Raw genomic sequence first — 121,896 nt, 5'->3', positions numbered from 1 at the left:
GCTTCCTCAGCCCACAATGTGTAGCTATGAAAATAAATGATCCGATATCACAGTATCATTCATTTCCCCCCCCCTCCACCTGCCCAAGCAACAGCCAGAGTATGGAACGGGTTTTCTTAACTGCACACTGAGAGCAGAGGAAGTTTGAGGTGAAGTCACTGTTTTTGGTAGCGAACCCACTTTCTTGTTCCGTCTAGTCTAACTGTTAGCTTGACTTTCGTTAATGAGGGTGTTTTTAAAAATTGGCAGAATCGGGCTGAAAACATCGATTTCAGGCTTTGTTTTTCAGAGAAATATATACACATATAAAAATTCAACTTATATACAGTATAAATATAATCATGTATTTAAAAATATAATTTTTGCTTTGAAGACGAATACTTCATTTCTATAGACTGAGCGTATATGGACAATGTCGGTCACGTGACCAAGTTTCCAGTTTACTCGGGTCCCTTATTAGCTGTCTTAGATCCAGGCCGGGGGAGGGGGGATGTGCAGTAGATAAGATACCTTGGAGGAAAGGAGCTTAGATAACAATCTGTCACCTCAGCTGCATCTGTGAGTGTAGAGGATTCAAGTCGGCGGTGGACCCTTGTATCTTAGCATGAGGTTGAAGGAACGTGCAAAATTGTTGGCGAGCTTGCAGCTGTGGGTCTCCTCCACGAGAGGAAGCAGAAAGGCCAAGAGAAGCAGCAGCAAGAGGAGCAGCTGGAGGGGTAGCGCTGCCCAGCACACCCGACGTAGGAAGGAACAGACGCTGCCTCCTCGCCCCTGAAAGACACAAGCCAAAGGAAGGAAATGGTTTACAGGACACATCTGCCAAGATTGGTTCTGATGGCAATTTGGAGCAAGGGATGTGCATATTTGCCCCCAACAGATTTTGAGTGACTTTCTTATGGCTGAGAGGAAAATCTCAGAGAGAGGAGAGGCAGAGAGGAAAATCTCAGGATTACTTAGTGTTTGGGTTTGCATCTACTGGGTCACCCTTGTCCATATGCTTGTTCACTCCTTCAAAGAACTCTAAAAAGTTTGTGAGACAAGATCTTTCCTTACAGAATCCATGCTGATTCTTGTGCAGTATATTTTGTTAATGCATCTACTTATTCTATCTATAATAACAGATTCTATCTACTTGCCAGTATTGATGCTACACTAACCAGTCTGTAATTTCCCAGATCTCCTCTGGAACCCTTTTTAAAGATGGGGATTACATTAGCTACCTTCCAGTCCTTGGGAATGGAGGCAGATTTTAGAGCTAGATCGCATATTTTTGTTAAGAGATCCACAAGTTTACATCTGAGTTCTGTGAGAACTCTTAGACATATGCCATCTGGGCCTGAAGATTTGTCCATCAGTCATAGGACCTCCTCTCTCATCACCTCAGTCCAACTGAGGTCTGTCAACACCCCTCCTAAAACTGCAGAGTTCTGGAGTGGGCACATACCTCCCATCTTCCACAATTCATCTCCTCACACTCCCAGATTCTTACAATGAACCAAGAATAAGCTTAAGCATTACCACTAAGGGCATAGGTAGTCAACCTCCAGGTGGGAGCTGGAGATCTCCCAGAATTACAACTGATCTCCAAACTACACGAATCTATTCATTATTTATGTAATACATTTATTCCACTCTTTCTGAAGAAAATGGCTGTTTCAGAAGGTGGACTGCATAATATTATAACCTACTGAGGCCCCTCTTCACCCTAAAGCCCATTCTTTCAAGTTCCACCCTCAAATCTCCAGGTATTTCTGAACCCAGAGTTGGCAACTCTAGAGCATACAGAGTACAATGGTGACCAAAAAAGCCCATCTTCTCGTTATCCCCTTGTTTAAAGAATTAAAGTGAGGCTAAGTGGAAACTTGTTATCTGTTTCAGACATGACACTTGCCTAACATGTCTTACAAAAATGGTCAGAATAAAACCAGAGAAAATTATTTTTCCATGGCAGAATGGTAGCCACTGCCCACCATTCAAGTGAGACTAATAGCTGTGTCTGCTTCCACAGGGTCTATCCAAATCTTGTGGAAGGTCACTGAAAACCAAGTCTTCTTGGTATTATAAAAGGCATTCTATGAATCAAGAGATTGGACGCAGTAGATGAATGACAATTCACCAGATGTTTCTCTGTGAAAACTGCTTAGCAGAATTTTTCCATACAATTTCTCAACTTGGGCTTTTGTGAGGAAGAGCAACAGATATCTTTATTATTAACTGTGTGATTTCCAAGTATCTGTTGCAATTTTTTCCAAACTACTCACATGCCGGACAGGCAACTGGTGGCTGCTGGGGAAAAAAACCAAGTTCTGGTGGCAATTCTGTACCAGTAAAGTAAAAGTTTCACACTGTTTCCTCAGGGCATTTACTCTGCTTCCTGTTTGTATGTGTTTGTGGTGCTCAAAGTGTCCACCATTTTGGCTTATTCAGTATCTGAAGCAAGCCATGGGCCTCCGTTGAGGGACCAGGAGGGCAGCAGAAAGTTCCCTCACGGCAGTCAGGCTCACTTCTCTTCATTATTTCCTGAACAAGTCTCATATTTTACAAGATGCCAGAGAATAAAATGGGAAGTAGAACAGATGGTGAAATTTGAGTTCAACATGTAGTACTCTTTACAACTCTGTCTGCTGTGCGACATTCAGTCATTTTAATAAGGCAAAGGGAAAGACAGAACTCAAGCCTTACAAAAATGTATAAATTCTCTCTGAAAACACCAGAGCAAAGAATCAGGTATGCACAGTGTCTGTTGTTTAATATGGTGCATCTCACAAAATGAGTGGAGATCACTCCTATGCCTTTGAGAACTCCAAGGCACCAAGAGAGTATTCAGCCATCCTGTTTCCCATCCCACTGTTCAACCATCACTTCACCCTCTCTATTGTCCTACTCATTGGAGCAATGCTAGAATCATTGCTGGCTTATACCAGGCAAGATGGGAAGACTCATTTACCTATCTAGGTCCTCTGCTTTCCTCAATGATGGGGACCCAAAGCAGCTTATCCTCACAAGAATGGGAAGGTGTTAAGGCTGAGAGGGAGTGACTTGTCCAAGGTTACCCAACAAGCTTCCATGTCAGTAACCTTGCCAGTCCCCATGTTCCAGTGGGGGATCTCCCTGTTTTGCAGGCTCCTTCAAAAGCCTCACCCCAACAGCCACAATATGCCTTTCCACCTCAGAAGGTTTAGAAGAAGCTTAAAGGAAGCTTGGAAGGTGCATGTGCCTTTAAATCTCAGGAGGAGCAAGGCTGAATGTTGATTCAAGCCTCTAGTGAAGTCACTAAAGATTTTAGCTGTCCAAGGGGGAGGAGCCATAGATCGGTGGTAGAGCATCTGCCTATCATGCAGAAGGTTCCAAGTTCAATTCCTGGCCTCTCCAGATAAATGGACCAGGCAGCAGGTGATCGGAGTGAAAGACCTCCCCCTGAGACCCTGGACAGCCACTGCCAGTCTGAGTAAATAACACTGACCTTGATGGACCAATGGCTTAATCCAATATAAGGCATCTCAAAGGGGAAAATAAGCATGCAAGGTGGTTGTGAAGGGGGATGCAAGGCAGACTGTAACTTAGCTGGCAAATTTCAAGTGCAGTCCTGATAACGAGCAGCACAATTTTGTTATTTCCCACTGAAACCCACTGGAAAAGCACTATCAACTATCCTCCTGAGGCCAACAGCTCTAAGAGACATAATGTAAATTTAGTGCTCCGGCTACACTTTGCCTGCCGTCCCTTGTTTGTGCCTGATCATGCAGCCGAGGTTGGAAACTAGCTTTAATGACTCAGCTGGTCGCCATGGCGATGCCAGGATTGTCACAGAAATCAGCATTGTGATGTGTATGCAGAATCAAGGAGTGGGAAGCTCACATTGGCTTATGACTTAAGGACTGATCAGAACGTTTTGCCCTGGCTTCTGCAGGGCATAAAATTGCTTGTTGCCTCAAATGCTGGTGAGGATAGCTGGATAAAGCATTGGTAGTAGTGCGGAGGTGAGGAATAAAGCTGGATTGAGTATGAAAAGATAACCTGCAGCCTGTCCCTCAGACATGGGATGAGCACCCAGGTTTGCAAAGGAACTGAGAACGTGCAAGACCCCCAACAAGGAAACCAGAAGCACAAAACTGTATTGTGGATTGGGAGGAGATGCCTTTGTGACTTCATGGGTTCTAGCCAGTCGGTGCAGTGCAGACCCAGCTGATTTTACAGACTTGCTGAACTGTTTGTACAGACCAAATCCCTCAAGAGGATATATACTTGCAGTGCAATCTTTAAACAAGATTACATGCGTTTCACCCCACTGATTTTGATAGGTTTAGAAAATGTAAATCTGTTTAGGATTGCACTGTTGAAATTCAATCCAGTCCTCTACTTCTATACATCTGTCCTTCCCCAGTCAGTTCTCACACAAGTTTCTTGCAGTTTCTTGCAAGTTTCTTGCAGAGTTCAATTGCCTAAAGTACTAATGTGGTTCCTGTCAGTGGATCCCACATGCCGAATATGGTTGGGAGTTCCATACATAGCTGTCATAACATCTCACTTTGTTTGGCTCTTAACTGACCTCCATCCTCCAAACATCTGACCAAGAGCAATTTTATTTATGAATGCCACAAACAGCCACAGAAGAGAATACGAAATAATTACATTGGAAGGATAAAGAAAACTTAAAGGCAGAGCAGCTCTGAGAAACCTCTGCAGCACTTTGGCTATCTCCACTTGAAAACGGGTGCTGCAGTTGCATTAAAGAAAACCCACCACAAGTCAGGCTTGAAAAAAAGACAGGAGGTAAGCAGGGCAAACAACAGAATAAAATTGTCACCAATAAGATGGTTGAGATTCTTTATTCAAATTGTGTGAATGAATCACAGCCATTTCATATTAAACTTAATGGTACGTGGGTAGAAGGAGCTTCTTCTCCCTCTTCCATAATACTAGGACTTGGAGGCAACCAATAGCATTGTTGAGAAATATATTCAGGACATGCAAAAAGGAAATACTTCTTTATTCAATTAGTAGTTAAACTGTGGAATTCACTGCCAGTGGAAGTAGTTATAGACACAGACATGGATAGGTTCAGATTGATGGCCCATCAATAGCTGCTAGCCATGATGACTGAAGGGGGGCTCCTTCTACAGTAGAAGCAAACCACTAGACACTAGTTAGGAGAGGAAGGCCTTGAAGCTGGGACCTCTTTAGCACTTTCTGGGGATTATTAACTCCCTCCAATATATCAAGAAAAATAGTTCTGATAGTAGAAAGGGGGAGGATCCACTCAAGAGCTGGATATAGAAGTCAGCTGAATGCTGGCAATATATATACTGTATCTATAGTTAACTACTCTCCTAACAATGGTTTGCCCCTTTCCCTGGGAATGTTGAATGCAATTTTCAATGAGGATGCTTGGCCCTAGAGGCAAGACCACTACTTGGATAGGGAGACAATTGGGGGAGGGGTCTATTGATATCTACATTTCACCCCTCAGTCACATTGCAAGAATGTGCTGCTTGCAATGTGCTGTTCTACTACTTAACAGAAGGCTCAATGGATACGTGTAAAAGACAAAGAAATAACAAGAAAGTCTGAAACAGTACTCTCAAACAACGCTGAAATCCCTCACCTGACGATTGTTTCAACACTAATAAGTGCTGTTCTTTGCCAGATGTTTGAACATGTAGGTCTCGTTGTGACCACATAATATGCTTTTGAAGGCTTTACCATTCCATGCAAATTAACATTGAGGAAGAAGTCCAGCCCTTGAAAAAGGCAATTTTTTCGTGTTGAAATGATTGTAGGGCGAGGGACTTCAGCGTTCTTTGAGAGTACTATTTCAGCCTTCCAGAGTCTCTTATTTTGGAGAGAGCTTTCCCATCTTTCACCTGCCAGTTTTCTTTGGAATTCTATTTAAAAGACTTTTTGTCACTGAGTGGTTTGCACTTGAGTAATATGGATTTAGTGTTTATTAGCGTTTTTCTGCAATTTTGCTATATACATTTAACAGTTTATTAGTCTTCCTGTATTTTCATATGCTGTGCAGCATTTTGGATTGTGTATATTACTAGTCTTATCAATTTTCCTCGTGTTTCTTGTTATTTCTTTGTTCTGCCACTGCACAACCATAAGAAGTTACTATATGCTGAGTCAGCAGATCAGGTGCTTGAAGAATGCTGAGCGATGACCTCTTTCCAGATCAGCATCTCCATTTCGAACTGTCCTAAACACATGGCAGTAAGAGCAGTTCTACGCCCCACACAAATCAAATGTATTAGCTCTGAGGCCTAAGTGGAATGCTGTATGTTCTTCCTGATTAGGAGTGAATGCAGCTGCTTTGGCAGCGACTTTCTAGATGGCTAAACTGATCTGAAGATCAATTATGACTCCTAGATGAGATTAAACAGCATGTCCTTTTTTTTTTTTTAATCCATCTGCTCCATGGGATTACGGCATCTCAAAGGGAAGCAATTAGGCCGGCCATGAATTTAATAAATCCTAATTATTTTGTTTGTACAAACAATGAAGGCCAAACCGCTGGCATAGCAAGGAGCTCTGATTAGGGAGAGCACAGCAGAAAATAAATCAAACAGGACTACTAAGCCCCATCCAATAACCTGCTTTGATTTTCTTCCCCTTGCCCCCACAACTGATACTAATGCTTTCAAGGAATTAGAAGTCAACCTTTGAAGTGCCATTTATCATCATTATTTTTTAATATTTGTTTTTACAATGCTTGAAGTTTGCTGTTAGCCAGGGAGGTTATTCCATCACTGTCGAGGTGCTGAAAAGACACAGGGCCTTGCGAACACAGCATTGGCTTTCTCTAGCTGTGTCCTCCTAGCCTCCTCTTTATAGGGGAATTTATATTGGTGGAATATTTTCATTCATTTTGTGATCCTTTTCATGGCTTCAGTGGTCAAAGTGGGGGAGGGGGGGTTAGTGGTTGATTTATTTTTGTTTTGAACCAAAACACATCCTAATTCTGCAAATTGTATCCCGCCCGGCGGGGAGGGCGGGATACAAATAAAATTTGTTGTTGTTGTTGTTGTTGCAAACTGTGCAAAGCAAAACTGTTGGGGAGATGTGTTTTTATAAAGAGAATAAAGCTGCCACGAGGGCTTTTTTTGAGCAGGAATGCAGTTCTGGCTGGCTTGGTGCCAGAGGGTGTGGCCCAATATGCAAATGATTTCCTGATGGGCTTTTTCTACAAAAGAAGCCTTGTGTGAAATAATAGTGATGCCAGGGGTGTGGCCTAATATGCAAATGAGTTCCTGCCGGTTTTTTTCTACAAAAAAAGCCCTGGAGGCCACTTGTATAAAGCAAACATGATTGTGGTGTATTCCACTGTGTACGGCATGGACTATCTTGCTGCATTGCCTTCTACTTTTGTAATTCCATTTTATACCTTGTCTATGATATTTCTTTCCCACTACATTTTCTGCATTGCTTCTAATTCTTGTGATACCAGTCCTACTGCGTTGCTTGTTTGAGATCTCATGCTATTTGACTGCTTTCTCTTCCATTGTGTAATCTTCCTTGAATCTCCATGAGAAAGAAGTAAATAAAGTAAATAATACTCAGGGGTGGAATTCTAGCAGGAGCTCATTTGCATATTAGGCCACATACCCCTGATGTAGCCAATCCCCCAAGAGCTTACAAAAAAGAGCCTTTCAAGCTCCAGGAGGATTGGCTATACCAGGGTTGTGTGGCCTAATAATCCTGCTAGAATTCCACCCCGGTAATATTACTAATAATAGAGTATATAAATAAATATGCTCTACTCTGAGCAAGCAGTGAAAGTTTCACCACAGAAACAAATGAAATAAAATGGGGGGGAAGGGTTCTTTCAATTGTCCCTTTCAGAGAAAAAAAATGGTATTTCTGTCTTCAGGTTGTTCAGCTTGTTGTTCTCCTAGGGGCGCATGAGTTTCTGAAGGAGATATTTCTGACACTTGAGCTAGCATATTGGGAAAAAAATATCCCAGTGATCTTGATAAGGGACCTGACAACATACGATTCCCCAGCCCAGTAAACAAGTCTGGATCCAAAGGGTCAGGCAGTTAGCACTCAGTGAAGGCGATACAGACACCTGAGGCTGCAAAACTGCCCAGGGGTGGATCTAATCCACCTCATGTGTGAAAGAGAAGCCACCTTGGTGGCCCTGGTTGGGCTGAAAGGTGGGAGATAACTGTTGTAAATAAATAAACAGATGACACATATTCTTCCTAAAAATTCAACATTAACAATAGCTCAGGGGATGGTGGTGGACTGTTTTTGAAAAAGATGAAAAGTTTCCATAACAATTCCATTCCACGACATTGGAATCTGCTTTCCAAATAAGAGAAAATGGGGGGAAATCCCACTGGGCAGGCACAAGCCTTTGGTGTGCATGAAATGCCTGAGTGGACTTCTGCAAGTCACTGTGGTGGTTCAGGGCCACTTCACACATTATGGATGGAAATAATATCCCACTGGGAATCTTTACATGCAAGCCTCACTGAAATGAATGGGATCTACATAAGAGCACTATTGACTCAGTATATGGCAGTCATTTAAGCATCATCATGTATTGACGTCAGTACTGCTATCATTTCTGCATATATTTCAACTGTGAGTACCAGGACTGATCAGGGGCCTGGGGATCAAGCTCTATGAGGAAAGGCTGAGGGACTTGGGAATATTCAGTCTGGTGAAGAGCAGATTGAGGGGGAGACATGATTACTCCCTTTAAGTATTTGAAAGACTGTCACTTACAGGAGGGCAGGGAGCTGTTCCTGTTGGCAGCAGAGGAGAGGACTCACAATAATGGGGTTTACATTACATGTGGAAAGGTACCAGCTGGATATTAGGGAAACCTTTTTTTTTTTACACAGTAAGAGTCGTTCAGAATCAGCTGCCTAGGGAGGTTGTGAACACCCCCCACTGGTAGTCTTTAAGCAGCGCTGGGCAAACACTTGTCAGTAGGGCTTTTTTTTGAGCAGAAACACACATGGAAGCAGTTCCGGCTGGCTTGGTGTCAGGGGGTGTAGCCTAATATGCAAATGAATTCCTGCTGGGCTTTTTCTACCAAAAAAGCCCTGCTTGTCAGGAATGCTCTAGGGTGACTATGCATGGAGCAGGGGGCTGGACTAGATGGCCTGTATGGACATTTCCAAGTCTATGATTTTACATGCAGCAGCAAGAAGCTAAATTGGCTAAGGCTTTGTGAGGCACCTAAAATCTAGGTGCAGCACGTACAACCGAAGAGTGTACCTACTTTAACTGGGATGGTGTACACTGCATGTGCACCCAATGCAAGGAGCAGTCATGGAGTGCAGTAGTGAAAGTACAGCAGTTCTCCATGCAAAGCAAGAGGAAGAAGACCATCCTGTTCTGTCCCATAGCATTTGGGGTCTCTGCCCTGTTTGCTTACTATTACAGCAAGTTTCAGGCTCTGTCTAGGGCAGGTTCCCTAACCTTTTAATGTCTGTGGGCACATTTGGAATTCTGACACAGCATAGTGGATGCAGCAATAAAAAGGCTGTCAAAAATGGCTGCCACAGGAGGTGGAGCCAGTCATAAATGATCGACAAAGCTGAACTTCAGTAACCCAGTGGAGATCTTTGTGCTGTGATGGCAGATGATGCCAAAGCAACATTTTAGAAAAAATCCATGCAGTAATCACATCTTCAATAGTCAAGCAGAAGCCTTGCTGGGCAAAAGCTCCTCCTACTTCCTAAAAACACATGGCAGGAGCCAGGGGTGGAATTCTAGCAAGAGCTCCTTTGCATATTAGGCCAAACCCCCCTGATGTAGCCAATCCTCCAAGAGTTTACAAGGCTCTTTTTTTAAGCTCTTGGAGGATTAGCTACATCAGGGGGTGAGGCCTAATATGCAAAGGCGCTCCTGCAAGAATTCCACCCCTGGCAGGAGCCAGAAAAAGGGTTGGTGGCCTTCATGATGCCCACAGGCACCACATTGGGAACCTCTGACCTAGGATGTTTGAGGTGCTTTGGAAATTTTTCAGGGGTTCCCCCAGGAATAAAATTAATAATCCAACATGGCTTCTCTTATGTTTCAAGTTTCAAGTTTATTTAAATTTATATCCCACCCTTCCCACCGAAGTGGCTCAGGGCGGCTCACAACACATAAAAATCTAACATAATTTCTGAATTTAAAACATCTTACGCAGTTAAAACAATAAAATAATAATATATATAACGGCGGTCTATCAAAACTACACTCAGCTTCCAATGCCAGTTATAAGCCAGCCGGAAGAGGTTCTTAATAATGGCAATCAAGGCTCCCTGAAAATCTACTTGTCTACCTCCTCCAATCTTATTTATTTAAACATGTTTGTAGCCTGCCTTTCCCAATGACATGGACTTGCAATGCTCAATGTAGACACCTATGATGCATTGTCAGTTAATATGAGGTTGTGGTGAGACCTGACCCATGTGCATTAAAAGATAGGCCTCAAAGTAGTAGTTCTCAAACAGTGGCATGGAAACCATCAGTGAGACACAGAAGTAGTCTAGATGTGATTCAGGGCTTTCATAACAGCTACTAAGAATTCATAGCCTTATTAGCCCAGACTAGCCTGATTTCAAGCTCAGAAGCTAAGCAGCTGCAGGGTCAATACTTGGATGGCAGACCTCCAAGGAAAACTAAGGTTGCTATGCAGAGGAAGGCAATGGCAAACCACCTGCAGTCATCTTAAGAGGTGGAATGTCCTGGGGTCTCCATGAATCAGTTGCAACTTGATGGCACACACTTGACGTTTACTAAAATTCACTCTCCTTCAGTCCTCATGTCTACCTGCAAGTGTGACATGCTGCCTACCCTACCTGCCCCAGATTGCCCATCTGTTCTCCCTACACATTAGCAAGTGCTGCTTCCTGCTGTTCCTACCTGCCAGAGGTTCTTCATTGTGCTTCTGCAAGTTTTTAGGTCCTTAGAACTTACATAAATGATAACAAAATGACTCTAAACATAGATCTCCTTGGCCAAAGCTGGCTACTTGTTTTTACCTTTTGTTTTTATTTTTGACAGAATGATTGGTGGGATGTAAGACATAAAAGGCTGCGAACTACTGCCACAGAACATGCCCCTGAATCCTCTGTAATGGACAAGGGCTTTATGGCAGGTGTTCAAGGGTTCTTCAGCAGGAAAGTCAATGCAGAAAGCTGAAAACTCATGGGCTTTACTGTGAATAGATGTGATGATTCTTTGAACAGGTGAGGAAGGTGTCCTTATGTATATAAATGCCACCTTGAAAGTTTTGGGACATGCAAATGGAAGCTGAAATAACCTGCATAAAGAATCTGGGAAATATTTCAGGAGTCTGATTAAACCCCTATTATAGCAGCAGGAAAAACAAGACCCTATTCTCCTGCACTCCACGAAGGTTTCCTGCAATACTGTGAGAAGCAGTTGTCAGAACAGAAAAGAATGTTTCACTTTCTCAAAAGGAGACTGCAAACCAGTCTGAGAATGTTAACTGATGACTTAAAATCAACTTATGAAAAACCATTTCCCAAGCCAGAAACCCACTTGAAATTCTGTGAAAGTAATAAAACAATTTTATGAAACGGTTTTGAAAAATCATTTCCCCCCACCCCCTCCTCTATAAAATGTTTTAGAAACACCAACAGGTTGGGTAAGGAGGGGAGGAATTCTCTTGGGATTAAGCAGGACTGGCCTCTGTGACAGGAAATGAACTTGAACATCAAAAACCGTCTTGGGAATTCAAGGGTCTAGGGAAAGGGAAAAGAAAGAGACCACGCTTGCAAAATACTTGGAGGAACCTCAAGGAAGATTCAGATGGTCAAAAGCCACTTGGCCTTATAGCATGGGAAAGTATCTCCATGGCCACAGAAATGGTGCAGAGGAGGGGATTTGGCTACAGGCAGGTGGCCAAAATTTGTATTGTCATTCCTTCATGAGCACTTAGAAATACAGGGATGATGGTTTTTTTTTTAAAAGATATTTCTTAGCTGCCTCTGCAGAAAACTGTTCAAGGAGGCTTAGAACAATGCAATAAAACAAAAATCAGGTGAAACACAAATTAAACATTAATGCTGCATTAAACTATAGAAAAGCCAGATATTCGAGGCCTGATAAAGCAGAACAGAGTAGAAAATTAAAACCAAAACAACAAAGCAACTGTGTGGCCAAACAAATAACTTAATATCTTGAACAAATTTACTTCAATAACCTTCTATACAAAAGTATCTTATGCAATACAAAGTGCCACAAGGCAACACATAAATAATCTCAAAGTCCAAAGAGTCTTGTAAAAAACCACTAAGGTGTGGTCAAACCATGATAGTTCCAAACATGAACGGAGCGGTGAAAATATGTTCAGAGGATGACTGTGGCACAGTCCTTCTCTATCCTCTCCGCCTTCCGAACATGACAATGGATAGAAGCTCTCAACGCGTTTGTCGACTTGGCTTGCTGCGCGTTTCGAACAACCGCCCGAGGGCAGTTCCAACTTTTTCAAGAGCAAATCAATGAAAACATCCTCCTTTGTACTGCAATAAGGAAAACATTTCTACAGTGGCTCACGCTCAAGGGAAATGCTCAAACAACCCAAACAAATGCCAGCAATGTACAGTTGTTCGAGAGCTTCTATCTTCATTGTCGTGCTCGGAAGGTGGAGAGGAGAGAGAAGGACTGTGCTACAGTCATCTTCTGAACATATTTTCACCGTTCCGTTCATGTTTGGAACTATTATGGTTTGACCACACCTTAGTGGTTTTTTATAAGAACATAAGAGAAGCCATGTTGAATCAGGCCAATGGCCCATCCAGTCCAACACTCTGTGTCACACAGTGGCCAAAATGTATATATATATATATACACATACACACACACAGTGGCTAATAGCCACTGATGGACCTCTGCTCCATAACTACCTAGAGCAAATTAAAAGAATCCATGTTTTAGCAAACGCAAGCAGGTTTACTCTGAAGTGAGTGTCATTTTATTTAACGGGGCTTGCTCCTGAAAAAGCGTTTTTAGGACTGCACCATTAGTCACTTAAAAATACCAACCCAGGGCATTTTTGAAGTGACTAAAAAATGCAGCTTAAAAAAGCTAAACAGCTAAAACAGGGGTGTCAAACATGCGGCCTGGGGGCTGAATCAGGTTCCCTGAGGGCTCCTATCAGGCCCCTGAGCAACTGTCTGTCATTTGATTCCTTCTCCCTCTCTCTTGCTTCCTTCTGCATAACAGCTTGCTTTGCCAGGCTTGCACAATCACACAGGAACTAGAGCAAAACCTGTTTTCTCCATTGGCTGAGGCTCCTCCCTTGGGGAGGAAGGGGAGGAGGGATAGCTTGCTTTGCTAGGCTTTCTCAATCGCAGATCTCTAATGTCATGTCTAGTTATGGGTACAGGGTATAGTATTAGGGTTGTCAGCCTCCAGGTAGGGCCTTGAGATCTCCTGCTTTTACAACTTTTCTCCAGCTGGCAGAGATCAGCTCCCTTGGAGAAAATGGCTGCTTTGAAGAGTGGAATCTATGGCATTGTACCATGCTGAGGCCCCTCCCCCCCAAATCCTGTCCTCTCCTGGATCCACCCCCAAAGTCTCCAGGTATTTTCCAACACAGACCATGCTGAGGCTTTTTCCCTCTCTAAACCTTGCAGTCTTCTAAATCTACCCCCGAAGTCTCCAGGTATTTTTCAACACAGACCTGGCAACTCTGTCACCCACCTTCTGCTGGACCTTCTGATGGCACCTGGTTTTTCTGGCCACAGTGCGACACAGAGTGTTAGACTGGATGGGCCATTGGCCTGATCCAACATGGTTTCTTGTGTTCTTATGAATTTCTAGAGATGGCCACATTCTAAATATTACACTCTTAATTATTTGCACTTCATTGGGCATTTCTTTCTGTTCTGTTGACTTTAATAAAGCAAAATTCTCTCACCGTGGTTATCAAAATATTGATCAACATACATCGTTTCCTGACAGGAAAACTAACCAGAAACAACTAACTGGAATAAACTAACCAGAAAACTTGAATGGTGACATCCATCTAGCTTTTTGGTTTCCTGATGAACGCTGCTATACCTATCCCAAAAGAATAAATCTTTTTTTCTTTACTGGACAACCGCATCTCCTTTTTAAACCTCTGGAAGAGTTATTATGTATTTTTTTTAAAGCAACAAGCAGTAACATTTGACTGAATCCCCTCCTTTAAAAACAAAACAAAACAAAAACAACAACATACTTTACCTTTCTGAATGAGTTTGGCTCTTCTCCAAAACTTGTAATCTGTTTATAAAGACAAAAGGTGTTTTTTTTTAAAAAAAGGCAGGAATTGTGAGATCCCAGTGGAGCCTGTAAGCCGATGTTTATTTCACAGGGGGGGAAGGTTGCTTTACAATTTCTCCTCATCTGGACAAGCTAAAGCAGCAGGTGATTTCTGTTTAATGAGCTTTATAGCACACATCCAGTTTAAATTCCAAAAGGATTTGGATTTCCTAACAGTCAGAATCAGGTAACAGAATTAAAACAAGAAATCACTATGATTTTACTGACACCTACTGACAAACTGTAGCTTTGCAGAAGGAGACTGGACAAAAGTGTTCCACAAAACAAGTTTTTTTTTTTAAAAGGCTACAGTCCTAAAGAACCTGGGGGAAAGTTCAATGGGAAGAAATTGGACTTACTTCAGAGTAGAACAAATTAACACTCCCTCCCCGGTAATTTAACCAACAATGGTCTTGCTGAATACCTTCAATTCGTTTTTAAAAAACCCTTGGTTTTATTTAAAAACTTTTGAGTAGCAAAAAAGAGCAAAACCAGATACTTAAAGGTACTGAATATCTTCGATAAGAAAATAAGTAGAGTCCTGCTAGGTCAGACTAGATGCCCATTTAAACTAGTATTAGGGTTCTCAATGTCCAGGCAGGGCTTGGAGATCTCTCGGAATTAAACCTGAATCGCCAGCCTCCAGGTGGGGCCTGGAAATCTCCCGCTTTCAGAACTGATCTTCAGCTGGCAGAGATCAGCTCCCCTGGAGAAAATGGCTGTGTTGGAGTGTGGACTCTATGGCACTGTACCTTGCTGAGGCCCCTCCCCTTCCCAAACTCCATCCTTTTCTGGATCCACCCCCAAAGTCTCCAGGTATTTTCCAACACAGACCTGGCAATCCTACTGAGGACTGAGATCAGTACCCCTGAAGAAAATGGCCAATTTACTCCCTGCTTTTTTATATGGCTCACAATGCAGTAGACTGGGCTCACAATGCAGTAGACTTCTTCCACAATGCAGTAGATAGGAGGCAATATCATACCAAAAGCACAGAGTGCTATTTACGTACTGCACTCTGTTATGGTCTACTTCGTATAACCATGGCATATGTGCTAAGAAAGTTGGTCAACTGCCTTAAACTGCTAAAGTGGGCATCAATAGCATGGATCAAGACGTTCTTTGGAATCCATGTGTTCTTCACATTCCGCAACATTTGAATTGGCTGTTCTTTCCAACTGGATTCTGAACTTGATGGATGAGTTTTCTGAGCTAACTGGGCACATATTTTCTTATCTCTGTCCATGCTTGATGGCTGCCACCAGACAGCGGGCAAAATACTCAAGCCTTAGATTTCCAGTAATGAATCCAATTATCAAAAAAGCCCACAGTCCCTCTGTGACTAGCCATTCTTGAATCGCAAGGCCTACCAATGAAGTGCTGGAGTTGTTCAGTTTAGATTTGTAAAGCATCCATTGGTAACGCAGTTCCTCCAGTTCCTCGGAATTCTGGACCGCTGGTGGAAGGCTCAAGAGGCCTTCGAAGCGATGCTGCCCTTCAGGAACACGGCACTGGAGTTCCTGTAGAGAAGGTGAGAACAATTATTGTCATTTAACGAAAGTATTGGACAGGGCTTTTTTTGTAACAGGAACTCCTTTTCATATTAGGCCACACCCCCTGATATAGCCAATCCTCCTGGAGCTTACATTAGGCCCTGTACTAAGAGCCCTGTTAAGTAAGCCCTGTACTAAGCCCTGTCAAGTAAGCCCTGTGCACAGCAGCCAAGAAGGTCAGAGCGCCTGCTCCGGCTGCAACGCCACTGAGGATGTTCTCCGCAGCTGAGAACGAAACGTCTGGAAAGAAAACTTTCTCCAGTAGAACACGGCACTTGAGCCCGAAAGATTCTACAAACCCTAATTTTTAAGAATGCTTCACCATGTTGTAAGTAATGTGAAATGAAGGTGGAGCAGGACAGACCTTTAGCTTGCTGTGCCTTGTTTTAAATTCTTCATTACTGGATGGTTTTGTGGCCAGAATTTTGGACAGCGTGGCATTTTCTCCTTGCAACCATTGCTCAAAGTCCTTCATGAGCTGGAAATCATCGGCATCTTCCCCTTTGGCTAGATTTTTCTGGATCACAGGACAAAGGAAAAGGAAGAAATGTAGCAAAAGACACTGAAAATGTGCTTCTCTCCTATGCCAATATTATTCTGTGCCTAACTCTTATGCACTGTTACGCATGTTAGCCCAGAAATAAATCCCATTCTGTTCAATGGAGCCTATTCCCAAGTAACTGAGCACTGGACTGCAACCAAAACCATAAAAGGTTCTACCAGAATCAATCCTCTATTGTTGTTGTTATTTTCTATCAAGAAGGATTCCTCTTGTGTAAATATTCATTATTAATAGTTTTAATGTATTTTAAGAGCAACTGCTTTGGTTAGTTTTAAGCAAAAGTTATCAGCACAAGATGGTTTCATGGGTTGGGTAGTTTTAAAAGGTGGAATTAGATATTCAGGGAGAATTATCATCAGTTATTTGCCATGATAAGGAACAGAACTTCCAGCCTGAGAGGCAATATATCTTGGAATACCAGAAGCTGGGGGTGGGGGAGAGAGCAATACATAATACATGATTTCCAGGATTCTTGGAAACAGAATACTGGGTTAGAGATCTCTTTGGGATTATCTGGCTCTTTTTATGTTCTCAGAGAGAATTTGAATTCACAGGACAAACACCCTATTTAAAGCAAAATGGTCTGTTTTTCTCGGCGTTCATGGCGAACTCAATGCTGTCATCACATGGCTAGATATATAGGTGGTCCTGAGGACCAACCAATCTCTTGTGGTCTGGGGCATCTCCATTTCTACAGGATGCCCCTATAGTTGAAGGCCACTTTGATATACAGGTGTCCCACTACAGACCAAAGAAACTTTCACAGTAAACACTGGATCCAGACTCAGGGCAATTGCCTCTGGTACTCCTTTCTGCTGCAGACCCCCGTGCATGTCATTCCTCACGACCGGGGTGGAATTCTAGTAGGAGCTCCTTTGCATATTAGGCCGCACCCCCTGATGTAGCCAATCTTCCAAGAGTTTAAAAAAAGAGCCTTGTAAGCTCTTGGAGGATTGGCTACTTCAGAAGTGTGTGGCCTAATATGCAAAAGAGCTCCTACTAGAATTCCACCCCTGCTCTTGACCTCTATCTATCCTTCAGGAGCAGAATTTTGTGCAGTTGGACAGGAGAGTTTGGAAAGTTCCATTCTGCCACTGAAAAATTCAATCTGGATCCAACCTTGTGTGTGTGTGTGTGTGTGTCTGTGTGTGTGTTTGTAGGTTTCCAGGAGGTACAGAAGAGAAAATAAGACAGATTTTTAAGGAGCTGGAAGAAAGGAACTTTCACCATTAGAAACGTACTGGAGTCAAAACCAGACTTCATTCCCAAGGTGTCTGTAACACTGACATTCTACTGGGTAGCAACCAACACCTGCTGTGAATAAGGTCCTTTGCCTCCTATTAAATACTTTGATAGCTGAACATAGAGTTGTAAACCACAGAAAACACACTTGGAATGAAAACAAGGTCCCAGTACAAGCAGCAGGTATTTTCTTTCTAAACCCAAGATCTACTATATAATCAGGATTTGAGCCAGGGCTCACCAGAGTTCTCAGACCCAGCATCTCTAGGCTCTGCCCTGGTGACTTCTTTAGTTCCAGGGGTCAGTTCAGGTGCATGTAAAGTCATTGTAATAAAATGGAGACTGCCTCTTACCATCAGCAAAAGTATGCTGCCATTCCTATTGAATGATTGCTGCTTATCCCAGTACAACTAAAGGGCAAGGTTTCCAGGTCAGACAATGCAATTTTGAGAGAGTCCCAAATTGCTCATGAACAGCTGAACTACTCAGTGAAAAACTGGGTCTCAGCTTGCAAGTGGCAAGCAGAACATAAGACAAACCAGCAGGTGACCGAGCATCCCAAGTCTATCCAGATTTTTAGCAGGCTGGTTAAAAATGACATCTGTTTTGCTGAGTGGATTGATCCAGTTGGTAGGCAACTGCAGATATTTTCATGCCTCTTTTCTGATCTCTTCATTGGTTATGGTACTGGCTTCCAATATCTATTTTGGTTTTAAGACACTACTGATGTTTTGAATACATGTTGCATGTTTTTGCTACCATATCCTGTCTTAAGAGCTGGAGAATGTGGATAGATGTTTTAAGCAAATAAACACATGTTTAATATTATTCATTATCCATTCTTTTTTTGGGGAGGGGGATACTCATTGGGCTTCTTTAACATTATGATCTCAGTTCTGCAGTTTTTTTCAGAGGCTCAAGCCATTTCCCATCAACTCACCTTCGCTGCCTGAAACAGAAAGTTACAGCAAAATATCAAAACTTGTGTGTTTTTCTCACCTGATAATGCTTGGTCTCCTCCACCGTGTGAAAAGCAAACCCTCCTGCTGATGTCTGGCCTGAAAGGGTCATCTTCTTCCCTGTATCTATCATCACCCAGTTTGGGGGCATTTTTTTTAGGAGACTTGAAGATAACCAGAATCAGGAGAAAAGCAGATCACACATTAAATTATTGTTAAAAGACTGGTTCTCTATTTCACTGTATGTCAATAACCAGAAACAGAATCAAGATCTCCATGCATCTGTGTTGGACTATGTGTAAGAAGGTGTCTAATATTTAAGTGGTGGAATGAAGCCAACATTGCCTCCCCTCGATAAAGTGACAATAGGGAACAAGTTAAAAAGTGCCAGAAAATGACACGCTCCCATCAAAAGTGCAAACACCACAGAGAGCATGCGGTATAATAGAACTGCCAAACCTATCCAGAACTTGTTCCACAGTATGGGCTGTCTGCTTGATTCTGTACTTGAACACGAAATAACACTTATGAACATAGCTAGCTGCCTTAGACCATTAATCTATCATGGGCAGCATGGTCTTCTCCAACTGGCAACAGATCCCCATGGTCTCAGGCAGAGCTCTTTCAAATTACTTCTGTCTAATACTTTTACTTGGAGATGCTGCAGACTGAACTTTAGACCTTCTACATGCCAAGCAGATGCTATACCACACTGGACAATGGCCCCTCCCTAAGAAGCTGCCACCCTTTGAGGAAAATGGCCAATCCCTTCGAAAGGTCGTATGAAGCTGTGACGTATCACACTAGGAAAGCAGGGTTTTAACCTGCTTGTCTCACAGAGTCAGGGAGTTCAAGAGTTAATTTTATCTGGAATGGAGAGTTTATTTGATAGGTCGCTCTACACACTCTGGCTGGCTGGCATCAGCTGTTGGAAAAATAAAAACAGCTGTTCTGGAGAGAAAATGGTCTTTTGCATTTGGTCTTGCATCTGGCTTAGTAGCCAAAGAATTAGTTTCTGAGGGAGGAGAAATTTGGAGTCAGTGTTTTCAGACGGGGGTAGTCAGAGAAATCCTTCTGAAGAGAGAAGAGAGACTCCCTTGTCTTTACTATATTAGAACTACTCTGAAGGAGAATTCAGATTCTCAGTCAAGAAAGCTGTCTTAGACAATAGAATACTGGTAGAGGAATTTGGCAAGAAGTGTCTGGGTAGTTAGAAAGAACTCCCGTTCAAGCCAAATAGTAAAAGGAGTTATTGCCTCTTACAGACAAGGAGAAAATTTTCCTGACAGTAAAAAGGGTTGGAAAGAGTACTCTGATGTGTGGTAAAGGGGAGAAGCTTTAGACATCTCAGGAGTTAGTGAAAAAACTATAATTTCTAAAGGGAGATTCTAGATTATTAAAGAGAAAAGAATTAAAAATGTTGAGAAAGAACCTGAATCGCTGAAACTAGCCTAACAACAGTCTCTTGAATATTCTAAGAATTCATATCTGTATATATTAGAACATTTTATTCAACAATCTTTAAACTTTGACTCCTCCTATTGTGTATATATATATGGTACCTAATAAAACCTCTAGTCTGTTTTTAAAGTTAAATTGCCTCAAGTGCCATTTCAAGTTGATTTATAAAACAAGACATTTCCTATATTTCCCTCAAGTTCTTGTGCTTGGTCAAAATCCTGAACAAGTATCTGTGTCAGGGTGGGACAGTTTAATCTTATAAAAATAGGTACTGGACAGTAACTCAGATGCTGAGGGGAACTAAAATATTTTTGGCAGGAATTTGGGAATGATAGGGGTTTGCTGTATTTGGTGGTAGTGGTGGGTTCCACTAGTTGGTCCCACCACAAATTACAATAGTATAACAGCATATTTTATTGATTTGTAAGGAATTAAAATTCCAGTCAGGAATGGCACCCCCTCGGAAAACTAAGAAGGCACAAGGAGATGGGCAGGCAGAAGGAGCACTTGCTGAGGAGAATTCTAGTTCAGAACTTGACAAAGATGGTTGAAGACAGTGAAGAAAGATGTAGCCTTCTCCAAGAACAGATTGAAAAGTTGAAAATTCTTCAAAACAAAGATAAAGAGCACTTCCAGAAAAGAAAAGTCACGTATACTCAAAATATCTGCATGTTTCAAAACATTATCCAAGAAAAAAAAAGAGTTTACTCTCAATCACATGTTCATGTGGCAAATAACTGTTAAAAACTTCTTCATAGTTCCACACAGCTCCAAAAACTGTGAGGGGGAAAGGGGGCTTCAGGCTCCCTTCCTCCCATGGCTGTTTCAGCACGAATGTATGACTGCAAGTCAGGTTGGGCACCCTTGATCCAACTTGTGCCACCATGACATGTATTTGGGCCTTTCTACCTTCATACACAGATGGTGCCATCTTACAAAAACCTTACTAACCACTCTAGGATCTAGGAAACAAATTCTGGAGGAAAGGAGGCAGTGATATTGGGTTGAATTTGCTAGTTCTCCCAAACCTACAACCTGAAATGGGGGGTTTCTAGTTGAATACAGACTAAATTGGCAATTTCCACAGATTCACCCTCCCTGCTGCAGATCCTCCCATGTCATTTCTCAGGGTCCCCCTTTTCCTCAGGAGCAATATTTTGATGAGATCAGTGGACTTCAGTGAGACAGGGGAGCCACAAAAGTTTCCACTGCTGGAAAATTTTATCTGGCTCCAACTCTTCATAGTCAGCTCTGAAAGTGTCTTTGCAATTCTTCCAAAGAACTGAAGCACCATATCCAAGTCATACTCTATAACATTAGCTTAGCAGCATTTAGGGGTGGGTGGGGGTGAGGAAAGAGGTGAAAAAAGATACCGTGACAAGAGGAAACAGGTTCCTGCCAGTGGATTTTGCTCACTTTTCCTGGATGTGGTGTTGCCGTTTAAGGCCTTTTTTAATGGATTGTTACTTTCAGAGGGATTGTTCTAACAGAGAGTTTGTAGCTGTGATTAGGAAATGGCTACAACCTGTGGCTGGTTTTCCCAAATGATGAGGAAACCTGACAGACTCAGGAGGTGAGGATGGATTTCCTTGCCAGCTGCACCTAGTGAAAGAGCTACTTCAGCCTGGAAGGGGAAAGTTTGGTCAAGACAGGAAAACTTACAGGTGCCAGGAAAGTTATGAATAAAAGAAACGAGGCAAAAGGTCACATTCCCAGAATCCCTCAATGATTCACTGGGAGTTAGCGGTATTATTTGACTGCCTCCCCCACAAGAAGGACCTAGAAAGAACCCATCCCATCATTAAGAGAGGCTGCAGAGCTGAGGCAAAAGAAAGGGTTCAGTCTGGGAAGATCATTCAAATGTATTAGAGCAGAAGTACATTTTCACTCAGGAAAAGAAGGGGACTTACAGGGAAGGATTTGGTTTGGAATAATAGATTTTTGAGATCCAGATCCATCGATTACTGGATCCATTTTTCCTGGGGATGCCTACAAACAGTTTTTCTACGCTAGAAGTGTTGCTATAACCATCCCATAGCTACTGTGGAATCCATTCTGGCTTCTCCCAACAGGGCCAGCATCCTGAGGTGGGACAGTTACCAGGGCTCCAGGTTTTTGGCAGTGCTCACTGCCACCAGCCCTCCCATCCATGTGCCTCTTCTGCTGTCCACTCTACCTCCACCTGCTCTCAAGCAGCTGTACATGCTGCCCAAGGACTTCTGGCAATTGGCATGGAGGCCATGTGAGCAGCCGTGATTGTGTATTATGGGAAGGCTCATGAGGAAGAGAAGAACACACAGGCAGCTGAGAGGCACAGGGGGTGGGGTAGAAAGGGGTGTGACAGGAGGGGTCCTGGTGGTAGGCAGAGGGAGTCCCTGTCATTCTCTGCTCAGGGCCTCTCAAAAGCTTGAGACTTCCTATCTATCTGTCTGTCCATCTGTCTGCCTATTAGATTTCTATCCCACCCTCTCCACAAGCAGGGTCAGGGCAGGTAACAACACAATAAAAAAACATTAAAAACCAGTAAATAATCCTAAAAGTTGTAAGATTTTAAAATCAAGCTAAAAAAAATGGCAAAATGTAAATAACAGTCAAAATATAAGCCCCTAAGCTGAACAGATGGAATGGAGTCAAATGGAATTATACAACATGAGTGCTCCAAATGGGCAGATGGATGGGCGATGTCGGCAGGGAAGCCAGATGGTTGTGTGTCCACTGCCTCAACTGAATGCCTGGTGGAACAGCTCCATTTTGCAGGCCCTGCGGAACTGCAACAAGCTCCACAGGGCCCTGATCTCTGGTGGGAGCATGTTCCACCACGTAGGGGGCCAGGACAAAGAAAGCTCCTGGCCCTGAGACTAAATGGACATACTTTGGGTCAGAGAAAACCAGAAGATGTTGCTCAGCGAACTGCAAGGCTGTTGAGATGTTGCTCTAGTGTTGAGCAGCACCCAAAGATGTTGCTCAGCAGTATGCATGGCTCTCCGGGGTGTGTGTGTGTGTGTGTGTATATGGGGACAGATGGTCCCTTTGATATGCTGGTCCCAGGCTGCTCAGGGCTTCATAGGGCTATTATAAAGTACCTTGAAGTAAATGAGAGCAGAAATACCAGGGTCCCATCTGGAAGATCTGTGCTTACCTTTCAAAATGCTGAGGGAATGGGGGAAGACAACACAACCAAGGCTTCTCCTACCACAATCCCCACCTCTTATCTGCCCCTTCCCCAGCCAGCTGTGGGACATGACTGAGAGAGGCCTAGTCTGAGGCTGCTAACGAATTACCTTGACATCAAGTCTTCAAGAGTCTTCCAAGATCCCTTCAGCTTTTTCAGTTCGGTCTGGATGTGTGCTGCCCCCTCCGGCGAGGAATTTTCCTCCACCAACTGCCCATGGGCCTCAACGAGGTGCAACTGGATCTCTTTATCTGGAAACTCTGTTTGCAGTTTCTGAAAATTTCCAGAGGGGGGCACTGTGTTACTTTATTGAGGCAAAAAAAAATGGGAGCCTTTTGACACCCTAATATGGCTACGCATTTGTTTACTCTTGAAGAAGCTTTTGGGTAATTTCACATGCATTGGATAATGCACTTTAACCAGTAGATTTTCTTGTTTTGCACAGAGAAACCCAGCTGCAAAGGCTTGCTAAAACATGCTAAAAGTGCATTATTCAATGTGTGTGAAATCAGCATTTGTGTCTTTAGGCATACTCACTATCAGATGTGTCTCTCTCTCTACTCTTCTTGACACAACAAAATGCCATTTGCTAACAGGTTGTAACATGAATTTGTCTTCATTATCCCAATGGATTAAATTAATGGAGCTTTTCCTGTGTTTTTTGTTCTTTGGGAAACAGTACAGTAACAGCTTGGATCGTTTAGGGTGATTTGGAATGTTTAGACTGACTCCCCCCTGTGAATACCCATTGTGGTTTGCCCCCATGGTGGAGGGGTGGGCAGGAATAAGACTAAAGGCCTGGTTGATAACATCCACCGTATCATTCTATTCAACTGTACTATCAACAGAATTTAATAACCTTCAAGCTTCCAGTCTAAGAATATATTTATTCACTGCATTTGTATAACTCTTTTTAATGGTCTGATATGCAAAGCAGTTTACATCATAAAAGAAATGCAATCCATTGAAATGAATATAAACAAAAATAATTTAGCAGTGTCTGGTGTCCACAGAAAGTTATGGGGGGAGGGCAATTTAAAAAATTGCATATAAAAGTTTATTCAGGTTACTTAGTCTGGATTCAGATTTAGTCAGCCACAATACAGTCCTACTGAAACCCACAGGACTTGTTAGTTGCAATTAACGTCCCATTAAATTCAATGGGACCTATGTGTGGGATAACACAAATACTTCAACAGTATCTATATAGCCTTATTTTTTTTTTACTAGTAGACGACAAAGACCCCTAAATCAGACAAATTCTCTTAACCAAGGTCTTGTCTCCTACCAGTAAGAAACAGAAAATAGGGATTGTGTGGCACTCTTAAAGTATTTAAGTTAGCTTGTGGATAGGTGGGTTTTTGTAATCGGAATCTTAAAGGTGTACACTAAAATATTAGGTGTTTTTACTGTCCCAAGAGAGAGAGAGAGAAAGTAACTGGAAACACGCTGGGGGAAATAAACCCTTCACTATATTGTCTAACTTAGTGAGAATTTTGCTAGGTCCCAGGGATCAATTAATTTATTTTACTGCATCTACATCCTGCCTCTGTTCCATCCTGGAGCTCCAGGAGGTATGCATGGGGGTTTCCCAGGTGGTCTTCCCTCTGGGCAATGTCCAGACTTGCATTGGTAGTCTCAGCCAAGTGGCTGGATCCTGTGCTTCCCCAACTGCATCCTGAAAATACTACACAGGGCTGGCCTGCACAAGGCCCCCCCCCACCTCTGCAACTCTATTGTTCATTTGAATTTTACTTCATTTAAGTCATTTACACCATGCCCTTTCCCCCTGCAGGGACCCCAAGTGGCTTGCAATGTTCTCCTTTCCTCCATTTTATCTCTACAACAACCCTGTGAAGTCAAGCAGACTGAAAGAGAGTGCCTGGCCCAAGGTCACCCAGCGTGCTTCCATGGCATAGCAGGCATTCCGCCCTTACTTACCTACCTACTTACTTCATTAGAGCCTGCAATGAAGACCTACAGTACATCATTCTCCTCTCTTCCACTTTATGCTCAAGAGGTAGGTAGTAGGATTGCCAGTCTGGGATTACAACTGCTCTCCAGGTGACAGAGATCAGTTCCCTCAGGAGAAAATGGCTGCTTTGGAGGGTGGACCAGCTGAGATCTAGGACTGCCAGGTCTGATTCAGGAAATATCTGGGGACTTTGGGGGTGGAGTCAGGCACAAGATTGTGGCAAACATGACTGAGCTCAGAAGGGGGTTCTGGCCATCACATTCAAGGCTATTGTGCTCCTTTTTAAATGCCTTCTCTTCTACTGATATTCTGTATTCTTGGTGCTTTGCGGGGGGGGGGGGGGGAGACAATGGGAGGGCTTCTGGAGTTCTGACCTTACTGGTGGACTTCCTTATGGCACCTGGGTTTTGGCCACTGTGTGACACAGAGTGTTGGACTGGATGATCCAACATGGCTTCTCTTATGTTCTTAACAGACTCTGAAATGTTTGTTACCTCCAGATCAGAAGGAGGATCGTGGAGGATGGGGGCATCTTCTTTTGAGGATCATAGAATTGGACTCCATGGTCCAATCTTTTTGAAACTTTGGGTGTGTGTGTGTGGATTTGAGAAGTACCAGATGCTATTCTGAAAATTTGGTGTCTCTATCTAAAAAAAACCCAGCCCCCCCCCACCCCAAATACCCATGGATTGATTCTCTATTATACTCTCTTCCTTCCCTAAGCCCCACATGCTCCACAACACCCCCCCCCAAAAAAAAAAAATTCTACAGAAATTTCCCAGCCTAAAGCTGGCAATCCTAGAGGCAGGTTAGGTTGAGAGGGTGTAATTGATCCAAGGCCACCTAGTAAGCTTCCATGGCAGAGCAGGACACTAAATCTGAGTTCCTCAGATCCTTGTCTGCTGCTCCAACCACAACACCACACTGACTCTCCTCCTCTTGTTGCACAGCTCACCAATGGTGCAACAGGACAAGGTGGAGAAAGAAGTTCTTTTCTCCCTTTCTCACAGTGCAAGAACAATCAGCAGTAGGCCTAGAAGAGATAAACAGAAGTACTTCTTCAACCAAAGAGTAATTCTCATGTGGAATCCACTGCTGCAGGAAGTGATGGTGGCTACAAGAACAGACAGCTTCAAGAAGGGATTAGATAAACGTGTGAAGCAGAGGTCCATCCATGGATATCAGCCGCAAGTTATAGATGGAACACTATGTCTGAGGTCCTGATATTCTGTATTCTTGGTGCTTGCAGGGGGGGGGGGGGCAGTGCGAGGGCTTCTGGAGTTCTGACCTTACTGGTGGACCTCCTTATGGCACCTGGGTTTTGGCTACTGTGTGACACAGAGTGTTGGACTGGATGATCCAACATGGCTTCTCTTATGTTCTTAACAGACTCTGAAATACTTGTTACCTCCAGATCAGAAGCTCTGTTGTTTGTCTTCCATCCCCCGCTGACGTCCCAATAGGATTCCAGTTTCTGCCTAGTCACTGTAAGCCACTGTTGGAGCTCCAGCAATCTGTCATTGAATGTCCAGTGTTCCTGCACATGCAGCTTACTCTGGGCGATCATGACCTGAAAGTGAACCCAGGAAAGACTTAGTGACATTAGCAACTGAATGCCAGCAAATAACAGTTTGAAAACTTTGAGTTCAACAATGAATGCCACGGAAGCATAAGAAGAATGAGAAACAAATCCATGTCATAGGGCCAATGTTTTAGGGCCAATGAAAACAACACAAAAGATTGTGCAAGCTTTCCAGATCATCAGAACTCCCCTTCAGGCTAGATGTTAGGGAACAAATTAAAAATGAAAGGGAAAAAAGGCACGTTTTCCACATCAAGGTGCTTTTTTCTCCCTACCTTGTCCATCTTTTGTGTTACATGCTTATAAGATCACAGTTTAATTTCTGTAGGTTTTAGACTACAGCACTTGCATTCTGGGGAGAAAGAGAAGGAGGAGGCAGCATTGGGAAGAAGAAGGCACTAAGAAGCAGCAGCAGCAAACAATGGAAGTTCAATGACTCCAAAGGTAGATGGCTGCTCCCAGATCTAGCAGAGTTGAGGGAGGCACACAGCTGAGTAGTGTTGGCCGACTCTTTCTTGCACCCTCCACTTTGGGGGCAGGGCCTGGGTGATCTGGGAAGCGGAGTCTTTCTCCAGGGCCATTTTTCCCCTCCCAGTCCAAAAATCCACCTTTCATCAAATCCTGGACTGAAAAACGGGAAGAGAATCGACAAGCCCTGAACAAATCATTAGCATGTGACTTTCTTCTTCAGCCTGTAAGCCATCAGCAGGATGGTTAAATTTTTTTTTGCTTCTGAGGATGGAGTTCACACAGGAAACATAATCTAAGCTTAACCCAAAACAGCAAGAAGCGCGGTGCTGTGTTGCAGAGCTGCGAAAGGCAAGTGGAGGGCAGTAGTGGCGGGTGGGGTGGTGGGCAGGGAGCTGGTGGCTGGTTGCTAACAGGCAAGGTGGGGGCAGTGGCAGGGAGGTGGTGGGCAGGGACACTGGCGGCCTGGTTGCTAACAAGTCGCTGACTGGTACCGGTCCGTAGTCCGGGGATTGGGGACCCTTGAGCTAGCTCACAGATTTTTAGCCTCTAGCTCACACATTTTTGTCTTAGCTCAAGGAAAATTATTAGCCAGAGCACAATAATTTATTCAGCAGCTCACAACTTTAATGCCAGTAGCTCACAAATATAATACTAGTAGCTCACAAAGTAGAATTTTTGCTCACAAGACTCTGCAGCTTAGAGGGAACATTGGTTGCCATATTTCAGTTCATGTGTATAATTATGTTTTTAAATTGCACATGTTTGTACTTTGTTGGCTGGCTGGGGCACTGTGGGAAAGTGTGATACAAACATTTTAAGCAAATAAATAAGCAGAAGCTATTGTACTGGAGTAGCGGCCCTGAGTACAACACTCAAACCTTGATGATATAAACATCTATCGCTGAGCCATGGTCCTTCCACAAACATAAAACTAGTTAAAAAGCAGCCAAACTAACATCTGAATCAACCTTTAACAGTAAAATGGGAAATTTCTTTGACGAGCTTCAAAATCCTGCATATCTGCATCTGGCCACGTGGTGGTGCTTTATGAATGAAAATGGATAAACCAAACATGTTCTACTTCATGCAGTTTAGGAAGTAGATTTCAGAGTAGAAAAGAGACTCTTGGTTAAAAAAGAAAACCCCAATAAATATAAAATTTCTTATGCACAGCTCAGCTTGCTTTTCATTTCTTAGACCAAAGATTAACGCCACTCTACATCTCTGTTTTATGACTGTCCCCAACAAAACATTACCTCACAGCTGTCTGAACGAGGTCATGAGCAAAGCTAGCTTGCCCCCGTTCAGTGCAATGACTGCTCATCAACCTTGTGGCAACTATATTAAGCATGTAGCAGAGAACAGGAACTGTGGCTTCGGTGCACGGTGTACAGTGCTCAGGAGAGAGCATTAGGGATGGGCACAGACTCGTCCACGGACCTAATTTCATCACAGACGAGGGACTGGTTTGTGGTTCATCAGCCTGGTCCATGCATTCGTGGTTTGAATGGACTGCCCATGGACCGTAGTTGTTGGGGTTTTTTAGTCCATTTGGTCGAAGAGGGCGGTCTGTGGGCCAGACATGCTGGTGCCCGGGGAATCCTTTAAAGCTGTGCCACCAGTGCTTAAAATGCCTCCTGAGCTCACTCACACCATGCCACATCAGCAGCGCAATCCCAAAGAGAGCTCAGAAGGCAGTTAAATGCCTCCTGAGCTCATTTATTTTACACCACCTTGGCGGCACCACCTGGAAGTGTATTCAGAAGGCATCTAAATGCCTTCTGAACACATTCGTGTTGTCCCGCCCCAGCGGCACAACTTGGAACTTGCACCATGTCATGGACCTCATGAACCACAAACTGATTCATAAACTGGATAAGTCTGTGGAAGTTTGTAGTTTATAAAACTCACAAACTTCTATTTTTCCAGTTTGTGTCTATCCCTGATGAAGGTTGTCCTGTGGACCTTACACGGTCACTCTCAACATGTGGGAGAATGCACAGCAATTCTCCAGCTGCCCTTGTCACCCTGTTCTAGCCAAGCTGTGGGCTGAAAGGGAACATCAGCCAGACAGCAGCTCATGGGATACACAGCATGCATAGAGTACAGCTCCTGAGAATCAAGTTTAGGGTTAGGCTCTGCAGGACCTTGGAGAGTTCCCAGAGATGGTCAACATTGATCTATAACAGTCCAAAACTTATCTGAGACCTCTTACCATTGCCCTGACCTTATGGCCTTATGGTCCAGGTTAGCTTGATCTAGGGAAGGTAAGCTGGGTCGGCCCTGGTTAGCAATTGGATGGGAGACCACCAAGGAAGTCCAGGGTTGTGATGTATAGGCAGGCAATGGTAAACCACCTCTGAACATTCTTGAAAACCTTACGGGGGTTCCCATAAATCAGCAGTGACTTGACAGCACTTTCTATCACCACTGCTTATCCTCAAGATGGAATCCTGTGACTTCCAGAAAAAACTGTGGGCAGCCACGTTCTGGGAAGACATCGAATGGTGGTCCCAAGGAGAATGAACAATTCTAGGATTGATCTTTTCAGATACTAAGTTGCCCCTATCAGATCTGAAGCTGGTGAGAAATTCTTCTCTGTACAGAGGCCTCCAAGGAGTTCCACCTCTGGTTGGAAGTACGGTGCCTTTGGAAGTGGGGAGATCTCCTGAGTATTTTGGCTTGGTGTAAGAGATTGAGAAATCATTAAGAGGGGGAGAAGAGGGAGGGAGGAGGGGAGAAGACAAAGAAGAATTGGATACCCCACCCTTCACTCGGAATCCCAGAGTGCCTTACAATCTCCTTCCCTTCCTCTCTGCACAACAGACGCACTGTGAAGTAGGTGGGGCTCAGAGCCCTGGGAGAAGTGCTCTTGAGAGAACAGCTCTGAGAGAACTGGGACTGACCTAAGGTCACCCAATTGGCTGTCTTCAGAGGAGGAAGGGGCAATCAAACCCAGCTCTCCAAATTAGAGTCCACCACTCTTAACCACTACACCAAAGTGAATCTTGGTTTCAGAGCTTCAGAAAGGTTTCAGAGCTCTGTAACAGCCACTTTCTCCTTACAGTGATGAAGGAAGGAATGAGAACCCCAGTCACCTGTGTGATTATACACCAGACAGATTAACTGTGAGTTGATGGAACTTTAGTCGGTTGTAAGTTGACGGAACTTTATACAAATACGCTTCATCCCCAGGATGGCTAAACCAGCACACAAGGCACATTCTCTAAAAGAGTTCTAACCCCTTCCCCAAGGGAGAGGAACTGTGGATCAATGGTGAAAGCATCCACCTGTTTTGCAGAAGGCCCAAGTTCAATCCCAGGCATCTCCAGGTAAAATGGTAGACTACTGGCCTGACTTAGCATAAGGTAGGTTTATGTGTGCATGTGTTCACACTGGTGCTCCCAAAAAATGTCCTCCCCCGCAAAGATGCTTGACATTTACAGCAATTGAAACCCGTTGAAAAAAAATCAGGCTTCTCGGTTAAGCATTAAGATTTCTCATCTTGGGCTGGCCTATCACACTAAAATATTATTGCAAGCCTATTGTGCTCTCTGTGTTTTTTTTAAAAGTGAGTTGATAGCTTTATTCCCCACTAACAAATCGCTTGAGGCCAAATTGATTCCTGGGCACTGGGGCCATTCATTTTCTGCTATTATAACCCCCTTTTTTTCTGCAGTAAGCTGTCCCGATGATCTAGCACTACGACATTCTGCACAATAAGACACAGAAACACCATCAATCCCCAAAGCAATGAAGATCACTCCTCCCCTCCCCCCCCTTCCAAAAAAGCCATAGAAACACAAAGATGAATTTCAAGCTCTCAGGCATCACCAGCCTTTTAGCACTCAGTGGAAATTTTCAGACCGAACAGAAAAATTGTCCTGGTTAGGCTGTGCGCTTGCTTGGGAGTAAGCTCCACTGAACTCACTTGGACTTATTTCTAAGCAACAGGCATCATATTGCTGGGAACAGAAGGATGCAAGATTAAGAACAGCAAAAAGTATAGTAGATCTATAGAAAAAGCAGAGCTGACGCCCACCTTCTTCTCTCTGTATACATCTTTTGCCCTTTTGTCATAGCAAACTTATGGCGACCCCTTGTAGGGTTTTCAGGGGAAGAAACTAAGAGAGGCAGTTTGCCATTGCCTTCCTTTGCATAGCAACCCTGGAGTTTCTCAATGGTCTCCCATCCAAATACTAACCAGGGCTGACCGTGGTTAGCTTCTGTGATCTGATGTGATCAGGATAGCCTGGGCTATCCATCAATTTCATTAAATATTATTATTATAAATATTATTATTAAATTAAATATTATCATTATTAATTTTGCTTCTCTCTTTTTTTTTGGAATCCTGTAAGGGAGCAGATTCTCTTTCACAAGGAAAGGAAGGTTTGCAGGGACTGGCAAATGGGCTCAGCTGCCTTGCCTTCTAACCCGGAAGAAGAAAGAAGTGAACTATGTGGCTTGCAAATCTTCACCAAACCTCTGAGTTACCTCCAGAGACTTCTTCAGGGCTTGGTAGTCTGAGGAAAGCTGCTTTATTTTATGCATCTGAGTTGGGTCTGACTGGGCACGCTTTTCCAGTTCTTCCATTTGAATGGCACACTCTGCCAATTCTTCTTGGATGGCCTGTGGAAGAAGATGGCGTATTTCATCACGATCCAAGTTAGACGATGCCCAAGGAGTCCATAACAGGTACCCCAACCTTCAAAGATCTCAGGCAGAATGTTCCCTTAATCCCGTGTGATCTGAAGGCTGAACCTGATGTGAAGCTGAGCATTCCATATCAGAGCTCCCAACTTTTTTAAAAACAACAACAACATAACTATAGTTTGAATTAGGATCACAGGTAGAGGGGCTGGGGCAGGCTTAAGCCTTCTCCACTGTGCCATCATCCTGATCTGGAGTTGCTGTAGGCCTACAGTTGCCAGGCTGCAGAGCCAACCCTCCAGGTGGGGTGCGGCCTAGTGCGCTGGCAGCATGCCGGTGTGCTTATGTCACTTCTGGTAAAAACAGGAAGTGACATGGGGGAAAATTCTATAGAGTCCTGTATGTCACATCTGGTTTTTACCAGAAATGAAGTAAGCTTGCCAGCATGGCACCAGCACACACTCTCCCCCTCCCCTTGCCAGTTTCCTCCCATCTGTGCCTGAGGTGCTGGAGGGAATTCCCATCTGTGCCTTAGGTGCTGGAGGGAATTCCACTGGCCTCCTGCTATAGCCTCCCTATGTGTACCCCACTGGGGGAAATGGAAAAACTAGCTCATTTCCAAAAAGTAGCTCTCCAGGATGTTGCAGGGCATGAGATTGCCTTCTGCTCCTTCTTCCACCAGCACAGCTCTGCTGACAGAAGAGAGAGGGAGAAAAAAGTAGCCTCTTCCTGCCTCCCCAGACCAGCCTCATGACCTGTAGGGCTACTACTCCACAAAGGTCCAGCAGTTCTGGAGACTGATTTTTCTGGGGTCAGAAAAGGCTGCTGCAAGTCATCAACAAGGGCAAGATGCTCATGGATACCTGGGTTGAACCCTAACTTCATAGCAGCCCTATGAGAAAGGAGGCAAGAACCGGTGAGAGCTACAGCCTTCTTTATCTGCCTATAGAACAGCATCCCAAGGGCACGTAGCTAGCCCACTGGATAAATCAGGATTATTTGCACTTGCGAATTTTTAATGTCCTTTTGAAATGATAGATTTTGAGTCCAATAGCACCTTAGAGAGTGACAAAATACTTTTGGAGTACAAGCTTGTGAGAGTCAAAACTCTCTTTGTCAGATACAAGGACTTGTATATAACAAAAGAAGCTTTGACTCTTACAAGCTTATGCCTCCAAAATCTTGTTGGACTCAAATCTGGCTCTTCTACTGCAGACCGACAAGAGAATGCAGCACCCCTGAAGTGCAACTCAGACTGCAAGACTCTCACAGCAGGAACCTGGTCTTTGCTCTGTAAAGAACCCCAAACAAGGATGCAGTGATGTTAGTTACATGGACAGGTCTAGCGGGCAAAGTTCCATCTCCTGCATAGAGCCCCAGAAACGTGGTCACAACAAGGCCTGGCCTGAGTTCTGTTCTCCTTTCACCCTGTTCTCAGCATCTGTTCTGATGGGTTCCCTTACCAAGTCCTGTTCCAAACACTGCGAAGGAACAGATTTATCCCGGCCAGAGCTCCAGAGACACCAGTCCCACCACACACTGTGTTCCGATCCCCAAATTCGTCTATGCATCTAACAGAGATGCCTGGCCCCCATCTGAAGGTCTCTAAATCCACAGATCAGGTCCCGCACTGACACTAAACAGACTGGCCTGCAAACTTGTGGGACCTCCCCCCCCCCAAGTTTAAATATATATATATATATACACACACACACACACACACACCGGGGGGGGAGGGGTGTGTTAAATATCATTCAAACAAGTGCGGAGAATGCACTGACCTCCAGCATGGTGGTTAGTGGCTGAAGTGGATCCCAGGAGCTGCACCGGGCCCAGCAGTGGCTGTGGTGGAGCCCGGGAGCTGCAACAGCTGCCTTGGATCCAGGCAGCTGTGTCAGGCTTGGTGGCAGCTGTGGCAAAGGCCAGGAGCTGCAGGAAAGCCAGAGAGTCATGCAAGGAAGGGGAAGGTGCAGGCCCACACTTGTATTATATTATTTTAAATTATTTAGATTGATGGTGAACCATTTGCAGATAGAAATGCATTTGGGAGGAAACTGCTGGAAGCCGCTCTGAGCCCATGGGATACAACGGGTTGTCAATCAAATGATGAATTAGCAATGGCATACCCTGAAATTTTCCTAAATATTAATCGGTGTCTCTTACCTGTAGTCTCTGCAGCCGGGCTTCTTTACCCAACAAATCAGGCAACGGTTCCTTCTCAGCATCTAGGCTGTCTTTGATACTGGACAGTTTCTTTTGCAAGGCTTGGAAGATGACATCGAAGTCCAGATGTTGAGATACCAATGCCTAGGGAAAGGAAGAAAAATATAATGGCTTTCATGCTAATCTTGACTATATGATTGGCTTCCCTTGTCCCCCCATAAAGATGTCTGAGCAAATTAGCCTCTACATCGAGGCTGAAAATCCAGAATTAATTTGTTGGTTCAGTGGTTGACTCGGGGAGATCCTCACCTGTAACCGACTTTTCCTTTGAAGCAGCCCTTTGTGGATGTGCTCCCTTTCTTTGGTGGCATCAGCTGCCTCAGCCAACAGAGATTTTGCCCTCTCCTCCTCGAAGATGCTATTCAGGAAATCCTTTTTCAGCTGCAACATCAAGAGCTGTTCCTTAAAGCGGGAGCTTTCAGTTAAAAACTCCTGTAGAGGAGAATGAATCAGTGATTACAGTGTGTTTAAAACTGTTTTCTTCATAATCTTGAGGAGCTGGGGCGGGGGAGTTCCTAGGAAGCTGATGATGGGTTCCCCCACTGAGAAGATCGGTAATGACAGAGAAGCTTCCTTAAACAGCAATTTGCCCACCACTACTTATCGCTCTTCAAAATACACAGCAGCCAGGAGATGTTGGCTGCATTCTGAAATTCATACTTTGCTCACAAGCATCGACATCAAAGGCCGAAAGGTTTGGCTACCATTTTGCAAGCATTTAGTAGTGCACATCCTTGAACCTCTCCCCAAACCCTCTGCAGTTTGCAGTGGCTTCATGGAAGCATAAGGGCTGAAACATGCAAGGCCTTTCAAGACTGATGAATGGATTTCAGTTAGGGTTGCCAGCTCTGGGTTGGAAAACACCTGAAGATTTTGGAGGTGAATCTGGGAGATGGAGGGGTTTGGGGAGGGGAGGGACCCCAGCATGGTACAATGCCATAGAGTCAACCCTGATCTCTGTCAGTTGGAGATCAGTTGTAAAAGTGGGAGATCTCCAGGCCCCATCTGGAGGCTGGCAACCCTAACCCTAACAGGGCACTTAAAAAAAAAAAGAATTGAAAAGCCACCATAGGATCATGACTATCATGTGGATGAGGGGGGGGGGCGGTCTCTTTTCCCTCTGCAGTGCATTCTTGGCTTCACCCCCCAAAGCTGCTATTTGCCCCAGGAGGCAACCTTTATGTTTGCTCTAAAGGGACAAATAAAAGCTCTTAGGGGAGGGTGCTAGGAAACATTTGAGGTCATGAAAATGGCATAAGGGAAGAGTATAAAACGCCCCCTCTTTCTCCCTGCGACACAATCCCATCTGACCCCTTCTTCCCCCACAGCTCCAATTTATTAGTTTATGGATCTCACAGCATCTTATTTGGTTTGACCACCAACAGGTCATTAGTTGATGAAGTAATGTGGAGTGAGGCAGAACACTGGGAAAACTGCTTATTTATTGTGACAAAGATTTGACATGAGGAATAAAAACCACAGGGAAAAAAAATATGTATTGAACTATCACATGTTCCACTTTATTCCCAAGAATGCTGCCTGAAGCAGAGTTACACCCTTTGATACCCACCAAAGTCAACTGGCTTAGAAGGGGGTAACCCTTCCTTGATCGTACTGCACATTTTTGTGGCTCTAAACAGAAGTGGCGCCATGACATTAACTACAGCCAGGGCAAGTGTGCACTGTACATCAATAAACAGGCTCCTAGCTTTAGAGAGCACTTCTCTTGATGTAGGGTCACCTTTTAATACAACTGGCAGGGAGCCTTGCTTGTGGACTTCCCAATTTTTGAGGTGAAGCAGACCTTCTCTATGGTAGCCTCTGCACAGGACTATTTTGCTATTTCCAGTAGATGGAGGACTGCATCACATATTCATCCTTTTCCATACTGCTACTTGGAAAATAATAACTGAGCAGTATGTTGAGTTGCTAGGCAATCACGGCCAGGTGTGACCACAGCCCCTCTCCTCTAGCACCCACAAAACTGTCACCCAAGAATGCAGAGAGGTTCCAGTAGCAACTGCCTAACTTTGTGCCGTCACGCTGCCCTACCCAAGGTTCTTTTCAATACGCAAGTCTCCCCTTCATAAAGATGGACATTTTGTGAGTTAAAAATAAAGTTTATCTCCTCTAGTAACAGAAAACTCTCGAACTTGTTTAGACAGCTGTCAAAATGCATGTAGGCCCCCCCCAAAAGTTTTGTACAGAAAACTTTTGGCCTTCCTAGCATTGTGGAGATTCTTCGTCACCTCGATCTGAAGCAAGAACGCATCTGTCAGGGTCGGGTCGGAAACATTTGCTGTGGTGTCCAGGAGCCTCTGAGCCGACGGCTTCCACAGCTGGAACTCCCTGAGAGGGTTCTGAAAGCGCTGCCTCAGCTCTGTCTCCGTCTCTGTGCTCATTTTAAATGTCTTTCCCTTCAGGCTGTAAGAACAGACAGACAAAACGATGAAGTTTAAACTTGAGGAGGGAAGAAACTCCCACCCCATTGCTAGAGGCTGTCTATTATGTAGCTTGCTCTCAGAAAACAAAGGGCCTCAGTCTTTGCTTCCTACAGGCCCCATCTTCTTGCCCCAGGGCAGCTGCTTCTGCCTGTCAGATGATCCACAAAAACCTTTTTTTAGATACCAAGACAGACATTCATTTCTAGTGCACCTGCCAAGGAGAGTTACCAAAGATAAAGCTGGCCTTGCAACTGCAACTCTCAGCCTTTAAAAAACTTCTTATAACGAATGTATCTTCCAGCTAGAAGAAAAGCAGCCAAATGTAGTGAACACAAGGACATGATCCAGCAAATTTTAGCTGTAATCAGGCCTCATTTTGGCAGGAGCTCCCAGGAGTGGAGCTCTGGAACCTCTAAATTTTATTGTGCTCTTTCTTACCCCTCCCCCCAAATACTTGCTTTTGGGCTCCATTGTTCAAACCCCCTGAGAAAATTTTGCTGAACTCTAAGATTTGACAAACTTTCTATTATTTCCCCCCACAAAAAATGAGAAAATAACCAAAACATATAAAGCAGACAGATGGAAATCTTCATCATGCCACCGTGGCCACATGGGAGAAAGTAATTCAAAAAATATGATGGGAGTAAGCTTTTATGATGACAATTATAATTCAAGAAGCATTCTAAGGTAGATGCTAAGCAGATATAATTTAGTACACCTTCCAGTGATGTCAGGGGTGTGTGGCATATGCAAATGAGTTATGCAAATGAGTTGAGCTAATGAGCTCCGCCACTTCTTTTTCTACTAAATGACCCCTGGTTGTAATGCTGTGGAAGTCCCTACTTACCTGGTTTGTAATCTGTGTTTACAGAGCACAAAGATGTTTGCACGTATTACAAAAAGCACAACTGAAAACAGCTACTCTTGTTTACATGCCCGGTTGGATGCAGCAACGCATGGAAAGAAAGGGAAACATACTTAATGCTGTTTCAGGTGCACAAGGCTGCAACAACACAGAACACTTGTATATAATTTTCTGATGAAAGAATGTGCATCTGGAGTACTAAGATCAGCCTGCGTTTCATAGATTACAGCAAAGCAGTTGACCGTACAGATCATGAAAAGCTATGGTTGGCTGTAAAAAAAAAAAAAAAAGGTGTGCCACAACTTCTGTTTGTTTTGATGCCCAACCTGTACTCTCGACAAGAGATTACTCTCAAGACAAGAATATGGAGAAAGAGAATGGCTCTCGGTTGGCAAAGATGTCAGACAAGGATGAATTTTATCTTCCTAGCTAGCAATTTTTTTTCCTGTCAAGCCACAGCTGACTTGTATAACCCTGTAGGGTTATACAAGGCAAAAGACATACAGAGGTGGTTTGCCATTGCCTGCTTCCACATCAGCACCCTAGTATTCCTTGGAGGTCTTTCATCCAAATACTAGCCAGAGCTGGTCCTACTTAGCTTCCAAAATCTGACAAGATCATATTAGCCTGCACTACCCAGGTCAGGGCCTGCCAGCAAAATATCAGGGTTAAAAGGCCTTTTAGGAAACATCGTCCAGACACTAACAGTTAGGGCTTTTTTTTTTGTAGCAGGAACTCCTTTGCATATTAGGCCACACACCCCTGATGTAGCCAATCCTCCAAGAGCTTACAGGACTCTTAGTACAGGACCTACTGTAAGCTCCAGGAGGATTGGTTGCACCAGGTGTGTGTGGCCTAATATGCAAAGGAGTTCCTGTTACAAAAAAAGCCCTGCTAATAGTTATTGGGAAAACTTCACTATTCATTAGCAAAACAAGGAGAGGAATGACATGAGGTTTTCTGCCATTCTCTTCCCCATCCCTGCTTTGTAAGGTTACCACTCCTTTCAAACAAAGCCGAGCAGGATCAAGCTGCCAAGAGTCGCCTCCGCCATGGCAAATTTTCAAGCTGCCCGTTCTTGCTGTTTGTTGCTGGAAAGAGTCCCAGTCTTGTTTCTAAAATCTGAAAGGCTGGTCCTCCCATAATGAACAATTTAATTAACACAAACCTCTTTCTGCTTGCCAGCACAGCCCGAATTTGACAAAAGAAAGATGTTTCCCCGATGCAAACAGAACGTGACCTTGTTATTGCTCAGCTGATGATCTTTTCTCCAAGTCGGCAGAAGGTTTGGCTATAGGCACTTCGCTTCCTGATTCCAGATGGCCTGGAAGCGGAAGTCCTTTGCCAAAGCTCAGAGAAAGAGTCAGTGAGAGGCAGAGAGAGAGGGGGAGGAACGGGCAGGATCTGCCATTTATCCGGTTTGAATGTAAGCAGAATGAGTCGAGACAGGCCCACTAAGAGGGGAAGGAAGCCATCAAAACAAACTTGGAGAAGAGGGCGGAGAAACGGCACTTCATTCCTGCCTGTGCTGCTCCCTGCATAGCATTTGGCTCTATGCTTGAAAAGCAAGTCCCAAAATCAGTGACAATTTCACTCTTAAGCACAGTTAGGCCGCTGAATCCCAAAAACTGGCTTTAAAAGCATTGTTTCAAACAGTGATCTGCAAAACCCCAGCTGAAGACTGGCACGATCCTGTCCCCCATGAGAGGCTTGATCTACTTCCAAGTCAGGCTGAAATCCCTAACCCTTCTAAGTTCATTGAAGTCAATGGGTTTCTTTTTTTTTTTTAATTGAATTTATATCCCACCCTATACTCTGAATCTCAGAGTGGTCACAATCTCCTTTACCTCCCCCTCCACAACAGACACCCTGTGAGGTAGGTGAGGCTGAGAGAGCTTTTACAGCAACTGCCCTTTCAAGGACAACTCTCTGAGGACTTGTGCTGTGGGTCTCTGAAGTGTTGTTCTGCACCCCACGTCCAACATCAACCCGCTCTATCTGGTCATTGTGAGTCCGTTGGGTCCTATGAGAAGACTGAACACTTAAAAAACAAAAGGGTGCCTGGTGGAAGCAGCTTGGGGGGAGCGAGGAGAGGGGAGAAAAGACTTCCATCAAGCTGCAGCAGTAAAATCCACTGGAAACGAAGAGTCAAAGGCAGGCTACAGACACTTGTCGGCTTGCCTTTTTTCCTCTCTCTTGTGATGTAGACTAATTCCCAGACTGTGACAGATGCAGACCAATAAAGCAAGTCACTACTAACGGTTGTTCAGGGGTAGTTTTTCAACATACTGTAGCCAATCTTTTTTTTTTGCCCTGCCATTTGCCAGTGACAGCTGCCATTTCTGACTTCTCTGGCAAGACCATTGAAACAGTCTTCTGCAAAGTGGCCGTAACCAAACTTAACATCAGTGCCCACCTGGTTTACTTGTTATTTTTATAGCTGGCAGATAAATCTAAATCAGTCTCTTACTTGCATTGTTTCCATATTGCCGGAGCCACCTAATCCCTCCGACGTCGTTTATTTTAGACCACTGCCCCCCTCCCTCCCGACTGGAAAATACCTCTGATATTCCTGGATCGCGCAGATCACACTCTCCGACAGCGGCTGCATGTCCTGTGAAAACCTGAACAGCTCCTTCAGCTGAGCCTTCAGCCTCTCAGCCTTGGATTCCTCCTCTGCAAGAACTGCTCTTGTTGCCTTCAGGGCAAAAACACAGCCTATGAATACACAGTAAATCAATTCTCCTGCTATACATTTTCAAGCTGCCTCTAGAGAAAGCTAATGTGATCAGTTTGTGAGCTCTTTTACTGTTCTTGACTGGTAAAATTCTGTCATCTGCATAATCAAAAGTGTAGTACATTAATCATTCAAGATCTGTATTTTCAACAAGGAAATATTTTATCAAAACTGAAAGAAGACCGAGTATTGGTCTAGGACAGGGGTGGCCAAACTTGTTTAATATAAGGGTCACACAGAATAAATGTCAGATGTTTGAGAGCCACAAGACATGACTATGAAATGTTGGAGAGCAGGAAGGAAGGAAGGAAGGAAGGAAGGAAGGAAGGAAGGAAGGAAAACAGGTGGGGGGAGGGAGAGGGGGAAGGAAGTAACTTTAACTAAATGCATTCTCCAAGCCACCACCTGGCTTGGCTTAATTTAAAGAGGCAAGTGCCTTCTCCAAGCTAGCTGACGGGGCAGTGGGGACTTCAAGAGCCACACAATACATGTCAAAGAGCCACATGTGCTCCCGAGCCATAGTATGGCCACCCCTGGTCTAGGACTTGGAGAGGCTAAGGTGTAAACCCCCCATCCAAAAGTTTTGAAGTTCACTGGGTGACCTTGACGTAGTCACTATCACTGAGCCTAATACAGGGGTGGCTAAACTTGCTGAATGTAAGAGCTAAATAGAATAAATGTCCGATGTTTGAGAGCCACAGCAAGGTATGAACATCAGCTTTTTGAGAACCACAAGAAAAGAAGGGAGGGAGGGAGGGAGGAGGGAGAGGGTTCAAAGAAAGCAACTTTTAACTTTAAATGCATTCTCCAAGTCACCGGCTGGCTTGTCTTGGGATATAAAGAGAGAAATGTCTTCTCCAAGCCAGTCAACAGGGTGGTGGGGACTTTGAGAACTACACAATATGTGTGAAAGACTGGCTGGCTTGGAGAAGTGATATAAAGAGAGAAATGTCTTCTCCAGGCAGCCATTGGGGTGGGGTGGGCTGCTCCCAAGCCACAGTTTGGCTGCCCCTGGCCTAATACATAAACACACATAGAGCTGCCTTAGAGTGAATCAGACCATCGGTCCATCAAGGTCAGTATTGTCTACTCAGACAGTAGCAGCTCTCCAGGGTTTCATGCATAGGTCTTTCACATCAACTACTACCTGTTCTTTTTAGCTAGAGAAGCTGGAGATTGAACCTTGAACCTTCCACATACCAAGCAGATGATCTGAGCCCCTCCCCATCATCACAAGTTTGTTGTATGGATCAAATGGAAGGTGTCATGATCCTGGGCCTAGTGAGGCCTGCAGGCCCCAGGGAAGCCTGCTTAGGAGTTACTGGGAAAGGCCTACATCTCCCAGGATCCCCTCTGTCCCTCTGATTGGGTAGCAAGGGTTCTGGAGGGAAGCAGGCCCAGAGAGGGGTGGAGCCTGGGAAGAGAATATATAAAGGCCAAGCCTAGGAAGTGGGTGGTCTTTCCCTGGAAGGTTGAGCTGGAGGTAGGTTATGATTGGAGAGCTTGAGCAGGGGAAAGCTTCCTCATCCAAGGCAAGGGGTGAGTGTTGGTATTAGGTAGATAGATGTATAGGTAGATAGAGTAGGTGTATAGATAGATGTGTTAGGGCATTTGTTTATTTTCCCTTCACCCTTTTACTGATTTAATGCACCTTGTTAATTTATATTGCACTGAAATAAACCTTTCTGTTCTTGTTTACTCTGCCTGGTCCTCATGCCTATTATTTGGCCTAAGCTACAGGAGGCCTGAAGGGTTTGGGAGGGAACTCTGGGCCTTCTCAAGGGGAACCCTTAACCCAGAGTGGTGGCAGCAATTGGTAATACCCCCCCTGAGTCATGACAGAAGGGGAGAATCATCTATACCATGCTAAGCTCTTTTGCACAGAGGGAAAGCAAAAGTGTAGGAGAAGCAACAATAAATAATAATAATGGCACACGCTTGTTCTTCTAATCCCTTCATCAGCACATCTAATAATACATTTGAATGTAATATATATACATAAAAATGCTACTTTAATTTCACTGGAAAGTTACTTTTGATGAAGGAAGGGCTACTACAGGTCATAGCTATAAGAAAGATGGCTCTTTACAGAGTATGAATCTTTGTCCAGCTTCTTATTCCCCTTCCTGATCACTTACACACTTACCATGTATCTCCGCCACAAGGCGATCAAGTCCTCTTCGCTTCTGACTCGGTCGTTGGGTTCAAAGTTGTTTCTCAGTCTTTGTAGGCTTCTGCGAAACTCTTGGACCTCTGCTTCTAACAGCCTGGCTTGTGAGTGATAGGCGTTTTCTGACCTAAGAGTCTTCATCAGTCTCTCCTCTTCCTCCAGGCATGCTACTTTCAGCTTCTCTAGGGCCTTTTTCAGCTCCTCCAGTTCATCTTTCATTTTTTCTGCTCCAAGAGGGGAGGTGTTTTGTATCACGCCAACAGACTGAGCTTCGAGATGTCTCAGTTTCTTCTCACCATTCTTCACGTCTTTGGCAATGTCCTACAGTAAGAGAGGTTCAGAGTGAATTGTTCTGCCATCTTGTAGCCAAACAGTGTTGGGTGTATGTCATTCTGGCATAGAGGTGATGCGGCACTGTTGAACTAATAGCAGTGTGCTATTGTATCTATACATATATAGGAAGTCCAATATGTATTAAATTGTGACCTGGCCCACAAATACCTTTGATGCTGACTCCTCCAATAATGACATTGAGCCAAGATGGTTAACTCAAGAGGTCTCCTGGCCCCTTGAGGACTTAGTTTGAAGGGGAGATCCTTAAAGATTTTTCTGAGGTAGAGAAGTTGCTAGGCTCTAAATCTGGGAACAGCAGCTGAAAACTTTTTGGTGATGAGTGATCAGTCTACAAAGAGTATGACTCAAGGCTGTTCCATGTTGCCTCAATGCCCAGCTCCAAACCATAGTAATTTTATTTTGATTCTTTTTAGCAGGGTTTGTGATTTTAAAATACCTGGACACCAGGTTGGGCCATGACATGATTTGCAAGTAAGGAGAGGGAAAGGTATAGTATGTGAGTCAGACCAGGGAGCCCGTTGTGGGCATATTTTGGAACACTGGGGTATGAAACTTTGTACATCAAGGCGTGTGGTAAATAGGAAAAAAAATAACCTGAAACAAGAGCCAAAAACAAACAAACAAAAAAAGACACTGGCTGTTGGCAACTCTATGGGCGTTTTCGCACAGAGCTTACCCCGGAGTGACGTCCCTCTTCACCGCGCAGTGTCTGTGCGAATTTCACACCAACTGCTCCGCAGAACCAGGAAGAGCCGCGGCTTTTGCATCACTAACGTAAACTGGTTTTTAGCGGTTTACATTTGCGACGCAAAAGGCTTGGCACTTCGCGGCTCTTCCTGGTTCTCCGGAGCAGTTGGTGCGAAATCTGCGTAGACGCTGCGCGGTGAAGAGGGACGTTGCTCCGGGGGTAAGCTCTGTGTGAAAATGCCCTGTGTCTTATTGTTGTCTCAAGTGCTCAGACACAGTTACAAATTCATTTTTTTTGTTCATTTTATTAACTATCATGGCAACCTCGCAAGTTAAGCCAGAGGGAGATGGCAACATTTTCATCAACTCCATTGAGCTGGACAGAATCATGAACTATGTTTACTTTTCTATCCTCCATGCCAGCTCTCCAAAACCACATACTCTAATGGATGGACCAGAAAATATAAGCAAGAGCCCTTACTTCATATGAAATCCCCTTGCTCAGAACTAGTTGAGTACCTGAAGGGACTTAATTCTGTTTTCTGCTGGGACTTTTGCTCCTTGGCTGAGGCAGTTGTTTAATCTTTCCGTCACACGGGTCAGCCATAGCTGAAACTGGTCAACACTGCCCTTGTATCGCTCATGCTCTTGTGTTATCTTCTCAAGCAGCTGTACTCTCCTCTGAAACAAAGAGAAACATGAACTGTGGGGAAAGGGAAAGTTATCTTTTCTCTTCATACTTCACATTTTTTAAACCAAGGACAGAAAGGGGCCTATCCTTCTCCCTCTCTACCCTCCCCTATCACTTAGCTACTTTAGAAATGTGGATCTTCGTGTGCATCTTGACCCTAGCATAAGGACAAAACATCCCGTTCCAGTCCTCACTGTGCTGTGATTCAGTGCTCAGTTTAATGGACACAAAGTTCTGAGGGCCTATAAGGTCATGTTCAATGTGTTTCAGGGAGGGAGGGAGGAAGGAAGGACGGACCATAAGTCAGCATGCTAAAATGTCTTCAAGATATCTATACCCCAACAATTGAGGTACGCAGGAACTGCATTGAAACAATGCTTAGCTTTGCATAATTGGATCTGCTTCCACAGGCCCATAGCCACTAGAGGGCCTGCGTAGGCCTTGTAAGTTTCCAGCCCTTTTGCTTATGAGGATATAAGGTGGGAGGTGCAGATAGTTTCTTGTTCAATCACTCCTTAAGGTATAGGAACTGCAAGCTGGCACTGGAGCATCTATAGAGACGGTTACATCTTCAACTGACTGCAGGCCAAACTAGATGTGATGACATCCCTTGGACCACCAAGAGGACATGCTGCCATTTTAAATTCGTCTAAAATGCCATGAGCACACAGTAAAGTGGGCTGAGGTACGGTACTTTTGCTCCTCTTGATGTCTTAGTAGGAGTGCCAAAATGTCCACACACCCCTTCCACAGCTGTTTTGGCATATGAAAAGGCACATGGGGGGTGGGGACAAGGGTGCTATGCCGTGGGCTCAAGATCAGGTCTTTATGGCATTTTAAAATGGTGATGGTGTCCTCATGGCAGCCACAAGAACAGGGTCATGTCTAGTTTGGGCCCTGAGCGAATAGCGAGTACAGGGCCGGCCCATCCATTTGGCCGTCCTAGGCAGCTGCCAAGGGCGCAGCCTGGGGGGCGCACTGATTTAGGCCCTCCTGCCCACCCTCAGCAAGGGAAATGGGCGGGCACGGTGGAGCATCAAAGAGCGTGTGCCACCTGCAGCCATCGCTCAGCCCAGCCATCGTTGCTTCCTGAAGTGATGGCGGCTGGGCTGAGCAACAGCAGCTAGGCAGCGCACGTGCTCTGAGGCGCAGGTGGCATGCTGTGCCACCGCCAAGCTGTGGGTAGTGGGGCAGGGCCTTGCCTCAGCACCAGACACCCTGAAGCCAGCATTGAGAGAGTATCCCTGATAAATAGGGACAATAGAGTGTGGTCCTATCAAGAGTGCCCCTCTTCTAAATCTACAGCAGTCAACTGCATTAGAAGTATGTGACTTTGTTTCAGACTGCTCTGTAAGAGTGAATGCTTGCACCCATATCAGGATAATCCAGGGTGTGGTGTTCTAGCAGGACCAAGCCACAATATTTTTGATGTGTGTAAATGAAGAAATATAAAATATCTTGTTGATCCTTTGAGAATCAGTACAGAACAACATGAAAAGGATACCCAAATTATAGTAGCAAGAATAAAATTATCTGCAAAAACAGGACTAAAAAACCTTTGCCTATCAGTTGGCTGAAAAACTGTTGCTTTATGTTTTTTTTTAAATAGTGTGTTTTTAAATTGTAAGCCACCTTGAGGCATCATAGAAATATTCTAAATAAATAAATAATTATGCTTATGGATAATCTTGCAACATATATTGGCATTTATGTGAAAGAATATTTTCCCCTGCAAAATTCATTTATTCAAAAATGGCAGCCATTTACTTTGTATTGGAATGAAGTTAGACTTGAATAAGGGGTAAGATTTGAGGTGCTGATTATTATAGAAATATATATAACTAACAATAATTTGGAAACATTTATTAATATATTTAACAAATTTTCATTTATACACCACTTTTCTCTCCAGTGAGGCTCAAGTACCTTACAGAATCCTTCTTCTCTCCTTTTTATCCTCACAACAATTCTATGGGTTAGGTTAGGCTGACAGAGAATAACTAGACTAGGGGTGGCCAAATTTCTTTAATGTAGAATAAATGTCAGACGTTTGAGAGCAGGAAGGAAGGAAGGAAGAGGGAGGAAAGAAGGGGGAGGTAGAAATAATAATATAATAATATTCAATGCACAGCAGCCAAGAAGGTCAGAGCGCCTGCTCCGGCTGCAACGCCACTGAGAATGTTCTCCGCAGCTGAGAACGAAATGTCTGGAAGGAAAACTTTCTCCAGTAGAACACGGCACTTGAGCCCGAAAGATTCTACAAACCTTAATGATGTTACCAGCCGTGAAAACCTGAAAACTTTGATAATATAATAATACTTTTTATTTGTATCCTGCCCTCCCCACCAGGGCAGGCTCAGGGCGGCTCACAGCATACGAAAATAAAATACAATAAAACCATACATAGTAATTACAGTTACAATTATAAAATCATCATTAAATCATTAACAACTTACATTAAAATTAACATTGTGGTGCTATAACTTAGGTCTTTAATAAAATTCAGTGGCTAAAACATGTCCAGCGAGACTTTCTTGACTTGGTATTAGGTGAAGGCTATTTTGAAGAGGTAGGTCTTACAGGCCCTGCGGAATTGGTCTAAACATCGCAGGGCCCGTACCTCCTCCGGGAGTTGATTCCACAGAAAGAAAGCAACTCTAACTTTAAATACATTCTTCAAGCCACTGGCTGGCTTGGCTTGGCTTGGCTAAGTGATTTAAAGTGAGAAATGCCTTTTCCAAGTTGGCTGTTAGGCTGGTGGGGGCTTCGAGAGCAACACAATGTGTGAAAGAGCCGCATTTGGCTTCTGAGCCGCAGTTTGGCCACTCCTAGACTAGACCAAGGTCACTCCATGGCAGTGCAAGAATTTGAATCAGTCTCCTGGATCCTAGCCCAACACTCAGTTCACTACACCACATTGACTTATTTTTTATTATTGTTATTATTAAAAACAATAATAATGTAAATAACCACTGGGTACACATTTTGTCCTTTCACGCTTTACACAGTTATGTAACTTTATTATTTCTACATAAATATTTCAGGGGAAAAAATAATAATGCCTATTATAAACCCTCGTATAAATCAGAGTAATCCAGCACTGGTTGTTCCGGCAAGACCAACCCACAGTCAAGGTGACCCACCCTGAATACCAAAAGGCAACATTCAGAACGAGTCTCATAAATCTGAGTTAAAATTTGGCAATAATATGATTTGTGTGCCTCTTGCCACAAGGAAACAATTGTTCCTTGGACCGTGGTGCACAAAAAAAGACAAACAGCTCAGATTTCAAAGGCTGCTCCAGAAGCTGCCATTGCAATTAACAAAATGGAATCGGCAAATGGAATTTACCCCTCTGGCCTTGGCTGCTCCCTCCTACCTGAACTCATTTAAATCCTGGACTAAATGCTTGGATTGTATATTTGCTCAAAGGTGAATGAAACAGAAGAATCTGAACAAATGTAGTAAAACATGCTTTTGCTCATCTGCCCTCCTTGCTGACTTCCCCCCCTGCTTACTGTGTGCCTGGCACAGAGGGTAAAGTAAAGAAAGAATGGGGAGGTGACATAAATAGGAGAAAAAAAAGGAGGAAAATCTTAAAAGGTGTCCCCCTCCCAATGTTTACTATATCTCAGTGCATCTGAAGACTAATGTTTTCTCCCATGGAATGTACTATTGATTGCCCTGAGGTTACAAACATGAACTTGCTGGAATCCTAGCGGCACAGAACTTTTTTTTTTTTTTTTGAGTTCACAAATTTAAGTGATCTTAAAAAGCACTGAGATGTGGCTCAGTGGTAGAGCATCCACTTAGCATGGAAAAGGCCCAGGTTTGATCCCCAACATCTCCAGTTAAGAGTCCAGGTAGTAGGTGATGTGAAAGACCTCCACCTGAGAATGGGGGAAATGGTAGCCTTGATGGGCTAAGGGCAGTATAGGGCAACTTCATATGTTCATGTATAAACACATTTTGAGGTTTTCCTCCCTTGTTTCTTGCAAGAGTAAAGGGTCTTGGCCCCACCATCAGACTTTCAGGTTTGAGACCACAGTGCCTTTGGAGAGAAAGATCCACTGCCACTGGAAGACAAGCTACAATGGTTGTGGTTGGGACCCTCCTCCTCAGAGAGGATCTCTGTCTGGGAATCAGAGCAGGAAATCTGTAAGCAGCAGTGGAAAGAACGAATTGCTTCATTCATATTCATTGGTCAGTGCTGACAGCAAAGGTGTAACTCCATCCTGGGAAATTCCTGGAGATTTGAGGGCAATGCTTTGCAGGGCAGAATTTGGAGAGAGAGTTCAGAATATAATCCATGATATACCATAGAATCTGACCTCTGATGCTGCCATTTTCTCCAGGGGAACCAGTTTCTCCAATCAATTGTAATTCCAGGAGAACTTCAGGCCTCACCTGGAGAGGCTGGCAACCCTAGCTGTGAGTCACACAATAAGCCCTGTAGCTAGGCAAGAGAGTGAAGGTAACGGCCTTGAAGGAAGAGTGACAACACAAAAGAATCTTTCATGTCTGCTGACTTTTGCATGCAACAGTGACACTCTCCATATACTGCCTCCCAGACAGGGTTCGTACAGGTTGAGGTGAGATTTGAGAATCACCCTTAAATCTGATCAGTAGCAGAGCACCTGCTTGAGATGCGAAAGCTCCTAAGATCCTAAAGAGTTGCTGTCACCTGGAGGAGACAGGATTGGGCTGGGTGGACCAGTGGGTCTCAGTTCGCGGCAGCTTCATATGTTCAGAAAGTGCAACAAATTCATAAAATTTTATCAGCTTTTGAGACTTTTCTACCACGGATCCAAATTTGCCTCCATAGCATGGCCACACATGACTCCGACTCATTCAAAATGCTACCCTCATTGATCTCTCTGGAGGTAGTCAAGGATGCAGGAAATAATGAATAGCCTCCGTGCCAGATTCCAGAACAAAGGCAAGTCACGCTTCCTACCAATCTAAACGGAATTAGTATCAAAATCCTCCTCTTCTTCCTGCTACAGTTGGAAAGACAGAACGTCTCCAGCGATTATTTACATTATTTTAACAGCAGGCTGCCAATAAACCTTTTAGCCTGCATATGGCTGAAGACAAGGAATGGAAAAGAAGGAAGCGGCCAAGCCCTGGAAGTTTTTCAGTGGCTGAAATTGGAAGACTTCAGTGGGTGGGGAATGAAGCCAGAAGGGGTGAGAATTCCTCTTTGGCATTTCTCAGGACCATATTAACTCACTCCAACAGTGGCAGCTTTCTAGCTAAAGCAATTTGGAGCTGCGATCAAGTGTTCAACTTATAAGAGAGCTGATGACAATCGCAAGAGTTGGGGAAAACTTACAAGCACTAGTGAAAGTGGCAGGTCTCAGTTTGTGACCAATTCAGAGATGTATCCATTATCTGTCCAAAGTAGGTCTAAAATACCGTGGTTGCACTGTGGAAAATTCCATGTCTTGGATCCACTGGAGCCATTCCATGGGCAGAATGACTTACGGAGCATGACATTCTTGCCTCCTCCGTACCGCTGCATCCAAAAAGCCCCCCATCTTCGTTTTTTTCTTACCTGTGCTTCAATCTTGACTTCTTCATATTCCGCTTTCATCTTTTTTTGTACATCCTCATCTACACTAGGGTCTCCGATCCTGTTATACAAAGAAGCGGCTTCCTCCAATAGCCTTTCCAGAAGGGTTGACTGATTGATGATGTCATTGAGCAGGACTTGGGCATGGTTCAGCTGCCACTGCTTCTCCTTTAAGCCAAGCTGTAGCTCTATGTCAGGCTCCAAGGTCACCTTCATGTTATGGATCCAGACATTAAATTCATCTTGAGCCTTCAAGTATTCACTCCAGTGCAGCCACACCCACTCAATACGGCTGATAGGGGAGAAGAAGGAAAGCTTAAAAAGCTGTGTGAATTACGCATGTAGGTGCCGTCAAGTTGCAATTGATTTATGGCAACCCCAGCAGGGGGCTTTCCTCTGCAAAGAGACAAACAGAGATGGTTTGCCATTCCTTTCCCTGCAGAGTATTCCTTGGTGGTCCCTCATCCAATTACCCAGCCTGCTTAGCTTCTAAGATCTAATGAGACTGGCTACATCATACCATTCCATATCACTGCGCGAAATGGTGATGCTGAATGCCAAATTGAACCTATTTCTGGGGAAAACAGGACTAGATTATAGGAGAGGCCATCTAACACAGATCTTCATGATCATCTTGCCTAACAGGGATGGGGTTGCCACTATGGCTGGTCCTCTAGAGCCAGCTGATATCTTTTGTCTAATATTACTGCTGGCATAGTTTTTCAAAAATTAAAAAGCCAGTGCATACCAAAAAACAAGCGCCTCTGTTTTGCATGCCGGAGGTGTCAGGCTTGATCCCTGGCATCTCTAATTTTTAAAAGGACCAGGCAGTAGGTGATGTGAAAGACATCTATATAAGATTCTGAAGAGCTGCTGCCAGTCTGAGTAGAAAATGCTGACCTTGTTGGACCAATAGTCTGATTCAGCTTAAAGCAGTTTCATGTGTATTCATGGGTGCCCTGTGGCACAGAGTGGTAAATTGCAGTGCTGCGATCCAAGCTCTGCTCACGACCTGAGTTCGATCCTGGCAGAAGCTGGGTTCAGGTAGCCGGCTCAAGGTTGACTCAGCCTTCCATCCTTCCAAGATTGGTAAAATGAGTACCCAGCTTGCTGGGGGGGGGGGAGTGTAGATGACTGGGGAAGGCAATGGCAAACCACCCCGTAAAAAGTATGCCAAGAAAACATCATGATGTGACATCACCCCATGGGTAGGTAATGACTTGGCGCTTGCACAGGGAACTACCTTTACCTTGTTATGGTTTAGGCTGCTGTGGTAAGCAGGACAGTGCATAACTAGAACCTTAAAGATGTCTCTTGTTAATGGAGCATCTGACAAGCGTTTGTCCAGCTGCTGCTTAAAGACTGTCAGTGAGGGGGAGCTCACCACCTTCCTAGGAAGATGTTTCCGCTGCTGAACAGCTCTTACTGAAAAAAGTTTTCCTAATATCCAGCTGGTACCTTCCTGCTGTTAATTTAAACCCATTATTGCAAGTCCTATCCTCTGCTGCCAACAGGAACTGCTCCCCTCTAAATGACAGCCCTTCAGATACTTTAAGAGACAATCATGTCCCCCCTCAGCCTTCTCTTCTCCAGACTGAACATTCCCAAGTCCCTCTGCCTTTCCTCACATGGCTTGGTCTCCGGGCCCCTGATCCTCCTCCTCGCTCTCCTCTGCACCCACTCCATTCTGTTCTTACAGGCCTGAAGGGAAATGCTTAGCAATATTACCTGTGGCAGTGAGTAATATATATGGCGGTTTCTTCCCACATGGCTTTAACATCTTTCAGTTTGCATAAAATCTCGTGTTTTTTCTCCTCACTGAGGCACCGAAGGAGAGCATCAGCCTTCATTAGGACTAAGTCAACTTTCAACCGGCCTTCAGGCTCCAACTGACAAATTTTCTGTTAGGAGGAAAGCACACATCAGAATTAAACTATCAATAGGTTTTTGCATTCTAAAGGAAATGTGAAATCTATTTCCATTGCCAGAGTTGTTTTTAAAACTGAAAACCTGAGGGATTAATGGTTGAAGACCTGTGATTGGTCTTCAGCTTTAACTTAAAAACAGTCATGGAAGTGGGAGGAGTTTGGATTGCAGCCCTAGCACAGGCACAGGCAAGACTAAGGGCCAAACTAGAGGCAACAACATTCTCATGTCCACACTACTGCCATTTTAAAGCTCCCAGTACAACAAATTGGGAACTTTACTAAGATTGCCCTAGCAGACTTTTAAAGATAGCAAATTCCATTCTTAAATCTATATTTCTGAGTGTCAACACTAACTGATGTATACTACGCTACCAAAAAAACACATTTTTTTTCTGGTGAAATAGGGGAGAGAGTCCCTTTTGATCTCCAAAAAGACTATGCTGAAGAAGGTAATGAGACCTGCTTGGACAAAAGCCACGTGGGATAAGGGATAATAATAACAACAACAACAACAACAACAACAATAATAATAATAATAATAATAATAAAAAATTTTATTTGTATCCCGCCCTCCCCGCCTAGGCGGCTCAGGGCGGCTAACAACCTCTTATACATGTACAATAATAAATAAAACTTTAAATTTAACAATAAAAGCATTTAAACATTATAAAAACCAGTTAATAATTAAGAATACATAATTTAAGTTAATCTGGCAGCAGTGGTGGCATTCTGACGCTGGTCTGCCAGTTTAATAATTCCATGATAATGTAGGTCCTTGAAACATGGATTAGGGAGGGGAATTGGGTGAGATCAGACCAGAAAGTTGGTTGGATCTAACTCTTAATAAGTAAGTTTAAAGGATCAAAACTAAATGCCAGTTTTAAAAAAACAACAGCCCCAAACTGCATCCAACTATGCCTGGAGCTGCTACACAACTATGTAAAGCTTTTCAAGTGTATTGAGAGATGACTGTATTTCCTCAGTCCACTGAAAGCTAATTGGCAGGTTAGCAAATCCAGGTGCGCCAAAGCATGTGGTGGAACTTAAAAGTACCACAAACATCAATGACCTGGGATCACCTGGTTGTGCAGTCAGTGAAGATAAACAGGTGTGGACCTGATCAGCCGCTTGGCTGGGAGAACTTGAGCTAGCAGGGTAATACATCAATTCTTTTTGGTAAGAAAAAATAGGTGTAACATTTATAAAGAAGTCAGAGTGGTGCTTTTCAACCACAGCATAAGCTAGACTTCCTCTCTGCTCTACAATCTGCAAAACAGACAGGCATTCAATCATATCGGATAGTGGTTTTCCTTTCAGCCGTGTACTCCTCCCCCACCCCACATACTTCAAAGCAAATTATTTTGAAGAAGAGTTCATTCTATACCCCACTCTTAACTACCTGAAGGAGTCTCAGAGCAGCTTATAATCACCTTCCCTTCCTCTCCCCACAACAGACATCCTGCAAATGGGGCTGAGAGAGCTCTGAGAAAACTGTGACTAACCCAAGATCACTCACATGTAGAGAAGTGGGGAAGTCAAGCCTCATTCTCCAGATTAGAGTCCACTGCTCTTATATGCTACACCAAACTGGCTTTATTTGAACAAAGATGAGCATTTTTATCCTTCTGTTTTTAAAAGATTATTTTTAAAAGTGTTGCAGAACTTCTGAGAAACTGGGGGGCAGTGTCTATGATCTTGTGGGTATTAGCCAACCAGTGCTATTCATAGCTGGCTTTTGCTACACATTTGCATAATTTAGGGGAGGGACAGTGGCTCAGTGGTAAAGCATCCGCTTGGTAAGCAAAAGGTCCCAGGTTCAATCCCTGCCATCTCCAACTAAAAAGGGTCCAGGGAAATAGGCATGAAAAACCTCAGCTTGAGACCCTGGAGATCTGCTGCCAGTCTGAGTAGACAATACTGACTTTGATGGACCAAGGGTCTGATTCAGTATAAGGCAGCTTCGTATGTTCATATACGTTCAATTAATTTATCATAAAGACACTGAGGATGCTTCTAAAGTAGCTACACTGCTCTATAAATGTTATGTTGCTTTCTTTTTAGGCTTCGTCCCTGCTGCTTCAGAAGACATGTCTGTAAAATAACTAAAATCCAGCCACTGGCACATAATATAAGGTGACAAAAGGGAGATCTATAAATACATCTGTAGCCCTGGTTTCAGAGCTCATTAGCATTTCTAGTGATGGTGAACAATCAGCCTTGTGAAAATCAACAGCAGTGTTGACATATGCATCTCTTGAAACTTTTTTTTTAATTGCTGCTTTTCTTGGCTGGTGTTTGCACTAACAAATTAGCAGAAAATAAATCACAGAAAGGGGGTGGGGGAAAGAAAGAACAAGTATGAACTGCCCAGCTTGGAAAGAAAAATTACGGAACACATTTAATTTTTTAAAATAGCTATGAAGAAGAGGATATTAGCTAGAGTAATTTCTGTCTGTTATGATTACAATAGATGAATATTAACATTCACCAAATTACTGTGCAATCCTAAACAGAGTTCTATCCTTCTAAACACTTTGACTTCTATAGACTGAGAAGGGTATCATGCTGCTTAGGACTGCACTGTTTATCCTGACTGTAAGGTTAATAAGAGACCATCATGGCGCGGAGAGGAAAAAATACAAACCGTCTTGAGGATAAAGGTCCAATTAATCATTCACTGGAAGCACACAGCTCTTTAGGAATCACTGCCATGAGGTTAGTCAGTGGCAACTTAAATAGCCTTTAAAAAGTATTGGACAAACTCACTGTCTACCAAAGAGATGAACCATGACTGTGAAACAGAACTTCCATATACAGGGGCAATACATCTTAGGAATGCCAGATTTGAAGGTCATATAAAAATGGATAGGAAAGAATCCAGTAGCCTCTTTAAGACTAACAATTTTTATTGTAGCATAACCTTTTGAGAAACACAGCTGTCTTCATCAGATGCGAAAATGGATGGATCTCACCACCTTAATAGTGATCTATTCTAGAGGCATTCGGTCGGCAGCTGGAAACAGACAGCTAGATCAGATGACCTTCGCTCCAATACAGCAACACAATGCTTAAATTCTTATCTGGGGCTAACTTCATGCCTTGTGTTGACAGTGAACACAACAAAACAGAAACGGGACGACAGACATGGATAGGTAATCACATATGTTTCCTGCTCCAATCCATCACTATTTTGACATGTGTAGGCTACACTGTTTGCAAATACTCAAGGCGGAATATCAGCTCTGGGTTGGCCCATACTGAGCAAACAAAGGCCAGTTTATAAGGGGAAAAAATGACATTTAGATCTGTGAGACGTTGTGTATTCAGACATTCAGGATCAAATTAGACACAGTGGGAGGACCCGAGTGTATTTCATGTCTTCCTGTTTGCGCGTCAAGCAGTGTGTGTCTGTGTCCAATTCTAAATGAAAATGGTGCCCATGGATGAAGGGAACTAAAGCCCTGCACTCTCCTCACCTTAACATGCTAAGCTCTGCTGCATGAAGCATTTTTCTTCTGTCCCAGATCATTTCCAGTATCCAAGCACAGCCTGGAGAAAAATTCTTGTTGCCTCAGAAACACAGTGAGGTAAGAAAGGCTGTGGGTCAGGATGTAGCTCCTCTCCACCATCCACACTCTTTTCTGCTTGGAAAAAGGATCACCATGTATACTTTACATGTCGGGTTGCCAATCGCCAGGGGAGGGGGCTGGAGCTCTGCTGGAATTACAGCTGATCTCCAGACTATAGAGATCCGTTCCGCTGGGGAGAAAATGGCAGATTCAGAGGGTGGACTTTATGGCATTATATCCATGCCGAGCTCCCTCCACAAATTCCGCCCTCCCCAGGCTCTCACTGCTCTCTAATTTATTTATTTATAGTCTGCCTTTCTCACTTGGACTCAAGGCATCTTCGGGAATTTCTCAAAGCAGGGCAACCCTATTTACATGTGTATATGAGAGGGCCAAAGACTCCAATGAAGTGCTTTCATTAAGTGGTCCCAGGGACAAGTGTGGACTCCCTCGATACCTCTGTGCTTCTGCAAGAGTGCCAGGCCACAGAATAGTCACAGGATGCCACTGATAAGATCGGTTCTGTTTAATGGCTCAGTCAGTGGAAGCTGGGTTTTCAGGTAGCCGGCTCGAGGTTGACTCAGCCTTTCATCCTTCCGAGGTCTGTAAAATGAGTACCCATGCTTGCTGGGGGGAAAGTGTAGATGACTGGGGAAGGCAATGGCAAACCACCCCGTAAAAAGTCTGCTGTGAAAATGTCATGATGCGACATCACCCCAGAGTCGGAAAGGACTGGTGCTTTTACAGGGGACTACCTTTACCTTTATATATATTAAATAAGCAGCCCCAGTAGTCCAGACTAGCCTAATCTCATCCAAATTTGAATCTAGTGGCACTTTAAAGATTAACAAACTTGGTGGCAGGGTAGGAGCTTTTGTGAGTCACTGCAAACAATGACTCATGAAATGACTCATGAACAATGGTTCCTCAAAAGAGTTTCTGGCTTAACATTAGGAAGAACTTCCTGACCGTTAGAGCGATTCCTCAGTGGAACAGGCTTCCTTGGGAGGTGGTGGGCTGGCCTTCCTTGGAGATTTTTAAAAATAGGCTAGGTGGCCATTTGAATGAAGATCCTGTGAATTTAGGGGGAGGAATTTGTTGGTTTCCTGCATTGTGCGGGGGGTTGGACTAGATGACCCTGGAGGTCCCTTCCAACTCTATGATTCTGTTCTATGATTCTGAGCTCCTAAAGGTAAAGGTAGTCCCCTGTGCAAGCACCAGTCATTTCCAACTCTGAGGTGACGTCGCATCACAACGTTTTCACGGCAGACTTTTTATGGGGTGGTTTGCCATGGCCTTCCCCAGTAATCTATACTTTCCCCCCAGCAAGCTGGGTACTCATTTTACCCACCTCAGAAGGATGGAAGGCTGAGTCAACCATGAGCCGGCTACCTGAACCCAGCTTCTGCTGGGATCGAACTCCGGTCGTGAGCAGAGTTTAGGACTGCAGTACTGCATATTTACCACTCTGCGCCACGGGGCTCCTACCCTGCCATAAATTTTGTTAGTCTTTAAGGTGCTACTGGACTCCTGCTCTTTTCTACTGCTACAGACAAACTAACATGGCTACCTATCTTGATCTAACTCATCAGAGTTTGGAAGCTAAGCAGGCTTTGTGATGGTCAGTACTCGGATGGGAGACCTCCAAGGAAGACTGGGGTTGCTCTGCAGAGGAAGGCAGTGGCAAACCACCTCTGTTCATCTCCTGCCTTGAAAACCACATGAGGTGGAACTTCATGGTGCCTCAACAGCTGCTTACAGAAGGACAGTTTGGGGTGACCCAGAGACACCTTAGAAACCAACTAGAAAAACCTGTCCAAATGCTCACATCTGTTGCCCGCCCCCATCCCGAACTCACCCCGTCCTCCAGCGTCCTTAAAGTGGCTCAAAAAGCTACATTCAAAGTGGTAGCAAATTTCTGAGCCGCGTGCCAGTCGCCTCTTTAGCATCTGGACGCAGAGGCATGCAAGTGAGGTGGATTAGTGGTGTGAACTAGCCAATCTGCTCTAGGTGCTCACCAGTATTCTTTTTTTTAAAAACTGCCCAGAGCTCATGAGTGCATATGCACATGACCCCTAAAATGCATGGAAAAGAAGCAGAGAGAAGGGTGCTCCAAAGAGTGACGAGAAGAGCACAAAAGATTTGCGGATGTTCTCTCCCCTCATTGGTGGATCTGTATAATATGGGATGTAAAAGGAAGATACAAATGATCCTAAGGGACCCTTCACATCTGGGCCATTTGCTATTTGAGATCTTACCGTGAGGTAGACAATATAGCGTGTTGAAGGCTAGGACAAACAGATTTAAGGACAGTTTCTATCCAAGTGCTGTGGTTAGGTTAAATGCAGGGTTATGAAGGATTATCTGTTTTAGATGTATTTAAATGGTTTAAATGGTTTTAATGGTTTAAATGGTTTTAGATGTATTTAAATGGTATGAATATGAATATGTGTGTTTGATGTGTTGGTATGTTTGTGGAAGAGCACCTCATTTCGTTGCTCTCTTTTTGTGGAGAACAATGACAATAAATTTATCTATCTATCTATCTAAAAAAAGAAACCCAAACTGTGCCAAGGAATGGTGCACTACAGCTGTCTGATTGTGCCAAAGCGCCCTGTGGGCAGAATAGGGGCGCCTTGTGCTGGAGCATGTTTTCAAACTACCTGTCCATAAGCAACCAACGAGTCGGTTGCATCTCAGTCGCTCACTTTACCTGAAGAATAACAGGTATAAATGTATCTTCCCACTGTGTCTAGTCTGATCCTTAGAACAGCGACTGAAATCATGATTCCTACAGTGATGACAATAATAAAATACTTCTGAAAATCACATTCAAAGGGGAGCATCTCTCCTTCATTACCTCCGTGTCCCTTAGCCTGGCCTCCAAGGCAGACCGAGGCCCCTTGGTGTTGTCATTGATCCGTAATCTCTCTTGGATGGTCTTCATCCAGTCTACCGCACTCTCCACACTGCTTTCAAATTCATCCTGCGGCTGCTGGGTCATTGCATTCGAAGAATCTGGAGAGGAGAAAATTAAAAGAGGAGTTCAGTGAAGTTTTCCCCAAGCCGCCTCTGTAGTTCAAAGCATGTGCATAATACTTTCGTTTGTGCCTTTCAGGACCCCTGCTTGGTCTGAAATGGCTTTGCTGCCGACAGGTACCCAGATATGGAGCGACTGGAGTCTTAAGAGGAAGATTCTTAGAATCAGTTTACAGGGTGTGTGCTTGGTGAGGGGGGGTGGGGAGGTGGATTTGGGAAGTATTCACAAGCCACAGGCGTTTGTTCTGCAGTGATTCTCGCATGATCAGCACAGCAGATCAGGAGGCTGATCCATGCAGTCAGAGGGAGTGATGGAGTTCCACACAGAACAAAGAAGCTATTGAACCCCACTTAAAAGAGCCCTTTAAAAATGTTTTTGCTTTCTGTACTTCTGGTCTCCTGCTAAGACATCAAAAGAGGACTAAATTCCACCTTTATTGTATGACTTTATACAGGGCTTTTTTTGTAGCAGGAACTCCTCTGCATATTAGGCAACACCCTCCTGATGTAGCCAATCTTCCAAGAGCTTTCAGGGCTCTTCTTACAGAGCCTACTGTAAGCTCTTGGAGATTTCCAGGGTAGAAGCTTTCAAGAGTCAAAGTGATCACTGCCCTCATCCAGATAGCCCAGGCAAGCCTAATTTCATCAGATCTCAGAAGGGTTGACTCTGGCAAGTACTTGGATGGTTGACCTCCTTGAAATACCAGAGCCAGAGGCAGGGGCAGGCCTCATTCAGCCACCTCACTGAATATCCTCCATGCCCCCAAAAGGGATCAGTCACAAGTGGCTATCATGACTTCCAGGTGCACATGCCCACTCACACACATATAAAATACAAAACAAAAATGAGAGCCAAAGTGATCTCTGATAAGTCCATGTTACTGATACCGAAAGAAGGAGAAAATTTGGGGACCAGATGGCCCTTAGTTTACCCAGCTGTCTCAAAGTAGGAACGTCCATCTACCCGGCAACCTCTCCCAAATGAGGCAGAAAGCCTCCCTTACAAAGAACATGAAAACAAATGCCCCTCAGAAGCAACCTCTTGTCAGAGTCCTGCCATGATTTGTATTGTTATTGTGCTTTGTTTTTTTGTAATGCTCTGATCATATATGAGGGCAGATGCTTTGCTGTCAAGAATTAGTTAGAAACCATAAAACCTTATCTTGATGTCATGGGTGAAGGGCCTGGAGTTCTGGCAGAATGTGTAAGTTTCACGCCTAGTCGCAACCAGTGTTCCCTCTAAGCTGAGTTAGCATGAGCTAGCTCACCGTTTTTTAGCCTCCAGCTCACACATTTCTGTCTTAGCTCAGGAAGGATGACCCCAGAGCACACTAATTTGTGCAGTAGCTCACAACTTTTAATGTCAGAAGCTCACAAATTTTTACTCAAAAGACTCTGTAGCTTAGATAGAACATTGGTCGCAACCAGGGAGCTCCTTTGCATATTAGGCCACACACCCCTAATGTAGCCAATCCTCCAAAAGCTTACAAAAAGAGCCTTGTAAACTCCGGGAGGAATGGCTACATCAGGGGGTGTGGCCTAATATGCAAAGGAGCTCTTGCTAGAATTCTACCCTGATCACAACATCCAACAGGAAACAACCTGGAGAAGGAGAGATGATAACCAGAGGAATTGGCCCTGGGATGATTTAAATGGTTATGCCATTCTGTGGAAAGAGGGGGAGAAACCCAGACGCCTGCCTCCTTCAAGTATTTTAGTGAGTGTATGAATTGATAGTGTTATTCCTGGCAAACGCCTCATGTAGAGAATAGATAATTGCACTGTGCTATTTCAATAAACTTCTGCTATGCTTGCATAAGACGGAGTCCTTTTGATAAGCCGCCCTGAGACACTTCAGTGAGAAGGGCGGGATATAAGTCCACTAAATAAATAAATAAATAAGGGCCTGGCATGATCTAACACCTCTGGGCTGACTCGGACATTTACCTGGATGATAATCCTTCACATGTAGAGGAGGGCTGGTTGACCTCTTCTGTTTTCCATGCACGTCATTTATTATTTACTTTACTCATTAAAACATTTATATCCTGCCTTTCCTTATGGTTCCAAGTGGCTTACAATAAAAGTTATAGACATTTTCCTCTAAAAAGGTGTTTATCATTCAAACTCCCTCAAATGTCCTGGCTAATGGACAGGCTTTGCAGGGTCTCCTGAATACCCCCAAGGAGGTTCAGAGCCAGAGCCACGATGGAAAAGGCCTGAGCTCTGGTTGATGCCACATGGGCCCTCCTAAATGGTGGGACAGCCATCAGATGGCTTCTGGATTACTAGGGCTTTTTTTGAGCAGGAGCGCACAGGAAGACAGTTCTGGCTGACTTGTTATAAGGGGGTGTAGCCTAATATGCAAATGAGTTCCTGCTGGGTTTTTTGAGGAAACTGTGAAATGATGGTGATGTCAGGGGGTGTGGACTGATACACAAATGAATTCCTGCTGCGCTTTTTCTACCAAAAAGTCCTGCTGATTACCATCGTAAGGAGACAGAGACATATGAAGGAAGACAGTCCTTCCAATAATGTATTTCAGATACTCCAAATGATCAGTTTGCAGACATTCTAAAGGTAAAGATAGTCCCCTGTGCAAGCACCAGTCGTTTCTGGCTCTGGGGTGATGTCGCACCATGTTTTTCACGGCAGACTTTTTTACAGGGTGATTTGCCGTTGCCTTCCCCAGTTACCTACACTTTCCCCCCAGCAAGCTGGGTACTCATTTTACCGACCTTGCAAGGATGGAAGGCTGAGTCAACCTTGAGCTGGCTACCTGAACCCAGCTTCTGCCGGGATCAAACTCAGGTCATGAGCAGAGCTTGGGCTGCAGTACTGCAGCTACTACTCTGCACCATGGGACTCTAAGGGAGTAGAATAAACATGTATAGACAAAGGAGTGCAATTGTGGAGACAAATTCTGCTTCAATACAGACATTTATTGAATCATATGTATAGAATTTACATGCATACAAAGGTACACGCCTACACAACTGTCAGCTCACAATCAGGAGGGAAACATGAAAAAGAAGAGTTCCCAATCATGCACAGCAAGCTACATACATAGACAAATGCACGTGAATAAACCTTATGCAGATGTTCTAATGAAGAGCCAGTTTGGTGTAGTGGTTAAGTGCATGAACTCTTATCTGGGAGAACCGGGTTTGATTCTCCACTCCTCCACTTGCAGCTGCTGGAATGGCCTTGGGTCAGCTGTAGCTTCTGCAGAGCTGTCCTTGATATAAATCCAATATCATCTTCTCAGGTTGAGGGGATAGTGTTCACTGCTACTGTCCTGCTCCCTCATATACATTCCTTCTGTTCGTTGGGTAGGATGGGATACAAATCTCAACAAACAAAATTGCAGCCAACATATCGCTCTATCCTGTATGATTTTCAAGACAAGAGATGTTCAGAGATGCCCATCTCTGCCCAGCAACCCTGGACCTCCTTGGTGGCCTCCCATCCAAATATACCCTACTTAGCTTCCAAGACCTAAGAAGATTGGGTTAGCCTGGGTTATCCAGTTCAAGGCTGCTCCCTCAGATCATCCAAAAAGGGTTACTGTTGGTTCTACCTCTTCAGCTTCAGTAATTTCACCAGACCGACGCTCCTAAGCAGAGCCAGAAGAATGTGGCTGAGTCAAGATACAACACAATGGTTTGCTCTTACATACCAGGGGCAGTATGCTTCTTTAAATGAGCCGGGGAGCACAGGCAGGATAATGTTGTTGCCGTCTTCCTGTTTGTGGGCTTCCTAGAGGCAGCTGATTGGCCACTGTGTGAACAGAAAGCTGGCTTTGCTGGGCCTTGGGTCTGATCCAGCAATGGTTCTTATGTGGGAATGGGACAGAGGTCATCCAAATACTTGGCCATGAACCCAACTGCAATACAATGTCCTGCTTTGGGTCAAGAGCATAAAGGTCATGTGAACTGGTTCTTACTGTTCCTTTGTCCACTCCCCCAATTTACTGATGCAAAGCATTCGAATACAAATATCTCCCAGGCATGCAAAAGTTTGGAATCTTTTACAAGCTAGCTTCCCTTTGCAGCAGGGTTCAGCTAGGGACTGGGCATGCTTCTGCTTGGCAAAGCGTAAGGGCAGGTCTGTGCACAGTGAAAGTTCAGCCTGCCTGTAATAAGCTTCTGCCCTGACCTGGATGGCTCAGGCGATCTCAAAAGCTAAGCAGGGACAGCCCTGATTAGTACTTGGATGGGACAGGAGACCTCTAAGGAAGTCCAGGGTCGCTATGCAGAGGCAGACAATGGCCAACCACCTCCATTTGTCTCTTGCCCTGTAAACCCCTCCAGAGAGTCGTCATAGGTTGACTGCAACTTAAGAGCACTTTCCACCAATAAGCCTTCAGGGAAGAACACCCAGAAGTCCTTAACTATATAACTCTGGCTATGACAGCTCTAGAATCCCATTTACAGCCCCAGCCTCTCTACACTGCTGACATGAGTTTCAGCTTGTTCTATTAAGGCAGTCTCTCTCTGTATTTCCAGTTTTTAATCTTCTGGCATAGCCCATTTATTTTGTAAAGATACTCCCATTCCCAGGGCTTTTTTTGTAGCAGGAACTCCTTTGCATATTAGGCCACACACCCCTGATGTAGCCAATCCTCCAAGAGCTTACAAGGCTCTTAGTACAGGGCCTACTGCAAGCTCTTGGAGGATTGGCTACATCAGGAGTGTGTGGCCTAATATGTAAAGGAGTTTCTGCTACCAAAAAAGCCCTGCCCATTCCTATTCGCTTACTGCCCTTAAACTGTTTGGATTTTCTCCCGCCTCCCTTTTTTACTTTGTAATCCACTTAAAGTCTCAGTGAGAAATATAAGGCAAATAAATAAATTTGGGCAACATCAACCGGATTGAATGAACAATTTAAGGAAGTCTTTGATATATTAGGCCTGGCATTCCTTAGGCTTTTTTCAATTAGGAGAAAAAGAACATGCCTTTTGCAATGAAATCCAGTGATCCCTTATTTCAGGGATTACTCCCTTGTTCCTTCTTCCTTCCTTCAACCTGCCACAGTGCTCATAATCCAGACAGCTTTTTAAATTTGTGGTTCAAGCTCCTATTGAGCCAATATCACTCTTCCTCCCAGATACACAAACTCACATGCCGCCCACAAATCGCACTCAATGCGGCAACAAGAGAAGATGGCTGAAATTCTGGATCTTCCATCTCACTTAGAAATATTTAAATAGAAATAGCAGCCAACCAGTTCGGAGCCAGGCAATATGAATGAGGACATTGGTGTTGGGTGGAATGTTAACCTTACCCCTGTACCCTTCAACTCCCTGGAAGTGCTATTTAGGGGAAAGGTGAGGGTACAATGCCACACAAAGCCACCATTTTCTCCAGAGGAATGGATATCCATTATCTGGAGGTCAGTTGTAATTCCAGGAGACCTCCAGGGCCCACCAGGATGATGGCAAACCTAGTAGTAGTTAGGATGCCAGCCTAGGCCTAAGCTCAACTCCTCATTCAGCCAAGAAGCTCACTGGATGACCTCAGGGTAGTCACCCTCTCTCAAGTCTCACCTCTTTTTGCAGCACTGTTGTGAGGAGAAAATGGAGGAGAGAACAACCACCCTGTGCCACCCTGACCTCCCTTGAGATGGGATAAAAATGCAATACATAGATAGACAGAAGTCATGGGCCTCTGTCCTGCTTCCCAGCATCCTTCAAAAGTAAATTCTAAGTGGTATTGTTGGAACAGGTCCCTTAATTTCTGTGCCAAATGTCAGAGAAAAAAAAAAGATTAAATAGCTGTTCCTTTCAGAGGGAGGCCAATTATCTCTAGCATGCTTCCAAGTACAACAGTCCACGAGTAATTAATTACATGAGACCTTGAATTCTTTGCTTTACCGCACAACACAAGAATCTTAAAGGAAATTTGCCTGATTGTTTCCGTTCCCCCTTACTCTGCATACAATTGCGTTTTCAAAAACAGCCGGTAGTCTGTTTGGCTTTCTGCTACTTCTTTTTCTTGGCCCATGCAACCTATTTGTAGCACAGATGAAACTACTGTTCAGGCACGTTCTACTAGTGGCTGGCTTTTCTTCTTTTCTGAGAAATATGGATAGGACCAAAACCACTTCCCTCCCTCATCCCCGCCCCCATCCCAATACAGCACAACCATTTGCCCACATTGCCAGCTCATTCTCAAATACTAGGTACATTCCAATTGTTACGCTTTTAAACACCACAATTGCCATAAACATACTGAGGGCTACAAAATCCAGGTTGGGAAATTCCTGGAGATTTGGGACTGGGGCCTGGGGAAAATGAGGTTTGTAGAGGGCAGGGGCTTTTGTGGCATATAATGCCACCAGGGCTTTTTTTATAGCAGGAACTCCTTTTCGTATTAGGGCACACCCCTCTTATGTAGCCAATCCTCCAAGAGCATACAAGCTCTTATTCCAGGGCCTACTGTAAGCTCTTGGAGGATTGGTTACATCAGGGGTGTGTGGCCTAATATGCAAAGGAGTTCCTGCTACAAAAATAACCCTGAATGCCACAGAGTTCACCTTTCAAAGCAGCCATTTTCTCAAGGGGGAACTGATCTCTGTAGTCTGAAGATCAGCAATAATTCTGGGAGCTCTCAAGTCTCTAACCAGGGGACTGACAACCCTACAAGCAGTACAATGTTATATGATGTTGTTCTAGAAAGATATCATAAACATTTCATTTCCCCCTGATATTTACAGTTTTTTTTCCATAAAATGAAACATAACACAACAAAATACACTTTTCTCTGCCAGGATGGATAAAGGAAGAGGGACAAAGTAGACAGTGGTATAAAAAACAGGAACTGAGGAAATTGTGAGTTATATGTAGATGAATAGAGGAACAAGAGAAAGAAAGAGCCTCGACAGAGGAGATGCTGTGCACTTTTGACTGGTAAGGAAAGGCAGAAGAGCACTACCAAGCCAAAATCTAGAATATAGATCTTCCTGTCATGGAAATTCATGCAGTTGAGGCTTCCATTGTTCCTACACCATTGTGACCTGGTTACCTTGAGGCAAAAACAAATTCAAAAAGAGTGGAGAAAGAAGCTTAATTTTCTTATACTGGTTTGAACAGCCATTTCTTTTTCTTTTGAAATATGGTGTGAGAAAACCTAGACATCAAGCTGAACAAAAACCCAGCAGGACCAAAGTTATTTAAATGACTTCCCCATCAAATGATGACTTCTGATTACTTTTAGAGACAACAAGGCAAAGCAATTCTATACAAACGTTGGTAGGCACATCCATAAGCTGACTGCAACTCGACAGCACTTCACACACACAACCCATTCAAAGTTAAGTGCTGTCAAGTTGCAGTCAACTTATGGCAGGCCCCATAGGATTTCTAAGGCAAGAGACTGACCAAGGTGGTTTGTCATTCCCTTCCTCTGCATAGCAACCCCGGAATTCCTTGGTGGTTTCCCATCCAAGTAATAACCAAGGCAGATTCCGCTTAAATTCTGAAATCTGAGGAGATCAGGCTAGCCTGGACTCTATAGGACACAACAGCTGCAAACCTAAGCAGAATTACACCCCATTGACTGAAATGCATTTAGAAGTGTGTCATGCTGCTTAGCTATACCTGTAACAGCTGTACTGTTAGGATATAATTTTGAAAATGAATTAAAAATAATGAATTATATTCCTTTTTCTCTCTAATTTATTTCTTAACTTTGACTGATTCCACATGGAGCTTTTTCTCCATTTCAGCAACTCTAGCCATGCCCTCCCTTTTTTTTTTTGTTTCCGTTCAATGTTGTCCTCCATTACTGCACAAATTGTAAACACCCTGTTGTTCTCCTAGTAAAAACTGATCTTTCCTGGCATGGTGGTGTTGGGGTGATCCTTTTTTCATCTATCTGAAAAGAAAGGTACGCCTTGTGTTTGAGTGAAAGGAAATGACTCCTTCAAACCTTTCTTCTGCATTCTCACTGCCTTGGTTGTAACTGTTGGCACCAACGAAATTGAGAAGGGGTTGGGTTAGGGCAATCGACTGCATTATGACAATGTTCTGAACACATGAAGCTACCTTATACTGAACTGGTTCACCCTTGGTCCATCAAGGTCAGTATTGTCTACTCAGACTGGCAGCAGCTCTCTAGGCCTCGAGGAAAGGTCTTTCACATTACCTACTACCTCATTATTTTAATTGAAGATGCTGGGGATTGAATCTGGGACATTCTGCATTGCAAAGCAGATCCTCTACCACTAACCACTAAGGGAACCACACAGTATCTCTCCCCATCCCCCTCGCAGTAGGAGACAATTAGTCTTTTCCCTGTAGTTGACTGCAATGGGACACCCAGCAGCTCCCAACGATTAGCACAACCAAAGGATCAAAGCATTGTGTTAATCTGGAGTAGTGCTATGCAAATGCACATTTTTTAAAAAAGTGTAGTATTGTGCTATCTTTGAGTATAGCTATTAACATTTTTAAAAAGGGGAACAGAGAATCATGACGGCAATGGGGGAGGGATATGTGTCTGGTGTGATAGAGAACGCAGGGCTTACACATTATTTTAAAAAAAAATCACCCTGTGCCATATTGAATCTCTGTTGCAAGTGTGAACTGAGCAATTGCACTTATAACCTGACCACCATGGGGGGTGGGGGGAAAGAACCATTTAATATAGCTTCTTCATAATAATATAACTTCTGTTTCATTTAAAGTCTTTCTGAACTGAAATGCCACACAAATGGTTACATTTGCATGTCACTTAGTTGTTATTGATAATATCTGGAAACTGTAACACACATACACAGAACGCCAGGCTGCAGTATCCATTAGATTCCGAGATCCTGCTCACTGCACAGATGGCTGGGAAACAGGAAATTCAAGAGAATGATATTTTACAGCTTAATTATGTTGACATTGCAGCAAGTATCTTTGCCAAAATATCGTGATGGCTTTCATCATTAATATTTGCAAAACTCTCCGGAGATTCTTGATCATTGTTTATGTTATGAATATGTTTCAAAGCAGCCATGCTCTTCTATTATATAAGCAGAGGGGTTTTTTAAAAGGAGAGGGGCAAGATGATGGCCATTAGGCCTTTCTTTTGTAGCAGGAACTCCTTTGCATATTAGGCCACACACCCCTGATGTAGCCAATCCTCCAAGAGCTTACAGGGCTCTTAGTACCGGGCCTACTGTAAGCTCCAGGAGGATTGGCTACATCAGGGGTGTGGCCTAATATGCCAAGGAGTTCCTGCTACAAAAAAGCCCTGATGGCCTGACTTTACCAAGCACCTGGAATGGGAGGCACACCCACCTACTGGAAAGTTGCAGAAAACTGACCCCAAATGGAATGATGACTCTAAAGTAGGATTGCTAATTCAGTATTTGGAATTCTGGGAGATTTGGGCTTGGAGCCTGGGGAGGTCAGTGTTTGGAGAGGGAAGAACCTCAGTGTACAGTGCCATAGAGTCTACCCTCCATATCGGCCATTTTCTCCAGGGGAACTGATCTCTGTTGTCTGGAGATCAGTTATAATTTTAGGAGACCTCCAGACCCCACCTGAAGGTTGGCAACCCCGCTTCCATGTTGCACCAGCTGGGATCCATGAGTTAAACAGATTTGAATTTGGTTGGCTGGTTGAAGTAAGGCCCATAGTTTAATTGCCCTGCTTAGCATTCTGCTACATATATGTTTGTTTACTTGTAAGATGGTAACTCTGATGAATACTGAGGCATCAAAATGTAATCCATTCAACCAGAGCACAACTCTATGTCGAACTTCCCCCTCCATTTTCAAATGGAGAAGAACATGCAAACTACCAAACCACACATCTCCCTTGAGTGCTGACAGAACAGAATTCAAGGTAATGATCTGGACAACATTCTGCATCTCAGAAATCACTGAGGAAATGCAAATAGAATAATTATAAAATTTTTTAAAAAAAATTAAAAAGCAAAACCCTCATATAGGGTTGGATTCAGGGATCTGTCAATGAATTTATCTACTCCCCCTTCCTCAGCAGCCATTTCTAGCCTGGGGAAAGTTGATTTCTGTGGTTTTGAAACCCATATGGAGTAATAGCCACAAGGGCTGCCTGTAGTAAAGACATGGCAGAGGATGATATCCAACTGGCTTCATTGGGACAGAACTAATATTGCATCAGAAGAAGAAGATATTGGATTTATATCCCACCCTATACTCTGAATCTCAGAGTCTCAGACTGGTCACAATCTCCTTTACCTCTCCCCCCCACACACACAATAGACCCCCTGTGAGGTAGGTGGGGCTGAGAGAGCTCTGACAGCAGCTGCCTTTTCAAGGACAACTCCTAGGAGAGCTATGGCTGACCCAAGGCCATTTCAGCAGCTGCAAGTGGAGGAGTGGGGAATCAACCCAGTTCTCTCAGATAAGAGTCCATGCACTTAACCACTGCACCAAACTGGCTCTCAAAAGAAGCTGTCCATGCAGTTAAAATTGCATCCTATTATAATTTGCTCAACATATGAATTTATGCATAAACAAAGTACCACATATCCCTCCCAAGATATTCCTCCCAACGCTTTACTGATTTTTCTTCATCTGGCTTCTAGACACATTCTGCATCTGTAGCCACACCGCTTCTTAAATATACATTTAAACCAATTTTTGAGACTGCACAGGCTCTGAAATCACTTCAGCATGTCTCAGATTATCCCACTTTCCTCACCTGGCTGCCATCCCAAACAAATTCTTATGCAAATATAAAAAGACAGGGATAGAAACGCAGTGTAGGAAATTGCAACTGCTCCTTGTTAGAGCGTGTTTTCCAATCACTGAACTGTGACAAGCTTTTCATAGCTCTTCCCATTTGGAAGCAATCAGGGTTCCAGATTTACTTCTGGGAACTGTAGTCTAAATAAGCAGGATTGTGTAAAATTGTGTACATAGGCAATAACATAGAAGTGGCTGCAGTCCAAGGGATTGTCTGGTTCAAATGTTCTGAAGTAGTTTTCATAATTGTTAATGCTACACTAGATAAAGGCACCTGAGGACAGGAACCAATTCACAGGTGCTGACTAGGCCGCTTGAATGACACAGGAATGCCATTCCTTCCCACTAGATAGCAAATTAACAGAACAGCAATCTCTACAAACTGCTTGCTCTTTCATTCACAACTGATCTGTGGATTCCTGCCCAAAATGACCTTCACAGTGGTTTTCCTGACATTTTTAGCTTGAAGAAACCCATTCCACATCAACTTGCTGGCCAAAAAAAAGACCAGCAGGTATGCCATGGAAATCTTAAGTATTACAAAGGATTCTGGGATGCATTTAGGGAATACAGACTTCACACTGAGTACTGGCCAGGTGTTAGGGTTATTTTTATTTAGTGATTTCAAAATCTTACCCTTTATAAAATTTTGTTTGAGTTATACTCAGGGCTTTTTTTGTAGAAAAAGCCCAGCAGGAGCTCCCCTGTGCCGGAAACCATCAGGGATGCATTTAAGATGCCTCCCCACACCTTCCCCAGTGTGCCAGCTGGAGCCCTGGCCAGGCCAGTCGGAGCTCCGTTCCTGTGTGCAACTACCCCCCAAAAGCTCTGGTGGTTATACTGCTGGGTTTTACAGAGAAAGGGAAGGCAATGTCTGACATGCCCAGGACTTAGGGAGCTCAAGGTAATAAGGATGAATTTCCAATACTTTGTTGCTTCCCATATGCATCACTCAAGCAAAGAAAGGAGCAGGCATCAACGCCGAAGAGTTCACAGGGATGTGTTGCACAAGAACACATTCACATATACGTGGAATTCAGCTCATCAAAAACAGTGGTTTCCAATCTTTTTGGCAGCAGGGACTGGTTTTGTAGAAGACAATTTTTCCATAGACTGTGGTAGTGGGGGGCAATGGTTTCAGTATGATACAATTGTGCACTTTATTTCTATTAGTTTGGTGTGGTGGTGAAGTGCATGGACTCTTATCTGGGAGAACAGGGTTTGATTCCTCAGTTCTCCACTTGCATCTGCTGGAATGGTCTTGGGTCAGCCATAGCTCTCACAGAGTTGTCCTGGAAAGGGCAGCTGTTGTGAGAGCTCTCTTGGCTCCACACACCCCACATGGTGTCTGTTGTGGGGGGAGGAAGATAAAGGAGATTGTGAGCTGCTCTGAGACTCTGAAATTCAGAGTGGAGGGCAGGCTATAAATCCAATGTCATCACCATATTATTATTACTACATTGTAATATATAATTAAATAAATAATTATACAACTCACAGCCTGGTTGCTAACAGGCCACAGACCAGTATCGGTTCATGGACTGTGGGTTGGGGACCCCTGATCAAAATGATTGGCATTTTTCTGGTTGAACACATGTGCATGAAACTGCCTTATTCCAAGTAATTCACTCATCTGTCGTCAATGTTGCCTACTCTGACAAGCATCAGTAGCCCAGGGCTGCAGGCAGTGGTTTCCTACCACTTGACTCTTTTAAGTGGGGAAGCTGGGGATTGGACCTGGGTCCATCTTCAGGCAAAGCTGAGCCATGACTCATCCCCCGTTTTCCTAGAACTACCAGGAAAATATTGCATGTAACTTACCTTCAGCCGCCAGGCTGCAACCTTGGTACCTCTCTGCTGAAATGGTCCAAACTTGGCTCCCAGCTTCTGTTCAGTTACCTAAAATAATAATAATAAATAATAATAAATAATGCATGGGATGGAGAAAGTAGAGAAAGAGGTATTTTTCTCCCTTTCTCACAATACAAGAACTCGTGGGCATTCGATGAAATTGCTGAGCAGACAGGTTAAAACAGATAAAAGGAAGTACTTCTTCACCTAAAGGGTGATTAACATGTGGAATTCACTGCCACAGGAGGTGGTGGCAGCCACAAGCATGGCCACCTTCAAGAGGGGTTTAGATAAAAATATGGAGCAGAGGTCCATCAGTGGCTATTAGCCACAGTGTGTGTGTATATATATATATAAAAAAATTTTGGCCACTGTGTGACACAGAGTGTTGGACTGGATGGGTCATTGGCCTGATCCAACATGGCTTCTCTTATGTTCTTAATTGTATTATTAGTCCAGAGAAAAGCTCTCATATTTATAATTCCCAGAAATGAACTTCACCCATCCCTTGAAGATTCCAATCAATCCTCTTCTACTGCAGATACCAATAAAGACACAAGAGGAACATGTTTGTACTAGAATGCTTACTATGGGCCTCTGCTAACACTGGACAAAGATGGTATCTCTTTCTTCTAGGTGCCAGTAACTTAGAGCAGTTTCATTCAAAGGTGTCATTTATTTAGATCAGGATTGGGCAAACTGCGGCTTGGGAGCCACATGTGGCTCTTTCACAGATATTGTGTGGCTCTCCAAACCAAGCCAGTCAGCAGCTTGGAGAATGCATTCAAAGTTGAATTTGCTTTCTTTCCACCTCTCTCTCCCCCATCCATTTTCCTTCCTTCCTTCCAGCCCTCAAACATCTGACATTCATGTTTTGTGGCTCTCAAACATCTGATGTTCTCCAGTCATTGCAAGTGAACTCCTGATTACAGAGATCATTTCCTATGAATGAACTGGCAACTTTGAATGGCAGACTCCATGGCATAGGCACAAACCAGATTTTTGTGGCTGAAGCACAAACTGAACAACGAATCCATGCAAACAGGGAGGTTTATTCATGAACTAATCTGGTTTGTATTAGTTTATGAAGTTTAAACTCCTGCTTTATGCTCCCTGCTGCTTTTCATGCGGAGCAGAAAGCAGGGATTTAAATGGCTCCCAGCCGTTTAAACCAAGCAGCTGAGTGATGGGGAGCGCCACACTACACAGCTGTTTTTCTGCTCCTCACAAACCACCATGAACTGCCTCAACATTTTTTATTTATTTTTTATTTATTTTCTTTGATTTATAGGCTGCCCTTTCCCATAATGGGCTCAAATTCATAGAAGTTCAGGTGTGGTTCTTGAGTTTGCAAACACTGCTTCATGAACTGGCCAAAATTTGTGATGAACTTTTAGTTTGTCAGCTAGTTCATGCCCATCCCTAATCACATCCATACTGAGCTCGCAACCCCTCTCCAAAATCCACCACCCTCAGACTCCACTCCCAAATCTCCAGGAATTTCCCAACTTGAAGCTGGCACCTCTAACTATTTCCAACTGCTGGATGGGACATGCATGACCAAATGTTCCTTCATACCAAACAAAAAATAATCCTGGATCCTGGAAAACTAGACCCTGGAAAACCAGTGCCAAAGCTTGAAAATAACAGACCTAAGATATAAATTTGCCCAGCTGAATGCATAATGGTATTTCATGATTATCTCCATGACCACTATAAAATAGTTCTCTTGATCTGAGAATACTACTTTTTTCTTGCCAGCTTTGTGCTTGCATGATGTACATGCCCTGACCTGGATAGCCCACTCTTGCCAGATCTTGGAAGCTAAGCAGAGTCAGCCCTGGTCACTATTTGGATGGGAGACCACCAAAGAAATCCAGGGTTGCAACAGAGAGGCTAATAATGACAAATCATCTCTGAATGTTTCTTGCCTTGAAAACAGAGTTGCCAGGTCTGTGTTGGAAAATATGTGGAGACTTTGGGGGTGGATCCAGGAGAGGGTGGAGTTTGGGGAGAAGAGGGACCTCGGCATAGTACACTGCCATAGAGTCTACCCTTCAAAGTAATGTAATGTAATGTAATGTAATGTAATGTAAAATTTTATTTATATCCCGCCCTCCCCCGCCGAAGCAGGCTCAGGGCGGCTAACAGCATTTCAAGTAAACAATACAGTATTAAAAACATTAAATTCACATTAAAATTCACATTAAAATCAATCAATAATTAAAACATTCCTAAATCAACACTGGCGGTAACCGTTATTAATCTGGCGGTAAACATTAATTCAGTTATTGGTGAACGCCTGTTTGAAGAGGGCGGTCTTGCAGGCCCTGCGGAACTGGTCTAAGTTCCGCAGGGCCCGCACCTCCTCTGGGAGTTTGTTCCAGAGTTGTGGGGCCGCAACGGAAAAGACCCGAGTGCGGGTGCTTTGAAGTTTGACTTCTTTTGGCCCAGGGATATTCAGTCTGCTTTTCCCCACTGACCTCAGTGCTCTCTGGGGCTCATATGGGGAGAGACGGTCCCTCAGGTAGGTCGGTCCTTGGCCATATAGGGCCTTAAAGGTTATGACCAGCACTTTGTACTGGATCCGGTATACGATTGGCAGCCAGTGCAGTCCGCGCAGCCCCGGCCGTATATGCTCCCATCTTGGGAGACCAAGTAACAACCTGGCCGCCGCGTTCTGCACTAGCTGCAGCTCCCGGGTCCGGTACAGAGGCAGCCCCATGTAGAGAGCGTTACAGTAGTCCAGTCTTGAGGTGACCGTCGCGTGGATCACCATTGCTAGGTCCTGACGCTCTAGGAAAGGGGCCAACTGCCTCGCCCGCCTCAGGTGGAAGAATGCTGATTTGGCAGTGGCTGTTATCTGGGCCTCCATTGATAATGAAGGCTCCAGTAAGACGCCCAGGCTCTTTACCCGCTGCGCCGTCTTCAGCGGCACCCCATCAAAGGCCGGGAGAGATATTTCCTTCCCCAGAGTGCCACGACCCACATGGAGAACCTCTGTCTTCACTGGATTTAACTTCAGCCCACTCAGTCTAAGCCACGTTGCAACAGCCTGCAAAGCCCGGTCCAGGTTCCCCGGGGCGGAGGCGGGCCGGCCGTCCATTAGTAGATAGAGCTGGGTGTCATCTGCGTATTGATGGCAACCCAGCCCAAATCTCCGGGGAATCTGGGCGAGGGGGCGCATATAGATGTTGAATAACATCGGGGAGAGAACTGCTCCCTCGGGCACCCCACAGTCTAGTGTGCGCCTCTGGGATCGCTCACCCCCAATCGCCACCCTCTGTCCCCGACCCATGAGGAAGGAGGAAAGCCATTGTAAAGCCAGCCCCTCAACCCCTATGTCGGCGAGGCGGTGGATCAGCAACCGATGGTCGACTGTATCAAATGCAGCCGACAAATCTAACAACATCAGTATTGCCTCACCGCCTCGATCCAGTTGCCGCTGGAGGTCATCCACCAAGGCGACCAGGACCGTCTCCGTCCCGTGGCCCGGTCGGAAGCCAGACTGGCACGGGTCTAAGACAGAAGCGTCATCTAGAAATCTCTGTAGCTGCAACGCCACTGCCCTCTCGATAATTTTACCTATAGCCATTTTCTTCAGGGGAGCTTCTGATCTCTGTCAATTGGCAGGCTGGAAATGCTTTCCATGGTGGTAATTCCAGGTGGGTAGGCATGTTAGTTTGTAGCAGCAGAAGAAAACAGTCAAGTGGCACATTAAGACTAAGAAAATTTATCCCAGCAAAAACTTCTGTGAGTTAGAGTTCACTTAATCAGATGCACTGGATAGCTATACCTTTACACTTTCCTAATTGGATGCTTATCGTGTTCGTCCTGCACTCTCCTAGATTAGATCTGTTTTTCTGTTTATCCTCCTTTGCCTGCCTATCAACAGATGGGAGTGGTTCTCATCCGCTCTGAGGAGATTGATTACTCTTCTGGTTTAATCTCATTTTTCATTGTCCCCTCTTCCTTCTTGTTGTCTGCAATGTTTAGAGAAAACATGTCTCTCTAATGAATGTGCTCCATGCATTTGATAAACTGAGCTCTAATCCAGTGTGCGCTGGAATTAATTTCGTTTGTCTTTAAGGCATTACTGAAGTCCTGTTTGGCAGCGTAAATGTGATGTTGTAAAAAAGCAAATCTGAAGGAAAGGCAGTGCCACAAGGTTGCCTCGGCAACGTGCTGCCTTCTCCACCCAGCCTCTGAGCTACAAATCCCGATTGGTAGCAGGAAAACAAGCATGGACAACAACAACACGATTTAGAACTCTCCAGGGAAAAGTAAAGATTTAGAACACTCAGGGGGAAAAACTGATGGAATGAGGTATAAATTTTCAAGCATTTGCTCACATACCGGCCAGTTATTATCAAAGCCAAATAACTTATGAACATCACTTCAGAAAAGAAGAGAGAAGAAGAAGATATTAGATTTATATCCAGCCCTCCACTCCGAATCGCAGAGTCTCAGAGCAGCTCACAATCTCCTACATCTTCCTCCCCCACAGCAGACACCCTGTGAGGTGGGTGGGGCTGAGAGGACTCTCACAGCAGCTGCCCTTTCAAGGACAACCTCTGCCAGAGTTATGGCTGACCCAAGGCCATTCCAGCAGCTGCAAGTGGAGGAGTGGGGAATAAAACCTGATTCTCCCAGATAAGAGTCCGCACACTTAACTACTACACCAAACTGGCTCTCTGAAGCTAGCAGAGTTTTAGCTTCGTCTTCTCCCTGAGCTGCTAGTTTTCTACATGTAAAGGAGGTTTGTGCATGTTGTAAACTGTGTTCCCTCTAAGCTGAGTTAGTGTGAGCTAGCTCAGTTTTTCAGCTTCCAGTTCACACATTTTTGTCTTCGCTCAGGAAAAATGGCCCCAAAGCAAACTAATTTATGCAGTAGCCATATTCCTCACTCAAAACTTTAATGCTAGTACCTCATGAAGTAGAATTTTTGCTCACAAGACTCCACAGCTTAGAGGGAGCATTGGTTGGCAATAAAGAAATGGGACAACCCCAGACAGACATCTACCACCATCTGCTGTTTTGAGAATTAGGTCTTAGGAGCACTATTTTTTGACCTATTATTGCTATAACAGTAATGATTATGAGTAACTTTAATATTTTGCTACAAATGTGGTGAAAACTGGTGATGCTGAATAAAACTGGTTGATCAATTCCATTTCCTGCTTCCATTGCATAAATTCCCTAAACATATCAAGGTACCCAAAACTGGTGGTGGAAAATGCAGTCACGTTGTAGCTGACTTATGGCGACCCCATAGGGTTTTCAAGGACAAAGACATTTGGAGGTGGGTGGCCACTGCCTGCCTCTGTGTAGCAACTGGAACTTCCTTGCTGATCCCCTATCCCAGGTCTCTTTTGGTAGAAAAAGCCCAGCAGGAACGCATTTGCATATTAGGCTACACCCTCTGACATCACCATTGTTTCATACAGGGCTTTTTTTTGTAGAAAAAGAGCCCAGCAAGAACTCATTTGCATATTAGGCCACACCCCAGAACTGCATTCCTGTGCATTCCTGCTTCAAAAAAGCCCTGCTTTATCCTAACTACTAACCAGGACCAATCTCGCATAGCTTCCAAAATCAGGACAGCCTGGGCTACCTAGGTCAGGGCACCAAAAACCACTGCTGCTATTACTACCTACCACTTATACCAACACAAGCTGGTTTTCCTTTCCTCTAGATTGTCCATCAGATCTCTGTTTCAATGTCCCAGCAGCACTAGTTGGAAATAATTGAATCCAAACTGATGTAATGAGGTATAAATGGAAGCAACATATTTTTAGCACCAGAGTTTACAGCACATATTCCCTTCTGCACCAATGTCCCACAGTCCCTGAAAAGCAGAGAAATAACAACCAAACTACACTACAGTGGTATAGATCTAACCAGCCATGGACTTTGCAGAGCAGAATTCTCCTGCTTTTCCTTTTCACGGCAATCCACAGAGCCTCCTTTCCTCCAAGTATGATGTTCCGGGGTTAGGGTTGCCAAATTTGAGCTGGGAAATCCCTGGGGGTAGAGCCTGGGGAAGAGAGACCTCAGCAGGGTGTAATGCTATAGGGTCCACCCTCTAAAGTAGCTATTTCTTCCAGGGGAACTGAGCTCTGTGGTCTGAATAGCACAGAAGGCAAAGTGATGGTTTGCAGCAGGAGAGGAGAATCAGTGGAAACTGTCAATCCATATTCTGAACATGCAAGTGCAATTAAGTCTTTGGAACTGCATGATTAGAATGCATTCCAGCATGTCATATACATTAGTCTGAACCAGATTTAGGACTACAACAGGGATGGCCAAACTTGTTAATATAAGACCCACGTAGAATAAACATCAGATGTTTGAGAGAAGGAAGGAAGGAAGGAAGGAAGGAAGGAAGGAAGGAAGGAAGGAAGGAAGGAAGGAAGGAAGGAAGGAAGGAAGGAAGGAAGGAAGGAAGGAAGGTAGATGGGGTGGGAGGAGGGAGGGAGAGGTGGAAAGAAAGCAACTTTCACTTTAAATGCATTCTCCACACTGCGTCAAGCTGGCTTGGCTTGGAGAAATGATTTAAAGAGAGAAATGCTTTCTCCAAGTTGGCTGATGGGGCAGTGGAGGCTTCAAGAGTTACACGATATATGGAAGAACCACATGTGGCTCCCGAGTCATAATATCACCACCCCTGGACTACAGTATTAGAAACCTGGACTTCTTTAGTGGTTTCCCATCCAAGTATGAACCACAGCCAAACCTGCTTTAGCTTCCAGGCTCTGACAACATCAGGTTGCCCGGGCCAACCAGTTCAGTGTCCTGAACTCCTAGGCCTCCGGTTTCATTTTTCTGCCCACAAAAAATAATTCCTAAAGTCTGTTTCAGAGGGTCACTGTGTTGGTCTGCAGATTAAAGTCCAGTAGCACCTTAGACCCAAAAAAGATTGTCGGGGTATAAGCTTTTGAGTTAAAGCTCCCTTATTGGATACCATCTGACGAAGGGATATCTGACAAAGGAAACTTTGACTCTTGAAAGCTTATCTCCTGGAATTTTTGTTGGTCTCTACGGTGCTACTCAAATCTAATTTTTAAAGTCTGTTTGCACCTTATTTTCACCTTGGAAATTAGCAGAGCCTTGCCTTGTAAAACTTTTTTTTTTTTCAAATTGAAATGTAATAACAAGCCCTCTAGGAAAGGTGGTGCCTCATAACAAAGGACACCAGCAACAGACTCCTCTTTTCAGTGTCATACTTGGGTGCAAAAGTATTTGTAGGATTAAAGCACACGATCATAAACATTTTAAAGAGTTCACATCAACACCATGAGGACATTTATTACATAGGACTATCCAATCAGATTGCTGCTGGGTCTAAAAGTCTGGCACAATATCAAAGAGACATACTCCCAAATAATTAAACTTGCTCCTAGGCAATCCATCCATTTAAATCCCCTTTCATAACCCTATCTGCCCTGTGCCAATGATGTGCTTTATGTTGCAAAACAACCCTGGCAAAATTAACAGCAGTTATTGCAAAGACTTGCCTGAATCCCAGGAGATACACATCTCTGGACCAACCAACAGCTTCATCCCCAGGTGTCTCCTGCACAAACCAAATCAACTAACAATCGTCACATTGAACAGATCAATTTTGACCCATTTGAATACGTTTTCTGGAGTTAAGTAAAAAGAAGCTGTTTTCTTGTGACTCATTTTTGCCTGGGTTTTTGCAGTTTTCCATAGATTAGTCACCCACCCTCCCACTGTGCATAGAATGCCAGGCACTGTGGGTCAGAGGCAGAACAAACATCTGCTTTCAATTCCAGAGGATAATTCTTTCGAGTTGATGAGACAGTACACTCAGTTCTGCAACAAGGCTCGAGGCCCAGGGCTTTAGGCCTAAATCTACATGGGCTGCACAGAGTTGCCACTCCTGGGTTGGGAAATACCTGGAGATTTTGGAGGTGGAGCCTCAGGAGGGTGAAGTTAGGGGAGGGGAGGGACTTCAAAGGGAAACTAGGCTTGCTGTTCCCCATTTGGGGGTGGGGAATTCCCCAGTTTGGTGGGCTTCTGCCCATTGCTGGCCAGCTGAAATGCCCCCCCCCAACAGAATGTTATGCCACATGCCTACGTAATCCAAAAGTGATGTGGGCACACTAAGGGTGACGCTCTGGTTTTTGGGCAAAATTCTATGGTTTGAAGGTGATTTTATCATAGAGTTTTGCCCAAAAAACAGAGCATTGCCCTCGACGTACCCGTAGCACTTCCAGGTGATGTAGGCATGGTGCACAACACCACTTCCGGCAGGACCGGATCTACATGTTTTTTGAGGGGGAGGGGCAAAATTAAAAAATGACACCCCCTTATGGGCCATTCTATGTATGGTCCCATAGAATACAATAGCCCCATATGCAATTTGGCACCCCCCTCCATTGACACCCGGGGCAAGCACCCCCCTCTGCTCCCCTAGATCTGACCCTGACTTCCGGTGATGGTGGCACATCGGGGGCAATGCTTCTGGGTCCTGGAATGTCTCCCCACCCCCTGCCAGCATCTCAAATGGACCTGAAACCCTAAGAGGAAATGATCTCTACCACCTGGAGATCAGTTGTAATCCCAGGAGATCTCCAGCTGCCACCACCACCCCACACATACAGCAGAAAATGGTTGCCGAATCTCAGGAAGGTAGAATGGACATAAGGATTTTTAATATTCCACCATGGAGAACCAGCACGGTGTAGAGATTAGAGTGTTGGACTAGAATCTGGGAGGCCCTGGTTCCAGTCCCCATTCTGCCGTGGAAGTTCACTGGATGACCTTGGGCCAGTCTCAGTCTAACCTACCTCACAAGCTTGTTGTTGAGAGGAGAAAACAGAGGTGAGGGAGATGAAGAGAATGAGGTTGTAAACAGAGACCCAACCACTGGGACCCAACTAAAGAAATAAAAGCTTAGTGTAAGTAAAAGATGTTAGTAGTTCAGGGAGAAATGTTCTAGCCTAGTTCTTTGGGGGCTAAGCTGGTTTTACACTTAAGAGAGGTTTATTACAACATGGGACCTTTGCACCGTGAAATCCACCACCTGAAGTAGTGCAGTCCATTTTATCACCACAAGGAACTGCTTGCAGTTTCTTCACTCTTTGAGTAAGGTTAGATGCATCCTTCACATGACATACACTGGTTGGACTGCATTGTCTGCTTTTCAAGCCAGCATAGCCAAGCAGCATCTATCAGAGATGTGATTGCAAGCAACAACTGTATCATTAGCTGGGTTCATGGGCAGACACTGAAGGCACACAGAGACTCTAGTAGTCTCAATTTTAATATCTCAAATTGATTTTGTTCCCCTTTCTTCTACGTGCTGAAAATTGCAGGTGGTGACAAATATGCTAGGGCAGTTTATGCAAAAAAATGTAATCATGTGAAAAAGAAATATAATAATGAAAACATATTCAAAATCCATTCAAACACACCCGAACTGAAATACTGGTTCCCTGCTTGCGAGTGGAGATCAGGACATGAACCAAACTGGCAGGTGCTCAAACTTGCTAACTTGTATTAAACTGCATGTTCACTTGAAGTGGCTATTTATAGGTATGTGCACAGTCAAAATACATACTATCTCACTGCATATGCATACAAAGCTGCCTTATACCAAGTAATGGACCACCGAGCTCTCTAGGTCTCAGCAGAAGCTGCTACCTTTAGCTGGAAGTGTTAAGAACTGAACCTCGCACCTTCCACAGACTGCTCTAAAAGTGATCCATGCCCCCTCCTTACAATCTGCCATCACACTGTAATAGCACTGAGCTTGGATCCGAAAGAGCTTTGTGCTATCAGAAACTCAATTCCTTTGTGATGTAGTTTTGGCGACGTGACAGAAAATAAGCAACACTGACAGATATTTATACAAATATGTATGAGCTTAGCATATTGTTCCCAAGGCAGTTTTCAACAATTATAAAAATGACAATATGGCCATCAAGAATTTAAAATGCACAACAAACCAAGCAGAACCAGCCATAATATCTGAGCAACTTTAAGGAAAACCACCACTAAAAGCATAAAAAGACTGTTAGTGTAGCTGTAGTGTGATCTGGAGTAGGAAGATCCAGCTTCAGATTCCTATTTAGAATTTCAACCATGCTGAAGACCTTTTTCAGGAGCAGATCCCATGCAATGGAAGGGACCAATCCTGTGGCCTTGCCCTCTGTTAAATTACTTTAGGATTGCCTATCCCCAGTTGGGGCAATAAGAAATCCCCAGTTGGGGGCAGGGGATCCCCTGCTTTGGAGGCTCTCCTCCCACTTCAGGGTTAGCAGGAAGCACTGGGGGGGGGGTGCGGTTTAATATATACTGGACACTCTAAGACTGGTCCCCGTAGGGCAAAATGGAGGGACGGTGGCTCGGTGGTAGAGCATCTGCTCGGTAAGCAAAAGGTCCCAGGTTCAATCCCTGGCATCTCCAAAAAAGGGTCCAGGCAAATAGGTGTGAAAAACCTCAGCTTAAGAGCCTGGAGAGCTGCTGCCAGTCTGAGTAGATAATACTGATTTTGATGGACCAAGGGTCTGATTCAGTATAAGGCAGCTTCATATGTTCATATGGAGAATAAATCTGTGGGTATCGGGCTTTTTTGGAGGGGGGCTTTTTTTTGAGGTAGAGGCATCAAATTTTCAGCATAGCATCTGGTCCCTCCCCTCAAAGCACCCCCCATGTTTCAAAAAGATTGGACCTGGGGTCCAATTCTATGATCCCCCCCCCCAAAGGTGCCTCCATTCTCCATTATTTCCAATGAAGGGAAGGAAAAGGAGCACCGTCCCTTTAAATGTGATGGCCAGAACTCCTTTTGGAGTTCAATGATGCTTGTCACAACCTTGCTTCTGGCTCCACCCCCAAAGTCCCCAGATATTTCCTTAGTTGGACCTGGCAACCCTAAATTCCCTGTTCAGTTATGATTAGTAGAATTTTGAGCTGTTTCTCACCCAATCTGCCTTGCACTAAGACTAAAACATTTTCCTGAGCTCCTTTTCTGAGACATAAATGGGAAAAACAGGAGAAATCAGTTAGCCAGGATTTGGAGAATTCAGCCATGCCTTTCAAATATAACGGAAGAAGTTGCTCTATAAAGTCAAAACTCAACAAACAACCTTTTTCTTGTATCAGTTGCACATTTTGTAAGCAGGAGAAGAGCAGAGAGGAAAAGAGAGAGAAACAACTGCCAGGAAATTGTGAGTAAAAAGGGAAGAAACCTTTTCTTTAAAAATAACAGCCTACTAAGATTGGTTTCATGAACTGAAATATTTGAAAAGAGGCTATATCCACTGAATAGTCATAGTAGTTGAGTGTTATAACACAAGCTTGGCATGCAGAAGGTTGTGAGTTGAACCACTGGTATCTTCGGTTTAAAGGATCTCATGTGGCAAGTCTTGGGGCAAGAGACCTCTGTTTGAGTCCTTGGATAACTGCAGACAGGGCAAGTAGATGACACTGGAACTGTTTGTTTGTTTGTGTGTGTGTGTGTCCCCAATCTTGTTGAGTCTGTGAGCGCTTTTCGAATTTTGAGAACAGGGTAGGGCTGCCAACTCTGACTCAGGAATATCTGGGGACTTTGGGTGTGGAGCAAGGAGATTTTCCCGTTCCAAATAAAAATATAGCAGGTGCAAGTTCTTCTGAATACAGTCTTAATTTCCTCCCTCTCTTTTTGCCTTCAAAGGGTTCCCCAGCAGTTGCACTGCCACTAAATGAAAATGAACACACAAAGCAGCCAAAATAAACAGTTTGCAAGTTGTGAGGAAAAGCCCCCTTTCCGAACATCGTAGTGACCAGCATGGAGAAGTAACTCACACACGTCTGGCCAGAGAGTGTGGGCAAACCTATCGAGGGACATAAAGGACTTATGTGTACAAGCAGCCACAAGTTACATAGACTATCTAAACCGGTACAAGAGTGCCTTCTAGCATAACGGATGTCTTCCCGTTATCCCGTATGTCAGTCATGGAGCGGAAGAGACTGCGCCGCCAAGGAGCTATCCAGGCGAATGGTTATGAAGTGCTGACCATGGAATCCACCATGGAGGGCTAACACCACATACGCAGCCATCTTCCCGCCAGACTTGAACTCCATTTCAGCGTAACAGAAGGCTCATGTACACACCAGATGTCACCTTTGGCCTGCAAGCAACCCATCTATCCAAAGAATGGTTAATTATCCAACAGTCACTCTCTTTGTTCAACGGAACCCTGGACAAAGACCAGTGCCCAGTAGAAGACAGAAGAAGAAGGAAGACCATCTCCAGCCAAGAGCCAAGTCCTTTGTCTAAGTCGGGTATTACCTAGGCCAACATTTGACTCTCTATTGTCACCCTTTTAGATAAGCCCATCTAATCTTAAGTGTCCCCCACCCAGTAGTCACCTCTATTCTTCTTTCCAACTGTCACTTTGGAGCCGCCCCAGGGTCCGTTTCAACCTGAAAGTTCTCTCAGGTACACAGGATCCAGGCAAGTTCTTTGGTCAAGAGCAGGCACCCAATTAGGTGCCACCAATGAACTTTCTATTGGCTACTGCAGTAGTCCAGCCTTTATGGTCACTGCAGAGCCTCCCCTTTCTCCTCCCTCGTACCTCCCATCCCCTAAGGGCTCAAGAGAGTCCTTATAATCTGTGGACTAGCTACCCACAGGTGTGCTTCTAGCAGTATCCCAACTTCTGCTGCATAGATCCATCCCCGATTCCTGATCAGTTTCGGGTCCCTTACCCACGTCCTCACTCATCGCCATTGAAGCCTTCCTTGAAGACTACGATAGGTAAAAATCACCGTTTGTCTACCCATGTGTCCGTCTATCTATCTATCTATCTATCTATCTATCTATCTATCTATCTATCTATCTATCATCTATCATCCATCCATCCATCCAACCATCCTAGGACTGAATGTGTGTTTTGATGAGTATTTTTATCTTGTATGGAAGTCTATATTTTTCCCAATAAATTATAATTGATTTTACTAAATTAGAGTCCCTATTATTTTAAGCATTACTCTCTGGATGTGTATCTTGTATATATTGGTAAAAGATCCCTAGTGAGCCAGATGCCCACTTGACTAATTCCCCAACCTCATTTTGAGGGCATTTCGGCTTACAAAGTCCACACTTTTGTGATCTCGCTGGGGCAATTTACTCACGGGAGTTGCTGGATATAGCAACCTGCTTTCTTTCAACTAACTTCTTCAGACTAACACAGGAAAATGAGAGTACTGAGCAGAGCAGTCTACGGCTTCTGAAAGGAATGCAAAACAAACAGAGGCACTGGGCTCTCTCTCTCTCTTCCCCTCTCACTCACCAGGAAGAGCCACATGGCTCTGCCTACTCGCCCCTCCCCCTGAAGCTTTAGTCTTGCTGAGATTTAAAGGCACATACACTCCTTCCAAAACCTAAGCAGTTTGCAAGTTTTTAAACCTCCCACAATAGAAAAGTGCATTGTGGCTCTTGGGGCAGGGCTTCCTCTCACACCAGCCAGCTGGCTGGCAGTGGGGAGGAGCCTGCAAATCTGGGGGATCCTCTACTAGGACATTAGGAGTGACAAGCCTAGAACAAGCATTAGGCACCACCACAAAATGGCTGCCATGGGGTGCTGGGGCCAATCACAGAATATTGGAGGTTTGCAAGCCAAGTATCCTCCTAGAGCAGAGGCAGCTGTTTCTGAAAGGGTGCGCCATGTAGACACAAAGATGATGCCTTCTGGACTCTTCCAAAGCTTCTCTTGCTTCAGCAAATCAGTTGGAAATCAGTTCAAATTCCAGGGAATCTCCAGGCCCCACCTGGAGGTTAGCAACACTGTATGACCAAAGCAGCAATGGCTCCAGTCGCACTATTAGTCACAGTCCCTCCTGAAACCAAATTTCTGCTCTTTTACTTCTTCCTCCTCCAAGTCGGTCAACTAGTTCCTGTTCGGGAACCATCTGTCAAATACAATAATTTCAAGCATTAATCGCTGTGCAAGTTAACCAGCTTGTTAGATGGTGACCTGAACTCTACCGGGTTTCTCGGGGATTAGCCCTATTTAAATTGTGTTCACCTTTTAAACAGACGCCTCCTGCTGAGCTCCATTCATTTGTTTCAACAGCTTGTTTTCAACTCAGACACCGGCCTGCTGGCCTCTGTCTTCAGGACAGTCCTTCGGGAGTCAAATGGGACAGAAACCAGCCCATTTCTGCTTCTCAAACAAACAAAACTGACTCATTGCCATCTCATCTGTCTTACTCAAGAACACTGTTTTATTAAAGATAAATTACAGCTAAGGCAAGCTTCAGAGGCACTGTTTCCCCCCTCCCCCTTTTTACTGTTTTGCTGTGTTTCTCTTTGTGCTAGGGCTGCACTATCCAACATTTTGGAGCTGGTGGGCGATCTGGCTATTTTAAGAAATGACACTGGACACTGCCTTGAACTGGGTAGCCCAGGCTAGAAGGAAAAGAGATTGGATTTATACCCCGCCCTTCAAAGAAATCTCAGAGTGGTTTACAATCTCCTAGGAGAGTCAGTTTGGTGTAGTGGTTAAGTGTGCCGACTCTTATCTGGGAGAACCAGGTTTGATTTCCCACTCTTCCACTTGCACCTGCTAGCATGGCCTTGGGTCAGCCATAGCTCTGGCAGAGGTTGTCCTTGAAAGGGCAGCTGCTGTGAGAGCCCTCTCCAGCCCCACCCACCTCACAGGGTGTCTGTTGTGGGGGAGGAAGGTAAAGGAGATTGTGAGCCACTCTGAGACTCTTTGGAGTGGAGGGCGGGATATAAATCCAATATCTTCTTCTTCATCTTCTTCTTCTTCCCTTCCCCACAACAGACACACTGTGAGGTATGTGGAACTGAGAGAGTTCTGACAGAAACTGCTTTTGAGAGAAACAGCTCTGCGAGAACTTGTGACTGACTCAAGGTCACATCAGCAGGTGCACGTGGAGGAGTGGGGAATCAAACCCAGTTCTCTCAGATAAGAGTCCGCGCACTTAACCACTACACCAAACTGGCTAGACCTATCTCATCAGATCTCAGGAGATAAGAAGGGTTGGCCCTGGTTACAACTTGGATGGGAGACCATCAAGGAATTCCAGAGGCAGGCAATGACAAACCTCTGGTTGTCCCTTGCCTTGAAAACCCTACAAGTATCACTGTAAACTGGCTGTAACTTTACAGCAATTTCTATCACCACTAGTGGGCACCATAGGATTGTCAGGTCCTCCTGGCCACCGGTGGGGATGGGGGTAGGGTTGCCGGATCCAAGTTGGGAAACTCCTGGAGAATTGGGGATGGAGCCTGGGGAGGACAAGGACCTCAGTGGGGTACAATACCCTAGAGTCCACTCTCCAAAGCATCCATTTTCTCCAGGAGAACTGATCTATGTAGTCTATAGAAGAGTTGCAATTCCAGTAGATCCCCAGGTGTCACCTGGAGGCTGGCAACCCTAGGATGTCATAACAAAATGATGGCAGTGGAGACCAGGGCCAATCACAAAATGACAACCTTGGAGTCCGGATCACCTATTTCTCTTAGGTAAGAGACACTCTTTGGTTTCCATTTCCAGAGATGAGGCCTTTTGGGACAGTTTGCCAAGGCCAGAGGCATAAGAAAATTGGTATTTATGGCAAAGCTGAGGAGATGTGATTTGCATGCCTAGAAAGCACTTTGCTAGTTCATCAGCTAACAGGAAGCAACACAATTTCAGTTCTATTCAAGACCCTTTGGACTATCTCCAATAAGCATTTAATATGTGCGCACCAGGAAACACACTGGTGGGTGGGGCTAGCTTGCACTGGGGCTCTAGATAACTCCAAATGTTTGTAATCAATAACCGGCCTCCCTTTTAAATAGGGGTTAACTATCTCTCCTTCCACCTCCTCCACCTGGGAGACTATAAAATAAAAAGGGAAGCCTTTGCTGTCTGTCTTTTTTCTTGGCTGCTCAAGGATGCCTCTTACCCTTTACCATTCTGACCTTCTCTGAGTGTGAGCTCAGCCTTGCCTTCTGGCCACACCTCTCCTGCTGCTGTCTGGCTCCCTACCTTGTTCCTGGCTGTGTTGGAGCAACCTGCCTGGGTCCCAGCCACCTCTCCCAACCTTCTTCACCTAGGGGAGTCCAGGCCCCAGCTTTTCTTAGCTCAGGCAGCTGGGGCAAGGTCAAGTCGGAACCAGGCATTGGCTCCCAATACAAGTGATCCCAAGACTCTGCTCTGGTTTAGAAATATTAGACTGTATCATACTGTGGCCTACCTACTCCATCATTCTTTGTAAGAATCCCAGCACTAAGTAGGCCTCAGAACCTAGTAGATTAGACGGCCCTAGTTTACCTGCTACCCTTCCCTATCATTCAGTCACCTCACCTGACTCAGGACTGAGCAAAGGATCTGAAGTGGTTAAGAGTGTTGGACTAGTATCTGGGAGACCCAGGTTCGAACCCCCACTTGTGTCATGGAAGGTCACTGGGTAACCTTGGCCAGTCACAGTCTCTCAGCTTAACGAACCTCACTGGGTTGTTGTGGGGAAAAGAGAATGCTGTAAGCCGCTTTTGGGTCCCCGTAGGGGAGAAAGGTAGGGTACAAATGAATTATACAGAATAAGATTACCAAGTCTGTGCTGGAAAATACCTGGAGACTTTGGGGGTGAATCTGGGAGAAGGTGGGGTTTGGGAAGGGCCCTCAGCATGGTACAATGCCATAGAATCCACCCTTCAAAGCAGCCATTTTCTCCAGAGGAGCTGATCTCTGTCAGCTGGAGATCAGTTGCAAAAGTGGGAGATCTCCAGCCCCCACCAAGACTGCCAGCTGACCTCTCATGCTCATTAGCACTAGTTCTAAATAAGGGCTAGGCTTCCCAAATCCCCCGCCTGGGCGGGAGACTCCAGATTTGAAGCCTCCTCCCCCCGCTCGCCAAAAATCTGGAAAGCGGGGTGGGGGTGGGGAATGGCGGCCCTTCCTACCCAGCCCCGATCCCAGCAGCTTCTCCTCTCCCCTTCCTGTTTCGTCTTCTCCCCTCCCCGCAGACACCTCTTTTTCAACCCCCATGCCCCATCCAGGGTTGTGAGGAAAGTGGGGGGGGGGCTGTGAAGAGGGAAGGGAGGGAGGGGGGAGCGAAAGAGGGAGGGCTGGCGACGTGGAGCACGTGAAGCGCCTGCTGCGGCCAGAGAACGTGAATGGCAGAGACACGGCCGGCAGGAAATCCAGCCCCCTCCATTTCGCCGCAGGTACGACCAGCCCTGGCCCTTCCCTTCTCCCTCTCCTCCGCCGCCTCCTCTCTGGGTCTCTTGTGGGGACTCTTCCCTTCCCTCTTCGAAGGTGCTGTTTGTTTATCTTAAGGCTGGAGCGGAAGGAAGGGATCATTTTCCCGGCGGCCTCTTCGGGCTCGTCCAGGCTTTGTGTGTGGAGACGAAAGGTGGAGACTGGCATCAGTACCAGTGTGCCCTCTAAGCTGCGGTAGTGTGAGCTAGCCCACAGATTTTTAGCTTCCAGCTCACACATTTTTTGTCTTAGCTCAGGAAGGATGACCCTAGAGCACAATAATTTATGCAGTAGCTCACAACTTTAATACCGGTAGCTCACAGTTTTAATGCCTGTAGCTCACAAAGTAGTTTTTTTGCTCACAAGACTCTGCAGCTTAGAGGGAACATTGATCAGCACCCAAACTGGATGGAAATATGGGGCCAGGGTTATGGCTCAGTAATTAGACCTCTCTTCCCCCCTCTCCCTGGGGGAGCTGTTTTTTGAGGTAGAGGCACCAAATTTTCAGTATAGTGTCTACTGCCTCTCCTCAAAGTACCCCCCAAGTTTCAAAATGATTGGACCAGGGGGTCCAATTCTATGAGCCCCAAAAGAAGGTGCCCCTATCCTTCATTATTTCCTATGGAAGGAAGACATTTAAAAAGGTGTGCTGTCCCTTTAAATGTGATGGCCAGAACTCCCTTGGAGTTCAATTATGCTTGTCACACCCTTGTTCCTGGCTCCGCCCCCAATGTCTCCTGGCTCCACCCCCAAAGTCTCCTGGCTCCACCCCCAAAGTCCCCAGATATTTCTTGAATTGGACTTGGCAACCCTAATAAGGGCTCAGTGCTCTACTTGAATAAGGACTAGGCATTAAAGCCTGTTTTGCCCTGGTCGTGTTACAACACCCACTGATTTCGCACTCACCCTACGCCGCTCTCACATTCGTCTTCTCAGTGTGGCGTCCTTCCGATTTCCCACTATCTGCCCTGGGGCTGCAGCAAAGATCGGCGTTTAAATGCAGCAAACAGAAACCGGTTTTTAGCAGTTTCTGTTTGCTGCGCTTAAATGCCAATCCCAAGGCAGATAGTGGGAAATTGGAAGGATGCCATGCTGAGAAGACCACCATGAGAGCAGCGTAGGGTGAGTGCAAAATTGGTCATTGTCTCTGAGCATGCCTAGTGTGCCTTTCCTATCTCCATAAGTAATTCCTTGAGAGTGAGAATTTCAGGCAGGCTTGAGTTAGAAACGAAACAGTCCAAATAAACAAGGATTAACAAAGCAATCTTCTAGGCATTCTACCAGTGCTGAACAATTTCAGGGTAGCAATAGCCCAGCAGCTGCCAGGATTTCCTCTAAGCAGGCTTTTTGAATCACTGGTTTATCCCTGCTCATCTCTCTGATTAAACTGGGATTTGGCATTCTATGAGAAAACAATCTCCTTTGAGAAGTACTCTGGTACCAGTTGCAAGTTGTTGTTGTCGGTGGTGGTGGGGAGATTATTATGAATTGTAATATTTTTTGCTAGCTCCAGGTGGCTGTCAGAATATCCAGTCCCTGGCGGAAGCAAATTGTAAATACCCTAACAAAGGAAGATTTAAAGAGAGGTTTAGTTAAAAGAGGATCTGGAGGCTTTGAAAAATGTAATGAAGAGATTTCCTCTTCCAAACATTCAGGGAGTGTTCAAAAAAGTGCCCTGACAGACAATCAAGGTTTCTGCAGTATTCATTATTTTTAAAGGGCACCCACACCCAGTGAATCCATAGCTGGCACAAAGGAAATCCACAGATAGCTGTTAATCCATAGCTGGCACAAAGGAAATCCACAGATGCACCAGCAACAACACTTGTAAATTTCATTCATAAAGCAGACTGACATAGAAATGGGAGGGGCTGTGGCTCAGGGGTAGAGCATCTGCTTGGCACTCAAAAGGTCCCAGGTTCAAGCTCGGCCATCTCTAGTTAAAAGAACCAGGCAGTAAGTGATGTGAAAGGCGTCTGATTGAGATCCTGGAGAGCTGCTGCCAGTCTGAGAAAGTACTAACCTTGATGGACCAAGGGAGCTTCATGTGTTCATGGCTTCTGAAACTCCAGAATGGCTAGGTTGGCCTTAATGAGGGTCTATTTCAGGGGTGGCCAAACTGCAGCTTGGGAGCCACATGTGGCTCTTTCACACATTGTGTGACTCTTGAAGAAAAAGAAGAATTGCAGATTTATACCCCGCCCTTCTCTCTGAATCAGAGACTCAGAGTGGCTTACAATCTCCTATACCTTCTCCCTCCACAACAGACACCCTGTAAGGTGGGAGGGGCTGAGAGGGCTCTCACAGCAGCTGCCCTTTCAAGGACAACCTCTGCCAGAGCTATGACTAACCCAAGGCCATTCCAGCAGGTGCAAGTGGAGGAGTGGGGAATCAAATCCGGTTCTCCCAGATAAGAGTCCACGCACTTAACCACTACACCAAACTGGCTCTCACCACCCCGTTGAAGCCCCCACCACCCCGTTGGCTGGCTTGGAGAAGGCATTTCTCTCTTAAAATCACTTCTCTAAGCCAAGCCAGCTGGCAACTTAGAAAATGCATTTAAAGTTCCTTCCTTCCTTCCTTCCTTCCTTCCTTCCTATACCTGACATTTATTGAATGTCACTCTTATGTTAAGGAAGTTTGGCTACCTCTGGTCTATTTCAACAAGATGGAGTTCACAGGGTGGGAACCATGGACTCAACCAGTGAACAGTTCCAAAGGCATATGTGATTTGTTTATTGTTCTCAGTTCTTGCACACTGAGTTTTTGTTCTCTATTAGGATCACAAAAAACTTCATCCTTTTGCCCCACATTGCTACCCTGAAATTAAATGATCTGGGGAAAGAACTATTTGAAATGATCTAGGGAAAGAACTAGTTTTGTGATGGGCCATGGACCATTTCTGTTCAGGGTAACTGTGTGGGGGAGGGAATGTTGAAACATCTTTTGTCTTGTGTGCTGCAGTCCTGAGCCAGAGTAGGGCCCATGAATGTGAGAACTGGGGGCAACACAAAATAAGTACTTTTCTCCTTTTCTTACAGTACATGAATATGTGGGCACTCAATGAAATCAATGAGAATTAGGTTTAGAACAGATAAAAGGAAGTATTTCTTTACCCAAAGGCTGTGATCAATCTACTTTCAGTGCACTTTCCAACTGGATTTTACTGTGTGTGAACTGGCAAAATCCAGTTGGAAAGTGGCTTGAAAGTGCATTATTTCGTGTGTGTGATTGCAGCCAGTGAGTAATTAACATATGGAAAATTCACAGCTGCATGAACTGGTGGTCTCTCTCACTAAGGCACTTACCAAGCTCACACAGCTTCTGAGAACGGACCTCTCAGGCACCTTCAAGTTCCTATTGGTCACATGGTTCTGCCTTGTTCCATTTTATCCACCCAGCAATCCTGTGAGGTAAGTTTGGCTGAGAATTTCTCTCAGATCTACCCAACAAGATTCTTGGCTGAATGGAGATTTGAACCCAGGACTCCAAAGTCTTATGCTGATACTCTACCTGCAACACCACAATGGCTTGCTCTGAGGTTTGGTCCATACATATATGCATATCACTCACAGTGTAATCCTTACATCCTTCTAAATTCACTGAAGTCAATGAATTCAGAAAGGTATAACTATGCTTAGGATTACACTGTTAGTTACTCAGAACCTGAGGATCCCAGATGATCATGTGAACAGACTAGCTAGGTGGGTAGCTGTATTCGTCTGACGCAACATAATAAAGTTTGAGTCCAGTGGCACCTTTAAGTTTTCTTCAAGGAATGAGCTTTCACGTGCACACACACTTCTTCAGATATCCGTCCATCCATCATTCCATCCATCATTCCATCCATCCATCCATCCATCCATCCATCCATCCATCCATCCATCCATCCATCCATCCATCCATCCATCCATCCATCCAAGCGTGCCTGCACACAAAAGCTCAAACTTTGAATAAAACTTTGTTGGTCTTAAAGGTGCCACCGGACTCAAACGTTATTCTGTGTGAACAGACTGAAAAGCAAGGTGATAAATAAATTCTGCCTGTGGCATCTGATTTACAGTGACTCGTGCACACACACACACAGGTCACCCAGTCATTCTACAGTCACAGTCTAGCGATAACCATGCCTGTGTGAACCAGCTCTGAGGCAGCCTAGCCCACTGCATAGTTTGCATACAATTCCCATGCCAATCCCTTTCATGCTGAATACCACACCAAAAGGCAAACTGTCACCTCCCCCCAGTTTCACAGCAGGATTGCCAGCATGGATAACAAAAAAAACATTGCACAGATTGTCACTTGAAACCCTCCCTCGCACTCTGCCAGGAGTCTCAAGTGAAGCCGTGCAGTGAAAACATTATTTCAAATTCTTCCAAGGACCTCAGGGGAACCTGTCACAGCATATGTGCAATGTACACAACCGGCCTTGCATCAACCTGTCACGAACTCGACCTAGGAGGTGGCATGGTATATTCATCTCTGTGCCATACTCTCAGGCTTTCCGCTGAAGTCCCTGAAAGATAGTGAAGATGTCCGTTAAGAACTGGAAGATGGCCAGCTTCCCTTCAGGCAAGCTGCCAGACGCCAGTAATGACTTCCAGTCACCGTTGGCCTTATCTGAAGTACACCAATCATTCAGATACCACAGGTCTCTTTATTAATGTTCCTCCTGATTGGTCAGCAGAGACGTCCTTTGTTGATGGATACCACAATTAGAAAGAAACTGCCAAGATCTGTAAAACAAGCTTGCTAACACTGCTCCCTTGTCCTTTCCTGACCGCCAATAATGGCTGAGGAATAGAGTTGCCAACCTCCAGGGCTGGAGATTTCCTGGGATTACAACAGATCTCCAGATGATCAGTCCACCTGGTGAAAATGACCACTTTAAAAGGTGGACACTGTGGTGTTATACCCCATCAAAGCCCCTCCCCTTCTCAAACTCTACCTACTCAGACTCCCGACCCTACTGAGGAATCACCTTGAATTGTTTTTAGTTAGCATATCAATCTACTCAAAGTTTCAGCGATTAATCAGTGGATATAATTTTAATCAGCAAGGAGATTTTTACTTGAGAGTTAGATTATCTGGCTTTAAATTAATGTATGTATTATGATGTTTTAAAATATGTTGTAAATAAATAATATATGTTACCCTGAAGAAGATGATGATGATGAAGAAGAAGAATTTGGATTTATATCCTGTCCTTCACTCTGAATCTCAGAGTGGTTTACAGTCTCCTTTACCTTCCTCCCCCACAACAGACACCCTGTGAGATGGTGGGGCTGAGAGAGCTCTCCCAGAAGCTGCCCTTTCAAGGACAGCTCTGAGAGAGCTATGGTTGACCCAAGATCATTCCAGCAGCTGCAAGTGGAGGAGTGGGGAATCAAACCTGGTTCTCCCAGATAAGAGTCCATGCACTTCACCACTACACCAAATTGGCACTACACCAAACTGAAGGGTGGGATTAAAACACACTAAACAGATAGTCTGCTATTGTGCATTCCCTGTTTCCCATGCTAAGAAGAAAATGGGCACATGCAGATTTTGTATAATCCAAGTCGTCTGATTAAAAATGTGTGTTCTTAAAAATAATTCATTTTATTTAAGAGCTACAACCTGAAGACCACTTAAAAGAATCAGTTTAACTTTTCCACTTGTGAACTGGAACACTGTTACAAGAGCAAAAGACTTGGCTTGTAGGGTTACTTATATATTCCCACTTAACAGACAGGTAAACAAAGGTGCAAGGAGAAAAAAAATTAAGACTAAAGTCCTAAGAAAATTAATTTAATCATAAAATCCTGCTGGCATCTGTGGGACTTTCTTCCAAGGGAAACATACATAGAAGCCGTCTGCCATTTAAAACAAAACCAAAAAGTTCCCAGCACTGCTGACTGCATTAAAACTTTTGTGGATTTAACATGGGGATTTTCAGAGGTCATACATAGCACATATAATATGCCAATTACATTCAACCACTCAGATGTCCAAGGCTTTACGGGAATTGTGTATTTTATCCCCTCCCACCATGTCTTCTCCAAACATTTCTCAAATAACAAACTGAAGTTCTTATTATTAGGGAGTGAGATGTACCATATAATCACACAGTTCCTAGTTTTTCTTTTTCCTGTGGGAATCAGGTTGGCAGGATAATTAAAGAATTCTTGCAACATTCTCCAGAAAGCCTGACTGAATTTGGAGCAGTTTGTTCAGTCCATTTCCCCAAAGCCCATGATAAATTACTCCTTGTAAATTAGGGTTGCCAGCAAGACTGGAGAAAAAAAAATATCCTGTCTTTTTCAAGGAGATACACTGTGGTAAAACATCAGGAAAGCATTTTTATAAAGGTAATAAGGCTATTTTATAACTTAATGGTTATGCTTTAATGAAGGGAATGGGACTGTACCCTATAATCTTGTTGAGCCTGCAGGAACCTTTGGAATTCTGAGGGGGGTGATAAGCTCTACCCCAAAATGGCTGCCTTAGAAAGGTGGAGCCAAACCAAAATGACTGCCACAAAGGGCAGAATTAAATAGAATAACTCCTTCCTCCGGGAAAGAAGGAAAGCCAGAAGGAGAAATGGAATCACATAAGGTCCATCTAAGGAAAGCCTGAGTGCTTACCAGCCGTTCTGATTCCTCCAATGGCTGCCTACTATTGCAGCTGTGGAAGATTCTTTCATTTGAGTGAGTACAGCCAACAACAAGCTAGGGTTCCCATTCCCCCATCAGGGGTGGGTTTTCCTGCAATTCTGGGGCCTCAAACCCACCACCATGGAACTGGCTGGTGGGGGAGCCCTGCTCCTTAAGAGTGCTGGCACACCCAATGTACCCAGAATGATGATGTCACCCGGAAGTGACATCATCGTGCTGGAAACGTTGCACAGGGGGACACTCTAGCATTTGGGAAATACTCTATGATATCCATAGAGTTCCCCCCCCAAGTGCTAGAGAGTCCCTCATGCAACATGCCCGCCGTGAATGACATCACTTCTGGGTGACGTCATCACATCTCCCAGGGAGTAGGACCAACATCCCCCGCTGGGAGCCAGATAAGACCTGACAACCCTACAACATGCCCTGCCTTACAATGGCCCTGGCCTGCCAGCCTGCTTGCCTTCCTTCCTTCCTTCTTTGCAGCTCTCAAACATCTGACATTCATGTCTTGTGACTCTCAAACATCTATTGACATTTATTCTATGTGGCTCTTACGTTAAGCAAGTTTGGCCATCCTTTTCGAAGGGTTTTTAAGGCAAGAGATGAACAGAAGTGGTTTAGCCATTGCCTGCCTCTAGACTTCCTTGGTGGTCTCCCATCCAAGTACTAACCTGCCGGGCTGACCCTGCCTAGCTTTTAAGATCTGATGAGATCAAGCTAGCCTGGGCCATAAGGTCAGGGCCTAGATGGATCACAATTTTGATTTTTAAAAGAAACATTTGGGTCAATCAGTAAGTGGATTACAAAACAGGTTGCAATTGGGACAAGCAATCCCTTTCAGGGTTGGGAGGGGCTTCTTACTCATCCAGTTTGGTGCTAAAATGTTGGATGTGCTGTCAGTTCCCAGGCAGGTGTGTCTTTAAAATGAAGAAACCAAGACTGCTTTGGCATAGCCATTGAAGCACAACAGCCTATTTCATCAGTCAAATGCCTCTGGAGGTTCATGCTGAAGTCAATCAGCCTGATGCTGGCCTCACCAGCTGAGCAGTTTTCAGGATTACTAATTTATTTACAGGGTTTTTTGTTTTATTTAATGATGCCTCTTTAGAGTCCAGCTCAAGGTGGTTTAAAATTGAAAAACCAAAAGCTGTTTGCATCCATCCTTTCCTGTCCAAACAGGTTATTTATTATATGCTGCCCATGGCACACACATAACCTTCAATTGCTCACTGTCTTTTCCTACTCTCTGTCCCCTTGATTTTTATACTTTGATTTTAACTGATCCAGCATCTCAGGTTGAGAACTTTCGCATCACCTATTGCTTGCTGTTTTTAAACTGGAGATGCAGGGGATTGAACCTGGGACCTTCTGCGTGCCAAGCAGATGCGCTACCACTCAGCCATAGACCCTATTTGAGAAAAAGCACTCTGAAGCTCTTAAATCCACTGGTGAAGGGCTCCTATCACCACTTAAACAGGTCAAAGTTGTAGCCCTTCCTTGCAAACAGATAACTGAGAAGAAGGGGGCAGAGGTAGCAGTCATAAGAAGAGCCTGCTGGATGAAAGCAGTGGTCCATCTAGTCCAGCATCCTATTTCATACGGCAACCAACCTGTTGCCCTGGAGTGCCGAATAAAGAGGGCATACAGGCAGAGATCCGCCCCTGTTGCTGACTCCTAGTATGGGTATTCAGCGTTTCTAAATGTGGAGGTGCCTTTCAATCACCACGGCTTAGTAGCCATCTATGGACATCTCCATGCATCTAACTCTCTTTTAAATCCATCTATGTTTTTGATCATCATCAGGGCTTTTTTGTAGCAGGAACTCTTTTGCATATTAGGCCACACACCCCTGATGTAGCCAATCCTCCAAGAGCTTACAGGCCTCTTAGTACAGGGCCTACTGTAAGTTTCAGGAGGATTGGCTACATCAGGGAGGTGTAGCCTAACATGCAAAGGAGTTCCTGCTACAAAAAAAGCCCTGGTCATCATTATGTTCACAGCCAGTGAGTCTCCCAGTTTAATTACTCATTGAGTAAAGAAGTATTCTTTTTGTCTGTCCTAAACCTGCTTGTAAGAAAGGGCAAGATTCTGCCTCACTGCTAGGCTTCCCAATCCCCAGGTCCCAGCGGGGGATCCCCCGGTTTTACAGGCTTCCCCCCTCCCCCAGCCAGCTGGCCGGCAGGGGAAGCCCCTCCCCCCAAAGCCATTATGCACCTCCATGAACAATTCCCATAGGGAATGATGGGGAATTAATCTGCGGGTATCGGGGGCTCTGGGGGGGCTGTTTTTTGAGGTAGAGGCGCCAAATTTTCAGTATAGCATCTAGTGTCTCTCCCCAAAATACCCCCCAAGTTTCAAAAGGATTGGACCAGGGGATCCAATTCTACGAGCCCCAAAAGAAGGTGCCCATATCTTTCATTATTTTCTATGGAAGGAAGGCATTTTAAAAGGTGTGCTGTCCCTTTAAATGTGATGGCCAGAGCTCCCTTGGAGTTCAATTCCGCTTATCACACCCTTGTGCCTGGCTCTGCCCCAATGTCTCCTGGCTCCACCCCCAAAGTCTCCTGGCTCCACCCCCAAGTCCCCAGATATTTCTTGAATTGGACTTGGCAACCCTACTCACTGCTGATGGATCAGCTTGTAAGAAACGGTTGCAGCCTGTAATGCCAAGCAGCAAACTGTAAACGCTGAGCAGACCCACCTGCATGCAAATAAGCAACGTTCCTGCCCAGACACTGGGTGCGTTCACACACACTAAATAATGCACTTTGCAACTTGAGTTTTACTGTGTAAGAATGGCAAAATCCACTTGCAAACAGTCGCTATGTGAAAGCACCCACTGTGAGACGCAATGCAGGAAGAGTGAACACCTCTTAAATGGAAGAGCCACTTTCTTTCTATGCCTACCGCAAAAAGTGGAACTGGATTTGAAGGCCCACGTTAACATCTGCAGGCCTTTAAATGCACCAGTAAAAAGGGCAATGTCCTGACCTGATGAGCCCAGGCTAGCCCAACCTCATCAGATCTCAGAAGCTAAGCAGGACTAGCCTTGGGTCGTGATGTAGACGCAGGCAATGCCAAATCACCTCTGACCATCTCTTGCTATGAAAACCCCACCAGCGGGAGCTAGATTTGACAGGGAGTGGAGGGGAGAAGGCCATGAGGTAGCTGCCCCTCTTCACCTGGAGGAACAATGTGGGAAAGAGCAGGCAGAAGCAGCTGCATCTCCTGTTAACTGGTACATTTAAAAGTTGCCCAGGTTGCAGTCGGGTGTCCATTAAGCTCTGAGGGTGGCCTGTTGAACCAGCTATAATAGAAACTGAACCAGCCATTGAAACTTTGTGCTGGCTTGCTGCACACACAGCATTGTTTAAAACAAGGGATCCTTTGCAACTCATTTCAGGATAATGCACCAGAGTTGCCACACCCTTTGTGTAACCCCCATTATCGCTGCATAAAATCTGACAACAATAATAACTGCAGGGCATTTGCAAAGGCTTTGATCGAAGGGCTGTCGTGCTATTCCATGTGTTTCAGAAAACCCCACCCTTTTCTCTGCAACCTAATTAAAGCCGAACCATTTGTTTCTGCCCAGCCCCAGCAGTGCCAAGTCACCCAAGATTGTATGTTAGCTAGAGGCACAACAAGCTGGGTTGAAAAAGCCACCCCCTCTCCCCCCAAAAGTCTCACCCTTCCACTGTGTAGCATGGCTAGAGTAGAGCGTTTCATGTCATTAAACTGGGCTGGGCTGCTTAATATAGCCAAAGCAAGGAAAACCCAACCTCCTGTGAGTCATCTTCATTGTAAGCAGGCTGCTGGCTTTCTGGGAGGAACGCAATTCAATTTATCTGTCTCAGGATGGATTTGGGAGAGTGAGGAAGAGGCCAGGCCTACAGGCAGTGACACTGAGCTTCACTCTCCCAAAGTCGTGATTCGTTCCTGTCAAGCTCAGGAATACATCTTCTTGTTGCTTTCACTTGCCTGCACAGGGATGAAACTGAAAGCATCTTGGAAAGGCATTCAGTCCACAAAGGACATCATAGAGTGGAAGAACGTCCTCTTGCCTGGCTCCAAGGTGCCAGGTTGGACCAGATGGAGCAGGCATAAAAAGCCATGTCTGCACTGGGGCTGTCATTGGAGTCCCAGCCTGGGCACAAGTAATAAAGCAGTGTGTGCTCTTGAGCATGTGCAGAATGCCACTTGCCATCAAAGCCACACATTACCTTTTATGAAGACAAATCCAAAGGACACAAAACTGTTTTGGGCAGGTGAGCTCTCCAGAACACTTCATTGGGCTGGGTTTTTTTAAAAAAGGGGGGGGGGGCAATTTTGCAAAACTTCAGGTGAGTTCTCCAAAAATTACAGCTGATCTCCAGGCTACAAAGATTGGTTCCTCTCAAGAAACTGGCATCTTTGGAGGGCAGATTCTACGGCTGAGTCCACTCCTTTTTGAGCTCCCTGCCATCCATATGGATAAACATATGGAGCAGAGGTCCATCAGTGGCTATTAGCCACAGCATATTGCTGGAACTCTCTGTCTGGGGCAGTGATGCTCTGTATTCTTGGTGTCTGGGGGTGGGGGACAGTGGGAGGGCTTCTGATGTCCTGGCCTCACTGGTGGGCCTCCTGATGGTGCCTGGTTTTTTTGGCCGCTGTGTGACACAGAGTGTTGGACTGGATGGGCCAGCCAATTGGCCTGATCCAACATGGCTTCTCTTATGTCCACAAACTATGTCCTCTCTTGGGACCACCTCCAAGTCTTCAGGAACTTTCCATGCTGGAGTTCTCAGCAACATATAATGTCATAGAGACCACCCTCCAAAACAGCCATTTTCTCCAAAGTAATTGATCTCTGTCATCCGGAGACTAGTTGTATAGCGGGTGCAATCCTATACATCACACAAAGGAAATTAAACAGTACACAACATTTTGACACAAAATTTTTCCAAGGGCTTCTCAGCCCTTCATGATCAGTAGCTCCAATCCCTTCTTTTGCAGGCTGTAGCACCTCTCCAGTTCGCTCTCCTGAACGCTGCACTGCTAATGCAATGTGTTCACGGTCCCATGCTTTCTGTGCCTTTAGACTACCCCCTGAACTGCAGTGCACACCTGAACTGTCACATATCATTTTGTACTGGATCCGTGCAAGAAATTCACCTTCCTTCCAAGAGGCCCCTGCGTACAGCTCTCCTACAAGCCCTTGACATAAGCCTTTTGCAGAGGAATGCCCAGAGTGCATCTGAAATGAACGAATGATTCAAAGATAGAAAGAGGACTTTTGTTTTACTACATTTCCTCTTCCAACGTGCTTAATTTCTAGAGGGTGCAGAGAAGTGTCAGGGGTATTTTTAGACATGGGTTTTATTTAAGTTTTTTGGTTTTATAGTTCAAGAAGGGGGGGGGGGGGGAGAACAGAAACTATATTTCTTCTCTCTTCCTTGTTTCTCTAGAAGTACTGTTTGAGAACATCCTGTAAGTATGTACCTGCTCTGCCTTAAATTGTGGGCCCTTTCTTAAATTGTGGGTTTAGGATGGAATAAGTGCAACTGGGATTGCCTGCAGCGTTGAGTGATAAATTGGTACAGTAGAGCAAACTCTCAGGCTACTAGCCTTGCTGCGGTCTCGTGCTCCTTTTTCCCATGGTGCTTCTGCCTCGGAGCTGTGACTTGCCTCACCTCTTTCCCAAGTTCTCTCCACGGCTTAGAAATCTGGTTTTCAGAGAATCCTACAGCCTTGGAGAGAACTTGGGAAAGAGGCGGGGCAAGTTGCAGCTCCGAGGCAGCATGTGCAAAATCGGGCACAAGCACCATGAGAAAAAAACCCAGCAAGGCTAGTGGAGAATTAGTCATAATTTTAACTGAGGGAGGGTCCTAATAATTATGGAGGAGAAAAGGACAACAATGGACAGGTAATGACAAAGTCTGTGCAGAGGCACATCATGCAAAACCATGTATCTCTTTGCAACGTTTTGCGCAACAAAAGTGCAAACGGTGACACATTATGGGGGGGAGGGATGTTTCTTGTTGTGACACCGCCCATTTTATTCCGCAAAGTTTTCTGATGATGTGCTGAAAAGATGCTTTCCTGTCTAGATGCAAATCACCGAGGAAACACAAGTGGGTTTCCCCGAAGAGCTGATTAGCTCACACCATTCATAACCAGGAAATTCCAGGAAGCACGTGGTCTGACGTCTATTTCTGTCACCCATGTCTTGAAAACTCCTTCAAAACCCGTTGCAAAGAACTGAGGGTTCCTTTTTCAAATAACCGTGTTGTTTATTACTTAATGCTAGGCAAAGCTGGAATATCTGAGCTTGCATGTGAGTCCCCTATCCTAGAAACGGCATATTAGAGGTTAACCCAAAATTTAGTAGCTCCTAAACACCTTCACCAGTACTGCCATTCAAAAGTCCTCCATCTGGCCTCCTGTCCTTACTCCTGCTCCCTTGTTTCTTGGTCCAGTAGTTGCCTATTTCTATGGGAAAAGAGACGGAGTAACAGTTGCAGATGTTTATAGGGAGATGTGGCAGAGCTTATGCTTTGCATGCAGGAAATGCCAGGCTCCAGCCTAGCGTCTACAACTTTCTAAAAAGAAAAGGTCAAGCAGTGCTCGGTGAAACTGCGTTTCCTGATATGTAGACTAATATTGCTAGCTTGCGTAGGTAGCATTGGATTAGACAGAACAATTGTTTGACACAGTTAAGACCTTGCTACAATTGAAATAAGCCAGAGGGCTAGAGGGTGCCAGCTTCCAGGTGGGGCTTGGAGATCTTCCGGAATTGCAACTGAATTGTAGACAACAGAGATGGGCTCCCAAGGAGGAGGAGATTGGATGTATACTCTGCCCTTCGCTTGGAGTCTCAGAGCTGCTTATAATCTTCGTTCCTTCCTCTCCTTACAAGAGTCATCCTGGGGTGGGGGTGAGAGAGCTCTGACAGAAACTGCTCTTGAGAGGAACAGCTCTGTGAGAACTTTTGACTGGCCCAAGGTCATCTAGCTGGCTGCATGTGAAGGAGTGAGGAATCAAACCCAGTTCTCCCAGCTTAGAGTCTGCCACTCTTTACAGCAAACTGGCTACTGAAAATGGCAGCACAGGAGGCTGCACCCTCCTCAGGATTTCCCCCTCTGATATCTCAAGGAATTCTGCTCTGTAGTTGGCAATTCTGTGTGTGTGTGTGTGTGTGTGTGTGAGAGAGAGAGAGAGAGAGAAAAGGAATTGCAGAATAGAGTGGGAAGAGATTTTGGAAATGTTCTCTGCAAAATCTTAGTTTAGAGCATTCTATGAATTTTCTGGGGATTAAAATAATCTGCTTTCTCCCTTGCCCCATTTTCCTTTTTCGCTTCTGTCAACATTCCATGCCTCCTGCAGCATATTTATTTCTCACTAGGATGGAAGTGAGGGGTTCTTTCATCTTTTGAATGGTTAAGTCATATTTTTGTGCACATCTGGCAAATCCTTCTCCCTCCCCCCCGCCCTCACTCAGTAGGTTACCCAATCTTGTCTGTCGGGACCCCAGTTTTGCTGCTTTCTGTGATTGGCACAGGGTGAGGTCTCTGACTGTGAAACAAACAAACATAGAAACTTAGAACACCCTGCACAACACGGGAAATCCAACGCTTTTTACCCCCTTCCCCAAGTCACGCCTGCGCTATTTTTAAAGGAAGGCCAAAACCCTCCAGGATCCCTTGGCCAATCTAGCTTGGAGGAAAATTCCTTCCTGACTCCAAAGCAGCGATTGGTGTTACCCTGACCAATGCTCCCTCTAAGCTGTGGAATCTTGTGTGCAAAAATTCTATTTTGTGAGCTACTACATAAATTAGTTTGCTCTGGGGCCATTTTTTCAGAGCTAAGACAAAAATGTGTGAGCCAGAGGCTAAAAAACCGTGAGCTAGCTCACACTAACTCAGCTTAGAGGGAACACTGACCCTGACCATATACGGAAGGGCCATGGGAGCCAAGCCCTGGCTCATCCCTTCTGCCCTTCCTCTCACAATCTGCCTAAATTCATAGTGAGTAATGGGTATCCAGAAGGTGATACTTCACATCTGTCTTCCACCACCCAGGACTTTTTTCGAGCAGGGACGCACAGGAACACAGTTCCGGCTGGCTTGGCAGCAGGGGGTGTGGCCTAATATGCAAATGAGTTCTTGCTGAGCTTTTTCTACAAAAAGCCCTGTGTGAAACAATGGTGATGTCAGAGGGTGTGGCCCAACATGCAAATAGTTCCAACTGGGCTTTTTCTACAAAAAAGCCCACAAAAGCCCTGCCACCACCACAATCACACCATCAACAACAAATGTTCTAGCTGGCACAAGAATAGCATTTTTCCAGGTAGTACAAAAAACTGGCACTTTTGTAAGCTGGGGGCGGGGAACGATGCCTGCAGAGCCTGAAGCACAACTTGGAGGCAAGATGGCATAATGTGCCCCAAAACCAGTGGTCCTTTTTGAAAATGTGAAATATGCTGATGCGAAGCCAGCATCCTGCTCAGTTTATGCTGCAGTAGCGCAAGCACTAATTTGAGCCACTTGCTTGTGGCTGATGCATGTTCCTATACAGGACAAGCAGGGCAAACTAGGCTCACACATGCCCAGAGCCAGCTAGAAAAGCCAATAGTTTGTCCAAAATTTAAGAGGAGACCTTCTGGCAAGGGCTGATACACTGCTGTGTAAACACAGGATTTTGCCTCTCATTTGGCAGCAATCAAAAGAGAAAGAACAGATGACCCAAACAAAATACAGAACAAAGGGAAAGAGAAACACATTAAAAGGAGGTTGCAGGTAATTCCAGAGAACACTCCTGTCAATGGGTTTAGGAAGTGAAAATGGGGAACAACAAAGAGGCTGGAGATCAAACTGGATTTAGCAACAGGTGTCCTAAACAGACTTGGTTGGCCCAAGCTAAAGGAGTGTTAGCCTCAGTTAGTAATTGAATGGTTAGTAATTTTTTTGTAGAAAAGCCCAGCCGGAATTCATTTGCATATTAGGCCACACCTCAGATACCAAGCCAGCCAGAACTGCATTCCTACTTTTTTTTTTTTTAAGCCCTGGAACAGGTAATTTGGGGCCTAGATTTTTATGTGGTATACAGGCACTTTATTCTGCTCTGTCAGGCTTTTTGCGAATACACGGGCTTAACTCATCAAAGATAGTTCAGTCTAGAGGTATGCACCAGAGCTGCCCATTGTCACTGATTCTGTTTGCCCTCGCTGTTGAACCTTCGGCTAATGCTGTCAGGGATAATCCGGCAATTGCTGGGATTCAAGTTCACTGCACACAGACTATTAGTTTGTTTGCAAACAACATGGTTGTATTTCTCACTCGCCTGCAACCTTCACTACCAGCACTTTGCTCTCTTTTAACATTTGGAAGTGTCGCAGGTTTGAAGGTTAACGTGCATAAAACTATATGGCACCCAACTAACTTGTCTAGTGATATGGCTACATTTCTCAGGCACAACTTTAATTATTACTGGGTTACTACATCATGGAAGTACTTGGGAGTGCATGTCCCTTTGGATCTCAGAAATCTTATGAAGCTGAATTAAGTTCAACTGAAACAGGACATTCATTCTCAGCTAGTTCGTTGGTCAAAGCAACCTTTACCATTCTTGGAGCAAATCAACTATTGTTAAACCTCAAGTCTTGCCGCAAATCGTATTCTGTACGCTGGGGTGGCCAACGGTAGCTCTCCAGATGTTTTTTGCCTACAACTCCCATCAGCCCCAGCCATTGGCCATGCTGGCTGGGGCTGATGGGAGTTGTAGGCAAAAAACATCTGGAGAGCTACCGTTGGCCACCCCTGCTGTGTGCGATCTGTTCCTATTTATTTGCCTAGGTCCTGGTTGGTGAAGTGGCAAAGGGATATCACTGCTTTATTTGGCAATATAAGAAGCCCAGATTTAGCTTTTCCACAGAAAGTACTCCGCTAGAGGACAGGGGGTTGGCAGTACTGGATATTTGTCGGTATTGTGATGCTATAATCCTAGCAAATGTTACCAAGCAGTACCGGGATACTTATGCAGCAGAGTAGAAAGACATTGAAGGAATTGCCTTTGTTCCTGCTTCATTTAGGAAGATATTGTGGAGACACCCTCTCATGTCAAACAGCAAATTTGCAAACCCTTTTCTCCTAGCCTTTTTCAGGGTATGGTTCAGATATCAGAAGTCTCTCTCGTCACTGATCTCCTTTGTCCTCTTTCTTGGGCCAGTCACGGTTTGTGCCAGGAAAACATTGTACAGCATTTCATAATTGGAGATGGGGAAACTTGACGAGGAAACTTGATGTCTGCTCCAGGGGTCTCTTGAAGGTTGACTGGTTGACAGATCACACCCAAAGAGTGCTTGTAAATGGAACTTCATTCTCTTGAAGAGGAGTGACAAGTGGAGTGCCTCAAGGATCTGTCCTGGAACCTGTTTTGTTCAATATCTTTATCAATGATTTGGATGAAGGAATAGAGGGGATGCTTATTAAAATTGCTGATGATACTAAATTGGGAGGGGTTGCAAATATAGTAGAAGACAGAAACAGGATACAGGATGACCTTGACAGGCTGGAAAACTGGGCTAAAATAAATAAAATGAATTTTAACAGGGATAAATGAAAAGTTCAGCTTTTAGGTAGGAAAAATCCAATGCATGGTTATAGGACCGGGGAGACTTGTCTTAGCAGTAGTATGTGCGAAAAGAATCTAGGGGTCTTATTGGATCATATGCTGAACATGAGTCAACAGTGTGATGCGGTGGCTAAAAAGGCAAATGCAATTTGAGGCTGTATCAACAGAAGTATAGTGTTCAGATCACGTGATGTGATGCTATCACTTTCCTCTGCTCTGGTAAGACCTCACCTGGAGTATTGTGTTCAGTTTTGGGCACCACATTTTAAGAAGGATATAGTCAAGCTGGAACGGGTCCAGAGGAGGGCGACAAAGATGATGAGGGGTCTGGAGACCAAGTCCTATGATGAAAGGTTGAAGGAGCTGGGGATGTTTAGCCTGGAAAGGAGGCGGCTGAGAGGTGATATGATCACCATCTTCAAGTAATTGAAGGGCTGTCATATAGAGGATGGTGTGGAATTGTTTTCTGCGGCCCCAGAAAGTAGGACCAAAACCAATGGGTTGAAATTAAATCAAAAGAGTTTCTTGCTCAACATTAGGAAGAACTTCCTGACTGTTAGAGCCGTTCCTCAGTGGAACAGGCTTCCTCGGGAGGTGGTGAGCTCTCCTCCCTTGTAGGTTTTTAAGAAAGGGCTAGATGGCCATCTGAAAGCAATGAAGATCCTGTGAATTTAGGAGGAGTTATTTGTGAGTTTCCTGCATTGTGCAGGGGGTTGGACTAGACAACCCTGGAAGTCCCTTCCAACTCTATGATTCTATGAAGGAAAAATCAGTTCTTAAGTATGAATGTGAATCTAGCCTTTCTTGATTTGCAGAATATGCTGGTTACTCAGAAGGCTGATATTCGGTTCACTCTCAGAAACCATATGTCTACGGATTTTCAGGTTATAAAAGGGTTAATATCTAGGTTGTATCACTTGGTTTACTCGCTTAAAGTGCCTAGAGAGTTGTCTTACCAGGCAGCCTGGGGGAAAGATCTGGGTGCAGCACTTACATGTGATCAGTGGGGGAAAATTTAGTCTTCTTCAGTTTTTAAGAGTAAATCTTTGAATGTCCAGGCACAAGTGTATAAGACGATTTTAGATGGTATCTAACCCCAGCTAAATTGTATCATCTATCCTGTGGTAATCACAATTTGCTATGCTGGAAAGGATGCGGACTACGAGGTGATTATTTCCACGTTTCGTGGTGTTGTCCAGTTATTTCTCATTTTGAGGTATGAGTTCTTGCTGAAATAACTCGGCTAATGGGTATATGAATTCCATGCTCCCCTTTAATCTATTAAACCTCTGGGAGGAAAGCAGGCTTACAACTTCACAAAAGGATCTGGCTTTTATTGATGGTGGCTAGGCATGCAATTGTGTCTAAGTGGAATCAGATAGAACCACTGACTGAGTAAATGTTGCGAACGGCTTTTTTTGTAGCAGGAACTCCTTTGCATATTAGGTCACACACCCTGATGTAGCCAATCCTCCTGGAGCTTCCAGTAGGCCCTGTACTAAGAACACTATAAGCTCTTGGAGGATTGGCTACATAAGGGCTGTGTGGCCTAATATGCAAAGGAGTTTGTGCTACAAAAAAAGCCCTGTACTTGACAAAGTAACAGACCAAATTTCCTGTAAGAGGCAGCTATCCTCAAGGTCAAAACTGTTAGTCAAGTGGTCTCCTTTCTTAACCTGTTTTGCATCTGATACACTCAGACTGGGGGTTTTTATGGGTAGTGTCTTTTCTGAAGTTTTGGCTTTGCACTATTTGATGACATAGGTTATAAGTTATTATTGCAGGTACAGCAGTTAGGCTTTTGTTATAATATGCCTTGATGTCATATGTTTCCAATACAGGTATAGCAGATAAACCTTGTATTTTTATTTGTTTTTCTTTAAGTGTTTAATTTAGGTATAGTTTTTGCAGTTGTATTTGAGCAATTAGATAATACTTTATCATTATATTGTTGATAAACCTGAAATAAAATTTATAGACTTTTTTTAAAGCCCTGGAGACCCCCAAGGAAACTGAAGGTTGCTATGTAAAGGCAGGCATTGGCCAACCACTTCTGTTCATGTTTTGTCTTGACAAGCCTTTGGGGTTGCCATAAATTGGCTGCAACTTGATGGCACTTTCCTCCACCACCAGTACTGAGACAGTCAGGCTGGGTACCAAGCTTATAAACTGAGCAAGGAAATGAGAAAGACATGGGAAAGTAAAGGGATTAAGGGTGTGGCTACACAGAGTCTCCCTGCGTCTCCGCTTCAGTTTTGCGTGCTAGAAACATAACTTCAAGAAGGTCTCTCCGAGCTGGAACAGGAGAACTGTCTGCCCACTGGCATCTCACTATTACCTCTGTAGACTGAAGTAGGAGTCCAGTAGCATCTTTAAGACCAACCAAGTTTTATTCAGAATATAAGCTTTCGTATGTATTCATACTTCATCAGACAGTGGAATGGGGTACGGTGAGCAGAGCTACATATAGCTGGAGGGCAGTGGTTAAGAATGCAAAGTGGTACAAAGTTAAAATTCTTAACCATTGCCCACCAGCTATATGTAGCTCTGTTCAATGTACCCACTTCATTGTCTGATGAAGTATGCATGCATACGAAAGCTTACGTCCTGAATAAAACTTGGTTGGTCTTAAAGGTGCTACTGGACTCCTACTTTGTTCTACTGCTTCAGACCAACACGGCTGCCCACCTGGATCTACCTCTGTAGACTGCATCCCACCCTGTTGTTCTTGCAATTGCCCTTTTTGTTGGTTTATTTGTAGCCCACCTTTCTCACCCAGACTCCAGGCAGATTACTATTTGTAAAAATGCAGTCGGTACAACAGAAGACATACAATATAATAAACACTATAATAAGGCTAGAGCACAAAGTTAGAAAACAAGTGTAATACATCAATACAACCAAGGCTTTCTTTGTATAAAAAGCCCAGCAAGAACTCATTTGCATATTAGGCCACACCCCCTGTCACCAAGCCAGCCGATACTCGGTTCCTGTGCGTTCCTGCTCAAAAAAAGAGTCCTGAATATAAGTAAGGCATAAGATAAAAATGTAAAAACTGGCTAACTGAAATTAGAAAACAATGCATTAAAAACAATAACTACATATGATAGACAGTGCCAAAAACTACAGCCCTTGTTCCTTTGTACAAACATCCCCTTGAACCATTTTACTACAGCCCTGCTCCCTTTATGAAAATGCTGTTCTGAACAAATTCCCTTTTACACATTCTATGGAAGCAGGAAAAACTGCTTTCTGTTTGCAACCTCTTTAGCAGAAGCGCCTCCTTTTCTGGAACGAAAGCTTGTTTATCCCTCACAGAGACAGGCCCACATAGCAGCCACTAAAAACTATGTGGGCAGGATTCCCTGCCTGAAGGGTGCCAAGGCCAACAACACATGTCTACTATGAAAGGGCATCATGTGCCAGGTTGTAATTGTACTCAAGGGAACACGCCGTTTGCACATTAACTCTTCCGAGCCACAAGTCAAGACTCATCTAAAATGTCAATCGGCTCATCATGAATACGTTTATCTGCTGGTGACAAGCCAGAGAGCTACACAAAGCGAGTGGATGGGTCTTGCTGTTACCTTTCTCGGCACCGCCTAGAAGGATTAGATCCTTTAATTAATGAAGATGTCAGATGTGCCAATAAAGGTCTCAAAACACTGCTTGTAAAACTCACTCCGCTTTGGATCCCTGCTTTGCATTCATAATAATGTTGAGCTCAATTTGTATGGGATCTTTCAGGCACTCAGAATACACCCAGTTATGGTATAGCTCAGTCTTGCCAGATCTCGGAAGCTACTTGGATGGAAGACCACAAAGAAAGACTCTGCTGAGGAAGGCGATAGCAAACCACCTCTGCTTCTCTCTTGCTGATTAAGCCTCTTGCTGGGATCACTATATGTCTGCTGTGAGTTGACAGTACATCCATAATCTGGCTAGAGATGTGAACCTCTTGGACTTTTGGTCAAGACTCCAGGGCTTCAGTATGACTCCAGGCACTTTTGCCTTCGTGGGCCTCTCTGGCCATAATAATAGCAATATTAAAAATTACCTTTGCTATAGCTTTAAATGCTTCAACTTTTTGTCTGTTTCAGGCAAAATGTAATGTTTTCATGGGCCCTAAAATTTCAAAAAAAATATCAAAGCATTTCCTTCAACTCTAAACGTCCGTTGTATCGTGGGCCCTAGGCACTCTGCCTACTGAATAAATCGGCTCAGCTTGATTCTTGACTAACAACCTGGGCCTTGAATGAGCTGGCCTACTTGGATGGCTCCCAAAGCAGTCCAGAAGCTGTACTGAGTTTCCTTTTTAGTTGCTGGCTGTTTGCTCATTTATTTCATTATATGAAGGGGGTGTCAACTGCTTTGGCCTAGCCCAGCCCAGCTCAATTTGGGAAGCTAAGTAGGGTCGGCCCTGGCTAGTATTTGGATGGGAGACCTCCAAGGAATAACAGGGGTGTGACGGAGAGGCAGGCAACAGCAAATCACTCTTAACATTTCTTGTCTTAAAAATTAAAAAAATATTTAAGCGGTTTTTATCTCTCCCTATCCCACAAGTGGGCTCAGGGCGGCTTACATCATGTCATAGAGCAATGAACAATTCCATAGAACACTAATACATTAAAACGTTAATTGCAACAGGATTAAAACTTTAGGTGATTAATTTAAAATATACCTACACCTAATGGCAGCTCTGTATTTTTCCCATACCGGTGTACACTGCCAGGAAGGGGCAATGGATCACTCTGATGGTAAACAAGCAGGGGAAAAGCGGGATAGAAAACAAATGTTTAAGCCTAGGGCTTGGTGTACACATTAGTAGAATAAGGTGGTAACTTGCTGAAGTGATAAAGCAGATTGTAGCACTTCTAGCTCTTGTACAAATGGTTGCCTAACTTCATTTCCCACACTTTCCAGTTCTGTTTCTCATGCTTTTCAGTTGCATTTGTCCATTCATCTCTCTCTCTCTCTCTCTTTCTGTTCTGATTATCTGTGCACACAAGCATTTGTGCGTGCTGATGGAGAAAAGTGTTAAAAAGTAATCCTGATACAATCACATCAAGACATATTTTTATGTTATGCTTCATTAATGAGCACGAGCATTTCTGTATCTCCAGACTCTAGGTCGGAAGGGGAAAGGATATGAACAAACAGGGGGAAAGTGCAAGTTATAGCAAACTGCACATATGTGACTTCTGGAGTGAATTTTAGACATTTTTCATGTCGAATGAGAAAGATGGTAGGGCAGAACAAATCATTATGGAATGCAAAAACCAGAAGGGGGGGCAGCATTATATTTCCTGCTTCTAGCACATGAACCAAAAATCTGCCTTATATTGAATCAGGTCCTTAGGGACCCATCAAGTACTTTCTACTCTGATTGGCAAAGGGCATCCATGCAAAGGCCTTTCACATCACCTACTACTTCATCCTTAACTGGAGATGCTTGGGATCGAACATGGGACCTTCTGCCTGCCAAGCAGTTGCTCCTTCACCCTCCCAGCCACACCTTCCAACAGTGGCACCTTGCATCCTTTGCAATACTGCAAAGCATCCTGGGGCGCACAGTCTACCTTTTCCTTCCAAACAGCTCCAAATGATAAACCGGGATGCATTCATCCACTTAAGAGGTTAGCAATGCAACACCCAAAGGAATCCCTGTCCAACTACTGCAGCTTCCAAGCGGTAGAGAGAGTTCCTTTCCCCCTCCCTCCTCTATACGGACGATGCTTCTCTAGACCAAACAGGATTTTACTGCAGCCGGAGCCATCGAAAGTCGGTGGGCTCAACTCCTCTCGCCTCTTCATTGCTTTCAGCTAGCAGCGGCAGTTTCAAGCCAATCCGCGCGCCCCCCGCCCTTTCTCCGTAGGTTTCAAGTTGTTGGAGAAGTTTGTTAAGGGCCTTTTGACAGCCCGCATCGACTCTGCTGTCGTTTCGACACTGCTGTGGGTGGCTGTCTGGCGAGTGGCACCCCGACCCTTATCAAGGACAGCAAATCCAGACTCCCGAAAACCCAAATGAATCCCTGTCCAACTACTGCAGCTTCCTCCTTGGAAGGACTATAAATAAACCGCTCCAGTACGCAAGCGGTGAGGAAGCAGCTGCCCCGCTCGCCCCCCTCGCGCTTCTTTCTTCCGCCTGCGTCCCCAGCTTCATATTTTCTTTTTTAGCCCCGCATCGGCGGAGAGGTCACCCCCGCCTTCCCCGTCCCGCATCCCGCGCGTTCTCAAGTGACTGAAAGGCGTCCTCCGAGGCACGCGTGAAACACCACCGAGCCCGAAGAAGCCTTGCGCGCCTCTCCAGGGTGCTGCTCGTTCGCACCCTAGCTCCGTAGCCACCAGAGCGCCCTCTGGTTTGCAGCGCCGCGGAGGGGGAGAGAGAAGCGCTGTTGTTTTGGCGACCCCCCTTTTCCGAAGTCCCACTGCGGCGGGGCAGGCAGGGGTTAAGGGAGGCTGCTGCTGGCACCCGAGCCGGCCAGGGTGACATGACACGTCTGTGCTCTTCTCCGCCTCGCAGCAGGGAGGACCGCACAGGGCGCCATCGTCGCCCCCTACCGCCGTTCCCCGGCGATCGTCTCCGGAAAAAGTTTTGCCTAAGCCAGGGGCCCGAACGCGGCGCCACCCGACCCCCTTCGCCGCCACCGCGTCCCGCTTTGCGCCCTCCTTCCCCGGCACTGCTGCTGCTGGCGCGCCACTTGACACTCACCTCAAGCAGGCGGTCGGGAGCCGGCGGAGCGCAGCGCGCCTCGGAAGCCCGGCTGGCTGCAGCGGGAGGGCTCCAGGACCCGGGGCCGGCGCTGCTGCCGAGTTTGAATCAATGGCGTTCGCGGAGACTCCTCCTCCTCGGCCGGGCTCTCCCCACCCCTTGCCCTCCTGCTTCTGCTGCGGCGGGGAGACGCCTGACTCATCGCCGCGGCCGTCTGCCGGCCAATAGCCTCCTCTGCAGAGCCTTGGAAAAGTCCGGTGCCGATTTGGGGGCTGCAGGGAGGGGGGGCACAAGTCGGGAGGGGCGGGGGCTGCGCCTCTGGCTAGGATCCTCCCCGCCTTTAGGGTCGTCGGGGACAAGGAGAAACATCCGCCCCTCTCCCAGCTATCAGCTCTCTGCGACGACTGGAGAGGGGGTGGGGGCATTGCTTGCAAAACGGCGTGTTATGTAAACGCATCAGGGACTGCTTAGCTGCTGAACGAGGCTTATGCAATTGCAAGGCGGGTGGCGCAGCTGTCCCTGAGAGCTGGTGGTGGGGGGGGGGGAGAGGGACTGGGAAAAAAAGTGGCGGCGGCTGGTTAAGCCTTCTTTCCAAATTAATATTGCAGATGCAATAGTTCCACCGTTCTGGCCCACTGCTCTGCTCTCCCTCCCTTTATCACTTCTTCCTCCACAAATTTATGCCAGATTAGAGTGGCTTCAGAAACAAGGACCACTCGGAGAGCTCCAGGGTTCCAATTCAGACGTTGGGAGTCATAAGAACATAGGAAGGCCAGCGGGCCATCTAGTCCCAACAGCTTGCCCCACAGTGGCCACAACCAGTTCCTCTGGAGATTCAGCAACATACAGGCTGAGGCCTCTTGGTACTGGGACTGACAGGTTGATTGCCTTTGAATATGGAGGTTGCTTTTAGTCACCATGGCTAGTAGACACTGATAGACCTGTCTTCCATAAATCAATCCTCTTGTCAAGTTGTCAGTGCCTGTGGCCATCACTACATCTTCTGGCAGCAAATTCCACATTTTAATCACTTGCTGTGGAAAGAAGTATTTCCTTTGGTCCCTTCTCAATCTACTGCTCATCAGCTTCATTGGATGCCCTGCCTTGAGAGTCCCAATGTTTTGAGAGGAGAAAATGTTCTCTTTGTCAGCTCTCCTGCACTCCCGTAGGCATAATTTTATAATCCTCCCCCCCCCCCACGTCTCTTTTCTAAACTAAAAAGTCTCAGACTCAAAGATTTCAGGTTTTCACGGCTGGTAATATCATTAGGGTTTGTAGAATCTTTCGGGCTCAAGTGCCGTGTTCTACTGGAGAAAGTTTTTCTTCCAGACGTTTCGTTCTCGGATGTGGACAACATCCTCAGTGGCGTTGCAGCTGGAGCAGGCGCTCTGACCTTCTTGGCTGCTGTGCATTGAGTGAGGCCAGGGCTGCTGGAGAGCTGCTATTTCTAGGCTGGAGGGGGTGTGGTGAAAGGGCAATAGGTTTGTGGATGTGCCCATTGTTTGGTGGGGCTTCCTGGAAGGGTAGTGATAAGGAAACTGGCTGTTGAATGTGACCATTGTTCTGTGTTAATTGCTGGGAGGGTTGGAAGGGGTGTGAAGATAAGGAAGATGGTTGTTGACTGTGCTGATTGTTCTGTGGAATGTGCTGGTTGTTCTGTGAATTTCTGCAATTTATAGTCTGTAGGGTGTTTTGCAGAGCTGGATACCAAGATTGGTGGATGGAAATGCCTTCTTCCTTTCTGTTAAAGTTGTGCTGGTGTTTGTAAATCTCAATAGCTTCTCTGTTCAGGCGGGTATGATAATGTGAGGCCGTAGAAAGGACTTCAGTTCTTTCAAAGTGGATGACGTGGTCTCCTTCTTGAAGTGCATGTTCAGCTACAGCTGATTTTTCTGGCTGAAACAAGCGACAGTGTCTCTTGTGTTTGGTGAGGCGGGTGTTGATACTGCGTTGGGTAGTGCCAATGTAGACTGCACCACAAGAGTCTCAGACTCTTCAGCCTTTCTTCATGGGGAGGTGCTCCAACCCCCACTTGTCTTGATTGCCCTCTTCTGTACTTGATTGCCCTCTTGTTTCAACTCTGTAATATCTACTTTGAGATATGGGGACCAGAACTGTATATATTTTAAATGAGGCCACCATAGATCTATACAGGGGATAATATTAGTCTTTTAAAATTTTCAATCCCTAATGTAGATTTTGCCTTTTTCACAACTGCAGCAGACTGGGTTGACATTCATTAAGCTGTCTACTACAACTCCAAGATCATTTCCACCTCCCACTCAGACCCCATTAGCCTATACTTGAAGTTGGGAGTTTTTATTCCAGTGTGCATCACCTTACACTTACCAATATTGAACTTCATCTGTTGTTCATTCACTCAACATGTGAAGATCCTCCTGGAGTTCTTCATAGTCATCCTTGGTTTTGATCATCCTGAATAATTTTGTCACACCATCTGTCTATGTTTGCTCACTTTCTCAAAGAATTCCAAAAGGTTGTTGAGACAGCACTTTCCTTTACAGGAGCCATGCTGTTTTTCCCTCAGCAGGGTATGTTCCTTCCTGAAAATAGGGGCTGTGACATGGGTATACGTCCACACTTTCCATAATGAACACAGAAACACAGCAAAAAATTCATTTAGCTTCTCTGCCATCTCCCCATCTTCCTTTAGCAATCCCTTTATTCCTTGGTCATCCAAAGGCCCAACTGCTTCTCTGGCTGTTTTCCTGCTCCATATAGATTTAAAGAAAAGTTTCCTGTTTGTCTTGATGCTTTTAACAATCTGCTCCTCAAATTCTATTTTTGCATTCCTAATTATTAACTTACATTTCTTTTGCCAGAGTCTGCAGTCCCTTCTGTTTAGTTCATTGGGGGAAGACTTTCCACTTTTAAAAAGAAGCCTTTTTACTTTTTGTAGCTTCCTTGACTTGCATTGTTAACCATTTAGCCATTTTTAAAAGACTTGTCTGTACCTTTCTTAACCTGGAGAATGTGTTCTATCTGAGCTTCAGCTAGTGTGATTTCAAATAGCTTCCAAGCATCCTCTATGGATGTGACTCTCTTGTATTTCCCTTGCAGCTTCCGTTTAACTGTTGTTCCCATTTTTGTAGAGTTCCATCTGTTGAAATCAAATGTTAGTTTTGGACTTTAGGGATAACTTTCTATTGCCCCGAATGCTGAATTTAATAGCATTGTTGGTCACTGTTCCCAATTGGTACAACAACTTTTGCATCTCTAAACCAGGTCTTGAGCTCCATTCAGAACCAAGTCCAAGATCACTACCCCTTTTGCTGGTTCTGTGTCCAGCTGTTCCAGGGCACAGCCATTTATGATCTGTAGGAATCTTATTTCTGCAGCATGACTCAAGTATGTGTTTACCCAGTCAGTTGTTTGCTCGCTGGGTTTAAGGGATTTGCTTTGCAGGGGCAATACTAAGTGTATATTTTTTCACTTCTGATAGTAAGGGGAGTAGAACTGATGGAGAACATTTTGATCTTCCAGGACATTCCACTGATCATCTGAGAGTGGCAGTCCTCTAGCAGAGAACCTTCAATGGGAGATTACATGTTATTGCTGAACTTGAGTTCATCCACAGATTCAGAGCAATGCCCCCCAATGGCTAAATGGGGGCATAGAATGTTTAAAAAGGTAAAGGTAATCTCCTGTGCAAACACCAGTCATTTCACAATGTTTTCATTGCAGACTTTTTAATGGTGTGGTTTGCCATTGCGTTCCCCAGTCATCTACACTTTCCCCCCAGCAAGCTGGGTGCTCATTTTACCAACCTCAGAAGGATGGAAGGCTCGAGCCGGCTACCTGAATGCATCTTCCACTGGAATCGAACTCAGGTCTTGAGCAAAGCTTGGACTGCTGTAGTGCAGCTTTACCACTCTGCGCCACTATAAATGCCAATTTTCTGCCCTGAAGCTCTCATCTTGGAAGCTAAGCAGGGCTGGTACTTGGAAAGGAGACTGCCATGGGAGACTGCAGAGGAAGGCAACGGCAAACCCCCTCTGCTTGTCACTTGCCTTGAAAGACACCTTTGCTGGGGCCATTGTATGTTGGCTGTGACTTGATGGCACTTTACACATAAGCATTTCTTCCCTGCTGTGATCCATCCGATCCCATTTTGCGACGTGCCTTTGCAAAACCTGGACTCCTGTCTTTGCCATTCCCCTCCCACTTTCCGACTGAGACCTCAGGGACCGCCATTCCTCCTGGTATCTGATGAAGGAAGCTTTGACTCTTCAGAGCTTATAGCCTGCGAGTTTTGTTGGTCTTTCAGGTGTGACTGGACTCAAATCTTTCTCTTCCAGCTCTCTGTGAATCATTTACACAGCTCTGTGTGTGGCTTCTCTCCTCTGCAGAGACCCAAGCAAAGAGAAAGAGCCCTTGCCTGATCCTTAGCTGAGCCCAGGCAGAACAACATAAATCAGGCTTTTCCATCCTGCTACAAGGCACATAGCATTGATTTGGTACCAGATTTTAATGTGTAAACCAAAGATACACAGGGATGGAAAATACATATATTGCCCATTTTCATGTAACATAATCGCTACAAGTATTGGGAAGTCTGTACAAGGGCTTATTGTCCAAGCATTATTGCTCTGTACCTAGAACAACCTTGTAACACAGGGATGTCAAACATGCGGCCCAGGGGTCGAATCAGCCCCCCGGAGGGCTCCTATCAGGCCCCAAAACAACTGGCTGTCATCTGCTTCCTTCTCCCTCTCTCTTGCTTCCTTCTGCATCACAAGGAGCTACAGAGCTACAAAGCCTCTATTTTCTCCATTGGCTGAGGAGCCTCCTTTGCAGAGGAAGGGGGGAGGCAGAGCTTGCTTTGCTAGGCTCTCTCAATTGCACAGCAGAGCTACTGAGCCAAGCCTCTCTTCCTTCTATTAGCTGAGGCTCATCCCCCTCCTGGTCCCCAGGGGAAGGAAGGAAAGAGCCAGAGCTTCCTTTGCCCAGTTCCCTGGATCCCATTGGAGAAATACAAAGAAAGCACCTTTAAGACCAATGAATATTAATGTTTTAAGCATGTTTTATTTTAAGATTTTATTTAAAAAATATATTAATTGTGTTTGTGTCCTTTATAAAGTTTATATCTTTGCTACCTAATCCTAAATAGGTACACACATGGCCCGGCCCAACAAGGCCAATCAGATCTGGCCCTCATAACAAATGAACAAAGCAGTAAACAAGTGCACCTTTAAGACCAACTAAGTTTTATTCAGAGTGTAAGCTTTCGTATGCTCTTAAGCAGACTTCATCAGACATATGGGAATGGACGCAGCAATTCTTAATGTAAGTGTGCAGTGTGGAATCATGGGAATGCTTTTAGCAGATTAAAAGAATCACAAATAGGATCTGTGTTTGTTAATGTAGGACAAAACGGCTGAAACTGCTGTCGTAGGGGTGCCATAAATCTAGGTGCCATTCTGGCTTTGTTAATTTAAATAGAGAGCATGTTTACTCAAGAGATTATAACATCCATATAGTTTGCCATAGGATGGGTTGGTATATGAAATAAGACAAACAGCCAATATCCCCCATATGAGTATGTCAATACAAAAAAAACAAAAACAAAACCCCCAAATATTCTGATACACTGTTCTAAAAGAGAAATAATATAGGTTAGCCCTTAGAAAAACAGAGTGCATTAAAGTATAGTGGAAGGTGGGTTAGTATATGTAATGAGGCATACTTTAATGCATGTTTTTTTTGTATTGACATACTCAAATGGGGGATATTGGCTGTTTGTCTTATTGCATATACCAACCCACCCTATGGCAAACTATATGGATGTTATACTCTCTTGAGTAAACATGCTCTCTATTCAAACTAACAAAGCCAGAATGGCACCTAGATTTATGGGCTAGATTTTATGGCACCTAGATTTTTGGGGCTCTTTAGCTTGGCGAAACGTCGCCTGCGGGGTGACATGATAGAGGTTTACAAGTTAATGCATGGGATGGAGAAAGTAGAGAAAGAAGTACTTTTCTCCCTGTCTCACAATACAAGAACTCATGGGCATTTGATGAAATTGCTGAGCAGTCAGGTTAAAACAGATAAAAGGAAGTACTTCTTCACTCAAAGGGTGATTAACATGTGGAATTCACTGCCACAGGAGGTGGTGGTGGCTACAAGCATAGCCAGCTTCAAGAGGGGATTGGATAAAAATATGGAGCAGAGGTCCGTCAGTGGCTATTAGCCACAGTGTGTGTGTGTGTGTATATATATATATATATATATATATATATATATATATATATATATATAAAAAATTTTGGCCACTGTGTGACACAGAGTGTTGGGCTGGATTGGCCATTGGCCTGATCCAACATGGCTTCTCTTAAGTTCTTATGGCACTCCTACGACAGCAGTCTGCTTTTTATCACCTAGTGTTTTTTCAGCCGTTTTGTCCTCAAACATAGATCCCATTTGTCATTCTTTTAATCTGCTAAAAACATTCCCATGTTTCCACACTGCACACTTATATAAAGAATTGCTGCGTCCGTTCCCATATGTCTGATGAAGTCTGCTTAAGAGTATACGAAAACTTACATTCTGAATAAAACTTAGTTGGTCTTAAAGGTGCACTTATCTACTGCTTTGTTCTGTTGCTTCAGACCAACACGGCTGCCTACTGGGATCATAACAAACGAGTTTGACACCCCTGTGTAACACATGGACCCCCCCCCCCAACACCCCATGCCATACCTACATGATGAGCCATGAAATAAAACATTTTTTTAAAAATTATTGCAGTGTCATAGACAGTCTAGCCTGGGGCTCAGGCCCTGGCAAAATGCACCAGTCCCTTGCCCCCTCTGCCATGATCGGGTCCTGAGTGGTGCCACATGATAGCCTGATTCTATCTATCTAGTGTTTAAGAACCTAAGAGAAGCCATGTTGGATCAGGCCAACGGCCCATCCAGTCCAACACTCTGTATCACACAGTGGCCAATAATTTATATACACACACACACACATATACACCCACTGTGGCTAATAGCCACTGATGGACCTCTGCTCCATATATCTAACCCCCTCTTGAAGCTGGCTATGCTTGTAGCCGCCACCACCTCCTGTGGCAGTGAATTCCACGTTAATCACCCTTTGGGTGAAGAAGTACCTCCTTTTATCCATTCTAACCCGACTGCTCAGCAATTTCTTTGAATGCCCACGAGTTCTTGTATTGTGAGAAAGGGAGAAAAGTATTTCTTTCTCTACCTTCTCCATCCCATGCATTATTATTATTATTATTGCACTACACCTCCAAGGAGCTCCAAGCAGGCTACATCTCACTGTATTCTCACAAATTAAATTAGCCATACATCAATGCCAGGCAGATGAAGATCATCTTGAAGCACTGTATACAGAGGTTAACAACTCTGGGATGGGAAACGCCTGGAGATTTTGGGGGTGGAGCATGAGGAAGGAGGGATCTCAGCAGATTAATAATGCTATAGAGTCCACTCTCCAAAGCAAGCATTTTCCCCCTGAGGGACTGAAACCTCTGAGAGAACTCAAGAGGAACAGCTCTAAGAGAACTGTAACTGACCCAAGGTCACCCAGCAGCTGCATGTGAAGGCGTGGTGAATCAAATTCAGTTCTCCAGATTAGAATCCACACTGCTAAACCAAACTGGTGAGATGGGATCTAACAAGGTACTGGCCCAACTGCTCATTTAATAACCATTAACTGAGCAAATCAAGACCTGCACATTCTGAAGAATAAACTGTCAGGGCAAATGGGGTTATTCTTTACGTTTTCAGTTGTGTTTCTGGAGTGGTCTTGGTTTAAGTAGCTCTTTACAAATAAAAGCAATGGAAAGTTACTTAAATCTGTATTGTAATGTGACCTGGAATTGGTGTAAATTGTTTCTTCTTTCCATGGAGCTCTGAGAATTATAATTTCTCGAGAAGCAGTGGCTTGAATTCTCAGCATCCTTACTAATCTGCAGGGGTGTTACAAAACAAAATGGTACTGAAAAGATGCACTAAGACTTCAGTGTGGCAAATAACATATCCAAAAGTGTGTTCTAACAGCCAGGTTTATTAATATCATCATGGTGGGGTGAACATACAAAGCTGCCTTATAGCGAATCAGACCCTTGGTCCATCAAGGTCAGTATTGCCTGCTCAGGCTGGCAGCAGCTCTTCAGGCTCTCAGGCAGAGGCCTTTCACATCACCTGCTGACAGATTCTTTAACTGGAGATGCTGGGGATTGAACCTGGGACCTTCTGCATGCCAAGCAGAGACCACCACGGAGCCATCACCCCTCCTGAAATAGCATCAAACAGAAGAACAGTATTTGCTGAAAAAAAGGTGTAAGCCTCTTATTTAATTTACTTGAAAATGTAGTGATTTTCTGGGGTTTCAGCCTACTCTGTTTCAGAGGCTTAGATAGAATGACAATAATTTACAAAGACAGGATCAAAACATCCGACCACCACCTGCTTAGTGCAGATAAACCATTCATGCCAAAACACCATCTGCTTGTAGGCTTAACATCAGTTGTCAAAGGAGTCCATGCAAACGCAAAGAGACCTCTCAGAAGATGCTTCACCAGACCTCCCAGTCTTAGGTAGCACAAAGTTGGAAAGTCTTTCAGCTCTTCAAGAAGTCAAGAATGGTGGGCCTTTGCTGCTCAGTCTGTTACCATGAGCCTGGCCAAGGAAGAAAAAAAAAATCACACCACCTATTAAGGTGAGAGCCAGTCTGATGCAGTGGTTAAGTGCACAGACTCTTTATCTGGGAGAACCAAGTTTGATTCCCCACTCCTTCACTTGCGGCTGCTGGAATGGTCTTGGGTCAGCCATAGCTCTTGCAGAACTGTCCTTGAAAGGGCAGCTTCTGTGAGAGTTCTCTCAGCCCCACCTTTCTCACAGGGTGTCTCCTGTGGGGGAGGAAGGTAAAGAAGATTGCAATCTGCTCTGAGACTCAAAGCGAAGTGCACGGTATAAATCCAACATCATTATTTATCAAGAGAATTTACAAGTTCCCTCTGCTGATAACTGTGGCATTCATGCATCTTAAGGAACGGGTGCTGCATTAAAGCATAATGAAGGTGGCAGAACTTGACAATCTGTCTGTCTACTCAGTGCCATCTAGTCTACTTTGGCTGGCAGCAACTCCTTATGGTCTCAACCAGAAAGCAAGCTTTGCCTTCCTTGCTTCCTTCTAACTGGAGATGCCAAGGGCTGAACTCACAATGTTATGTATTCAAGGCTTGCTCTTATCAAAAGCCTAGGGGACGCTCTCCCAGACCTGACTTCCTACGGATTTCTCCAACTTATTTTTTCTTGAGCCTGCCCATCAGCCAGTCTTAACCTTGTACAGCAGCTGTCGGGGCTTTAAATAGTGACATGGGCGCATGCAGAACAAGCCACATGAATAAAACACCATCTTGCAAGTCAGCATGTAGTCCCCCACCCCCCAATACATTACAAGGCAGCAAACAGTAGCTGGGATACGTTTATTGTGGCTGCAAACTGGCAGGAACGGAAATCTTAATTAGGAAAAAACCCTTTCAAATAGAAAACCTGTGTTCGCTTTTGCAAGACTTGTTGAGGCCGTGCAAAGCTGTTAGCAGCAAAATAAAACAGGAGTCCAGAGCCACGTGGAAGGCTGACGAAATTTAGTATGGCATCAGCTTTCCAAGTCAAAGCTGACTTCCTAAGACACTTTGAATATATACTTTGCATTTATACTTGGCTAAGTACATCCTATACCAAGGACGTACATTCCAGGCCTCTGAGTTCTGACTGACAAAAACAGGACTAGATTTTGCTCATCTTTAAGAAATGCTGGACTCCTTGTTTATCTTATGAGAAGGTCACTGGGCTCCAATACTTAAATACTGTCTCATAACTCAGGATGCCTTATTAACTGATCAGCACTTATGCTTCAA

At 44.7% G+C, this 121,896-nt stretch overlaps 1 protein-coding gene across 1 annotated transcript; it reads right to left on the bottom strand.

Annotated features, from left to right (window-relative positions):
• Window positions 1-265: 265 nt before the first annotated feature.
• Window positions 266-111,999, bottom strand: SYNE3 (spectrin repeat containing nuclear envelope family member 3). Its single transcript, XM_060262158.1, has 19 exons — window positions 111,978-111,999; window positions 70,739-70,816; window positions 58,014-58,171; window positions 51,385-51,557; window positions 49,639-49,948; window positions 43,910-44,071; window positions 42,326-42,670; window positions 40,004-40,140; window positions 36,383-36,557; window positions 34,383-34,565; window positions 34,074-34,217; window positions 31,755-31,889; window positions 26,613-26,774; window positions 23,339-23,502; window positions 18,637-18,760; window positions 16,198-16,350; window positions 15,651-15,800; window positions 14,203-14,241; window positions 266-771 (listed from the first exon to the last, which is right to left on the bottom strand). The coding sequence occupies exons 3-19, from the start codon at window positions 58,155-58,157 to the stop codon at window positions 574-576; spliced, it is 2,898 nt and encodes a 965-aa protein (XP_060118141.1). The 5' UTR covers window positions 58,158-58,171; window positions 70,739-70,816; window positions 111,978-111,999; the 3' UTR covers window positions 266-573.
• Between the last annotated feature and the right edge of the window lie 9,897 nt (window positions 112,000-121,896).

This window comes from Heteronotia binoei, chromosome 21, assembly GCF_032191835.1.
Source record: "Heteronotia binoei isolate CCM8104 ecotype False Entrance Well chromosome 21, APGP_CSIRO_Hbin_v1, whole genome shotgun sequence".
Taxonomy (NCBI): domain Eukaryota; kingdom Metazoa; phylum Chordata; class Lepidosauria; order Squamata; family Gekkonidae; genus Heteronotia; species Heteronotia binoei.
Note: the sequence above shows the minus strand (reverse complement) of the source record. Positions and strands in the feature narration are given on the sequence as shown.

Excerpts from the sequence above, each read along its gene's own strand:
- SYNE3 (XM_060262158.1), bottom strand. The coding sequence starts at position 58,157 with ATGACCCAGCAGCCGCAGGATGAATTTGAAAGCAGTGTGGAGAGTGCG. Across the intron at positions 40,141-42,325 it reads CCTTGTGGCGGAGATACATG|GCAACAAGAGCAGTTCTTGC; the intron begins GTAAGTGTGTAA and ends TTTGCCCTGAAG. Across the intron at positions 23,503-26,612 it reads ACAGAGCTTCTGATCTGGAG|AAACTGCAAACAGAGTTTCC; the intron begins GTAACAAGTATT and ends GGAAATTTTCAG.